General features: G+C 48.6%; 2 protein-coding genes across 7 annotated transcripts; one reads left to right on the top strand and one right to left on the bottom strand.

Moving 5' to 3' along the window:
* Positions 1-18953: 18953 nt before the first annotated feature.
* Positions 18954-97005, bottom strand: PACS2 (phosphofurin acidic cluster sorting protein 2). 6 transcript variants are annotated; one of them, XM_082287082.1, is made up of 24 exons: positions 96848-97005; positions 69494-69581; positions 66227-66316; positions 62239-62364; positions 60070-60232; positions 58956-59029; positions 58111-58191; positions 55785-55844; positions 54383-54540; positions 52547-52637; positions 51788-51865; positions 50931-51052; positions 50304-50439; positions 49535-49639; positions 47939-48045; positions 47086-47240; positions 43653-43763; positions 41639-41747; positions 35122-35164; positions 31658-31700; positions 30358-30493; positions 26768-26994; positions 24599-24712; positions 18954-23700 (listed from the first exon to the last, which is right to left on the bottom strand). In XM_082287082.1, exons 1-24 carry the CDS (start codon positions 96973-96975, stop codon positions 23582-23584), a joined length of 2664 nt encoding a protein of 887 aa, XP_082143208.1. In that variant the 5' UTR covers positions 96976-97005; the 3' UTR covers positions 18954-23581. The 6 variants fall into 6 exon arrangements, with proteins under 6 accessions (XP_082143208.1, XP_082143210.1, XP_082143209.1 ...); XM_082287084.1 differs by having other exon boundaries at positions 50304-50436; XM_082287083.1 differs by having other exon boundaries at positions 51788-51862.
* A 353-nt stretch (positions 97006-97358) lies between these two features.
* On the top strand, positions 97359-105335 carry SEC22B (SEC22 homolog B, vesicle trafficking protein). The gene is made up of 5 exons (XM_082287094.1): positions 97359-97513; positions 97770-97879; positions 102326-102486; positions 102811-102957; positions 103326-105335. The coding sequence occupies exons 1-5, from the start codon at positions 97439-97441 to the stop codon at positions 103478-103480; spliced, it is 648 nt and encodes a 215-aa protein (XP_082143220.1). The 5' UTR covers positions 97359-97438; the 3' UTR covers positions 103481-105335.
* The last annotated feature ends 7764 nt before the right edge of the window (positions 105336-113099 follow it).

Raw genomic sequence — 113099 nt, 5'->3', positions numbered from 1 at the left:
CCAAGCTTAAGCAGTCCTTAAGAAAACAGATGCTCAGGAGCTCGGAATGGACTGGTCTTTATCTCCCAATACTCCAATAGCCAAACCCTAACCCTGAACTGAGGCAAAGAGGGGGCTGAATCCACCTCCCCGCTGACAAGGTGCTGACCTTGCATACAGATCTGACAACAATTCCTTCCAGGCCTAACTAAGACGATTTCCCTCCAGATTTCCCAGCTCATTTGTGTTTGGAGCAAAACACCCGTAGCCCCCGGGCACGCCTCAGGTGATCTTTCCCAATGCCTACATTAGCGTGATGCTCCGGGATGAATGGTGTTCAGTGGTGCTTGCCCTCTGTAAACAGGGACAACTACTGAGGCTGTTACCCTCAACCTCCCTGAAATCCTTGTTAAAAGGGCCGTGGAAAGCACAGATACTGTTCCCTCCTTCCCAGCCCAGAGGAAGGAAGACATCCCCCAAAGGTCTCTGCTCCTGAAAAACTGCACCAGGAGAGTTAAGGAGTCCCCTTTTATCTCTAGGGTGACCAGAGAGACACCAGAGCATTTACCCATCACAGCCCTTCCGCATGCCCGTGTAACACGACTCGAGCTCCAGATGCAGTTTTTCAGACTGCTGCTTACAGCCCCTGTTATCCACAGGTCTCCCCAGATTTACAGACAGACCTACTTGCTGCATGGGACACAAGAGCACAGCAGTGATCACCGGGCAAAGGACCCCAAGGAAACTGCTGCTTGCACTACCTGCAAACAACCAAAGTGCCCTCTTGCCCCTTCAACACGGCTGGGCTGCCTTAGGAGAGATTCACTAACCAGGAATCCCAGGGGTTACAATCCCAAGAGCAGCAATTCTTAACAAATCTATTTTCCAAGCTTTTGTCTTTTCAAAAAGCGTGTTGTCAAGACACCTTGATAGCGAAGTCCCAACCTGGTCTTGGTTGAAGTGACAAGCAAAGAGTTTTAATGCCTATACTCGCACAAGTCTGGGGTATTCAAACAGAGTGTAACCAGGGCTAAGGAGCACTGAAATAGCACACCCAATTTTTGATATTTTTGTGCATTCTGCACTCCAGACATCTCAGACTGACCATCAGCCATCTCCACACACACTAACATGCATCTGAGTGACTCCAAAACTTTCTTCCTGACTGCAAGGGTCAGTTTCTCTTAAATACCACATCCCTGCAGGCTTTAAACTGGTGAGAGATCTCAAGTGAGGAATACAGTTTGGACATCTGGTTTGTAGAAAACTTTGTGGGTTGGTAACAGAAATGGTTAAAACACCCAAGTAAGTAAAGATCCTAATTTTCCATTCCCAAACACCAGCTCTGTGCAGCGCATCAAACAGGAAACAACAGGCTCAACATTACTATGACCAACTCTACCAGAAGTCACAAAACCAAACAGATATTTGGCAGCTTCAGCAATAACAACTGCTGACTGAAATAACAATGGTGGGCATTAAGCAATTTACTGATCAGCAGAGTAAAGAGAAATTATTTCTCCCACAGCAGAACCACCCATGCCCTACAACGGCACTGCAGTGGAGGATGCTGAAGCTTTGAGGTGCCTCCAAAGTCACTGGCCACTGCTCACTGGAAGGCTCCAACATGTGAAGAAAGAATGAGTTCTTTCCCTCCACCCCTCCAATAATCCAGCTACTCCTCACTTCAGGTGTTTTGACTGAGGTACATGCAAAAAATATTACTTTTGCAAACACTGTGTCTGAAAATTAAAAACTAAAACCAAAGGAAATGTCTATCTGTGTCTTGAAAATATAACCTTGTCTTTAATCCCATGGGTTTCAGGTGGCTGTTACAAACGTTCATAGTTCACATAATTTCTAATCAGCTTTTTTGTGTGCATGTACATGCATATATTCTCAGAGACACATTTTCTACCTCAAGTGAACATTAACTTGATTTTTCACATAACTACAGTTTATTGATTGTAAAATCCGGCATGGATTTGAAGAAAGCTTATCACAGATGAATGGTTTACCAAAGAATAGCTCACAGTGGTATCCAACAGTACAGAATAATAAAGCCCCCAACATTGTCTCGGTCAGCAGCAGGAGCATCCCCAGACCAGCACTGTGCGACCAACAACTGCAAACCAAGCTCACAGGAACCACCACATTCTGCACACTGCTGGCAGAAAGGCAGAACCAAGTATCAGGATGCTTCAAGAGCTGACATATGACAGTGCAGAGGTGCATTCTCAGGCCAGTGCTTGGTGACTTCAGCATGTCTAATCCCTGGCCCAGTACATCTCATCCATGTTTTGGACTAATTCCACAACTATGTTAAACATTTCACCAGTAGCTATGCAACTAATGGAGACATATGTCCCATTGCTCAAATCACCTGGAGAAGGGCTTCTTCCTCCCTGTTGCTTCCAAGGAGGCCTGGGGATGGGCAACCCGGTGTGCCACGACCTTCCCAGAAAGAGCGTCCTGCAAGGAACAACTCTTCCAGGAGCGGTGGCCGGCTTCCCGGGGCAACAAGCGATTTCAGCAAGTGTAGCGATTTCCCAGCTACAAGTGATTCCAGCTCTTTGTGAAATCACCCAAGCCGAACTCGGGGATAGAGAGACAGGAGCCTTGTACAGCAGTTCCCCAGAGGTAGCTTTCATTGTCCAGCAGCCCCTGTGAAGGGGTGGCCAGGGACAAGGCTCCCTACATCAGGGCTAGGGGGCAGAGGTTATATGGGGTAGGCAGGCGGTGGGGTAGAAACCAACTAGGCCAGCTGGGTACTGGGTATTACCATATAGAAACAAGGCGTGCTGGGGGTGGTTCACTTTCTCCCCATGACCCAGAGGAAGATTGCTTATATCTGGGGAAGATCATCTTGCCCCCAGGTCTCTCTTCTACAAGGGAGAGCAGAGGGCTCCTGTGCCAAGGGCTCCCAGCCCTCCACACCTATCTGCAAGTCATGCAGAGCACACTGCAAATCACATAACACAAAATAAAGCATATCAGCGGAAAGTGTTCACATTTTCCATAGAGATTTTAAATACTAGAATTAAAATTAAAATGCTGTCCTGCACAGAAAATTGTTTGAATTCCTGTTCCACATGTACAACATGGAAATTTTAAGTTCAACAAACTGCTCTCCAAACTGATGCTTGGGCTGGTGAAAACACTGCTCCACAAGCAACAAAGCCCAACAAGGTTGGTTTCCTGCACAGGAGGTTTAAAGAAGGCACACCACTGGTCCCTACACTCCAAAGCACTGCCTTTCTCCTTGAGTAGCTCTTCCACTTAATCTCCAGCTTCCTCCCATGCCATGGAAGTGCACCCTTTCTCATACTGCCTACCCAACTAATATTATTCCCAGTATGCTTTCAGGGCAGTACCTGCAATGGCAGATGCATGTGCACACACAATAACAGAAACCTTCCACATACTCCCAACAATCCAGCTGTCAATGGGAGACATCCTATATGCACACAACTGCCAGGGTGCCTGTACCCTGGGCTGAAAGAGGGGATGGGGAAGCAGACAAAATTAGCAGATCTCTAGACAACAGGGAGATATGCATCTCAACTCCCACTAAGAACAGGAAGGAAGAGTTCACTAGAACAAAAAATAAGGTCTAGGGAAAGAAAAGTAGAGCCTGATAGCAAACAAAACAAGTCACACCCTTCAAACATAACTATCTATCCTTGCTGATTTATTTGCCTTCCTACCCAAAAATAGAAGAAAAGGACTAGTCCAAAACTGCTCTGCATCCCACAAGCATGACATGCCCTCTCACCACCATAAAAAGCACATGAAGGCAATCCCTCACCACCCAGCCACCTGAAGAGAGTTTCAACCCCATACCTTCACAACAGCTGTCAGCTTCAGCTTACCATCCCCAAATTAAACAGCCATGCATCCATACCACGGTCATAACTAATGGCATCACTCATGCGTATTACAGTTCTCTGTGATTAGGCTACAACAGTGACTGAGGAGTGTGGGAATACCAAAAGACAGTAAGGACCATCACACAGATCATCACCTTCTGACAAACTCAAGATGTAGTTCTTCTTCTTGCCTGTGCTGTTATAGAGCAGAAGTACCCACATACATAAATCTATCCAAAAAAAGCCTTTATATCCCATAATACTTTTTCTGAATATGCACAACAACTTGCTAGAAAACAATGAACTGCTAGAACACACAGACACAAGTACATTTGCAACAGTACAGCAGTTAAAACTAGAATGACAGCCTACAGACTACAGAAGATGAAAATCTTCCATAAAGGCAGTAAAATAATTGTTCTCAATTGGCAATTAACAGAATTTCTTTTTGCTCTCATATGCTTTTAAGACATTATTGCAGAAGAGCTTTCCTCTCTGCCTTCTTCATGTTACCTGTTGCTTATGTCTACATCAGTCCATGGAAAAGAAAAAAGAAAAGGGCGTACAGCAAAATAAATAACACACACTGTCTGGAGGTCAGATATTTATCAGATTAGACATGTCTGAGCTACCTAATAACCTTATGGGCTTTTAGGTGATCAAGTTGCAAAAATGCCCAAAAGTATTTTTATCCTTCCCAACGCACACTTGCCTTTCCAGCTACAAGTGCTTCCTGAGGACTGACCTCGCTGAGTATTCCCTACCTTATGCCCCAGAAGTCTTACACAGCGAGTACTGCACCAACCTACAGAGGTACTCAGGATATGAGGGAGGCTGGAGCCTTCCTCTTCCCACACATGCTACCACTGCTGGGCACAATGTGCAATTCCAGACGTGATAAAGAAGTAACTTCACAGTTGTAAATATTTCCCCTCCCCAATGCACAAAGCTGCTGCCCTGAATTAAAGATGGCCATCAAGAGAGTGCATAAACTTACAATGACCTGCTTGTTTTATGACTTCTTTTACAGGAAATATGCGCCTCCTCACATTCTGGGCTCTCCAATTCAACTTTGGGCCAGTTTCCTTCAGTAAGTTCCAGTTTTCAAATTATTCACCAGCTTTGTCCCCAAACTATCAATCATTTTACATTTTGAATAATACAATCCCTCTTGGTGTGAAAGAGGAAGCTGGAGAGGCAACACTACTTTCAGCCTATAAATCCTGCAATCTCACCTGGCAGAACCCAGGTCCTACTGCCTTCTGGCTGTTCAAAAAACACTCACAGCAACACTCACAGCAGCAGTCACCCGATTAAATGTTTAGTTACAGAGCAGACAAGTTTCAACACAGAAAGCTTCACCAGCACAGTATTTTCATCACCAGAAAGGCAAAACTGAAACAGTTCTTTCTACTCCTAAATGAATTATGGGGTCTAATACATCTGGCAATATACACAAACCAGGTATTAACAAATTAACGTCTTTCGTGGATCAACAAAGGTATTAAGGATATACTGTCAGCACAGGCTCCATTTGTATTTACAGGACGGCAGTATTTGTGGCTACGACACTAACACCCAACTCCTTAAATAAAATGTGGAAATGCCAAGCACACAAGCCTCTGAAATACCTAGAGCCAAGGAGCGAGGGACATGGCAAAAGCAAACATCTCCTGCAGAAATCTCCCCTCCATACAGTTAACAACAAACCATCACTAAATTTAGCAGGGATAAGTTGAAGTACCCCAGTTAAATCAAGCCAGCTTTGCTCTTGTTTCTTGAGCAAGGATTATCTACACACTCACGTGGTAAACAAAATGTTCACATTATATTTTCTTCCAAATGTGCAGTACTAGAAAGGGACAGCCAGTGTTACTTGGCTGTTTTGAGATCTAACCTATGGATCCCTTTTCTGACAGGCCTCCAAAAATCCAGGTTCAATATTACCCAAACCATAACTCAAAGGAGAAGCAATTCACAGTAAGGTCCATGTAACAGGACTATGGATTATGCACGGACCTATAAAAAAGTTGAGACAGTTGTTTATCCACGCCAGCTCTTATAGCAAGAGTTATTGCAACAACAACAAAAACCCACCAAACTTTGAAGGACCTGTAACAGTTACAAACAAAAACTAAAGTACCTTCCATACAGAAACCTACTCAAGACATAATCTATCTTTTTGAAGTAAAAAGAAAAATAAATCGAAGTTAATGACAAGCAACTTGATTGGACAAACTGTCAATTGCTTGATCCAGTTTAAACTCTAAAACATTATGGTATCTGGAACTTCCCAGAGGTCTTCTGCTCTTTGTTTTCTATCATGTCAAGGGAATGGACAAGAAAAATTCTTGTCCAGCCATCTCCTATCATTTTTTGCCTGATTCTTAGTGAAACAAGGTTTATGCAACTCCATTATCCATGCATTAGTTCTTCCCTATTAACTCCTGAACCCTTTGTTCAGACATTTCACAGAGGGACAGAAGTCTCAAAGATAATTAGGTTCTGATCATTGTTCCCTATCTTAAAGACATAGATACAAAAACTACAAGAGAAAGTGAGAAAGACTGGAATATGAAATGGTTCCTGTTTCAGAAACAATTAATAGATTAAGTTTTAAAGCAAATCACTGGAGATTCCACAATGTTTGGAGGAATTATTAAAAGTCCTTGCTTTCTTATGCACCTCTCAACATCTCTATTGTCAGTGTTGCTCAAGGCAGGTCCTGGGCTCAATTAACTTCTAATCTGATTCACGATGGCCAGGTGTGCTCCCAAATATTTACCCTCTCTGCCAGAGAAGAAGGCAGGTATTCTGCCTCACAGCAATAGCCTAGGGACTGAAGACCTCAGCTCTGGACGAGGCACAAAGCTCATACAGATGGTACCTTTGCCAGTAAAAGTGTAACATTCCAAAGGAGGGGGAACAGAAGAAGGGAAAGAACCACCTCATGGAAGAAAAACCACAACTTTTAGATTGTCAATATCCTTATAGCACTGTTGGCTGTTTTCGCTTACAGACATCTATGGAAAAAAACCAAAGGACAGGAGTCTGCTGGTACTTTTGACAAAAGAGGTTATGGGTGTCAGCTGTTCTTCATCGGTCACTCTTAGGTAAGAGCTGAGCCACACTGAGGTAACTGCCATTAGGGATGCCACCTTAAAGTACACCAAAAGTCGGTACAAACAAGACTTGAAAAGAAACTGTGTGAGAATCCTGGAAATAAAATTAAGCTTCTAAAGCACTACCCTGAGGACAAAGAAGCAATTCTGATGTTAGAAATCAATTATATGGCAGTTCAAGGAAACTAATTTCAATTCATCCACTTCCAATATTCCAGCTACAGCTAAGGCACATTTGCATGTGGGACTGACACTTCAGGTTCACTGAGTCAACTCCCTTCAGCTTCCTGCAGGACAAGCACACACTAAACATTCATGGAGAACCACTTTTTTATTCTGCGCTTTACAGGAGGTATCTAAGCATGATTTAAAGGCCTCTGGACACAAAGCCTGTTCTGCATTGCCTCTTCTGCCACTTCACTTCCCAAGAACGTAGCCATATAAACATTTTCTGCAGTAGCAAAGCCATAAGCCTATGTAATTTCAGCTGCATCCAGTGCCATTCTTTGTGCGTCAATATCATGGAAATAGTTCAGGCTTAAAAAAAGAAAAACCTTTCCCCAAAGGTGTGTTGTAAGGGAAGACCAGGACGGTCTAATTTAGAGAAGAGTCACTTACCAGAGAAACACTCGAGCAGACAGAGAAACTAGTAAGGGTTTCTTACTTAAATCATGGGGGAATAGTTGGAGTGGGTAGGGGGAATGGAAGAGGAGTATCCTCAAGCTACACCCTAACAGCAATCACCATCTGTAGCAGCCAAGAAAACTGCCTGTTCCGTTGTAATTCTCATTGCTAAGGACAGATAAGAAAAACATTACTTTCCAAAAGATATTTAGGCAGCAAAGAAGATAACAAGAAATTAGCATTGTGTCCCCTGCAAGAATCTCAAGAGTTGCAAAATAAGAACCTCTGCAGTACTTAAGACACCAAGTTTGGCATCACCCTCAAGAAATAAACTAACTAAAAAAAGTTGTGTTTCTTCTTTGGGTTTGCTTGTTTGTTTAAGAGCAACGCTGAACTTCAGTTTGCCAATGTGAATTAACTGCTTAGGCCACACTATGACAATATATTAAGTCCAGAGGTAGGGGTTTCAGTGCCAGATCAGAAACATCACGGCTTCACAATGTAAAACACGGACAAAGTGTGAACTCCTGCCAGCGTTTTTGCAGATGTTTCTTCAAACAAGAGTGCCAGTGAAGCTGATTCATCCCCCGCCCTCTCATACCACCCCCTCAAGTTGTGACAGCCTCTCCTTGGATGGCAGGAGGCCTGCACATGGTAAACCCAGTTAGGCACTCACACAGGTCAAAAACTGTCTCCAACCAAACCAATTCCTGCCCTGCTCCACCGAACAGCCAGGCCAAGCTGTGTAAGCCCAGCAAAGGCAGCAAGGAGAAGACAGCAACAATCGTTTAAGTGGACACCCTACCAAAAGAAACATCTTAAATCAACACTATCAAAAGAAACATCCACAGAAACTGTCTCACTTGGCTGGTTCAAATTTGCTCAGATGTTGACAACTTAACTCTGTAAGGACAAGTCCTGTGCTAAATCAGGAATCATCTGTTCACGCCACACTAACTTTATGCTTGGTCAAGTGTCATCTGTCCTCCTACATCTTGCATGAAAGCATAAAGTCCCCAAATCAACCAGAGCACGTCGTGTGCAATTTAACAGAAACATTACCATGGGCCACATCTGACACAGATCATGATCTGGCAATGCACAGAACCAGAGCCATGAAAGCCCAGGCACCGTGAAGACTCAACAGCTTGCAAGTAACACACGTGCAGAAGACCGGAGAAGCCCAAATCTTTCCTCCACTTGCACACTCACTTTAAAGCCACCAGCTAACCTCTTTGCTTTGCTTCACTGATCAACGTCAAGTAAAAATTATCTCAGAAACGCTTCTCCTTCCTAAAGGTGGTCCAGTCAAAGAGCTGGAAAAGAAGAACATGCACATGGTTTCTTCTGGGCTGGGCTAAAGCCTAGAAGTTCGACCAGTACTTTGCAGGTCCTTCCAGACTTGGTTTTACAAGTTAAGAGGGGACAAGGAACCCTTCCAGACCTTCAAAGACACTCTGAAGCGGGGCCTCTTTGTATATTGGATTTACGGTGATGAGCTCCAAAGACCTAGGACCATAATAGCTTACAAGAGCACCTTTCCCAACTGTACCAGTTATCCAAACCTCACGGGAAACTGAGGCAAAGCAGCTGCAGGGCTTGATCTCTTACCTGCTTGGGGATTTAAAAAAAATAACATGCTTGGAAAGCAACAAGATAGAGTGTAAAAAAAACCTTACTTGGTGCAGAAGTAAGACTGACTTCACAGGTTACCTTTTACCAGCAGATGCCCAGAACTACCAGAAGCCAACCTCCTTTCCAGCAACCCCAAACTGCTCAGGAGTGGTTTATAAATAAAAGTAAAAACAGTAACAGCAACCACCTCATTCTCTTCTCATCCTACTGGGGAGACACTATGCACACTATTTATTTAAAGTCAGGATGCTCAGACATCAAAAGTTGCTTGGAAAACAACTAGATGCATGTGAAAGGAACATCTTTTACATTCACCAAAATCTTACTAGTTAAACAAGACAAGTTTTAGGAGTCCTTTTTCCACAATTTCTTATCAAGTGTTTTTTATTCACCATCACTGAAAGGCAAAACACACAAGACTGACAGACCCTGAGGCTGTTAAGGAGCAAACCAGCCACTCCTCAGACCTCCAGCAGTGTCCCCCATCCCAGCCCTCCCAGAAGGCTGCCCTGGCACAGTCTCCCACTCACCAGCCCAGGAACTGTCTAAACTCACTAACAGAGCAGAAGCCTGTCTCTGCTTCTCTGCTGACTTTTCAACGGGCCAGTGACACCAACCTGGCCAAAGAGGCAGCCAAGAAAAAAATGAGAAAAGGCAGGAGGTGAGCACCACCCTGCTGGGACCAGGAGGGGGAGGCCAGCTTACCCCCTTTGGCAGAAACAAGTTTAGTCCTTTCATTTCATTGTGCCAGCTGCAAATGGTTTGCAGCTATTACAAATGCAGAGTTGTCACAGCTCTTAGCCCCCAAACACACCTAAGCTGGCTGACAACACTCTCCTCCATGCAGCGTTTCCCAATAAAAAGCTAACGAATGCTGAAGCAGTCCGATATGGGGGAGAGGGGAAAGGGAAGGGAAGGAAAGGAAGACTGCAAAACATGCAAGATAAACTTGTGTAACTAGAAACAATGAAAGGAAAAGATGAAGAAACCCACTGCCTAGCTGTTGCTGAGAGGTGATAAGCTAGAAGCTGTCCTAAATTCATTAGGGCCAATGACTGCAGAAGCCTATTAGTAATTTTAAAGAATAAACTCTCATTTTTATCTTTACAGGTTAATACTTCTCTCCACTAAACCCACTCTCAGCTCAGGTTACCTGCAAAGTTAGAAAACAAAAACCCAGCAAACTCAACCAAAATAAGGATATTGCACAGTAAGCCCTTCTGCCACCCAAAACACATGCACGCTGACAACAAAGCAAGGGGACAGGAGAAGGTTTACAAGTGATCTTGCAGCTAAATTATCTGAATTTGCTCCAGATTCGGACTCAGCAACATGTTCTAAGCAAGCTTCCTTAAAAGCTCTCAGTTCTTTACCAGGAAAGCTCAAACAATTATTACTGACATTATTGTGATGTCAAGAAGACTGATGCACCATCCCTGTGCTCACAGCTCTGCAGCAGCAGTATGGAAGAGCTGCAGGCTGCCACGAGAGCCTGGATGCCAAGTGGGAGTATGGAACGGGATGGGGGCAGGTCAAACCACAGTCCCCAACCACACATTAATAGCACCCTATAGTAACAGGGAGATGATGCCATATTGCCATTCTTAAAAACTTTGGGGACTACGCTGAAATAAGATGTGTTAACTGCAGCAAAGGCAGACACACCACCAGCAGCTATAAAGTAATGAACAACATAAGTAAGTTCTGGAGCTTCAGCCTCCAGCACACTGGAATAAAGCTGCTGTGAACCTTAGGTGCCTACATCAGGCACTGAGGGTCATCACTTCCCTCACTTTAAAGGTGTTAGATGCAGCAAGTACTTCTGTGCCTGAGTGACTTGTGATCAGATCTCCCAATGCCATTTAAACATACCTTAAATGTACCACAGAGTCAAAAACAGTGATAATTTTGTAGCCAAGCATGCTCTCAAACAAGACGGTAACTCGTAAAAGTCAAAAGCATGTAAAAGATTCCATCTAAAAGCATAAATTGACATATATCTCAGCAGAAGTATTGTCTTCAGTAGTTTTTCCTCCATCCTTCCTATCCTTTCTTTCCCCATCCCCTTGTTCCCTGCCCTCCCACTGAGCCCATTCAGCTGTTCACACAGTCCCACAGTGAACCAGATTGGGTAGCTGATGCAAGATTAAAAATAATCCAGGAAAAAACAAAAAGTGAGGAGGAGGGAGGTGGAAAAAATTAAGTTCCTCAAATCAGTGCAAGATGGAAATGCAAAAAATCATTGTTTCACTGCATCAAGGGAATGCCATAGGGGCACAAACCTGCAGTGGGGCTCAGTCAATAGCCACCACTAAAGGAATACTTGTCGCACTAGAGTTAAGCTCTCGTGGAGAAGGCGGAGACAGAATAGTCTCTTGATACCAAGACGACCTGTTCTCTTCCAGGCAGCTGACACAGCACTCTCCTGAAAGCAGAGCCTGGCACTAGCTAGAACAATGAACATCTCTCTCCCACATGCATTTTTTCATTAGAGGCCCCAAATTCCAGCTCAGAGGTCCCAAGCTTCTCCGATCTGGTGTTTATCCAACATTCCCATACGGTCTGTGATTGTGCAGGCTGCCAGTCCGCGCTCCATGAAGAGGCAAACCAGCCCACCATGACTCCTTCCAAGTGAAAGCAGTCCACTTTCTTCATGCCGCCATTTGCTTCATGGCTGTACAGCAGCTGCTAAGAAAATCTTCACTTCTGCTACACTGAAGACAGGCGATTCCAGGATTTCCTTCTGGCCAACGACTAAGATCCCCCATTTCATTTTGGAACTTGATATGCTGGCATTCTTCCCCACACATTTCCAAAGTTTTACATCCCTCCTGAACTGTGCTAGCTTGTTACAGTCCCATTTGTATTGGAAACCAACTCCCTCCCCAACAGAAACCTAGCAGGAGAAACTTGACAGGATCCAGGAGAACCAGTTGCTCTCTCCAAACAACTGATGCCACCAGTCAGCTTATCCACAGAGCCTGACAACCATTCAAGGGGCAGCTCCTAAGCCCCCCAGCATGGTCACTCTGCTACTCAACACAATGGGAAGACTTCGGCCACCACAGTGCAGACTCCTCAGCTCCTCTACCCAGAAATACATGAAGAGAACAACACACTTCATGTCCTCTTGTTGTCAAGACAGCACTGGCTTCTGAAAACAAAAATTTGTGGTGTTTCATGACCAGGCCTAAAGCAGTGACCATGCTTTCTGAGTGAACATACACTTCCAGGAGCAGTATTGATCTGTAGTGAGCAAGCTGCTTTTGGCAGCTGTTAGGTCTGGAGTTCATGTGGCGCATCCGGTAGTCACAACTGTAATAAGAGATTATCTGCTGAGTGTTTGTCTTCCAGTGGGAAGCATATGAAATGACTGTGCACAAATCCCATTCCGGATTTAATCCTGCCCTGGAGTTCACACACAACTTCAGTACACAAAACCATTAGTGGGAGATAGCAACACCAGAGGTCAGAAACAATTCGATAACACACACTCCTGGGCTCAGGCTGAACAGAGCTCTCACACAGAAACAGCTGCATCCATCCATATGTTGATCTTGGTAATACATCAAATCAGGACTTCATCCATATGGACCATAACAGAACACTGTAACCTTGGCTATCAGCCAGCTGTCTTGCCCTCTGCCTAGAAAGGCCACAGAGCAAATCCTGGGCACCATTTCCAAGAGCAGGAAGGACAAAAAGGTAACTGAGACCAGCCAAAATGGATATTCCAAAGGCAAATCATGCCTGACCAACGTGACTCCCCCATCTGGGACAGAGACTGGCTCTGTGGCTGAGGGGAGAGCAGGGGGTGTCGGATACCTTGACTTTGTGTCAAAGGCCATGTTAAGTCTCCCACAGCATCCTTCAAACCAAAATATTCAGAAAACTGGGCAATAAAGGTAGGAGGAAAACTGTAACATCAGGTTCAAAGGATCACAATCAGCAGTTACAACCTTCACTGGGCTGCTAGTTACTAATGGCATCCCTCAAGGGTCAGCCAGCCCTGCTTAGAAGCAGGGATACGGTGAGAGGTAATAGGAAAAGGGACCCCAGCTGGAACAAGAGAAAATCCATCCAAGCACACAGAAACAAGTATTTTCTGTAAGCATGGTCAAATACTGGACAGGGCCCAAAGTAAGAGTGGCATCACCATTCTTAGAGCCTGGGATGAACACAGCCCCAAGCACTCTGATCTACCAGGACATTTTCTAGCAGTAGGTCAATCTAGAAACCTCCAGAGATGCTTTCCCACCTTCTCTGGGATGCACAGATATAGCCATACAAAATGCTAAGAGATGACACTCACCACAAGACTTGGCCATTCAGTGCTGAACAAAAATTTCCAGGAAACAACTCCCTTCACAAGTCACACCAGGGTGAATTTCCTGAACTCATCTTGCCTATCATCCTACTCTCAGCATCTCAAAACAAACACGTGCACTATCAGATTGGGGCAACCCAAGACAAAAAAGTGGGACAGTCAAGAGTTACCTCCTATACCTCTACGAAATCAGGTGCAACCAGAAAAAAAGTACAAATGTGACAAAAGAAGTGGTGTTTTTCCGGGTAAAAAGTCATGGTAGGCCAGAACAGCAGAAAGAACAGAAGGTAGTTGTTGATGGAGAGCAGCCAGACAGGATGGCTTGGCCACCTTCGCTATATTTTTTCTCTTGTTTACTTTACTTCGGTTTTGCATAACTCCACAAGAAACAGGACATTTTGAACAGGAGGGAACTCCACAAAAACATCTTCCTGTACAGCCTATAGTCCTGGGGAGAAGGAAGCTCCACAGAACAGCTTTTATGAAGGAAAATGGCCGAGCACAAATTCATGCCAGACCACCCTCAGTTTATATTCCATAAAACACAGTCCCAAACCCCGTTGCCTCTCCTTTCTCTTCACGTGAGCCAAAACAAAGGACAATCAGACAGGAGCGCAACCCTGAATAGAAGACTAATGGGAAAGCATACAACGAAACAGCAAGAGTGGAAGGGGAGGCCAAGATCTGTAGGACGTGCCTCACATCAGCCCCCTGGTCTACCAGCAGCCTCTGCCCATCTTTGTGCTCTTTATCTCAGCAACTCCTCCTGGGTCCCCACCCCGACAACCCCGCATGACCCCCCATCCGAGCAGCCTCTCTCTCCACGCCGGGCCCCATCCCGGGGCCTGGCCCCACGGCTGTTCTGTTCCAGCCCCGCTCACCCATCCCACCCTGCCCCGGATCTGCTCCAGCCCCCGAGCCCCCGCCACCCCGAACTTCACACGCCTCGTCTCCCTACACCCTCGTACCCCGTACGGCCCCACGCGGCTGTTCCCCCTCACCTCAGCCATCCCGCTGCGCCCACCGCCCCGGCTCACCCAGCCCTGGGCACAGCGCCCCGGCTCGCCCCGCGCCGGGCCCCGCAGCCCTTCACCCCGTGTAACCGCACGCCAGGCCTCCCCTCCCGCGGGCAGCCCCCCAGGCCCTTGCCCCACGCCCACGCCCGCGGCCCCCTCCCGGGCTGCCCCGGCCGCCGCCCGCCCCGCCCCGGGCCTGCCCCGCCGGGCCCCGAGCGCCGGCCGCACGCGGGAGGCAGCGCGGGGCGGGCGGGTGGCGGGGCCGGGGCCGCTCTTACCTCCGACCCGGTACATGTTGGCGGCCATGCCCGCGACCGGGCCGGGTGCGGGGCGCGGGCCGCTCCCGCCGCCTCCGCCTCCAGGTGCCGGATCCGCTGGAAAATGGAGGCTGGAGCAGGCGGCGGGGGAGGGGAGCGGGGGAATTAAAGGGGCCGCGCCGGCGGACGGGGAGGGAGCGAGGCGGAGGGCGGGGCGGCGGCCCGGCGCAGGGGGCCCGGCAGCGGCGGCGGCGGCGGGAGCGGGAGGGAAGGAGGGGAGCGAGCCAGAGCCGCCCGCCCGCGGCGTGTGAGGGCGGCGCTCCGGCCTGCGAGGGGAGGGACGGGATGGGAGCGAGCTGGGCTGGGGGTGGCACGGCCTCCTCACACACGCAGAGGGAGGGAGTGAGTGTACATACACAGAAACACACACACAGAGTCTGTACGCAAACACAGAGAGCACCTCTGCTCACACACACAGCCGCTCCTTGCACACACACGAAGCCTCCCATCACACGCAGGCCGCCTGCCCTCACACATAGGCGCACACGGACTGCCTGTACACACCACAGTGGCACACACACTGACCGCCTGTATACACACACAACACCCCTATCCTCACGCAACCCTCCTCACCCAGATCTCCGGTCCCCACACTGGCTCAGCTCCCCTCATGCACCGGCCCTGACCTGGCATGGGCAGCCCTACACACACGAACACCAGACTGTCCTCAGGTACAGCCTCACACACACACACACACACACACACAAACGTGGTGCTGTGCTCACACATATGTGCCTGTACACATAGCCCTTCTCCTGCACGTGCACCTGTATTCACACACAGCCTCCATCATGTACAGGTACCACCTGTGGTTTTGGACAGCCCTCACGCTGCCTTGCCCTCACACACACACACACACAGAGTCTTCCTCGCACACACCCGACTGCCACAGGCCATCCACACCCTGGGCAGGAACAGCAGGTCCCTGCACAGACACAGCCCTCCTTGTGCACACCCACAGCCTGCTCACACCTGCTCCCCATGTACATCCCTCCAGCCCTACACACTCCCCCCTCCTGCACTGTCTCACTTGGGTCCCCTCTGCACTCATGTCCCCCAGTGCCGTACTGGGGCTTTCCCCCCTCCTCGGGTGTCAGCCTTAGAGGTGAAATGATGGGTTTAGCTTTCCCTTGCTCACTGACCTGCTGGTGTCACTGGTCCTGAGGCATGCCAGGGCTGTGCCACACAGGTACATCCCTTCTTCAGCCCAGCACAGTTCCTGTCCAGGTGTCTCCTCAGCAGCCCTGCAGTGGATACACAACTGTTGAACAGTTGTCAGCTCCAGATCACTCTACAAAACTTGCACGTTACCACTGCCACTTCCTCTCCTACAGGAACCGACAGGCTGATGCCAAAAAACACACCAAGAAACCGCCATTCTGTGGTATGTAACACCTTTACAGCAGGTCCCCCAGCAAGCGCTGACAAAGTACAGCAGTGAAGGTGACAGGCCATCCCCCCAAGGACTTCTCCATGTGTGTGGCCAAGGCTGGATGGTGAACCTCAATGAAAAGCTACACCTCTGATGGTCAGCAGAAGCAGACCTGGAGCACTGCTGGCCTCTAAGGCAGGGCAGGATGACTACACTTGCTCCTTGGCTCCAGCACAGAGCTGGAGAGTCACCTGCTGTTGCCCAAGCCAGGTGACACCCCAGAACCTCTCCACACAGTCACACAGGTCAGGATAGCCAAAAAATACCTGTCATGAAACTCTTTGCTGGAGTAAGTGATTAACAGTGCAAACAGTCGTACCCTTTACCAGGGCTGCTGCCTGCAGCCTCAACAGTGCTTCTCATAAAGTCCTGAAACACCTACATAAGACCGCCCAAAACATTGACATCTGACAAAATACATATATTTTTCAGAAAGAACAGGGCTCTTGTTACAATTTGCTTTGTGTGTTAGGAAAAAAACCCTGTAACACCAAATCTCTAAGAGTCCTCAGATCCCAGGAGGGCACAGAGCTCCGCTTTTATGTTTCCAGTGTGTGTGAGGAACACAGCTGAGTGAGGAAAACACTTCTGGGGGTGAAAATCGGTCAGCCAAAAAAGGTCAGTGCGCCGGGGAGCACCACCATGATATTTCCTCCTTCCCGAGCCATCCAGGGAAGCGCGTGCCGGCACAGGCGCCGGGCACACCATGGGACACGAGGGCTGGCTCTCCCCAGGCTGCTGCTGCAACCGTTCTGCTGAGCTGAAAATAATCCAGTAGGACACAGAAAAATTATCCAGAACAAATATTTACAAATCCCATCCCAGCGCCCTTGGTAGTTGCACATGAAGAAGCAGACGGTCACACAGCGATGACTGCTTTTTCCAGACACTAAACCGTGTTTTAAATGATAGCAACAAAAACGTGTCGGAACTTCCCTGCTGTTCCTCTTCCAGGTTAAGCAACTGCTGTGGTCAGGGCCAGGGCGCTGTGCAGTGGGAGGGAGGTGAGCCGGAGCTGGCGGACACAGCCTGGGAAATAGCAAGCTCTTGCAACGCCCCATCTCCCACCACCAAACCCCATTCCCATGGGTGCCACCGACTCCCACCATGCAAACCCAGACCTCCCAGAAGGCTTTTGGTGCATCTTGGCAAGGCATCACTTGCGTTTGACACCTCTCCCATGGCAGTGAGGGTGCACATGATCTGAGAAAGGCCCAGACATGCAAAAGAAAGATGCCAGTGCTTTGAGAGCCTAGTCCTAGGTTGCCTGGCAGAAATTGGTCTGTCCCAGTGGATGAGGGAAGCTCTCTGGGCCCATTGCATGCAACCTGGTACACCCCAGCCGCAAGTCGTTCTTGCTCCACCCACCAGCCCTCATTTCTTTCTCCTCTCTTCCAGGCAACAGGACAGTGTGCCAAGGGCACTTGGCTTGGTGCACTCCCTGCTGATGTGGGGCTGGTCCTCTGCTTCCCCCACCAGCACATGAGCCTCCCCACCACCCCAGTCCCCTGCACTCACTCCCTCATTCATGTGCTGAGACAAGTTCCTCCACGGGCTCTAAAAGGCGATGCTCAGAATGTGCCTCTTTCATACAGACAGGCCATCAGTGCAAGTTTACAGCTGAACCTGTGCAGACAATACACAGCCAAAACACAGCCTTCACATGTTTGTCTCCCCCAGCTCTCCCATGGTACACCCCCATTTCACCACCGGCCAGATCCTCTCCATGGCTTTTGGTGCTGTTTCTGCACTCTGGGGTACTGAGTTTGCCCCCTCCTGAGCTACCCCCCTTCCTCCTGCCTGGAATGATCCAGTGCCTGCTCTGTGCCACCATGTGTGGGTCTTGTGTCCCCTCTTCCAGAAAGGGCTTGGGCCATAAATGCATCTGCACCTGGACAAACCATGCAGAGGATCTTTGCTCCACCAGCTGCCACCCCTCCACCCCTCACCCTCGGGTCAGGAGAGCACAAGGATGCAGGCTGATCCAGCACAGTATTCCCATTTCTGCCTCCAGCATCCTGTATCCTAGGGACCATGGCCATGGGCCCATTTCTCAACATTTCTTCTTCACCTTCCTGCTTCAAACCAACTGCTTAGCTCTCCTCTTTCCTTCATCTCTCCACCTTCTGACTCCCCAGCACCAAGCCCAGGTGCTTGGAATCTCACACATCCCTGTCACTGTACCATGGTCCTCCCAGGAGCACACACAGCTTCAGGCTACTACAGCCTCAATCTTCCCCCCGAGAGGCCCCCCTTGGTACCCCAACACTACCGTGTCCATCCAACGCAGCCCCCAGATCAGAAACAGGCACCAGCCTGGTCCCTTCTTGCTGTGCAGAGGTGAGGACTGAGTGCTGGAGACGGCTGTCAGATCCAGGAGTGCTGCAGGAGGTGAGCAGGTCCTTCCGGGAAAGGATGCAGCCGAAAGAACAGCAGGGCTGCAAAAACTACAGGAGGACTGGATGCTGGGAAGGACGTGCCAATCCACCAGCTCTGCCCTGGAAGTGGCAGCTGGATAAATAACACAAGAGAACCCCCAGAGCAGAAAGCCATGCTGCTGTTTCCTGCTGGAGACAAGTGCCCCAGTCATGCCAGAGCAGCGCCTGCTGAGAGACGACTCAGGGAACAGGTGTGTGCTTTCATGTCCAGTTTTATTAGTGTTGCATTAGTACCATAAAATAGTTGACGAGGTCGAGCACGTTGCAGTTTGTTCCAAAAAAAAGGCTATTTACATTTAATCTGTCTTCATAAAAAACAACCCTAGAACCCAAACAATACAACAATGAAACAGATGGACAACTCGGGAATCTACAAAGTGGTAACATCCCCTCACACGCTGCAGTCCGGACAAGCCTGGTGACACGCAGCCCCAGAATTCAGGCGCCTACCCACGGCTAGGGCACGTCCGCAGCCGGGCAGGCAATGCTCTGGCCACTGTCCAGCCAAGACTCCAACCAGCAGCTGACTGGATGTGACCCCAGAACAGTGCTCTTCCTTAAGGAAACCAGCGACCTGCTGCTTTGCAAGTTGGCACGTCCCCTTCTGCCCCAGTCTGTCCCAAAGCACCAGAGTGATCCTTCCTGCAGGAGCCGGCCCTGCCAGGAACATCTCCCATGAGAACACCACTGAAGAGGCTCCAGGAAACCTCCACGAGATGCTGCTGCTCATTTCTGGCCTTCTCCTGCCAGGTTAAGCCCAGAGGGAGTGTCACACTAAAATGCCACTACTCAAATATCTGCCGAGATCAAGACCCCCCCCTCAGATGAAGGGGACAGAGACACTGCATCCAACCTAACTTCAAGAAAGCTCCAGGTCCACAAGCCCTTTACAGCTGCATGGCAGGACTGTCCTAATCCCAGTTTCCCAATCCCTCAGCACACCAAGCAACAGGAAAAGACCACTGGTTCTGCTGCCTCTTGCCATGATTTTCCTCTCAGCCTTGGAGATTCCAGGTGCAACATCCTCTGCCCTGACTCTCCAGTGCTCCCACCAGCACACGCTGCTGGTAAGAAACACAACCGGGCCTTTGTTGCAACCACAGGTTAAGCACAGGGCAGTGTGGTCCCTGGCTGAGTTTGATGATGGAAAGCAAACAGGCACACCTCCTCAGCCCCAGAAACCTCCCAGCCACCTACCCCCGCCCTCTCTGCAGGATAAAGCCACAAGCTTTATCTAGTGTTCTAATTAAAGCAGCAAAACATAGCCAAAGAGACCATGGTTGTCCCCAAACTCATGTGTAATTAAGGAGGACTCTGCAGTTACCGCTGTGATGTAAACGGTGACAATTGAACTGGATGGGAACCGCAGCACTGAGCTAAAACAGCCACACGAGGTGTCCCCGACGTCAGCAGTGCCACAGGAGAGCTAGCCCTGACTGAGCTCCGGCAGGGCTGAAGCCCCGCCTTTGTCTCCAGGAAACTCAAGCCAGAGGACCAGGAAGCACTCAAGGTGCAACAAGATGCCACAAAACCCTTCCATCTTTCATCTGCTCTCCAGAGCTGCTAAACTAGGTCAGCATCGTGCGGCTCAGCGCGGAGCCAGCCCGCTCCGCAGAGCTCACCTCCGAGCCAGGCGGGGGCCCTGCCCAACAGCAGCTGGAAAAGAAACCAGCTGCTCTGAGAAGCCGCAGCCAGAGGGGCAGGAGACTGGCTGTGGGGAGCTAGGGTGAGCTCTGGGACACAGAGAAAGGGACACACCAGGGAACACCACCTTCAAAGCACCTCCTGGCCGGAGATCCACTCAGGTGCTGCCCACCCCAGCCCCTGCCTTTGCTGTGAGACCACGCAGCTCCAAAGCAAGCCCGACTTTTGGCTGAGTTTCGTCATTTGGGATGTACCTTCCCGGCACAAATTCTCCAGAGCTGAACACAGAGCAGTGCTGTCTCTGCTCTAAACCATCCTTCTGCACTCACTGACGTGGCCACAATCACCCCACCCCAGAGGCTGGCACAGCTCTGCAGGCATGGGCCCACTGCTGCTCCAGAAGCTTTTCCTGGTCCCACAGTGAGGATCCCTCAGGTCCGTAGAGCTCACTCCCAGCAAGGTCCCCCCCAGAAACCGGCGGGGAAGTTGGGAAGGTGGGAGGCCTGAGATCAGTCACTCACTCATGTCACCAGGTCTAAAGCCCCTTCCCAAAACAGTCTGAGCCACGTGCTTTGACACTCATTTTTTTAGAGACAGAAACCTGTTTCTACTCCAGACAGGGAAAGAAACAGCTGCACAAAGTGACTCCACAGGAGAAACAACAGAGGCACAACAACCTGATCAGAGCTGTGCCACCAAATTTGCATGCCAGCCCTTGCCTCCACGGCCAGGAAACACCACAGCCACCCCCTGGGCACACAGCTGCCCACAGGCAGGCCCAGCCTGCTACTGCTGGACTCCCTCTGGGATAACAAGGCTGAGAAGCCGGGATGTTTTCTTGCACAGAAGACACATTTCAGAGCAACAACAGCTTTCCACAGGGGAGAAATCAAGCCCTCAGGTGTACCGAGAGTTTCCTGATGAATTTGCTTGTATAAAGTTAGAACAAAACACAAACCAACATGAAATGCAACGAGCAGAAGTGTTTCTCTCACACATACACACACACACACACACACAGAGTACAGCAGGGCAACACACATTTGATAGGCAGGACTCTGGAAACCCTGTCCTAGCTACCAGGTTTATTCTTTACAGTAGGTTGAAATACAAAGAGGAGCACAGTGATGGTTCTCCCCTGACCCCCCAGTAAACAAAGTTATTGCAGTCCGTCAGTCCACCCCACCTCTGCAGCAGCACCACCAAGAGCTGCCCAGGCTGCACATGGCTCCCAGTGCTGGAACCCAGCCCAATCACCCTTGTCACACCAGCATGAGACTCAAGGAAGAAATCACACACTGACTAATCTCCTTTACAAAGCTTTTTTTTTTTTTGATGCAACTGCCTTGATAAAGATGTAATGTGCTTATACACCCTCTCCCACGCTGCTGCTGCTAGGCAACGCTATACAGTCCCAGAGCATCAGCTCAGGTCACCCAAAAACACCAACTGAGGGACACGACAACACCCCAACTACAGCCCAGCTTCTGCCACAGCCAGGAGCCAGCACAGGGCAGGCAGGAAGGAACAGAGTATTGCAGCTAGACAGTGTGTCCTGCGCAGCAGCATGCCACCAGGCCTGGGACAGTGTCCTCCTCCCCCGCATGGTTTGAAGGGAATACCCAGTCCCCGGCCAAGCAAGCTGCCCTTGTGCTAGGAAAGGGTTTCATGACATCAGTTGGTGAAGCAGCCCGAGCTGCAACAGGCACTAGATCCACCTCAAAACCTCTCTGCTAGCAGAGCACACCACCACTACCTGCCCAACAGAACCCGGGTGGTCCCTATGCAGAGCGGGACCTGCCATGCAGTGCAAAGCGGGTTCCCCAAGCCTTTAAAAACCCAAGGGTAAGGGATCAGGTAAAAAAAAAAGAAAATAAAGTTCAAAAGCATCACTGCCTTCAGAAAGTCCCTTCTGGAAATGCTCATAGAGCCTGGCCTGCCCATAAGGGGGGGACCCGAAAGGGCCCATCAGAAATTTCAGTCCCTTACTCTGAAATGCCAGAGATGTCTGTTCTTCCACATGGCAACAACACTCTGCTCCCCATGTCCCACCCACCACCTGACAGAGCAGCCCATGCCACCTCAGGTGTACAGCGTGACAGATGGGCAGGAAGGCAACTGGACATGCAGAGAGCCTGGCTGGCTCCCAGTCCAGCCCCTACAGTGATGCATCACTCCACAGACAACGGCTCATCTTCCTGGGTTTGTGTTTTCTTTTTGGCAAATTAATTTTTTTCCTGTTATTTTTTGTTTTTATTTTTATCTTTTTTTTTAGAAAGCATTAAAAAAATCTGCAGCTGTTAAAAAAAAATCCTTTCCCTTCCAAGGCTGGACGAGGTTTTATTGACAGGTAAATAATCAGTGTGAGTATGTAAATAGCAGCGACCCCACTGATGTGGTGCCCCTCAGCAGCACAGCCAGCTGGGGAACACAGAGACTGGCTCTGTTTGGTCATTGTCAAAGACCTGGGACATGGGAGTTTCCTTACACTTAGTGTTTCCCTAATTCCTGTTCCTGCCCAGCCCTCCTCAGGCATCCCTTCAGCATGAACACCTGCCTGTCCCTGTGGCAGGCTCCGTGCTCCGAGGGGGATCTCCTCTCCAGACCTTCCTAACTCTGCAAGTGGCTTGTTTTCCAAACCGGACAGTTGAACTCCCTCCAGACTCACTGATCTCTCATCCTTTGGCAGCAGGAAGAAAGACTGGCCATCCTTTTTTCCTAGAAATACAGAGGGAGGGGGCCAAACGCACTGTAACGCACACGATCTTCTGCAAAATCCGCTCGAGCTGATCCACGGCTCCCCCAGCCCACTCACACCAATGAGGTCTCAGGTTAATAAGCAGTGCAGTTACTCAGCTATCTGCTTGTAAGTGGTAGGTGTTCTTGGGCAGGTTGCCTGCTCCTGCCAACTCCCCCACGACTTCATGTTGTCAGCACATCTATATTTAAGACTGGTTTGTTTTTTGTTGGGTTTTTTTTGCCTTTGTTTAAAGGGGTTTCCTTCCTTTGTAGTAAACTTAAGAGTTAATAGAAAAAAGTAATTCAAAAGTAATCCAAGCACATCTGTAATTAATTCTGCAGGAGAGGGCAGAGCGACGCAAGTCAGAGTTGGCACGCAGTTCCTGGCTCCTGGTGTGCAGTCCCCGGGACGGGCAGAAGGTCCCTGCACCGAGCGCAGCTAGAAGTTAGATTTGGAGTGTCCAAATATGCAGATGGGAAAGTGCTTGACATGAGAGGACCACTGTGCTGCCAGCTGAAAGAACTTGACGTCGTTCCACTCCACCCCATCGATCAGGACTGCAGGGGAGGGTAAAAAGAGAGGAGAGTTAGAAAACACCGAGGGAGAGCAGCCAACCTGAGGCAGCTTTGCCAGAAGTCTCCCTGCAGAGGGAGGCCTGGCCACACTCAGCTGCTCTGCCCCACCCAGCTGCACACACCGGGGAAAAAGGCTTGGGAGCACACCAGCTTCATGGAGAACAGCTCAGATTGCTGTTCCAGCATCGCTCACTGACACCAGAGCTCCCCACACTGCTGATTTCAGCTTCACCTGATCCGACTTCTCAGGTTTCCTAAGCACACTTCATTTTTGGTTTTGGGCAAATGCACTCTTACAGAGATGGACATCAGTCTCTCCTCGCTGGCACTCTAACCAGGACATCCATGTCTCCTAAAGAGGTGACACATGTCCTGTGAGCACCCCTCATGCTTGCCAGTCTCACAGAGACCGGGCCAGGATTAAGGAGATGACCCAAGCAGATCCCTCTGCTGGGGATTATTAACTGAATAGGCTACAAGCTCCACTGACAGACGCTTCAGGTCTGTCTACAAGATGCATATATGGCTCCTGCTGTGGCATGAGCATGTGCCAGTGTCCTGCCCAGAGAACAGCCACAATGTCACCACCCACCACCAATCACCACTTGCCCCAGCTGTGCAAGAGAAACAGAAAATGACAGAGAGGGGAATGGAGCCCTGTCCAACCCCTGTCCTCATCCAGAGCACTGAGTCAGAGCTAGCTAAAGATTTTCCTATACCCCAGGCCTATTAAAGCATTCCCCCATGCTGGACACACCAAAGCCCATTCCCCAGGAATATCCCCATCATGCTGGCTCCAGGGCACAGGGCAGGACACCAGGTCAGACCTTTGCCTGGAGGACAATCACAGCACCCAAAGGGATGCAAGCACTGCACTTACCACGCAGCATGTTCTGCTGATGTTTTGCTGTGCAAATCAACCTGCTGATTCCTTCAATACACTGGCTCTTTGACTCAACTTCTTTGTCCTTTGTTTTCTTGGGCAAAAACATCACTGGAAGAAAATGAAACCAGCACACAGTGAATCTATGCCACTCACAGGAGCTGCACTGACACTTGTTTGAGTTTTTGCATTTAAACATTCATGCCAGAAAGCTCTTACTTCTAAGATCCCCCCTTTCTGGCAAGAGTCTGTCAGTGCTGAGCACCATCACTGATGCACATGAGCATCTTAGCCCTAAGTGTCTCTATGTGAAGCATTCCCAGCTCATAATCCTGACCCCAAAGGGCACCTTCAGTTAACTCCTGCTCTGTTGGGACACCATGCAGGAAAAACATCTGTATCTGCAGCGCCAGGTCTGCGGCACTGACTGTGGCCCAACACAGCCTGGGCTGCACAGACACCTGGAGAGCAGGAGGGACTACAAAATGGGGGCAGCCAGTGGATAGGGAAGGCATAAGGAGAATTTAAAAAGGGTCCAGTACCCCAAGAACTGTCCAAATGCATGAGCAAAGATGTACAAGCTGGTTCCACAAAAGCTGGTGGTGTTGAACACCTCCGCTGCAGGCTGGGCCACCCCCAGGGAAGAACATTTGGAGTGTCTCAGGACTGCTTCTCCCAATGACACAACACTTACAGAGGGTGTCACCAGGGGTGGCAGCTCCAGTACCAGCAGGGCCACAGCTGTGCTGGCCTGGGAGTGACTTGGCTGCAGGGTTATGCACCCGTGTCCTGCAGTCCAGGAGGCTCTGTCAGCCTTCTCTGAGAGTCCACCAGGAGTGACTCTCAGGCCGACAGGCAGAGGATGCTGTGAAGGACAACTACTGGCAGCTAATATGTAAGTGCAGAACTGCCTTGCTGCTTCCTTGAAAATACTTTGCTTCAGAGCTGTTCTCAATTTCTAAAATGTTTCACATTACCAAGGCCAGAAGCAAATATAAAATCACTGACAATGTTTAAAATGTCATTTTTTTTTAGTTTGTTTAGAGAAGATAAAGCCACGAGTTTAAGAGCAGGAGAGTATTTAACTTCTACTTGCTTTTGACCTGCGCAGCATTCTGTACAAAAGCATAAGAATTATAAAATCATGGAATTGCTGAGGTTGGAAAAGATCTCCAGGGTCATCGAATCGAACTGCTAATCTAACACTGCCAACTGCACCACTAAACCATGTCCCCAGCTGCCACATCTACCTCCAAGCATGTAGGGATGGTGGCTTCACTACCGCCCTGGCAGCCTGTTTTAGGGCTTCACAACACTTCTTGTGAAGAAATTTTTCCTAATAGCTGATCTAAATCTCCCCTGGCAAACCTTGAGGCTACTTCCTCATGTCCTGTCCCTCATTACCTGGGAGAAGAGACTGACTCCCACCTTGCTAAAACCTCCTTTCAGGCAGCGGTAGAGAGTGATAAGGTCACCCTGAGCCTCCTTTTCTCTGGGCTAAACACCCTCAGCTGCTCCTCCCAGGACTTTGCTCCAGGTTCTGCATCACCCCACTGGCTCTAGTGTGGGGATGGGTGCAGGAGGAGAGCAGGAGGTCCTAGACTCCAGTTAAGGGGGTACTCCTGTTTTCTCATCTCACAGGGATCTGTGATACTTGCTGGGCTATTTTTTTTTCCCCTTACATGCTTTTTATTATTCTCTGTGGCTCTTTTGAGCTAAAGGCGCATAGGATGGGGATATCATCCCAGAAAGTACAGCTATCCCCAGTTTCCAGCACACTGCTAGAAAGGAGGGGCCCATTTACCCTCACTGGTGGTTGGGACACAAGCTGCCTCTTATCTAATCCAACATCCCAAAACAGCACCAGCAGGCTCCCAAGGAGCACAGGGAAGCTGTCCAGAGCATGGCCTTCTGCATGTGCTTGCTCTGTCCCCACCTTTGTTCCTTTGTGCTATACCATCGTAGCTGTTCAGCCATCAGGATGAACACATCCCCTTTCTACCTCACAGAGAGGAACCACCCTTTCAAACCCTATCACTTTATGCAATCACTTCTCATCAACTGATTAGAATTTTGGGGATAAAAATAGGACCAAGGGGCTATAATCCAGCACTGACAAGTCAGGCAGCTCTGGAGCAGCAGGACAGGGACAGAAGGACACCTTACCTTTTTTGTTCTTTTCTTTTGTCACGACAGTCATGGACATGGTTGGTGTGGTGGCAATCTCACCACTGGCAGGCAGCCTGCTGACCTGGAGGGACCGGAAAGTGCATTTCAGTGTGTTTTTGGTAGTGGAAGGGTCCTTCTTCTCTGGGTCTCTCTTTCTGTCCACAGGTGGAGCTGCAATCCAGTAATCCACCTGCAGGCCCATCAACTCGGCACCAAGGCCCTGGCTGGAAAACAAGAGAAGGAGGTAATTTCTGCACACCTCTCAGCAGAGTTTTGTCAGAGTGGCTGCTATTCCTGGTCAGAGGATAAACAGCTGGCTCTTTGGGAAATCAGGAAGTGACATTTCATAGTGAGACTCAGCAATTACAGAAGCCCAAGAAGTCACCCCTTAGAGATGCAGCCTGAGTCCCCTTGCACAGTGGCATCAGCTTGGCAGCACAGAACCTCAGTGAGCCAAGACAAGCTGACCTGCAGCACAGTCATGAGGCAAGCAGTGGGAAAGGGAGCACACAAGCACTTCCCTTAGATGGTGCTGAGTTCCGTGACACAGCAGCAAAGGCAGCTCCTGAGGTGGTCCAGATTACTTCATCTTTGAGTGGGGAAAAGAGGCCATAAGCACCTTGCTGCTGCCTCAGCACTGATGAGTGACTCTGTCCAGGCACAGCCCTGCCAAAACCAACTCTCAACTGAGGTGAACAAAGACTTGGCAGGTCCTTGAACATCAGGCACTCAGTTCCCAGGCTCCCTGACTTGCTTCCATCTCCTGTGTTCATGAGCTCTTCCTGCCACCAGCTGCTTCCCTTTCAGCTCAGATGCTCCACCTGGTCAAAGAGGACCTCTGCTCACCCCAGCTCCCTGTAACAGAGTTGGCATAAGGCAATTGCCTCCCCCCAAGCCTTGCCACTTGCTGGGGAATTCCACTGTTGGAAGAATGTTCTGCCAGCCCTATGATGTTTGCTAAACAACAGCAGATTTCAGGATATGATCTGTTGTTGAAAACTCCTGTGCATCATGTGGTAGCAGCCATGCATCACCAAAACATGCTGCCAGCCTTTCTTGAGCCAGAAAAGGTAAGATGAGCAGCTTGGGAAATTCCAGCCCCTTCCTGCCCCTGCCTCTCACTGCTAACCCTGAGGGGAGCAGGGGTTCATCATTCAGCAGACCTACAAGTGACAGCCTATACTTCTTCCTACACAGTGACATCAGTGTTGAATAATACACAAGTACCAGACAAAAACCTAAATTTATCTACCAGTCTGTGTCCCCAATTTGAGAAACGGCAGTTGTTAAGGAAGATAAATCTGTGATCCTGAATGAAATATGCATCCCTCTGCACCACCTGTCTAGTAAGAAACTCAAGGTAAAGCAAGGACGTCCCATCATTACAGTCCTCTCAGCAAATCCTTTCATTTTCTTTGCCATTTATTCAGCTAAAAGTCAGACTGCAAAGCAGAGTTCATCTTTGATGAACAAAACCAGGTTTTTGGTTCTCAGGGCAATATTCAGAAGTGAGATTCTTTAAGGATGATGCTTTGGAGATGCTGCTTTGAGTTTTAAGGCTCCTTTGCATCACATTTCTCAACTCAGTCATAAAGACAATGCATCCTAATGTTCACTAGGGCCAGGCAAGATTTTATGTTCCATTCCAGTTAAACACGTGGCTTAATCATTCAGTTTGGGTCACCCTCCACCCCCTGTGCTGTCACTTACAGATCAGGGGAGATGGAACAATGTTGAACCTACACTTCCTCATTTCTTGATGATTTTACCACACAATATGAAACCAAAAAGTACCAGATTCCTAGAGCTGGGGTGTCAGCTTCAGATTTATCACATCGATGGCTCTCAACTCTTAATACCCTACACTCTTGGGGGCACCAGTTCCCAAACCACTTCCACCTTTGGAAAGCCCATACACAAAGCTCACACACAAGAACGTGTGTGACATCTGTGGCTGCACAGCCTCCAGCTCTCTGCACTGCCAGCCAGCTGCTGCTGCAACAGCCTGGGGCACACAGGGCTCTCCTGCCATCAAACCACAGGGACACAACAGGAGGGGCCTGGGGAGCCAGGCCCCTGGCACAGGTGAACACGAACATCTAGTCACTAACAAGTCACTAATATCTCCCAGTGCTGGGCACCTAAACTGGGACTTTCACATCTCCACTTCCTCTTGGTAAAAGGGAACTCTTAAGCCAGTTTAAGAAGTCAGAGGTTAAAGGTCCCTGCAGGGCACTGTGGAGTGGGCACAAAAGGTCCCCATTCTGTCTCCAACAGGAACAGTAGGGGATGCTACTTAAGGAGAGTACATAAGCCCAGCCTCAGAGCATGCCCTTGGACTTCCCAGCCTGACAATCACAGGATTAGGGATGCTAGAGGGGACATCCCTGAAGCATCCTTTAATATCCATTAATGGATCTGCTGTCCATGAATTTGTCTGACCCCTCTTTGATCTGCTGATGCTGCTGCCACAGAAGCAGCAGAGGAGGACATGGTCCCTCCCTTCCTTTCTCCCTTTTAACTGACCTCTTGCAGTGTCACTGTGTGTGCCCAGGTCTTGTGCCACAGACTTCAGAGAATCCCAGAATTGTTAGGATTGGAAGAGACCTCTGGAGATGATCCAGTCCAACCCCCCTGCCAAGGCAGGGTCACCCGGAGCAGGTGACACAGGAACGCATCCAGGTGGGTTTGGAATGTCTCCAGAGAGGGAGACTCCACACCCTCCCTGGGCACCTGTTCCAGTGCTCTGCCACCCTCAACAAACACAAAACCCCCTGACTTTGCAAAACTTGAGTGGCTTGTCTCTTTCCTCTCCACTCCTAAACACCAGAACCCAAATGCTTCAGGTCTCCCCTTCTCATCAGAGTGCTGCTACGTTCCCTTAAAAGTTACGGGGAGCTGACAAAATCAAGGGGAACTTCGCCAAATGCTTCTGAGTACCACAACTGCACACAAAGTGTTAGACAGCTACACCAACGTTTTGTGCAGCAACAAAATGAAGAGGCCTGGCCAGGGCAAGTCTTACTGGCAGCTTTCTAAGGGTTTCCTCCCTTCAACCCTAAAAATTTCAGCTAAACCAGGGCTTAATATTACCTCTAGGTGCAGTCTCCTTGCTGTTCAGATGTGCTTTCAGGCACACATGTGAATGGGAACTGCAGTTCCACCATGCCACCTTACAACTGCCAGCATTACCCTCACAGAGAAAGTCACCAGCTCCTTCAAAAGTCACTCTGACTCACTTGGCCATTAAAAACATAAGAATCATGAGGGATTAGTCTGGCACCCACGTGTATTAAATCAGTAATTTTTTTGAATACATATAGTCCCAAGAGAATCCTGCCCTTGAGACATGCAGCCTTCCTACTAAATGTAAAATCCAATCCCCCCTGCCCTCCCCAGCTCCTTGTCGGCCTTAGCAAGGACACAGTCACTCCAGAGGCAAAAGAGGTGAAGGGGGAAGGTGACAACTCCAAATGTTTGCTAGGGATGAAGAGAGAACTATGGGTTTTTCTCTGGAGGAGTTCTCTGCCATGTGTATGCCAGATAAGCCAGCCAAGGGAGCTGTAAGGAGACAAAACATGGTTTACCTTGGGGACGAGAAGCTGCCTGTAACAGACGGTGAGGAAGGGGGCGTGGGGGAGGCTTCTTTCACAGCAGGAGACACAGAAGGCGGGGTGGAAGAAAGGACAACGGAGCTTGAGGGAGCTGCGTCATCAGAGTCACCTTAAAGAAAGGAAGTCATACTGTTTGTCTGGGTTTGTCTCACGGCACAGAACACTGGGATGAAGCTCAATCTCCTTGTCCCTACTCCTGCTGCACAGGTTTTGCTCAGGTTCAATCCAGAGGTCAGCTGGCCCATCAGTTCTGACTGTCTCCATGCTTCTGAAGGGCTTTATGTGTCTGGGTAAGAGGCAGGCACAGACATTCACACTCCTCTGGGTTCCTCATTTGGCATCTGCTCTCCAGGGGTTTGCTCCCAGCTGATTTTGAGCCTCCTGCACAGCCACAGCCCAGCCCATTGATCTCCTACAGGGAATCTCCCTGTGCAACCACTGCAGGGCAGCATCACTCTTGGAATCCAGTACCTGTGGGCTGATCACAGGGATCTCCCCATTCAATCTGCCTCCACCCTCCACAATCAAGGTTTCATCCCCTTCACGTTGGCCCTTCAGGATGGTGGGAGCAGTGTGGCAGCAAGGAGTGACCCACAGAAGGGCTGCCTCCATGCACAAACCTATGTGTGACCCAGGCCACAAGAATCTGGGTATGACAGTGAAACAATACAAGAAACAGTCCCAACACAAGGAAAACAATATTCCTGTGCGTATGGAAGGAGGAAAAAATAAGTTCACATTGACAAAATAGCACTACCCCACGTCTGTATATGTAAGCAGACAGTATCCTGTATATCAGCCTTGCACTCCCCCACTAAAAAAAAATGGGTCTAAAACTTTGCCCACCCTAAAGTTCCCAGGCACTGAGATCAATTTTACTCAGCAATTGAGCCCAGTGTAGGGAGACAGGCATGAACTTCTGATGAACTGGCTGCTCAGCTTGAAGCAGGAACCTTCAACTACTGTAACAGTGAATCCACCCTACTGACAATACACATTAGAAAAATGGTGTTTGCACAAATGTGAGAGTAGAGCTTCCTTAGATGAAGGTGTGGGAATTTCACCTGGCCTGAAGCACCATGTAAAGTAATAAGAAAAAGGGCCTCTCCAAAGAGAGGGCTCTCTTTCTGCAGACAAGCCACTGGGAGCTAATAAAATCCAATTCCACCTCACAGAGCTCCAAGGCATCAGCAATGGACAAGTCTGTTCAGCCTGTGAAGTCAGGCTCCCACCGGCTGTATGACACAGAAAGCACACACAAGATGCTCCTTACCTGATGTTGCAGAAGATTGTTCCACTATTCCAACCTTCACCACCTAAAGGGAGCAAAACAGAAGAGCTCCGTCAAACAAGAGCCCCCTGAACTTCAGGAGCCCAAACCCCAGAATTAAGTTCATCTCTGAAGGCTCCATGACACTGTCCCTGCAGTCAGAGTAGTTAAGGAGTCTTCTAAGAGCCAGGCAGGTCCTGGCAATGTCCAGCCATGCAGTGCCAGCTCACAGCCGTTCCCTGACCTACACAAAGGGCAGCACTGACAGCACAAAGGACAGACCCTACAGTGCTGTTACAGACCTGCCCAGCTCTGAACAGCCCATCAGCTCCAAGCTATGGCAACTACAGGGCCTGTGGCACCTGTGGGAGGAAAAAGGGTCATAAATATCCCTGCAGCACTGCTTTGATACACCTGCTAATTACAGACACACTGCTTCCATTGCTCAAGAGCAGCCACTGCCAGGGTGTGGCATACTTGGGGTTTGTTAGGAAACCATAGAAGCAACAAAGCACAGTTTCTGATCAGAGTTTTCTATTCTCTAAACAAGGGAAGTGTCCAACAAAGAAGATAAAGCCCCTAGCAAAGCCTCTGGAGGCAGACAAACCACCACATGGACAGGTCAGAACGATCCAAATGACACTGTAATAAGGGTACAAATGTGTGTGGCCAACCACCAGCTAGCACATTAAGATTAATGGTAAATGTCACTGGCAATAATTTGCGGAACAGAACATGCTGCGAACAAACTCCTGAGAACACACTATGCCTCGAAAGATAAACTGGTCCTTGGTGATACAAAAGCAGAGACCTTCTGTAGTGATAATCTGGTATGATACACAGGGATCATTACTCTTAACACTGCAGAGAAGAGACCCTTTTGAAGGTCCTTAAGAAACCAGGGCTAATGTCTGCCCTATACAAATGCTGACAAATGGGAAAGAGCTGCAAAGGGAGCTCAGGTCAATAAAACCTGCCTTAGAATGAGAAATGATGTCACGCAGACTGTGTAGTTTGAAAATAGAAGGTCATTAAGTTCAGACACGACCATGTCTGGACCACATCTCTAGGGAGCACATTTCTGTAATATGAGATCCCAAAAAAAAAAAAAAATTATTAGAAGCAAAACGCTTTGCAGAGTTTGGAGAAGTATGCTCAGCAGTAGATCTTGGAGAGTTGTCAGGCTCTCTGGTGGATTCTCATGGTGGATGCAGGCTTGGAAAAGCCATCACAAATTTAGCAGTGTGTGCACAGGCTTCCTGAGGGGCTTGGGAGAAGGAGGCTGTAGCTCAGTTTGGCCAGTCTCCATCCAAAGGGCAACAAATCAGGCTCTGGAGTGCAGCAGCCATTTGTGCTGTATGTGTTAAATGCCAAGACGATGTTTCACAGACTGTCACTGGCTGTGAACAAGAGGAGCAGAGTTAAGGAAGGGACAAGCAACACAGAAAACTGCCTGCAGCCACCTTGTTCTGCAAGCCAGACAGGAAATCCCTTCTGGCCTTTTCCTCCTTGTTGGCTGACTGAAGATGCTGAAGTTCAGACACATGGGAAGAACACAAGTTTAAACACTTTCCCTTCCCTCCACTCAGGGAGGTGCATGAGAACACTGCAGTTCCAACATGCCTCCATCCAGGGAAGTTGCAGCAGCCAGCCCCCTTTCCCTCCAGAAAGAGGCACATCCTGTTAACTCTCCTGGCAACTGGCTGTCAGCCCAACGCAGCTTGACCCTGGCTTTTGCATCCGTCTGGCTCCCTGTGAGGCTCCACTCCCACCACTTTGAGCCCAGCTGAGCAGCACAGCACTGCTCTGCTCATTTCTGGGTCAAAGACTGCACAATCCAGCTGCAGGACATCAGGTTTTGCACCCCAAAAGCCAAGAGTGCAGCCAACATCAGGAGCTGCAAACCCAGAAGTTGCTGTCTCTCTCTCTTCCTTGTCCAACAGCTCTGAGCAGGCTGCACCTGAGGGAAACAGCCTCAGTGTTCAGGTCCAGCCTCAGAATTTGTGAGACACCTGCAACTGGCCCTTCAGTATCTTCAGATGTGTTTAATGGGGAATTACTGTGTCAGGAATGCTTCAGAATCAAGAGCAAGCAGCACTGACTTGATCCTCATCACCAGATGACTTAGGAAGTCAGTCTGTGCTTTCAAGGCAAGATTTTTTGGGGGGTTGGCAACATTATATACACAACAAAGCCATTCACTCTTCCACCACTTTCAGATAATCAAATCCAGATGGAAAAGCAGTACTAATGTGAGGACAACAATCATTTTAGAGCAACTGGATAAACATTCTGAGCCCCATTTGCTTGCACATAATAAGAGACTAAATCAGTCCTGAAGAAAATCTTGCAGAGCCCAACAACAGTCTGGGATGTTCCAAGTCCTCTGGGCTTTTCACATTACTGGGAAAGGTGAAATAGCTGTTTTCTAAGAATAGTTCATCACTAGAAATTGGAGTTCATACAAGCTCCCAGCAAAGCTCATCAGCAGGGAGCAAACTGGGTAGATGTGTCTGTCCACTTTTGCAGAAGGCATCTCTTCTTCAACAAACAAAAGTAGATTGTCATCTCAGGAATACTGCAGAGAGAGACTCTCACTGTGAGGAGACACCAGAGTGAAAGCAGGGTCAGCCTGAGGGCAAGAGAGACTAAGCTCTTTAAATGCCTTGGGATTTCAGATTAGCTCTGACACACCATCGGACACAAAGGGGACGCACACATGTCAGCTTCACACAGAGCAGGCACAGCAAGGCCAGCATGCCAAAGAGAAGCTACAAGACAGCAGCACAAACTGGGAAGAGGACATCCAAGAGCTGAAGAGCAGCCAAGGCATTTCTTGTGGCCAATGACTTTACACCCAAAACTTAACGAATTGAAGAGCATGATCAAATAAGGGGAGGGAAGCTAGAAAAGGCAAAGAGCACAGTGCACAAAATACACTGACAGAGGAACAAACACAGCCCTGACCAGATACTTGGCACTTGGCACCTCAGATAGGAACACTTAAGGACAGGAGGAAAAACTAGGGACTACTGTCCCAAATACATAACAGCGGTATAAATCATGTCCCTGCTGGGATGTACTCTCTACTTCCCAGGAATAGATGGGATACTAAGAGGATGGGAGACCATTAGTGACAAGCATGCTGAGGACTGACACTGGAATAGCAAATTTGGCCAAAACAATCAACCAGGGCAACGCTGGGCACAGCATCCCTGTGATCAGGTTTCCAAGGACACATCACATTCCTGTCTGAGGAGTAAAATACACCCTGTAGTTTGCTGAAGTGTCTTAGAGGTTTGCTTACATATCAGGCAGCTGCATCCAACCATCAGATTCTCACGCTGATAATCTGCCTTGGAGCACCCAATGGCTTCTGCTCTACTCCAGAAACCTGTTAAGTTTAGGTTAACACCTGTGAACATATTCTAGCTTGCTTGAGACAGCACAACCACGGGAACACTCACCCCGACAAAGGGAATGAACTTCTGTGAAGACTCTTCGTCAGGGCTAAAGGCAAAGAGAAGAGAGTTGTTAGCAGCTTGCCTGCACCCCAGGCACCATACTCACTCCATACGTTGCATTCCAGCATGCAGCAGGGACGGACAGGATGCAAGCGCCAGTCCCACGCTCCTCTCAAGGCCCCCTGCCAGCACTAAGAGCCTGCACGGGAGGGAGGAGCACGCAACCTATGGCACGTCTCTGGGGGAGAAGGGCTCTGCCTCCCTCCCTCACGCTCCACAGGGAAACATGCTTGAATGGCATGGCAGTCATCACAGACACACGGCCTCCTACTGCAAGGAAATGGATCTGTGCCACAACAACACGGAGAACTGGGTGTTACTTACTAGTACCTGAGGCGCTCTGCACGCACGGCCTCCAGGCGTCCCCCCCGTGGAGCCATGTGCCATAGCTTGCACATCCCGGCACCGCCAAAGCAGTGGCCCTGCCGCGGGTTACAAGCCGTGACACGTGGTTATTGGTAAAGCACCAGCAAGGACGTGCCCTCACGCTCACACGCACGCTCACACACGCTTCCTGCCGCCGGGAGCTCGCAGGCCCTTCCACAGGCACACTGGAGAGGTCGGGCACCAGGGCACACACCAACAGCTAAACCAAGCTGAACAAAAGGCACACCGTGTCCCAGAAACAGCTGGAGACAACACTACACACGTTTGGAAAGCCCCTCTTGATCTGGGCCCTGCCCAGGGTTCAGAAACCAGAGGGTGGAGAATGGCCAGCAACAAAGGCCACAGCCAAACCTAGCAGGAATTAAGGGGAGACTCGACAAAGATGAGGAGGAAGAGCTGAGTGAGGAGGAAGGCAGGCAAGAAGGGCCTGCAGAGCCACTGCTCCCTTCAATGGCAACAGAGATTAGAGATGGACCCACAGGGTGAGGAGAAGACCACAGGAGCACATCCACATGTTTTCAAGGAACGATGGTTCGGCAGAGGGAAGCGACTGCACAGGCAAGACACACATTTCTCAGTGACTGAGCACAGGAAACAGGTAGGAAGCAGACAAACACTGAGACTTCTCATGTTTCTCTTCCTGTGCATCCCCCAGTGGTCAGAAAAAAACCATCCAGCATTCCTTTCATCCAGAATTTAGCTGGGAGTAGCATAAATACTGTGGGTATTTCTGGGCTGTTTCCAGCACTGACCAGAAATGCACCAAATGCACAAAGGTTGTTCATCATTGTGTGATCAGCACAGGTTGGACACTTTCCTCTAAGCCCCAGGGAAAGAATGACATAAAACTGCAGTGACTCAGCCAGAGCTCCCTCGTGGTCCAAAGCAGAACATGATTTTGCAAACAGCCTCTCACTTTGGTTCGGCTCTGCTTATCCATCCTTAAGGCAAAGCCAGGGCCTTTGCTCCCTTCCTACCTCACACCCTCAGGCACTGCACCTTCATGGGTCTCCTGAAGCACAGGACCAAGTCCCTGGTTCCGTGTTGGAAGGCAGAAAGGTCATATCTTTGCAAACACAGCTGCAGGTCCCCAGCAAACACATCTCCTACGAACACGACATTTCCAGCTCCAGTTTTGCAAAGGGAAAAGAGAAAACCACAGAGCTGTTGGGAGAGGCACAGAACAGAGGCTCAGTTCTCTTCTCTTTCGTTTAGTTCCATGGGCTTGATGGCTGGCAGAAAGTGAGTTCCACTGACCAAGTGAGGGAAGCACAACAGCCACCCAGTCATCTCTCAGCTACTGGATGGGTTTGCTCCGAGCTCTGAAAAAACAAACCATGCCCAATTCCAGCATAAAACTCATTCTCATTCCCCCTGGGAGCATTGATTCCCACTGCGGAGAGCTCAGGGGCAATTCTGAAATACATCGTTTGCTTCAGTCACCATTTATCACCACTCACAATGATGCACAGGCTGTTCCTGAAGCAATCCAGCTGGATTTCAGCTCAGCTAGCCTAGTACTGTCACGTGTCCTCTTGGGAACTCTGGTCTTGCACATGTGTCTCTGAAAATGCAGCTTATCAAAACAGCTGCTCTTCACGTGGATGGAAGAAAAGATGAGATGACCATGCTTGTTCTTCATTTCCTCCTTCATGCTCTTCCCAATTTTTGTTCTTCAGGATCTCAAGATCCCAAAACATTAATTCAGAATCCTTTTACCTTGGTAACAGCTGCTTTGATTCATCCTCCTACCACAGCCCTGCAACTAAAATATCTCCCATCTCTGGAAAGGCAGCTTCCCCTCATTACCTCAGCTGCACAGATTCCCAGGCTGCAGAGGGTTAACCCCCACATGCCCAAGGCTTTTTTTTACCCACAGGGCTTCTGAAGGCCCTGGTACCTCAGCTGTAACTTAAAGCCAAACCTGGCCCCAGTTTGTGATTTGTAGCAGTTATTGATGTGTCATCTCTTTAACTAGGAGGGTCTCAGGCACTCCCTTTATTCCAGTCAGGTCCTGAAGGAGGCAACAGGAAAGAGAGGAGTTCTATCACTGAAGGACTAGCAGGACTCTAGAGGCCATTTCACCCCAGGCAATCCAAGGCTTATCCAAGCAATCCAAAACCTCTCCAAGGTTTACCTATGGTATGAAATCTGTCCTGCCCACTGGGCAACTCCAGCTGTCTGCTGGCTAACACTGTCCTGGTTCCACCAGGGTCAAACCAAAAGGGGACAAAGCAACTCCATGTCCTCACAACACATCAGAAGAGTCTCCTCTCAGCCTTCCCAAACACCTCCTGTCCAGCACTCTTCACATTGCTATGGCAGGTTGGACATAGTCAACAGGACACCCATAATTTCTTGAGCTTTGACTCTCCTCTGCTGCATTCCTGTTGCATTTCCAGCAGCTGCCCAAGGAGTTTCCTGCAGTAACCAGCCAGATAACGTGGGCTCTGCTGAGCCAGAGGCAGGACCGTGCCCCTCTTCACCAGCCGTGTTCATGTTCAGCAACTGCTGCAGGGTGTGTTTGAGGAGAAGCACCCAGAGCAATGACCTGGACTCTACTTAGCCACTGCCCTGCAGGGCCTCCGAGACACACAGCAGGCAGAAAGGAGTGTAATCCGTCCTTCCGACTGCCCAGGAGCCCTCCAATCCAAGGGAACTGGAAGCAAGAGCTGGGAAGTGGTCCCAAAAGCTTTTGGTAAACACATAACCAGGCAGGCAGTGATCCAGCCCTTGCCCTGACAAGTGAACAGTGCTGCCACTTCCAACAGCCAGGCTGCTCCCCAGATTCATGCAAGGGCTATCCAGAAGCCACATGGCATGAGCTGAACTGTGCTGGGCACTGAATTACAGTGGGTGACACCAGCCCAGCAGTCCAGCTGCACTGGGAATGAGTGCTGAATCTCAGACCTCAAATACCACAGGGTTTCTTTCAAGAAAACAATGCAGAGAGAGACATGCCCCTCCTAGTGAGAGGCCCAACCCTGTCCCCATGGTCTCAGGTCCCCAGGTGTTGCCTGGATTGCACTGTTCCTTCACAATTCAGTAACCAGGACTTCTCCCAGAGCTCACAGATAGAGTCAGTCACCCAGTGTAACTCAGAGGAACTGCAATGGCACTCCATTTCCTTCTTGAACCCCTTTCCTCATTGCCAGCCCCCTGCTTTCAGGTAAGGTCAGCAGATGCTCCAGAAGACCAGGACAAAGCTTTGGCACCATTGCAGTCCATCACAGGCAGTACATGCGCCAACCTTTGCCATGACAAACAGAACAAGGGCACGGGAAGAGAGCAGGGTCAGTCAGAATAGGGACAGCTGGCAAGAAAGTTATAAAGCAGCTCATCACATACAGCTACATCCTAGAGACTGGCTTGGCTTTCCTTGGACCACTAGGGCTTGTTTAACAGAGCAAATGCCAGGGTTCTGAGAGATTTCTCTTGCAATGAATTTGTAGGTAGTGCTGCTTGTTTCTACCTGGACCACTGCCTTGAAAACTGGCCTTGGAGAAGCCACTCACCTCTGGCCTCAAGGGAGAGGGAGTTGCAGTAACTTTGTGTGCTGAGCACAAAATAAACAATGTCCAATAAGCATATGATTCAAAGCAGGGGACCCTGCAGAGCATGGAGGTTTTGGGGGCAGCTCAGAGAGCACAGCCCCACAGCTAGCATACATCTGTCTTCTCTTTCTTAAGCTCAGAGAAGTCCCATATGTTTGTCATACCCTGCCAGTAAGAGATTAGTCCTCAAATTTTTGATTACAGGAAGGAGATTTGCTGGTCTGCACTTGGTCTGCGCAGCTGAACCCCACCCTGAGCCCCTGAGTGGCACCTACAGCACTCCAGTTCCAACAGATGGGAACTGAAAAGCCTTTTCTCAGTCCTGATCCTTCTGGAGCTACACTGTTATCTTCTGATGGCTAAGGGAAAAGGTAAGAAAAAACCTCACCTTCTCCATGTTGTACTGCTCTAAGCTACTCTCTCAACAACTCCTTCATTCCCACTCAGACTACATCCTGGGAACCCAAATGTGTGGTCCAAAGGCACAGCAGTCATTTTCAACTAAGCATTCTGCCAGCAGATGCCATAGTTTCAAAGCAGCGAGCAGAACTTAACCTAAAGCACAAACTGTGCATCCCAGACCCGCAGGAACTGTTAAACAAGGCACAAAAGACCCGTTCACTGGGAAAAGAGATAGGAGATGGGAGAGGGAACCTAAAAGGAACTGATACCTTATGGTAAAATCAAAATGAAAGCTCTTTTTCCTTTTCAGGAAGCAACCAAAGAAAAAGACAAACGTGTTATTATACTTACAACAAAGCGATGCATTCGTTTAGATAGTGCTAATGGAGACAGTTTCTGTGTTGTTTTTGACAATACCCTCCCTAAGCTGCTGCCAATGACAGAGACCCCCATTCCTAAAGGAAGGCACACAGGCGACAACTGCCCATGCTGCATTGGAGAGCCTGTTCCTCTGACTCACTCTCATGGGGTACTGACCTGAAAGCAGAAGTTATTTTAAGGCAGACACACAGAAATACTGAGAGATTGCAGGCTATGCCAGAGTCTGACTATGAGTTTCAGCAATCTCTCTTCCCAATAACCTCCTAACTTAAAACTATGAACAGCTTCAGGCATGGTACCAGTGTCCAAAGGGTGTAAAACCCAAATGGATCAGACCAGCTTGGTAAAGCTGTCCTGCACACTGCTGGGAGGGGTAAGAGCAGGGCTTGCTTAAATGCATTTCAGATTTTTCCAACAAGGTGCTGATTTGACCTTTCTGGACACATTAGAAACTCAAAATGTTTAAATGTGCGTTAATGACAAAAATGAAGCTGTAACAGAGTGGAGGAGGCAGTGGAAAGCAGTGCAGAACCCAGCACCTGAAGGGTGCAGAGAAAGAACCAGGCAGCTCAGAAGGGGCTCACACTGCACTGGGGTGTCTGATCTCCCTGCTGGTAACTAAGGTAAGCCTTCACACCAAAAACAAAATGGAAAACTGAAGGCAAGAGCTTCAAGTACTCTGTAGGTCTTTAAATTTCATCCTTATTATAATGTTAACTTTACAAAGTCCACAAATACATGAAGAGACTAGACTAGTCTCTTACTTGACTAGTCAGTCTGGAAATACAGGAAAAACACGTAGAATGGGTGAAATTTCACTGAATCATTTCTGCACAGTAATGTGAGAGCAGACACAGGAATGGAAAAGCAATATACAATGAGAATTTCCAAAAAGGAGGGAAAAAAGTGACTCTACCCACACTTTTAATTTCTCCCAATTCTTAGGCAAAGGAGACACCAATGAGGGATGTTAATGGAGCAAAAATGAAAAATCAAATTGAAGTAATTAACAATTAACAACATCCACGCCTCATAGGGATTTTCTGAGCTGAGTTCAAATCTATTGTTCTCCTCTGTCCCTTGGTAATAGTGCTTCTCTACCCTTCAGTAACAGTTACTCTTCTTCCTGGACCCATGGCCACAGGAGGCCCTACATACTCCTGAATCTTGTTTTCAGGCCCCAATCCTCTCTCCTACAGGCTAATTATCCCTTAAGAAACGTTGAAATAAAACCTGCTGAATGTCAGCCCTCCTCAGCAGGAGTCCTGATACCTTGCAACTGCCAATCAACAAGGATTTGTGCCTCCTGCAAGAAGCTCTGCTATTTACACTCCAAAAAGAAAGGGGCTTAGTTCCCTAAATACCAATGTAAAAAGGTCAGGTCTCATGGAAGACACTTTGTGGGGGAATGTCAAGGTCCAGTCTTACACAGGTAAGGTTGCTGTGGTTAGAGATCTCTGGAACCTAAGCACACAGAATCTGTCCATCACCCATCCTGCTTAGCCCCCACTTCCCCAAACCACTTACATCTTCAAAAAAAAAAGAATCACTGCACTTAAAGTAGCCCCACTGCTGTGGATTCACTGAGTGGGACACATCACTGGGTACAGGCTACCGTGAGGCTCCCAAGGGTTTTGCCGTTTGGAGTGCTTTTCAGAATGCTGGAATGACACGAGAAAAGCACTTTGCTTTCAACCTGGCTCATCCTGGGAGCCAGCAGGACGAGGGGGACATACCTTTTCTGTTTGTACGTCAGCATGGCTTCAGCAATGGGCAGCTGGTGTGCACAGTTTGCCCCTGCTATGTACTGCGTTATCCGGGACACGACATCAGGTGCTTCCGAAACTGAGGGAGAACAGAGGGAAAAGCATTGAAGTGACTTCTTAGACCACTGCCAGTACTGTCCTCCATTTGCTGATGGTGCCCAGCCAGCTGCATTTACACTGCCTCTTGCACAGGAAGCTCTGCCTGCCCAGGAGCACAGTAAAGCTGAATCTGTACACAGCATTTCTGACTGAAGTGTCTCTGGTCTTTTAGATTTGTTAAAAGCTTTTCTTTGTACCCGCCCAGAGCCAGCTTTAGACTTTTTCACACCTTGACTGCAGGTATCTGCTGAAGAAAGTGCCTGGCCATCTCTCCCAGGTGAGCTGCTCTGCTCACACCAGCACTGAGTTACCTGCGTTTCTAACAGACTCATGGCCTTGCTGAATTGACCATAAAGACTGAGGGACACACAAGGGTAGGACAAGCACAAAGATCACATGTATTTGTGAGATTGTAGTTGATTCAAGTTGATACAAAGACATTTCCCAAATGCCTTCCATATTTCTTTGGTTTCAAAGAGCCTTAACTGTGAGATCACAGGAACACAAGTGACTTTCACCAGACACTTCCGTACCTTATAATGGGCATTTTCACCCAGACTCTTTGTATTTGAACAGTGAACTGGTAAGAGCTGGGATTCTCTGCCAGATCATCTTGTGCCATCACAGAGGTTCTGTGCAGTTGCCACCACACAGACAAAAATGCAGAATGTACAATGTCTGTACTGTACAAAAATGAGGTGGAATTTTCCTTATAGCATACAGCATATAAGCAAGTAAGGAACAGATATGGCTCTTGGGCTGGATTTCTATAGGTAATGAAGTATTCCTAATTCAGACACAAAAATCAAGTCTGTATTGTAATTTTTCTGCATTTTCAAGTGCAGCAAGGAATTAAAGGAAACCAGTTCCATACGCCAGTTCTTGCATGAATTTAGGTTTAAGGGAAAGTGTAGGTTAGGTGGTACACTAGGAAATTTCTAGTCCAGCCTCCTGCTCCAAACTGGGCTGACCAGCTTCAGAACAGGCTGCTCCAGGCCTTGTCCAGCCATTCCCGCATCTGCTGGAAAAAGCTCTGAACAATTACAGTGAAGAGGTCTCTCTCTTCCTCTCATGGATAGAGGACTTCCAGGAGCATCCTGGGAGTCTCAGGAACTCTGCAATTCCACCAGGGAGAACTACACTGCAACCTCCTCACACTCACAGTGCTACACAAACTCCAAAGCTTTTTCCTTCTAATGAAATTTCCGTATGGGCAATGCTGCCCACGACAGCATCAAATCTCAAGCCTTCACGTAGCCCTCAGTGTTTCAAATCCTCCTTTCTCCTGTTTCTTTCTGTTCTTGAAGAAATGGAGGAAGAAACTGTAAGCATTAATATTTTAAACAAATTAGTACTTTAACATGAAGTAAGGCTTTAATCTGGCCTAGAACAAACTCAGATCAGAATAGGAACTTGTTGGTCTGACCTAGGGCAGCTCCCACTTGTTACCACACTGGTGAAGAACAAAATTCTTTAATGAGAATGTTTTCAAGTCTGCTGGCAGGATCTTTCTCACACACAACTAACAGAAGTTAATCTTCCCAGAGCTTCCAGTTTTCCAAGCATTTTAGGCTGCACAGTTCCTGAAGGAAAGCAATGTACTGAACTTGGTAGCGAGACCTCCACATCAAAGAACAAAGCAGTAGGTAGGTAAGAACAGCATGACTCAGAGGCAGCTAGTTAGTGCCTCTGGGAGCCAGTAACTGTTTGCAAACCACCATGTGCAGGACTTAGAAAGGTCAGCATCTGAAATGAGAATGTGGTGGAGTGAGGTGAAAAGAGGAACAAAACCACTTGTCTGCTTCCTCTTGTATTTACTTGACCTTTGCTAAAATTACTCATTCAAGCTTTTCATCCCACACAGGCCAGACAGACAGAGTCTTACCAGTGGTCTGTGCTTCAAGTTTGTTGAAAAGATCTCTCCAGGCTAGATCTTGGAAGAAGTTGTTGTATCTATAATCTACAGACCCCAGATACTTGGCCACTGGATGAGAGCCTAAGAAAGAAAGGAAAACATGACAGCTGTTCTTTCCAGCACTGAACACAAGTGTAAGGAATTAAACTCCAAAATCAAAACCACAGTATACACCCCAGAAATAAACTTCTTCAATTATAACCAGGTCATTTGGTCCAGCTTATCTCTACAAGAGCATGCAAATAGACTTCCCAGCACAGACTGCTTCAACACACTGATATCTTTCACTTGACACTTCCCCCCCCAACAAAATAAATTTTAAAAGGCCAAAGAAAACAGGACTGGGAAACTACCGAGGAAATAAATTATTTGGAAGGCACAAAGGCCCTACAGCTCTCCATGTCAGTCTCTCAGTTTTGCAAGCAGCTTTCCCAAACAGCCCTTCCTGCCCACAGGCTGCACCACAGCCAGGCCACTTCTGCCAAGAGGGGCCAGACCCGTTCCTCCAAACACCATTTGCACCCCACAGCTGTTTTGCAATGTTGAGAAGAGGCAATTGCCCCCAAGCAGGGAAAACAACACAGGGAGGCTTGTTTAATCTGTGGAGAAGGGCTATAAGCTCAATAAATATGCTGCAATTTGAGACAGAAAACAGAGCCCAAGGATTACAGTACCCAGTGAGTACTGGCATATGCATCAGGTCCCTGCTTACTCTAGCTGAGCCTTGTGGCTCCACTCCTCTGTGAGCATGGACAGACCTCCTTGCAGAAGCTTTGGGTGTCCAGCCTCCAGCCCTGCATGGAGATCTGACTTCACAATAACACTGAGAAGGACAGGGAAGATGCTCAAGTGACAAATTCTGCCCTGGGAGGTGGCAAAAACTTGCCACCTTCATTTTAGGCCATCTGTGTCCCCAAAACAGACAACCTCCCCCTAGCAACTATCTCTACAGTCTTTGAACACAGGAGAAAAGGTGTGCCAGGATCACCCTTCCCAGTCACCACCTGGCAGTCATGGTCAGCAAGAGTCCTGTACATTTACAGTCAGCCATGAAGTAGCCTCAGAGTTCCTCTTAATAATCACATTATTTTCATCCTTCCTGCAGACCAAATTCTCACATCAAGCCACACTTCCAGTGGCTGCAACAATTGAGTCATCAGCTGGTAACTGGAAAACTGACAAATTCTTTCAAGACGACCCCAGCTGCTTAACTGTACTCACCATGGTCCAGGAAAGTTCTGGTGGGAAAAAACACCCCCCCAAACAATAAACCCACTGTCTCAGCCCTCCCAACCTCCAAGCTAATTTCCAGACTTCAAAGAAAGGTTAAAGCATGAGGTCCCTCTGAGCTCCCCTCAATGTCATTAGAGACTGGAGCCTAAGTTTTTCCCCAGCCCCTCCTGATCATTGCTCCTTTCACACCCATCATTTCTTCTGCAGTGGAGCTTTAAACAGTGCACACAGCACAGCTCTGCACCATGTACTGGAGAAGCTTTCCCATAGGCTGGGAAAACACACTGCACATGGCAGATGCAGTTGGAAACAAGCAATAACCAGGAAGTCTCCCAAGAAGTTCTATCCACAGGAGCTATATAAAATGTTAAAATACTCCAAACAGCCAAAATAACCCCCAACATTTTATTTTCCCCTTTTCAGTTGGTCATACAGTGTTTAGACATCAAAAGAGTCTTTCAGCCATAGAATCAGTAGCATGAAGCAGGACTGAATCTCCCAGTACAAATGTTTACAGACACTAAGCATTTCTGATTGCTAATAAACCACTGAAGGTTGACCCTTCTGTTATTGGAGTGCGTAGTTGTGGATTTAGAAGGTAAAACCATCCAGAGAAAATGTCCACCAGCCCTAGTTCAAAGGTATTGCTAGCAGCAGAGAGGCTTTTCCTTTAAGACATTTATGGCATGTTCACCATTCTGTCTTTGGTGCTTTTTCAATTGTCAGAAATGAGAGGTTGCTCCTCAATCACTTTAATGAACTGCCAGAGAGCTGGCCAGAAATAAGCACTTGATCCGATCAGGAAATACTGCAGACTTCTATGGAAAAGGTCCTGTTAGAGAAGTTTCTATATTTAAAGTAGATTTAAAAAAGAATTCACAGTTCTAAAGCATTTCATTATCAAAGTGCCTTGTTAATTTTTTTCTTTTTTGATTACAAAATGAAGTCTTAAGATTAAAAACCAACCCAAACCCACACTAGCTGAATCTTGTGTTTCACTTTCAAAGAGAGAGCATTTTCAGATCATTAAAAACTGCAGGACAGAAAACTCTTCTTCTGAGGCCAGAAGACAGTCAGCAAGTGAGTACCAAAGTCTCAGACACAGACTCTCATTCAAAGCACATTTAACCTTGCAGAATTTTTTTTGTTGTTTTTACTCCCTAAAGAGCTCTCTCTTTTGTTCCTGCCAACCACTTTGGAAACTAAATGCCTTTTTTTACAGAAGGACCCAGCTCTTTTCCTCTGCCTTTTTTATTTGACTTTTGCAAATGCCACCACTGAATGGACAGCCTGACCCCAGTGTTTATAGTGCTGGGCAGCAGCTTCTGATTCCTACAGGAACTGCCATCAGCTGGTCCCAGACTTAGAAAACTAGAAAATACTGGCAAAAAGTGCTTTTCAGGTGTTCTGTTGCTTACATCACTTAAGTGCTCTGTCCACACAAGCCAAGCCCTGGACCACACCAGCACTGCCCAGATGTCCCTGCCCACAGCACCAGCGACTGCCCTACTTCCCAGGCCTTGCCACTACAACATTCCTCATGTTTCTGACTACAACAAGACCCCTGGTGTTGTCATCAGTCCACTCTACTTCCCTCACTACACGCAATCCAAGCTGGGTAATTTTCCAGCCAGGCAGGCTTGTTGAGCTGCTGAAAGGGCAGAGATAAAGTGTTGGAAAAGAGAGGGAAAAACCTGAGGAGACCACGTAAAGAAAAGGTCAAAAGATGCATGTAATTTGAATAATCTAAATTCTCAGCAGTTTCAGAGCCTTTAAAAAATTTCCAACCCCTCCTCTATGAACATTTTCTGAGTCAAGCCCAGGGAGGCCAGAACAGTTACTGCTTTGGGAAACACAGTTCCCACTGAATTTAACATTTCAGCCAGAGAAAGGGCGTCTAGAACAACATTCTGTGCATAAGAGTCTCCCTGTATGGGAAGGAAGTACTTAAACCCCTTGCTTCAAACAAAAGGCTTACAAGCAGACTTTGGCATCAGCAACTTACAGATGAAATTCAATCATGCAAGAGCAGCAACACCAGCACTACACAATAGTACAACATTTTGCCTCATTTAACCTACAGCCAAAGCTCCAGAAAGGCTTCTCCTGAAGGAACACAGCAGATTTCACCCATTCACCTTTCCATGAAGAAACACCATTCCTTATTTACCTAGAGGGATGATCAGAAATCTCATGTAGCCGAGCCAGTCGGGGGTTTTGTGAGACAGCTGCTCTACAAAGAGCCTCAACACAGCACTGAGGTAATTCTGGGCTCCTGCCACTGCAATTTTAATTGGGTTTGGAGGCTGCGAATTGCAGTTACAGCTAGACAGAAAAAGAGGAAACATATTTTTAATTGTGTTTTCAACCACATATTTCAGAACAAGCAGCAAAGAAAAACCCAACCTGGTTAATAATAATTACAGCAGAAGAGAGTTCGTTCAATACACAAGGCAATATTGCAATGATTCTCAGCAGCTTAAAACATTATTAATAAAATAGAACATTCTTCAGTAATTTCTTAATTGGTCTCCTTGCTCCTTCTTTTGCACATTTTGATATTCTAAAGGGCTGGGATCAACTATCTAGGTTAGGATGTACCTACTAACTGCTGTGTCAGAGAACACACTCAGGTACCCACAGCCCTCAGCAGGTAAGTAGGGAGAGCCTTCAGGAACCAAGGAATTAATCTGGGAATTACTTGGAAGGGAGAGCAAGAACTATTTAAAACCCACTTATTTGTTTTGCATGCTTTACTGCTGCATTCATCTGACCTACGAGGCAGCCTCCAAAGCACAGTCTTTTATATTCACTGGTGTTGGTGACTTGTGTCCCCCCACACGAGGCAGAACAGCAGCACCATGCAGGGGTGGGGAGTGCTGAAGAGCCACACAATTCTGACTTCAGGAGAGCAGACAGGAAAGGTTTCATGCAGTAGTTGAGAAATAAACTCCCTGAGTCCTGGGGCACAGGAACTGAGAGGCTTTTAGGGCTGAGACAACACAAGCAAGATGAGAACTTACTATCTCTGTATCCTGGAGACAATTGTGCTGAAAGCTGCCTGAATATCAGCAGAGGAACATGTGCAGACCACTGGCAAGGTGTGCTTTTGCAAGACATCTGAAAGGTACTGAGGAGAGAACAGAACATTTTATAGTCCTTTATTTGGTACAGTTTGTCACTAGAAGAAAATGTGCCTCCCCCAACCTCCTGGGTATTCTCATACCCATTCTTGGGCACTTTGCCTGTGTCTGATTTGCAGGTGATATGGCTATTTCACAAATGCCTCCTCCTTGCACAGCAGCCAAAGGGAAGTCCTCCTTCTAGAAAAATGGCAACATCTTTTTGATAGACATAACACCATAACCCAAACACGGCAATGACAACTCTGGAATAGCACAGTTTTTACAGCCACAGAGGGCAGGACAGCAGCAGCAGCCCATTCACCTCACAGACAGCACCGGGAAAGAGCAGACACTGTCTACCTGCCTGCTTCTGAAACTGCAGTTGCATCTCTCTGATTCCAAATGGACTTACACAAATGCAGTGTTCTGTCCACCCCTGAACACTGAAAAAAAGGAAGGGTGCTACCACACTCATGTTCCTCATGAGGGACTGTTTCCCCTCCATGCAGCTAATGGGGAACACACAAATCAGGTACACATAATTATGGCATTCAGTAATTATCTCATACTCTCAATTTCTGCACTACTAATCTATACACCCCGGTCCACATCCTTCATGCCCTCTGATACTGCAGGCACAAGCTCCTAGAACCACTGGAAGATGATCTACATCTTCTGTCCATCTCTAGAAGGCATTTCTCTGTCTTCCAAGTATAGAGAAAGTGGAACCAGTAGCTCAGTTGGTATTTTTGCTCTCTCACAAATTGAGACCCTAGCTCTTCCAGAAGCAGAAAGCCAAACCAGACAATGTAACTCCACAAGCCTGGCACAAGTTCTCCAGGCAACAGCCACCCAGCACATATTCATTGGTCCTCTTCCATACATATTTTATTGCTTTCTCAGAGTAAGGTTCCAGAAGGAGCAAAATTTGTTCCAAACCCGTAACAAACTGCTCCATGTTGCCAGCAAAAGAAAGTATTGCTCAGGGTTCTTCTTAAAACAACTATCACTCATGAAGGATGGGGTGATTCCTGCAGTCAGCAATCACAAGCACATGTACATGGCTACAGAGCTGACCCGGAATATTTCCTCCTGTTCACCACCTATGCTCAGAAATCTCAGCCTAAACCACCACAAGGTCAGACCTCCCTGCTTCCTTTGTCCCAGTCTACCACAGTTTAGGAGGCTTTTGAGTGCAAGGATTTAGCTATTCCCAGTGTGCTGCTAACCAGAAGGAATGGCATTGCTTGGAGGAGAAAACACCTCTGTGGAAAGACTCAGGTGGCGAAGCTCTATAAGATCCCAGCATCTCCTGGCCAGACGAAATCCAACTTGTGGGCACTGAACACTCAGTATGCTGCGAGCCCCCATGCACCACCACTGCTCTTCCAAGCAGCAGAACCTACTTGGTTGGTGCAGAGGTCAAGGCCTGTCCATTCCTGAGGAGGAACAGCACAGGAGAACTGTGCTCCAGGTAATGTCTCCTGCCTTTACCTGGCCTTGCCAGTCAGATGTGTTGACAAGAATGATGTTTTCTGGCAGCTGGTCGTCAGAAACCAGGATGTGATTTAGTTGATCATACACTGTTTTCCTGGGGATCTGGAAATAAAGACACAGAAAAGAGAACAGTAAGAGGTGTCAGCTCTAACCACCAAGCCACCAGCTCCTGCTCTTGCAATCGATGAGGTGGCTGTGCATGCTGGCCAATCATCCCATCAGCAAAGGCACACTGGGCTGCGGGGATTGACACTGCAGCTTCTTCAATATTAGCCACCCTGGATTTGTTGGCCATTACCCTTTCTGCCATGCACTTTTACTTTCATCACTTTATACCAACTAACAGTAGCCCAAGAATCTGAGATTCATAAAAGCCAGGAACAATCTCCTTTGAGGAGGGAAATAAATGAGTCCCACAGCTAACAAAAGCATGGCACATATGCTGTGCCCAAGTCAGTCCCTAGCAATCTGCCTTATTTCAAAGGAGTAATTCCTCAACACATCCCTATTCATTTCTCATTCTAACAATCTGTTCCAGTGTTTTCAGTTTATGGCTGGCTGACAAAGCTACAAGCCGGCAAACCCCAGCAGACTGGATGGAAGATACAATTTTAGCCAAGACATAAATTCCCTCCTTCCTGAAGCTGCGGGGCCCAGTTCCTTCCCAGCAGGGACAGAGCTCGAACCAGAAGGAAAAGGACCACAGGAGACAGTGGAGAAGAGGAAAAGCTCTGAGTGGCTGGAGAGACAGCAATGCTATTCACACCTGTAAGTGGTGCCGGGTGTCTGGAGAGCGCTCATTGTCCAGGCTGTTCGCTCTCTCATTCTGCGGCCTCACCGGCTGCCTCTCCTTCAGGGATGTGCTTCTTCCCCGGCGCCCCGTCTGCTTCCCTTCAGACCTGCTGGAGAGATGTGCTTACATTTCCAGAGCTGGCACAAATCTGAGTGAGATACAGCCCCCAAATCCCAATCACCCAGTCTGGCAAACTCAGTAATATCAGCAGAAGCACTGGGGAATTCTGCATGCAGATCTGAGCTAGCCTGAGACCTGCTGATGCTGCTTCTGACAGTGCACAGCGCACAGTTCAGCACATTCCCAGGAGTCCCAGGATGACTTCCACAGCCTATGCTAACACCCACACCACCTCTCTGCTACTGCTACACCAGCATAATAAGATCCAGCCAGGCAAACTGCAGTCACACACCCCAAAGCAGCACAGAGTACCTCTGAGTGTTCATTTATCAAGTGCTCGAGACCCATCACTTAAGTGCCCAAACATGAGGAGGGTGTCCTTGCAGTTTAGTGCCTTAAGGCCATCCTGACCAAATCCTAGCACGCTGTCCATGACTTCCTGAGCAGCTCTGCAGCAGGCACAGCGCTGTCCCCCTGTACCTGGTGGATGGGATGATGAGGGACTCTGTCTTTGTGATCTTCCCGCTGGGTGGGAGCTTCTCCACAAACACATCTGGAGTGGGGAGTTCAGCGTCCTGGACTTCAGCTTGCTGGTTAGACTCCTGCAAAAACACAGGGAACAGAGTCACCAGGAACAAACCCTCCCCTCTGTCTCACCTTGGGAGCTTAGCTCCATCTGGGGCACATTGAGCCTGCCTCTTCCAGACATGCTCCTCACTGCCAAAAGGGAGAAGCCAATAGTGGCTATCTGGGGCTCCCAGTTGCCAGCTCTGCCTCACAAGGGAGCTGCAGGTAGGAAAGGTGTTCAGATATGCTATTTGGAACAGGGACTCTCACAGCTCAAAGCCAGGGACATGCCTCCTCACGCAATGCAGATTAATTCAGCTTACCCAAACGAACCAGCTAAGAGAGAAAGACATGAGAGAAGTGTTACACACCCCATGTTCCCAGCAGAGCAACTTGAGCTTTGGGATTTTTCCCTCAGGACCAGCTTGATTTCTGCCAATTCAGCTTAAAGTAATACTTCTGTCTGATAAAATGAAACAGCCTGGAGCATCCTTTACATGCTCAGTAGCAAGCTTTGGGCCAGCCTTCCTCAGGCTGTTTGAACAGAAGGTCAAATAGAGCATTTCACCTGCAAAACGCTGAAAGACAAGAACCTCCAAACTAAGATGAGAAGGAAAACTCAGTGTTATCTTCACTGCAGCTGCAGTTACCCATGGAAGTTGTGTTGCATGTGCAGCTATATGGACAGACAGACGCATGCCACAGAATGCAGCCCACAGCTGACACACAAACTGACAGGAGGGAAGTCAACAAGTGCATTTTCAACTTACATAAGGGACAGTGTCAGAAACACTGTCGCCTGCATGTTTGGTTCCAAGACTCTTTGTCTTTTCAGGCACTTCTACCTGCTTGAGAGAAGAAAAATCCTCAGGAGGTTTAGCACCAGCACAGTTTCCAGCCACACTCTCTGGGTCAGGCTGTTCAGAAGAGATGCTTCTCCATTTAAACATCACACAGCTCTGCAGGATGGCCAGCAGTGCTTCCTGGTCACACCAGGACTGCACACATTAGTGTGGGATGTGGCCAAGCTGATGCACAACACACAGTAGAGGCAATGAAGTGCCCTGAGATGGGACTGACACTTTATGCCCCTCCATGAGGGAATGGAAAAGCAGTTGAGCTGCCCCTGACCATTCACTGTCAGCCACCAGGAAAAGTATCCCAACAACAGTAAAGAAAAGCTTCCTCCACAGACTGCTAAGAAGACCCTAAAACTCCCAGGCAACACCTCCCATCCTGGCAGTCATTTCAGGCACATGGGAATCTGAAGCTATTCATACCATCAGCAAGTATTCAATACATAACCCAAAGATGCACCCTTGAGTTAATACAATATTTGCCTTTAAAAAAAAACAAAACAAAAACCCCCAACCCCCCAAAAAAACAAACATGTTTTCTTAGCAGAAAATTTGTATCTCTGCATCCAAGTCTTTGGAGGGAGTCAGAGAGGGTGCTATAATTTACACATGCAAATAGAGACAGTGCAGGTCTATTACGTGCAGATAGATAACACCTGAAATGTGACTTACAGGACTCGGTGGCTCTCTCTGGCTCCTGATGCTGTGGATGCTACCAATTTCTGTCTGAGAGCTGGAGTGTGACAGTCCTTCAAAGTAAGGTCTGAATAAGAAAAGTAAAACCCATTTCTTACTATCAAAAACACTGACAGGGCAAGTCCACCACATTCATAGCAAAGCAACACGACAGTTTCCAGAGGATCTTACTGCTCCCCAATGGTTCCAGTAAAACAGGCTACTTTTGAAAGGAGAGGAAAGTGTCCAGGACAGTAAGAGAAGCCAAAAAGCCCAGGGATCCCTGGATCTTGCTCTTGACTGACATACAGCAAGGAGAATTACTGCTTCCCCCCACACCCCAACACTCTGCTCCTGGGTAAGTGATGCTTGGTGCTAATACACGTTTTATTTGCGGGTTGCATCTGGATTTGGCTGCCAGCCCTAGGCTCCAATTACACATTTGTTCAATAAAGTAAAGTAGCATACACAATCAGATTGTGCTTCTACTCAAAAGGCAGCTCATCACATCAGGCTACAAGACTCAATTATAATGTAAGGCACTGATTTTTTGTTGTTGCAGGAAGAACCTGCCTATGAGCCATCAGCATTTATCACATCCTCTTTAAGATATGCACACAAGAACTGCACACAGGAAACTACAGAGTGTCTCCCCAGGACCAGACACATTAAGTTCTTACTCCAGCATTACTCCAGCAATCACATATCCCAGAACAGTTAGCTCCTCAGCTCCAGGGAACAGGATATGAACTTTCAGTGTGCAAAGTAAAGCATTTTGGCTTGTTTCAAAGCAGCTGTTTACCACAAAACATCGATTTTCAAATCCCTTCAAGGTAGGGCCTACCAACTGGCTGATATCTTGGGTTAAGCACCAAACACCTTTACAAGCCACCAGCCCTATCATTTACCAACACTGCCCCAGTCTATCCTTGACATCTTCTTGCTCACTGATACAGAACAGGTCATTCCAGACTCAGAATCTGTTCTTAGCCCAATAAGGTAATGGGACATTAATGAGGATATTATGACACCTGGTAATTAGCAGATTTAGCAGATGCTGTACTGACCAACTGCAGTGGTCAGTGCCATAACTCTGTTTCAGAGCCATCAAGCACTGAAGGCCTGAGGATGCAACCACACACCAGTCAGAAGGATGAGTGCAGCTCAGTCTCATGTTTTCAGTCTTTATTGGGCAGAGATGTGACACAGCTCTGTTAGCTCAGGGCTCTGCAACTGCTCGAGACCCCGAGCCAGCAACCCCCAGCTCAGCTCCACAGTGCTGGGACTGACCCACACATCACTGCCCACACGAGTCCTTTAAAAACAGGCTTGAGCATATCAGCATGTGCTGTAGTCATTTGGGCCCTGAGGAATTCATTTGTTTCCTGCAGCTCTGCTTCCTTAATCCCTGCAAAGACTCTCTTTCCACACAGGGTATTATTACAAGAAAGGTCTTTCCAGAAAGACAATGTGCCTTGTTCGTCCCCTCCTCTACTTCTGCCTTCGCATACATTACCTTCCTGTTTTTACTACCTCTTCAAAACACTGTGTACAGCTCAATTCTCTGCCTGCCTGCCACCAACTCCTTCCCCTGTGCTCAGGTGGCAGGGCAGCAGAACATCTGCAAAGGGAACAAGGAAGAACTGAGACTGAAGGGAAGTTAGACTCCACACACACAGCCTCTAGATCACAAACTGTCATTTCCATTCTAACACCACCATGTCAGGGGAAAAAACAGAGGGGAAAAAACAGCATGGAAGGGTGGGAACGACACCAACATCTGGCACTGTACACAGTCTCTCTCTGGCCCAGCATAAGCTGCCTCACACTTACTTTAACTTTGGCTTTGGAGTGCTCAAGACACTGTCATCATCCTCCATTTCTGGCCCACTGTCACTGGGATTCTCTATATCCAGCGTGTCATATAGAAGGTCCAAATCCTCCTCCACCTCTGGAACATGCTCTGCTGGGTCCTGCTCTGAATCCAGAACCTACTCAGGACAAAAACAGGTATCACCAACCCTCCTAGGAGCCAGACTGAGGAGCCTCCTAGGATTGCAGTACACCAGTCCTGGGAGGAAGATTCTATTCCTGGAGCTAGGATACTGTGTCCAACAGGAGCATTAAGTATATGAGAAATGCTTGTCTTGGATCAAGCTTGTCAGTGCCTGGTTAAGCAGGAGTTACATATTGGAACAGGCATCCATGAGCATGTCATTTAACCATTGGTTATGTCCGTTATTCAACCCTATTCTATAAACAAAGCTTTAAAAAGGCTCCAAAGGAGTCCCAGTTTCCTTAGAACCAGTACAAAATTCCAGTATTCCCAACAATGTAACCTGTCTTGGGTTTTACTGAAACAGCTGCCCGGACACCTCGTGATTTGATACCCAAAAATGTCCACAGGAGGCGCCTGAAACCTGGACGAGGACCCGCCGCCACCGACAGGGCAAAGAGAACACACATACCTCACACTGAACTTGCACGGGTTGTTTCACATATACCCCGGAGCAAGCAGGGGCTGTGCCCAGGCCAGAGCTTGCTTTTTGGGTGGCAGCTCCAGAAAAGAAGCGGCTCGGCTGTCTGAGCCCTCAGCTGTGGGTGCTGACTCTGCCAAGCTAACTTGGGAAGAACAGCAAAACTAACAGGACTCTTTGGAAGAGATAGGAAGCACGAGGAGTTACTCACTCTTACTCACAAGCACAGAGCCACGCAGCCAAACGAGATGTTAACTGTTTTTGTATTATATACTTAATGTTACACAGGTTTCTTGGGTTTTGGATCTGTTTCATCCTTTTCAGCTCTGATCAAGCAGCTGACTCGTGGATCTGAGCTCCCTATCCAAGTTTTTCATGTCTTTCCTGCTTGTTCTAGTAAGGTGATCAAACAGGCTGGGATTTAACTTCGCAAGCAATATACACCATTTGGACTATTTGCCTTTGAACGGCTCAAAGATAATTTCAAAGCATTCTGCAAAACTAATGGGTATGCACATGGCTGCCAAAATCTGCTTTTGATAAAACTTCATCTAGAAAATGTTTGCTGACATTTAGAAATTGGCCCTCAAGCCTCCCTGCAAGGCCAGGGTATAAGGAAAGGTCACATCCACTGTGGACTTGAAAACAAAATGAAGGGAACAAAAGGAAACAGGAGAGTGCTCCTGAAGACTAAAGCAAGATGCACCAAGCAGAGGGCAGCACATAAGACAGGAAGGTTTGCAGAACGAATTACTCACCTCATCAGACACTTTAAACCTCTTCAGCAGTGCCACAACCTTCTGTTTGAAGTTTTGTTGCTGCAAGTTAAAGACACTTTTACATAAGTAAAGCATTAAGTGAGCTGTTTTCTCCCAGTCTTCAAGAAGCCCAGACACATCTGACACTGGTGGCTACACTGCTGTTACAAATCAAATAACACCTGGCACCACAGACCACCTCTCTGCTGTTCTTACACTGAAATCAGCTTTTCCACACCTATGATAATTTCATTCCTGCATTACCACAAACTGATAGGTCCCACTCCAACAAGCACTATACACCTGAAAGATGGCACACTGCTTTTGGTTGGATAACAAATTTTATCTGCCAGATCACACCTCCTGTACCTTTTTGATACGTTTCTGGAAAACACCTGACAATCACCTTTTCTGACTCTTAACAAGGATGAGCCAACAGAGACAACTATCCACTGACCCAGAGAACAAATACAATTTCTACCACCAAAGCATGGGGGTTTTTTTTGCAGGAGCTTGCATGGCAGGTTCATTTATTTCACTAGCAGCACTGGAGAAAGAAAAGTTGTGGCGCTTATCCTTAGCACTTTCCCCATCATGCAAATGTTTCCTGAGCCATACTCCCAGATCCTGGACACAGCGGGAACCAAGCCCAAAACAACACAAGGCAAACTGCTGCACTTCCTTTGTGTTTGCTTACCCCCAAGAGCTCCCCCTCTTGCAGGATCAAACAGCTGAGGTTTGCCAGGAGCTGCCCAGCCCTTCTCTGCTGGTCACTGACAAAACTGATATGCACACTCTCGACAAGACAAGAAGGGCCCAGGTCTTAGTGCTGGTACAGAGCATTTGAGGTGGCATCCTTGTGTCAGGAGGAAAGGGAGAAGGAAATGGCTGGTACCAGGCCACTCTTAGGTGAAGAAAGTTGCTCATTTGCTGACTCTCCTGTATCTCACGTGCTCTTGCAAGCCCAAATGCCTACTCCTAACTCTGGCCTCAGACACTTCACACAGATCCCAAACTGCACCCTTTATCTCTGAATTCATATTCTGCAGCTGCAGCCACCTTCTAGACAGCTGAAGTTTAGGTGAAATAAATCCACCACACTCTCCCAAGACAGTTCTGTTTCTGTCCCCAGTGCATCCCTGAGGCTGAGATGCTCTCACAATAGTGACAGTTCTCTGGCTCAGGGTGTCAAGCAAAACCATCCATCACAACACCTTGGACCAGCTCAGCAGCCCACGGAGAGGGGACACTCGGCATGCAGTAGCTAAGGTGACATGGCAAGAGCTGTTTGCTGGCCTGAGTGGTTTCACAGAGAGAAGATCGGGTTTGGAGCTGGGCTGATGTTAACTTAACTGGCATCACCAAACCCAGTTTTGCACCAGCTGGAGATTCAGCATCAGTTCAGAGGTCAGGGCTAGAAAGACATTCCTATTATGAGTTCCTTGCTTACTAACTAAGTGGTGGATTTTGTCCTGACTGGTCACTGACACTTCAAAACAATATGGACACCAAAGATATGAACCAGCACACTCCTGGTCTCATAGACAGGATCTTTATAGTGACAGATTCAGGACAAAATAGGGTTTATTTCAGACCTCATCAAAACATGGATTTCAGAAACAGCCTTAGAAGTGGTAAAAGGATGTCCAACTTTTTCCTGAAACCAAAACCAAACCTAGCCCATCCTTGGTGATTCTGAGTTATTGTCATCATGGACATGCATAAACACTTGTGACAGCAGAAAGCTGAATCATTGTGTGGTCAAGCACGAGTCCCTGCTCCACACAAGTGCAGCTTTGCAGGCACACTCATGCTTGTGAGAGGGTGGATAGCCACATGCATCTTTCTAAGTGTGTATATATATATATACATATATATATATATATATAAAAAATATCCAGGTACTTCTTTTGCCTCAGCACCACATGCACCACCTGAAATTTCTCTACCAATCTCCAACCCCTGACTAAGCCATTTCATTTTGAGAACTTCCTGCTGGCCTCTCCCACGCAGAGCACAAATAGGAGAGCTTTCCTTCACTTAGAGCTTCTTTCAGGACTTACATGAGCATGGATCCTGCACTGGCTTCTTCATGGGAGTGGAATTTCATACACTTGCATGATTTTTGGAGGTCCTTAACCTTGCACACACCTTGGATAGTCCTGGTCCCTGAACTGGCTGCTTTTTCTAGCTCTTCACATGCTGTGACCATGCCCTCAAGCTCCATGCTGGGCCAGCATGTCTGGTGCTGCTGCTCCCAGAAGCCACATGCACTGCACATCCTGGCCAAACCCCATCAGTGTTAGTAGAACTAATTTCCACCGACCCTGGTTATGGACGTCGTTCTTACTATCGATCTCCGCTGCTTCTTGGGCTTCCCCAGCTCGTACTCATCATCATCCAAATCCTGAACAGAAAGAGGATTCCTGTGTTACCTTCACCATTCTGTGACACATGAGCATTTAAGTGCTAAAAATGTTCCTTCTGTGAAGATGAACCTGCTGCTCTGTCTTCCAGACATCCAGCATTTGCCTTAATTGCAGTTATGATGTCAGAGGGAAAAGGAAGTGAAACAGGTCTGCAGGGACAGGAAAAAGAGCTTGGAGAAGTAAAACAGCCCTAGTTCTACATTCAAGGAACAAGGACAGTCACAGCCCCACATTTTGGTGGGTCCCTCTCTCAGTACCCTCTGACAGGTGAAAGGCACATGATGCCAGAGTCTGAAAGCAAATTAAGACCCAAACTCAAAAGCATCTCACATCTAGTCAGGGGATTCTCCATAAGGACCAGTTTTGCAAAAGGTATTACAGACTAAAGACTGCCTCAGACCCCACTGGGCCTTTAGTTACAGCTGGGGATCCAGTTGGGCTCTTTGAATCCAATGAGCACTACAGAAGCAACCAAATGATCCCCTGACCATTAAGCAGAGAAGCACAAGGATGCCAATGTTTTTTCAGGGAGCTCAAGTCCAAACATGTGAACAGATAAATCACAGCATGGTTGAAGAAATGGGTTACTGTGCAGGCCTTCTCCACTGCAGCTGAACACTTGGTAACAGTCTCGCACTAGTGTGGTTTAGATACAGAAATAGACTTTTAGTTTCAAGCACGAGCCGGGAGTGCACATGCTCCACTGAGCCCTCACAGGGAGAAGCCATGCCCTAAACAGTACCTGGCCCTGTACGGCATCATCACTGGCCTCCTGCTCAGAAGAGAAGCTCTCGTACTCTTCCTCGGAATAGTTGTCTGAAAGGGAAGGAAAGAGGGGAGAGATCCTGTGAAACTCCTTTAAGGTGAGGGCATGGTCTCATCTCAGGAGCAGAAAAGGCCAACTAAGTCACAAATCAAAAAAGGAGGCACACAAGGAGAAGATAAACTAGCAGGCATCTCTCTGTGCTAGAAACAGTGAAATGGGAACTGTCTCGAGGAAAGGAATACGGAGAAACACACCCAGTAAGAAGGAAGGATCAGGACACAGTAAAGGCTCCTCCTCCTTTTACCCTAGAAAGGACCACCTGGTAGACAGCAGCAAGCAAAGAGGTTTCTCCCCATGGGAAATTACTTCTCCCCCTAACATGGGCATAACTGACTTAAAGGGGCAAGTAAAACATGACAGAGTCTAAAACCTTTATGGAAATGACACTTCAGGTGAGCCGCCTGGCCCCAGGCAACAACACACAAACACCTACATGCACTCCTTCAGCAGGTCACTCTTGCAGCAGCAAGCAGAGGGCTGGTACCACATAAAAACATCATCACAACTATAAACCCAGTGACTTCCCTATACAGTGCACAACATCATGGATTTACACTCACTAAGCCAGGCCATCATCCACAGCAAAACATGTTGCAGGTTTGCAGGTCTTATCTAAAATTAATCAAACTTACTGTACAATAGTCAAAGGAAAAAGAAGATGGAAGAGTAGCTTAAATGTAAATCTCCTGAATACAAGACTGGTAGCCAGGTGAGAAGCTACAGGTTCTCACCACATCCACCAGTAATGCTGGGAGAGCACTGGTGAGAACACAGCCAACCCTTGCTGGATGGCTCAGGTGTGGTGTGGCATGCAGGAGAAGCTTTGACAATTCAATCCCCCACTCCTGTCACAGCTTACACAGCAACACATTTGCAAAGTTGAGTTTTCTTTGCATTGATCAGTTACAGACACAGCAACTTGTGCAAACCAGTGCTCATTTGTCCCAGGGAGCATCCAAGCCCAGGACGGGTTTAACTCCAGCTAGTTCAGGAAGACACTGGTCCTCAGAGAATGTGGTTGGACTCTTACCTGTAGACTTGATTTTCTGGCTGGCCTGCATAGTGCTGTCCTCATGGTCGATTGGCTGACTTGATAAAGAGAAGATCCAGATTTCTGCAACCTTCAATGGAGCCTCTTTGATGTTGCTGAAAAGGCTCAGAACCTGCCCACCTTCTGTAGGGTGCTGCATGACCTGGGACAGAAATTAAGCAGTACAAATCTGCATTTAAATGTCATTTGCATACTACAAGAGTTATTTATGTTAATAGAGTTACTCTAGATTTCCAAGACCTTATAACCACAGGAACCATCTGCAGGCAATACACAAGGCTAGTTGAGATTTTATCTGACTCCTTATGAAAGTGATGGAAGGAAAGAAAAGAGCATTCTGAGTTGATCAGCTCATCCTTGAAGCAGAGTACTTGACTACCTCGTTACTACGTATTTGCTTCCCCAGAACAGTACTGATTTGAATTATCAAGTTACCCACCTTCTGAACACCTAATTAAGGAACTTTGTTTGTCTTAAGGTTTTGAGCTGGTAAAAGCAAAAATTCTTGGTGAGATACAGATGTAAAGTGTTTCCTAAGGCAAAATATCCCTGCTCCAGAGAGCATGGAAAACACATGAATCTCAGAATGAACTGGCCACCACCCTGAGGTAATGAAGCAGCAGGTCATGAAAAACAAGTCAATGGTGGAGGCAGAGGGGCATCTTGGTGCAGGTTTCTCCTTCCTTTGCCACTCACAGCTCACAGGTTTCTCCCCAGAATGTAAGTCTTGTGTTCTTCTCCTGACCCACCAGAGTGAGCAAGCACATCCCCACACCTGCACATCAGCTTCCCAACACACACCAGGCTGCTTTGTCAGCTCCTCACACGGACCTAACCAGACCTGAGCTGATGAGGAACATATGTCCTCTGCTCTGAAACTGCTCACTCTCAACTCCAATTCACTGCTTTGTTTCAACAGCTAAGAGAACTTTTAAAGTTTTTTTAAAGAAATGAGTCAGTGCAGTTTAGGGGTCATCTTCCTATAAACTCCAAACGGGAAGGGGGGCTTGTAAAAATCTGTTTTCCTGAAGACTGCAATTTCATAAATATTCCAGATGAGCTGGAGAGCAACTATTTCCTAACATGGTGAACCTTTGAACATTTTTGACCTTCTAACCCCCAGTCAGCTGACATTACAAACAGACATAAGAAAAAACACATGTAGCAGCAGCAAATGCCCAACACTTAGAAGTTCACTGATGACTCTAATTAATGGGCCCACATGTTTTCTGCCTTACAGCAGTATTTACTTTTTAGTTCTCCAGCAAATCAAACAGTACAGGAAAAATGTTAGCTGCAACACCACACATTTGGCCAATTCAAATAAGGAATTCAGCTTTCACTGCAAGACTGAGAGAAGCTGAACTCACAAGAGAAGTAGTCTTTAGAATGATGTATTTAATGCAACTCACCACACCATAACACAAGCTTATTTTGGATGAAAGTCGGTTGTTGACAGAATGCAGTCTGATGAAAAATACTGGTGTTAAACTGAACTTGCTACTGCTAAGCCCATTTCTAAACACTCAGAAACTGAAACAGCAGAGGTTAAACAGGGCATGAAATAACAAAGCATGGAGCTATGCCATTCAGAAAGCCTTAGTGAATAATTTAACCATACTTGACTCCAGCATTAATTTTATCATTTACTTCTCATGAATAGAGCTCCACCTAAATTACCAACAGCCATGAAATAACAATGACAAAGTGTTTTTCAAGCAAAATGAGAGGAATTACTTAATCCTGAATTCTCATACTGTGGCACTGAGAAGCACAGCAAACCTTGCTTTAACATTACCATTTCTCAGTGTTGGAAGGCTTGCCCAAGTGACTCTGTCTTGTTCTGCACTTTTGATCTGGACCCCCTAAGTCTAATAAAGCCACAAAACAATAACAAAACCCTCAAAAGGTCATAAGCTATCCTTGTGAAAGCTTTAGCTATTAAGATATGAGGCAGAAAACGCTCAGTATTATTACTCAGTAATAAAATCTGGTTAAAATATTGCCCTGTGAACATTGATTACAGCTATTAAGACAGCTATTTGAAATCCTGCCAGGTACTTCTCAATGAGGAAAGTGGCAACAATGGGTTTGAAGAGAAGAGAGAATGTCCACGTGTGTAAACAGACCATGTGAAGAGCAGCTCACCTCAGCCATGTTGATACACCCCACAGCCAGGGTCTTGTAGCCTAAAATGGTTCTGTTCTTGTACCGCTTCCGCCGCTGCAGCATGATCTGAAGCTTGTTGCCTTCTCTCTTCAAGAAGTGAGGGTACTGAGGTGGGAAACACAATGGAAAAGTTTGTTTTGTTTCTTGACAGTATCTCCCAAGCTTCACGGATAACCTCCATTCCTAAGGAATAACCCCAGGACTTTTCTAAGCACCAACAGCTCACTCACACTCAGTGGGCAATCCTTCATTATCCCGAGCAAGACTTCAGCTCTGCCCAAACCACTCAGACAACCACTCCAAAAACACAATCCAGGCACACAGAGGAGCTGTTCAGTTTGGAAGGGCTGGTTCCAGGGAGATGAGCAGCCTCCAGGAGACACCTTCCCCAACAGCTGAACAGAGGTTGCTCAGAAGTGGAGCCTGAGGTGCTACCCAGCGGCATGGGCTGCCCTGCACAAACAGTGGGCAGTGGCAGGGACAGCCACAGACCCTCACGCTCTTGGGAGGACACTGCCTTCCCTCCAGCACAAGGACACTTCTCAAGTGGTTGTATTTTAAGTAACTGAGTCAAGAAAAAAACGTGTCCTACTGCCAGGTTATGTTGCAAAGACATAAATCCTCCCCAGACATGTTCCATACAAGAAAATACATTTGTTTATACACCTCCCCCAAAAAGTCCCCAGGAATAGAAAGCTGTCAAGTCCAGCAGAGACTATTAGGGAAAGAGCAGAGTTAACCATAACCATAACCATGAGGGAGAAGCTGTGCAAAGGAAGAAAAGTCTTCAAGAAAAGATAAAGCAGCAACCTGAGCAGTCTCATCCCCAGAAGAGAGGAGACTGGGACACATGCTCCAAATATACAACATACATAGTACTCAATAACCAGCAGACAGGAGAACCCAGTTGCTGGGATCTCAAAAAGGACATTGCCAAGTGAAGGATGCTTCTCTTGCAGGGAAGAACTACTTTGTTTTTTCCTTGGTACATTATGAAAATTAACTTCCTGCCCATCAAAACACTTGATAAATTCAAATACCAAACACCATCAGAAATCCCTGAGATATTAATTTGTAGTCCAGAGCAAGCCTCACTGCTCTGCAGGGAGCTGGGAGCAGCGGCCACACAAACAAGAAGAATACTAATTAGCTGGTTGCTCCGCAAGGGTAAGATCTACTGCTCATTGTCCAAGGAAGAGGCATTGCAGAGGAGAGGAACAATAGTCCATGTAACTAAGAGGCAACCTCAAAACACACAGAGCCTGTGACTCTACAGATGTGCAACATCTCAAAAGAAGGATGGAAGAAAGAGAGAAGGGGTAGGTGGGGCTCAAAAAGCCAGAGGCACCTTTCACATTCAAATTTACCATATCCTTGCTTCTGGGGCCCGTCTGCATGTTGGAAGGGCAGCAGAGAAGAGGGACTCCTTGCTCTCAGTTCAGAGCATTTGAGCCATACCAAGGCTGCTTAAGTACAAACCTAGAACTGAAGTCCCAAGTCACACGTGGTCCCAGGCCAGGTAAATTTGAATGTGTCCAGTTTGCTGGGATTAAACTGAATAGCTCAAGTCCCTATTTGTACAAGTTTCTGGTTTCTCAGGTGTACTGCCTGGCCACCTCTGATGAGCATTCACAGAGGTCGTAAAAGAAAGGTATAAAGAGACTCAGGCCACTCAGCTCCTCCATTAAAAGCAAGGCCCTCCAGAAGAAAAGACCAGCTATTTGCATAGCACAGTCCAGCTTTTTTAACACCAGCCATGACTTACCAACTCTACAGAATTGCTTCAACACAAACTTTTCAGTAACTGTCAATCCATGACAGAGATTGGAGAGGAAAACAGTTTGGCTCAAAACATTTGAAAACTTTTAGAGGGAGAACCAAACACCTCAAGGCACCTCTGAGGGGTGAGAAAACACATACACCAGAACAGTGAGAGTCAGGGCAAGACTTTTTCTGAAGCCCCAATGATGTAATCTCTCCCATCTGGAAAGGTTTGTTAGATTAAAGACAGGAATTAAGTGCAGAGCTCTTAATTAATGCCAGAGAGCTGTGATGTTGTGCTTGGAATATCTGGGGAATTGTGGGTCAGGAGAAGCAGACATTCCAGCAGTAAGGGTGATGGTAGCTCTCCTGCCAGAAAGGCTGCTGCCGGTCTAGCCCTAGCTAGAAGGTGAAGCAGGATTGGACACACACGACTAACTCCATTCTTACTCAGCTGTGTAACAGAGCAGCAGGAAACTCCTCCCTTCAGTTTGAGCAGCGGCCTGCCAGACACGAGGGGCTGCTCACTGTTACACCAGCCAGCACAACACCTCTGGCTCAGCTCTGACAAGGAAACACTCTGCACAAAGTACAAGAATGTCACCCAGGAGAAGGAGCTGAGCAGGCAATGACTGAAGGCACAAGGGGCTGGAAATCCAGGCAGGTAGCACAAAGCAAGGCATATGGTGTCAAGAGCTGACAGTGCAATATGGAGATACTGACTGCTGCAGGACAACAAAACCTCATTCTGCGACACCCACATGCTTTTACTTTGTGGCCCACCACCACTCTCAAATATATCCCAGGCACTAAATTCAGACTGTACCTACAGTTGTTAGCTAGAAGTAGCTTTCAGCCACTGTCCAATTAAGTAGCAGTAAAAGTTGCCATAAAACCCCAGCTGTGCCATTTCAAGAATGCTTCCCAGGCCTTACTGCATCCAAGACCGCCAAACCTTCCTGCAGTCAGAGACCAGCAGCACATCTCTGCTTTAAGCTCACTCACCTCTGCTGAAGGCTTATTGTCACAGACACTCCTCTCCCCTGTTCTGGCTCAATTCCCAGCCCCGTCAGGGAAAACAGAGCTAAAGGCAGTGCTCTGCATCCTGCTGCAGCCTTGCTCTGAGCCCCAGAAAAAAAAAACAACCCACCATATTCCCAATTAATTCTAAAAAGATCTGCAGACTTGCTCCTTGTTGACACAGGACTGGCAGAGGGCAACCTGGCTCATCTTACAGCTTTGCTCCCAGCCATGGGAAAGCTGCAGCCACAGGATCCAGGTGTACATATTCCTGGCATGCAGCTTGGTTATTCCTGTTCACAAAAGAGGGGATGCAATGCTGCAGTTAACTCAGTCTGTGCGCTGCATCAGGACTGAAGCAAAAGCATCAGCCGTCTGCTTGGGCAGCTGCAGGGTTACCATCTGTCTGCAATGAAATCTTACCTGCTTCAGCTCTGCACAGGTCTGAGTAACAACCAGTCTCACATCATCACTTGAACCTTTCTCCTTACCAGATCAAAGTCCTGAAGTCAAGATCTAACCAACAGCCACAAAACGAAGATAATCCAGGTAAGAATGCTTCTGAGTGTCTGTCTGGCTCTGCTCTATGCATGCAGGATCCTCTCTCTCACTTTCAGCAAGCCAGCCCTTATTTACCTTATTTCCCTGCTCAGGAAGTAGGACCAGGACAGCAGGCTTTGAAGAAAAGGGGAACCAAAAACTGCAGTTATTCCAATTCACAGCTATTCCCGTGACTCTAGAGCCAGGAGTAACTAAAAGCACACTGCTCCTGCTTCCCCAAATGGTGCCTCCCTCAGCAACTCCAAATCAGAGGCTCACCTAACTCATTCCTACTACTGCCTTCTGTCAGCCTGACACTCCACACCACCCCCATGGCTGCCATCCTCCACTGCCTATTCATAAAGAAGGCAACAAAAGGCAAAAAAGAGCCGACTTGCTCTGCTTCAGTTCTTGCCACAGCCATAACTTGAAGAGGACAGCCTGCAAAGTCTTCATGTTCCAAGATGCACTGTGGAAGGAACACTGTGAACCAGCACCCTGCTCCAGATCCTCAGTGCTGAGAGGCAATTCAGACAAGTTGTGTTGTTGCACACAGGACATGCAGAGGATCTTCACCTCAGAGCCACCACACATCCCTGCTTCCTGCAAAGCAGCCAGTCCAGCAAGCACCCCCATCCCAGCCTACCTGCAGCGAGAAGGTCAGCGCGAGCTCCGTCTCCACATGTCCACTCGGGGGCAATACAATCTCGTGAGACCGCAGGATGCGCTTGGAGCCCTGCACGGAAACGAAGTCCAGTGGGTGAATTCCCCCGAAGCCAGCCCTTACATCCCATCCCAGCCCTATTTACTGCAAACCAGGAAACGTTGTCATGGACTACCACAGAGAAGTGAACGGATGGGTCTGACCTTGTACTTCTGTGAAATATTAATGAGATGAAAGGGAGATATTTGACTAATAAAGATTTGGGCATATTTACTGTCCCTAACTGCAACAATGCAGCTTTTGTTCTGCCAAACCCCAGCATTGAAAAGCTGTGATTCAACCCCCACCCCTGGAGTTGAAGTCTCGTATTTTCACTTCAGCCAATAGGTACAAGGCTCTTCATCTCCGGGGCCTGGAGACTGCAGCATCGTGCTTAAATCTCCGGCATTAGCCATGACGACTGGGCTTTTCTTTTTGTGAACACACCCCTCCCTGGGGAAAATGGGGACTTTAACCTGTTTAAACAATTGCCAGTAGCTGGGAATATTAAAGAAAAAATTCACTAAGCATCTCAGTGAAGTCTGGAGATTTAATGTATCACAGGGCAACTCCAAATCAACCCTGTGTGTGGGCTGCCTTATGCTAAACAGAGTTACCAGGCTATTTACCGTGTGAGCATTTCATTTCAGGGAATGTTTGAAGGAAAACTAGCAGGAAAACATGACAGACTGCTGCCTAGCAAACCCTTCTGCATTGTTCCAACACAGTGGCAAGTTTCAGAGGTCTCTGGCTCAATGCTCTGCTGAGGCTGCAGATCTGGCTTTGTCCAGAAGGGCTGATCTCCCAGAAGCACAGAACTGTAGCTCTCGAAAAAGCAGCATCTGGGAAATCAGAGACAGACTGGGGGGGGGGTAAACACCTCCAAGCTACATCCAAAGGGAAATGTGGTCTGCCCCTATTAGCCTCAAAGAGCATCATGAGATGAGACAGCAGCAGAGCCTCGTTTACATCCCCTCCTCCCCAAACGTATGGCTTAGGCAGCCAGAGCAAACACTGTGATCTGCAGCGGTGCCTCAGCTCCCCTCTGGAAGCTCCAGCACATCAGACAACAGAGCAGAGCCAGGCACCCAAGGGCTGCCCCCAGGACAAGCAGCACACGTGCAAGTGAAGCACAGCCAGCCTGGCCGCTGGCAACAGCAGCAGCTGCTCCATTTGTGCAAAGCCCCTAATAGCAGCAATCTTGCTTTACTGGTTACGCAACCAAAATCTAATGAAAGACCAAATATAGTTGCTTTTAAAAGACCGCAGCAGATAAACAGAGCAATGGCTCAGGAAATACAGCTGACAACTCTTTGAACATCACTGCTCAGGAGGCTGCAAGGAGACATGGGAAATGCAGGTAAGATGCTCTCATTAGGTCTGAATTCAGTCATCCCCTCTGGAAGGGCTCTGGTGTCTGACAACTCTCATGCAATTCCCCATACAAAGGCAGTCATTTGACAGAGATCATGTATTTGATGATCCAGTACCACCAGCCTCAAACAATAGCCATGTCAGAAACCTGAGTGCTGGCAGATTAAGCATCCCTGAAAGAGCTTGTCAGCATCAGCATCATAACCTGCAAGCTCTAAAGGGACTTTTAATAGCAGGGCTTCGAACCTGGCTGTGTCGACAGCTGCAGTGCTACTGACCCACTGTTAAACAGCACATCCCAAAGAAATATGTGTGCAGAGCCAGCACAAGGGACACCCAAGGCGAGGCACTCTTTGGAACAACGGCCATTCCAGCCACTGTCACCTCTAGGTCAAGTGGACAGGGTAAAATAAGGGTAGCCTGGTGATGCAAGTTGCAGCCTGGGACATGCAGATGCATGTCCTGAACAAGGCACGCCTGTCTGCCTTCCAGTTCCTCAGGGATGGGCCCTGGTGTGGAGAGGACTGCTCAGGTTTCAGTGTCTGGATTACAACAGGAATGCAGATCACAACAAATACACAAAATGGGATGTGAAACTCCCACGTGTTAAAATTCCCTTTGGATTTGTGGGTCTGGGGCAAGCTTTCACCTATAGAAAGTGTAAGCAGTCAGCAGTAATCTGGAGAGGAAAAGAAGGTTTTGCTCTAATAAAAGCTACTGAATTCTTCAACCCAAGTCTGGCACTCTCTGGGTATAGATCATTCACTAACAAGCCTCAGGTCCTTACAGTGATGCATTCATCATCTAGGAGCACAAACATATGGAAAGCTTTCAGCCTTGACAAGCAGTATCTGACAGCCTGGAAACCCACAGCAGTGCTTCTTCTGAGGTTCCCACAAACCAGGTGTGTGAAGCAATTCCCTGCCTTTCTGCTCCCTGCTGTGGCTGCATGAACTCCCTCCAACATAGAGGGACAATTTTTACCCCACCTGGACAACTCAAAGATGAGAGATACCAATTAAATCCTCAGCTATATATTTTTCCACCACAGGCCCTTCCTGATTTCACCTTCCAAACTAGATTTTGTGTGCTTTGACACAACCAGCTCTCTGCAGGGGTTTGCCTAGTTCTTTATTTGAAAAGCAGCAGCTTTTCAGCACAGTTGACGTTCTACTTATAGGTCTGCCAGGCTTTTACTCGTTAAGCACTTTAGCATTTGCAGTGATGGGAGCACATGAGCTGAAGTGATGCCGTGACGCACTGTGGAACTGAGTCCCCTTCCTTCCCAGCCCGCCTCCAGGCAGTGTGACCTACATGGAGTTACCTAATTAAATGGCAAACATCTGCTGTAAAGTGGGTTATCTACCTAGGATGACAACTGTATTTTAGGAAAAGTAATTAGTCTGTACAGGCACCCTACAAATCCACTGACAAGCTTGGCCACAGGCTCAATAGCAGAGCTGCCCACCAGCAGAGGAAGGCCCAGACTCCTCCAAACCAAGACCCAGTTACCAAGATGTTCAGCCCCAGACTGTTAAAGAGAACCAGGCTTGGATTTAGTGCCAGCTCAGGAAGAAAAGGTGACATATGATTCATAAAGAGCATTTTTACATGCAGACAAGCTCATGCTGAGCCATCAGTGAACAATATTCTTCGCTTACAACAGTGAAATGAAGTAGGAAGATGGGAGAAGGAGAGTCTGCACAGATCCAGAATGCCCTGATGGACTTGGGACTGTGGATGCAATGGACCCTTATGTGGAGGTAAAGCTCAGTTTGGGCACCTGCCAGTATTTTTAGTCAAACAACACAATTCTTAGAACTGAGCAGCAATTACCTGCATTTTGACAGCAATGACCCCAGAAATAAGCTCCTTATCCAATTCCTTTAAGACTACCAGTTTCTTTAATGTCAAGCTGCACAACCTGCAAACAGGAACAGAAGAGAAACAGTTACAATCATGCCTGAAAAAGGAAAAGCTCTGAACAGCTTTTACACACAGCAGTATCCCAGTTTACGGGTGAACAGGCTCCAGACACAAGCCGCACACTGATACAAAGACAGCAGAAATATATGAGGCTTCCCTGGCTTCTCAGACTCAATTTCTCAACTTTCAATAAATACAAGGAGGTGGACAGGAGGTACATCTGTCTCTGATACAGACCCATGGCCACATGAGAGCCCCAAACAGCACTGGCCTTCACCGACCACAGCCTGGGAACCCTTGCTCTGAGTCAGACCAAAAGCTTCAGGGTCAGAGGAATTAAATTCCAGCAATATGAAAGCATAGGGTCAATCTAATTTTAAACTTGTCTACAAGGCTTTCCTAGATTGTTGGCTTTTTCATCTTCAGACTCCTGGCTCCCAAAGATCTTGCTCCCACCTCCTCTTGTCAACCCACACATTCTTCTCCTCACCCCCAAACAAAAGTAGTAGCAAGTGGCTCAGGCATCTCTAATGGAAAGGAGGGAGAAAAAAAGGAAAAAGAAAGAAGGAAAGGACTCAAGTGGTGCCCTCTGGCCCTGGTGTTCACATGCCACACATATGCAAGTAATTCACATTCTTCACCCAGGCAATGCTACATTGTTCTGGTTAAAGCTGTTTGCACTTCTGCCTTCCAGCACAGGGAACTTGGGAGCAGATGAAATTCAGCCTCTGCAGCAGAGTTAAGGCTCTGGGTAACAGAACCATGGCATTGGCACTGTCACAGTTTCACAGAAGTTACCACTATCTGGGGGAATTCAGAAGGCATACTCATAAACGAACTTCAGGGAAAGATAAACCTGAAGCCAAGACAGCTCAGTTTGAGGATAGCAGAGGCCAGAGAAAGTTGCTGGGCGGGCTGTAGTGACTACACATCATCTGTCACGCTGGCCAGGAGCCAGCACTGCCTTTGTGTCAGGTCCTTACTCCATGGCATGGGCATCTCTGGCCTCTGACATGGAATGTTAGCAGACATGAGCATTGCTCTTCTCAAACCCACTGTCGAGCTCTTTCTCCCAGATCAAGTGTAACATCAGGGCTGTTCATGAAGGGGTGAAGTCCAGCAGCAGATGAGAAGGAAAGAGGAGCTGATGCTGGATTTTGGTGCATGTCCAAGCAGCACTCACACAAGTGCCACTGACTGACGCCTGCACTTGAACTACGGTACTTCACACTGGTGCCAGGTGCCCAGTAGTTCAGCACTGCAAGGGTGACTTGCATCTCCACCATCTTTTCCACTGTGGTGGGAAGCTGAAACACTGCTTTGCTGCAATGCCTGAAGGTAGACAGGATCAGCCTGGGTGCAAAACAGCAGGAGAGATGCAGCTAAAGGCTCTTCCCAACAGGAGTGGGGGTAGATGTTGAAGCAAGTACTGCCTGTCTCATCCTGAAACATCCGTAGCTCTGTGTGAACTCTGGTCTCTCACACAGGGCCAGTAACAGGGAAGAGCCAGTCTGAGCTCTTATGGTTTGCACTCCAGCACCTCTCCAAACATGTCCTTGCCAGCCTCTTCTCCACCCAGCCCATTCCATCTGTTCTTCCTCCTCCTTTGCAAAGCACTGGTTCCTGCTAAAACCCCCAAAAACCAAGAGAAAGAGAGAACTACAAACTCTCTCCTTTGCAGAGCTTTGCATCACAAGACAGCACAGCCAGATATGCTGCAGAAATAACAAGAAAGGTGGAAAAATGGGCCTGCCTGGGCCTCTGTCCACTTCTGTCCCCCCACCAGCAGCTGTGTGCACTTCGAGTCAGGTGAAGCTGCATCCCTCAACCTGGAGCACAGGAGAGGGTGTTGGCTTTTCTTCTGCATCGTGAATAAAACAGCAAGCACAGACACACGTGGCTGCTGCCGTGAAGCAGCCGGGCCAGGATCTGGAGGAAGGAGGCTGTGAAGCCGTTTGTTTTCTTTGTAACGCGGTAGCTGGAGGACAATTGTGCTCAGCTTGCCAAAACCCACAGAGCTCGGGCCAGTCAGGTGCTGAGAGCAGAGGTAGGACAACACACTGGCATTGTCTCAGCAGACAGGCAAGGAACAAAGATCTTTTCTCTCCAGCCCCGAGCTCGAGGATGGAAAAGGTACAGGAAGAAACAATGGTGTTCTCAGCACACAGAGCAGAGCACAAGGAGGGCGTTCTGTTCTCCGCTGGGCATTCCTTCAATTCATCATTTATGAGCTTTGATCAAACCCTGTGGAGCACTTGCTGCTTGGGAAAAAAAATTCTAAAAATTGAAAGCCTCCTTTACAGTGATCAGAAAAACAAAAGCAGTTTAAAAAAGACATGGGACACATCTGCTTTCTTTATACCCCATTGCTGGGCTGCTGGTACTAAAAGGCACTTCACACAAAAAACAATGAAATGTTTATCCTCTCCATCGGTGGGGGGCAGGGCGTGTGGGGGATGGATAAAAAGCAGTTTAAGTCCCATCAAATCACTCTTACCCTCAACACACTATTTCAGTCTAAGTTGGCAGCTTACAAATCAAAGCAATCTTCAGAATATGTGGCAGAAAGGGGCCACACCTTATTCAAATCGCGATGAAAAGGCAGATGCCAAGTGCGTCCCTGCCACCAGCACAAGGATCCTGAACTACTCGTGCACACAGGTACAGCAAGGATTTGTGTGCAATAACTGCTTCTGATAACAGCAGCACCTCCTACCACGCACTTATCTTTTGCCAAGGTTTTACTGTACTTCCATCAAGTCTCAGGAGTCAGAACAGGGACCAGTCTCACAAGCCACTTCTACCAATGAGCCCGTTAGGTTAAACACCAGTAAGTAAAACAGAACAGACACAGGCGGACCTGGAAAGACGTGGAAAAAGAATAAGGCTGCATTTGGAAGCTTCTAATACATACAGATATGATCTCTGTGAACACAGAGAAAATAACCTAGCGCACACAAGGGGAACTGAGGAAGCCTCAAGCCTGGAGCTGAAGAAGCCTGAAGTATTTTGAAAACCTGGGACAGCAATACAGAAGGTGCAGAGAAATCCTGTCTTCATGTGTTTCAGCCGTGACCTACAGTTGCACAAGGGGCATTAAGTTAGCAAAAGCACTAAGTTAGCTGAAGCAGACTTAAATAAGGACAACAGAAATCTGAGAGCCTATATTTCCACCCTTTATTGAAGGTTCATAGTTGATATCCCTGTTAGGAGCTCAGCTGGGTCCCTAACAGCAGCAGCAGCCTCTGTCCCCTCTGGTCACTCACGTGGCCCCCAGCAAGTATGTACAAGGTACTTGCCTGATCCTGGTCTCAGGTTAACAAATCATGAGACAGCTTAATGCTACAATAAAACTCCATCTTTTTACATCACTGCTGCAAGACCAGAGTTTTAAAGAGGAAACCTGGACCTGACCCAATGGTTTCAACTTGCCTTGCTAATGCAGGTTGTGCTGAGTAGCTTCATCACAAGCCCTTTGCTTAAGGAGGCAGCTCTCTGCAAAGAACATAACATTTTGGTAACTGAGATGCAGCAAACGTGTCCAGAACAACCAAATAAAGTGTCGCATTCTTTACTCACTGGATGTTTTGCTTTTGCATCCCCCTGAGTAGGAATATCAGGAAAATAAACCCCCTCCAAGAAAGAGTCTGCCTTGCTGAATTAAATGTCTGTTTCTCCACAGGGAGCACAGTAATTGCACTGAGACCTTGTTCACGCAGAGACAGTCGAATCAACAGGAAGGAAAAATTAAAAATTAAAGACCTGCATTTTAATTAAACCCCATAGAAATAGAGAATAATAACAGGAGGCATCCACACTTATAGGGGACTCCGAGTACAAGATGGGAGCTGGGGCAGGAAGACCGTAGTACACAGATACCCTTTGTCCAGGTTAAGAGCTGTGAGGAACTATTCCTAGAGAAAGTGTTTCATGCCAGGAGCACTCTCCTCTGAGGTCTGAAAACCTCAATCAGCCAATGGCTATAAGGAAGGAATCAGTTTCCATTTGGTCACTGGACAGTTTCATCTCACCCAAGTTATTTCAGGACAGCAAGCAGCCTCTTACCCTGGTGCTTTCAATGTCCACGTTGAGCGTTGTGCTCCAAGCTGACACTTTACACCCACATCAATCCCAAAATAAACCACAAGCCACTCAAAGGAGAAGTGGAGAGAGACACCCACCTACACATGGTTGCCCAGACAAACAGAGCCATTCTGCACATAGCTATGGGGGTGTCTGTGCAGGAGAGGCCGGAGCCAAGAGCCCTGCACAGCATTTTTGGGAGACAGCTGCTTCTGGAAGGTATGAATGTCTGCAGTGCACCAAGAGCCGACTGCACCAGCAGCTTCTTACACCTGCTCAGGAAGAAAAGAACAACACATGGATAAACCTGTTGCTGCAGTTACGTGCCAAAGGCAGGGCTCTGTACTGGCCTAGGAGCTAACTTGGGGAGAAAAAAGGGCAGAAGTGCTGTCCTCTGATGCCACTGATACATCAGATTTGGGCCTCTGTCAAGGGCAGCAGTAGGAGCCTCAGGAAGATCCTTCCTCACTTTCCAAAGCTTAATGAGACAACTCCCTCAAAGTGATCTAATCTTGGTCGCATTATCAGGGAAGCTCCAAGGCAAGGTGAAATTAAACGAGGAGACAGAGGTCAAGCACCCCATTTTCTGCCATGCCAGAAACATAACCTGAGTAACCCGCAAAGAAACCTAATAGTCCTTCATTCACATTTCCCACTAAGATGACCTTTAATCAGCTGTTCTGGCTATAGATCCATTTGAGTAAGGTTTAAGCAGCCAGGAAACAATTGCAGAGCCAGTATTTTCATTGTTCTTGTTCTCAAGGATCTTGAAATCCTCTTCCCAGCATTAATACAGAGAACTAAGCTCTTAAGATTCTGGAGACTAAGATCCATAGAAATGCTGGACCAAGCAGGTCTTGTTCAGCCAGGTAGGAGGATGGCAGCTTATTTAATGCAACAGGCTCTACCCAGGACCTCACGAGGACACACATATACAGCCAGACACTATCCTTTTATAGTTGAAATACTGTCCTGCTCACTTCAAATATGTTACAGATATGCCTACTCCAAACTGAGCAAGCAAAAGGGGATGGGCATGTTAAAATTTTGCAGATCTGCATAATTTTTACAAGATCCTAGAACTCCACATGAGCACACTCGCTACTTGAAGTTAATATAACCAAGTAGCAAAGCACATCTGAGCTTAGATGCTCTAATCCAATGTATCAATTGGGAAATGCTGAGAGGTGTCTTCCTTCAGTAGGTCAAGACATTGCTGGCTGGCTATTGGGGACTCACCAAGGTCACAAAGGGATCAGGATCCCTGCAAGCCAAATAACCCTGATTCACAAAGCAGAGTTTACATATTCCATTAGCACTTCTCATTTCTTAGTGCTTCAGTAATCTGGGAAGGAAAGGGCACTACTGAGACACAGCAATGCTGGTGAAACACACGGGTGAAGCTAAACCTCCACAGTCCCACACACTCTTCAGGTAGCCAAGCAAAATCTCTTCTGGCAGTTGCTGGCAGTTGTGTCACACACCATGTTCTGACTACCCAGCCAAGATGTGAGGCATTCCAAGTCACACCTGCAGGAAATCAGCCTGCCTGACACCATCCGCTCACCTCCAGGTACATGCTCTGAACTGTGCTACTGAGTAACAGTAGCTTTCTCTCCCTTTAGGAAATCATCTCAGCAAGAGCAGGGGTAGCTCTTCGCACAACTGTTGGCCTCAGTCGGATCTTAGCTCCTGCACACATTGTTACACATTGGTTTCTTACTCTTCAATTTGATGACTTCAAATCCCTTTACAGGGTGACTCAAAGGAGGAAAAAAACCCAACCACTGACAAAGCAGGGATTAAGTCTGTTTCTCAGACAGGCTATGGAGTATAAAGGAGTCAGGCAAACTCACCTATGTATTCACACCATGCTGCCTGCAAAGCCAGGCACAGGCACAAATGTAGTTAAATACACCTCTCCTGGTTTGCCTCTTCCAAATCCAGCATCCAGAACAACAGGACTGCACAGCATCCTGATACCAAAGTGAGCATCAGTGAAAGTGCCTGTGGTACTGGTGAATTAGATTTGCTCAGTTTTCAGAGTTTTGAGGCAGTAGGAAGGTGCTTTATTAGCTTTAAAGAATAAAGTCAGCTGATTCATGGTTAAGGCTCCTCTGACAGGCATCAGGATCACATTTTCTGTATTACAGATGACACAAACACATTTGATATTTGTTGTATTAATTCACTAGTAGCTGGAACAGCCAGAGGCACCACCAAGGAACAAAATGGAGGCAGAGTAGGCATAGCCACATCCATCTGACCAAAGGCTTGTGGTAGCTATGGGTCTAACAAGCTTGCAGGAGACACCCACGGAGTGCAGTAGAGCCCAGAAAGCCTCACAGCAGCGCTGAAATGCCAATCTCCCATCTGAACACCTAATGAGCGCAGTCAAAATACCACTCTCAAGGAGGGGGAGCCTTTAGGATGTGGGCTGGTCAAGCTATTTCTGTAGCTAGGGCTTCATTTCTCAGCTAGTCAGCAACAAAGCAAAGGCACAACCCACTAAGTTTACATGAGCCAGCCAGGGTGGAGGGCAGCTCCCACCACACGCCTCACACACTGGCAAAGAAACAGATACACAAATGAACAAACGAATCACGCCCTAAACCACAAGGAGACTCCGGGAGGAAGAATGCAAAAAAACAAATCAGTGGGTGGGGGATGAAGAGGAGAGACCTTCGCAGCTGGAACAAATCCAGCAGCCCTCCACTCCCTGGCTCATCCTTGCATGCCTTCCTTATGCAACCTGCCTTCTGGCTGCCCCCCTGCCCCAGACAGCAGCGCCTGTCACACAGCAGGCTGATCACCGGGATTGGCTGTTCCAGGCACGATACAGGAACACTCCCTGCCTGCCCGGAGCCGTTCCCATCTGCCCCTGAGCCCTCCAGGACTAGCGGGAGCTGCATGAAGTCGCCAGCAGATGAGAAGGACCATCAGAGCTAAAGGCTTCCTGCTACGTCCAATTTGCCTCAAGGCATGGAGCAGCACATCCGCCCTGTTTGTAGCAGTATCCCCTTCCCAAGCTGTCAGTGCTGCAGCCGGCTGCAGGAACAAAGCCGACAGCCAGCCGTCCAACACACACCCAAGGGAATCCTCCCTGTGGCAGCCACCTCTGTTACAGGCACGGTCCGCGAGATGAAAGGGTTAAAGAAAGTGCCTCAGGGCACAGGTTTTCCCCAGCACATGCCTTGCCCGGATAACCCTCAGTCTCTTCCCCGTCCTCTCCTCCCCCGAATCCATGCCCAACCCTGAGCACAGCATTCCCAAACACAGCAGCAGCGGGTTGGGAGGTGTAAGATCTCCGCAGCAACTGGGGCTGTCACAGCCCACACGTCACCAACTTCTCCGCATCCATGCAACAAATGAGACCGGCTCCTCCGACAGACTGCTTGTTCCTGCTCACTCCCTCCGGAGCACTCTGATGGCAAATCCTCCTTCACTACTGCGTCAGGAACACTGTTCTCCAAACAACCACTGCCCCAGCAGCTCCCCTCCCCAACCCAGCGAGGGGATGGAGTGCAGGTAGATTCAGAGGGAAGTCCTGCACCAGTCAGTCTGGTTTAGTATTTAGTATTTTCCTTTCGATAGCATGAAGAACTCTCCAAGTACTCTTGCACTCAACTACTTTCAAAATGCCTGGTGCTATTCTGCTTTTTGTTCCCATTGCTGAACAGCCCCACAGCAAGAGCCCACTGTGCTCTGCACACTCCTGCTCCCCACGTGGTACCCTGGGGAGACAGCACAGTCCCAATCACAGCACACTGCCTCCAAGGCCTGCAAATCTTTAGAGAAAAGGACTGTCTCAAATATTCTGAGCTTCCCCATTGTCTGTAAATCAACCATCAAGAGGAAAAAAACTATGCCAAGAGGAGCCTGGACTTTGGGCACATGTTAGAAGAGCTTGTAAGGAAGGCTCAGTTCTGCTTGGGTTACCAGTCACTGTGATTTCTTCAGCGTAAGAAATCAGGACTAGGAAGCCTCCAGCTAGGAAAGCAGTCAAAGAAAAACAGACGGCTTCTTGGTGTACCCGAAGCTGAATTTGTTCTCAGGGCATGAACAGCATGCCATCTCTCTGCTTTATTTCTCTCCACTTCAAATAGCTCCCACGCCATCACCTGACACAGAGGCAAGCTAAACAGCCTGTCACCCCAGAGACCAGACTGGCTCACACCATGGGTCACATCAAATTACTTCTCACTCAGCCATCCAAGAACAATTCCTAGCTCACTAGCAAGTCAGGCACATGGCCCTCCCACCCAAAGCCAAGATCCTGATGCTATGTAATTCTTAAGACTTGGTGCTTCTTTGGAAGACAACCACATTACACCATTCCAAATAAACAAACTGTCTGAAAACTGCTGTAGGAGGGGTCTTTTTAATTAATTTTGGGGGTGGGTTTTATGGTTGGTTTTGAAATTGCTTTTCCCTTGCTGACCCATCTGGACCCAAAGCAGCTAAGCCAGGGCAGGTGACCCATTCCTAACCACTTTCTGTAACCTCAATTTAAACTAGCTGCATCAAGTACCAGTTAAGAGGCTTTTGTTTGTGAAGTTTGCCATGTGGCCCAACATGTACAAGCTGGAAGAACCACAGAGACATAATTTAGACCCAAAAATGCTGTTTGCTTTTTTTCTGAGAATTTAGTGTTATGCAAGAGTAAAGGCAGAGCAGCTAGCAGCAGTGGAAAACATAGTGAACTTTGATGGTACGTTTGGTATTAGCCAGCACAGCAATCAAATATGAAAAGCATGCTGCTGGCGGGCTTGCTTTCAGGCTAGGAGAACACTTCACAGATCCCAATACCATTCCCATTGCAGCAAGGCTGTCCAAGCCTGCCATTCTGACCTTCTTCCAGACAGGCATGTGCAGCCAGCCACCCCAACACCTCTCAGAGCCAACAGCCTGCGCTATTCCTTCAATTGCCCCATGTTTAATGCTGGCTCCCTTCCTCCCCGACTCCAGAGATAAATGGTATGACAATCAATGAAATATCAAAATTGGTTACTTAAGTTTGAAACTGAATTGTTTTCCACAATTCTCGTTGCACCTCAAATACAGGAGAACTATTCAGCACCCCAACATATGATTTCTCTCCAGAGTGCAAAAATACAGAACTGACAACTGGAACGACAGGAAAGGAGGCAAGAAAACTGAAACTATAAACCCCAATGTATTCAACAGCAGGTCAGAAGGAAGGTTAGGAGAAACACCAGCTCCACAAAGAGCAATTTCTACAGCTGTACCAAACACCCTGTGTAATGCTCACAGCACCTCAGCTGTGCACTCTGACCTCTGAGCCCCACAGCTCTGGCTCACGTGTGCACAGGTGCTTTCGCCATGGGCCTGCAATGTCGGCAACCCATTTGCTCTCTGGCCACAGCTCAAAGGATGTTCCCAAATCAAACACATTAAAACAGTTATAAAAGAAAGGTGGTTCTTTCCCAGAAACGTTTATTTGAACAATGCTGGTTTTTACAAGGCAACGATATACAGCTGACAAAGCAGCCTCCATCAGCACTAAATAGAAATTACAAAGAACTCTGAATCCTGCCACTAAAGCTGGGGAACCCTATTCAGCATTAAACTTGCTGGAAACCTTGATGAACATCCCTCAAACTGGAACGAAACATTGAGGGTAAAGCAGCTGAAAGGTACTGTCCCTTGCAAATTTGTCTCCCCAGAAAGGAAGGGGCAAACTGAGAGGAGCTTTCCAATATTAACAGTGGTCAAAAAAGGTCTGAAAATGCCAAGTGCCATTCAGCACTCCTTGCAAGAAAATGCCTCTTATTGCTCCATTGTGCTCCAGCACATATCCATTGCATTTCTTCCATCAAATATTCTGGGTAGCACTTGCTCATTTGCACACTGTCTGCTCAGAAGAGCACAGATAAGCTGGGAAGGAAATCACCAGAGAACAGAAATAAGGAATCTAGTGAGATTCTAAAAGACAAATAGCTGAACATTACCCCAGCTAGTGCAAGAATGAGAGGGCTGAAGCAAAACTACCAGCACTGCTGCCAGGGATGGAACTATAGCAGTATCCAGAAGCAGTATTTTAACTTCCAGCTGAACTGGACTGAAAAAGCTTACAGAGAGTGCAGTGCCCAGTCTGCTGCCAAGCACAACATCAGCTCTCCAAACACAGCCCTGAGAACTGCAGAACCCACCAAAAGTGCACTAATGAACAGAAACTGGGATGTCTTGTAGTCTTTAAAGCTGACCCATGGAGGTGACCTTACACTGAAGCAGCAGCAGCAGATTTTGCACTGGCAAAGACTGCATGTAACACCCTCCCCTAGCCCTGAGGAGATACCTGAGTGGGGAGGCACCTGCATCACCAGGCCAACCTTACGACGTGGGGGACAGCCAGGACATGCACTTCCAGACCCTGCAGAGGGGTCTGCAAACAGCTTGGGTTTTCAGAGCACTTCTGATCCCCTCTCAATAAAAGCAGCTTCATTTAGGGAAAATCCCAGCCTCCAGGTGATCTCAAAATGTCTCTCAACAAAACCTGAAAAATGCCTTCCCCCACAGTGTGTCTCTTTACATCTAAATATACCCTGTGTGCTCTAGTTTAAAGAATCACTACTGAAAAAGAAAGCACTTGTTTGGAAATAACTCAGCACAAGGTTTTCTGTTTATTTTCTTCTCTGTAAAAACCCCTCATGACTGAGATTTCTCTGTATTTCTCATGAAAAAGGGAGAAACCTGGCAACTCAGACTTTGTTCACCCTCTTTTCTGAATGCTAATATCACCTTTAAGTTTGTCAGGGAAAAAAGCAACCACAATTTTTACTAAAGAAGTACAGAAGAATCCCAGTGCCAAACATTTGCAGTGGCAGGCAGAATACAACGGTTTGCTCCAGAAAAACATTTGCATTTCCTTAATACTCTAAACCTCTTCAGCAGCTGTGGGAAGTTGAACTGGCAAGCAGAGATTCAATATTATTTAGAGATTACAGTTCTTCAGCATCATTGCTGGTGATATTTCATTCCTGAAAGCAATAAGGGCAAAGCAAGTGCCTAAACCAAGCAAAGCAAACCAAGTGCCTAAACTTGCTAGTTCAATTTGTCAAGAATATTTCTTAAAATATCAGTGTGACCTGTGTAAGCCAGCAAAACAGTGAGCTTTGACAGACACAGGGTGCTCCAAAATGTTCATCTTTGCTGCTCAGAACTTGTTCCAGACTCCTGTAGGACTTTTAAAATGTTGAATACAAGCAATAAAACAAAAAGTAATTTATAACAATCATAATCCATTCAGTACCCAGAACCTTTCATCAGGCCTGTGAGTTCCCACTGAAACTGGATTTATCAAGATAAGCTGTAGATGCACTACAAAATAGCAAACCGAGGTAAATGAGACATGAACAAGCTGAGTTTGAATGAGAGGCTGCTCTTCCCTAGCAGGATATTAAGGTTCACTGCAGGAAGGGATTACTAAGGAGCCTATCCAGGAATAAGATAGTTACTCCACTTATGAACAAGATCACACCATCAGATCATTCATGGAGACCAAACCCCACAGCCAGACCAGTCTCAGCGCCCTGAAAACATTCTCCTCTAATGTCTTTGCTGATGCAATCAGCTAACTCTAACATGACAGTGATGCTAAGAGCAAGGAATAGATATCAGGATCATTTTGTGGTCAGTGCTCCTGCTCATGGATGGGGCATGGCACATCTGAAACTAGGTACACACACTCAGGCTGTCAAAGAGCATTTCTGTCACACAAACAGCTGAGGATCATCAGTGGGGATGAGACAAGGCCAAGTACCACAACATTAGGATGGGATTTATCCTTAATTTTATGCTGTCCTCACTCAGAGGACCACACTCAACCTCTGATTTTCACCACATGACTACAGCTAATACCAAGCACATCAACTTTTCCATCAGAGCCTATGGCTAATCATACAAAAGAAATGTATTTACGTGCGTGATATGTTTCCAGCACAGTCCTGGTGAGCCCAAGCTCTCTAGAGCACCAGTGTAGATTTTCTACCACTTCCAGAGTGTTTGTTTTGAGCCTTCATTTCCATCACCGTGAAGCAAAGGTCTACTCATAGCAAGCACCTTGAAACTCGCTGAAGGGAAACAACTGCTTCACCTAGAGATTTTGTGTTATGTATAGTGTATGTTATGTAATCACACATAAATGCTCATGTAACTACAAATTACTAAGACATTCTCTGCTTTCACACCTGAATCAGCAAGAATACTGCAGACACAGATGACCCCCCCATGACTGATCCTGTCTGCAGATGTGCCACCTCAAACAGAGTAGCTTCCACTCATAAGAGGTCCTCTTGGAGAACTGATAGAGAGTGAATTCACTCACAGGAGAAAAGTCCAAAGTTACTCATGCAATAGCTTGGAAAATGTGGTGATAATTTTGGAACTGAGATAGGCCCAGGAGACTCAGCAGGAGCAGCAGCAGTCTGCTGGCAGAGGACAGAGAGCGGAGAAACAAAACCTAAAGGAGTCTCAGTTCACTGTTCAAGAGTCAGGAACTGTGGGAGACAAGATGAAATGTTGAATTTCGAGAGATTAGAGCATTGTTTCCATTAAACTACACCAAATTCTGCCACTAAACTGATTCAAGTCTTCTGAGCTGTCCTAGATGTTGATAAATCTATTTCAACTTATCAATAAACAGACATTGGATCTTGGTATGGCTGAGATTCAAGCAGCCCCATATCAAATCCTTGCAACACTGGGCCAACAGTAACAGGATACTGCATGCCTGCAGCTTCCACTTGCTGGGCTTTGTCACACACCAGGAAAAGCAAGGAATCACAAAAACATCTGGTGGATCCAAAGAGGGAGAGAGAGTTGCAAAAATTCTCCATTCAGTGGGAAGGCAGAGGAGAGCTGCAGCATGCAAGACTGGGTATGACGCTTCAAAAGTCAAGAAAACTTTTTTTAACTTTTGTCTTTTATTGTACTCCAGCTGTCATATGATTTCCACAATACAATGCGGGAAGAGCAAAGGATAACTGAACTACATCCCCTTTTTTCAGGGACACATCTAACATATTTCTCCAGTGTAGATCTCGCCTGCTCCAGATACTTCCTATCTGCACTCAAAAGTATCAAGTGGTCAACACATTCTCAGAGCTTGATAAAAATCAAAGGCAAGTGTTTTCAACAAAATCCTCTTTGTTACTGCACTCTGATGGCTACTGAAACTGCCAACCTGTTCAGAGAGATGCTTTAACGATGAAGCATCATTTAAAAATGCATTTGCAGCTGTGCATATTTCACTTCACTCAATTGTGAATTATACCTCAGCAAGCCCTTGGAAAAAAGAGGTGGGCTGTCAGAGGGATGTGAAGGGGGAGAGAAAAGAAAGGAATTTCTACCAAACAAAAGAGCTCCAAGAAACTGATATAACTTCGCTGGAAGCTATTCCCAGCCCACTCAACATTTTTTACTGTATACAGACATACCAGAATCCCAACAAGGGGCATTTTTCCCTGCTAAAATACAAACCATCAGCAAATCTGATCACCATCAGAGAGAAATACGACAACCTAGCAGATGCAAAGCAAAGCAGAGTGAAATAATCTTAGAGTTGTGTAAAATGGAGAGCTACCTTTGAGAGCTCACCGTGGTGGCAGCCTCACACAAGCACTGCCCAGGGCCCAGTACACTGCTTGGCAAAGCAAGCGTCCTGTTTGCTCTACTGACAAGAGTTGTTTACATAAGATAAAAGTACACAACATACAAAGCACTTTTCCAGGCCTCCCCTGAAGGCTTGTGAAGAATTGTAAAACTTTGCCAATGTTCACCAGGCAATTTTACTGTCCATTCTGCATTGCTTTTGGGACTCAGAGCCACAGCAGTGGCTGGTGGCAATGTTGAGAGAGGCCAGGGCAGAAGTAAATACCACAAACACTGGAGGCAGCACATGGTTGGAATGTTGGTGGGGTCAGCCTAAACCTATCCACAACCCAGCTCTGGACCAGATCCTGTACTCAGGTACCTGGGTGCAACTGGTTTTTTGATCCAGAGATCTTCTTGATCACAAGTGCTGTGCAAAGGTGGAAACACCAGTAATCAGGCTACTGGAACCTGCAGAGAGCAGTGGTGCCAAGCAAACCGAAGCATGCAAACCCAGACAAGGCAGATGGGTCCAAATGCAGCACCATCAGGACGTGTTAGGAGAGCTGAGCACTTTGCACTCCACACTCCACATAGGCACAGCAGGGGGCCAGCAGTAGAAAGCTGGCCTTGAATGCAGGTGCAGCAGGAACACAAACAGCCGCTCGGACATTTAGGTTATGGTCCTGGAACAAGGAAACAATTGAATGAACAATAAAAGCTTATTATAAATGTTTTTTTAAAGACACCCAGCAGGACCTGCCATTTAGGTATCAGAAAAACAAGAGCGTGCTGACCAAAGGCTGAACTGAGAAAATCAACCTCTGAAATCCCTTTTCCCTGGAAAAAGCTCCATGTGCTTGCTTGAACTAAACACTATCCAGGCTTCTGATCCTCAGGCACGTCCCCCTGGACCAAGGGTAAAAAGCCACCAAAGTTTTGTCTCAGTGAGCAGCTTTACGCTTGAGCTGCTGAATGCTACATGTTGGGAGGAAAAAATCCTCTGATCTGCTCTGGTATCTGCAAGTGGCTGTCTCAGATCCTCACTGGGACTGAACTTGAACAGGCAAAGCTTATCCAAGTACCTGGAGACACTTAAAGTCTATTTGTGAAGCAAGGACAAAGCCTACACTAACGGTCTTCAACTCTATTAAGCAAAATAAAGCAGAATTGTGGAAGAAAGAAGATACAGATCCCTCCAGCCTGAAGGAAATCGGAGCACCTTAAACTCTGGCATACTCTCAGGGAAGAGGTAGAAGAGCAAATAAAAGGGAGTTCAGCCCCTAGCAAGCCACTAGCAACATGAAATATATATGATCCAGTTCTTGCAGTTCTCAGCTTTCCTTGCAAATCCTTCATTTTGAGGCAATGGGTGCAACTTGATCGGGAAGGCAGCATATCGTCTTTCTACCACTTAGAAAGCATGCAGGTATATTTTCATTAAAGAGGGCATTTTGGAAGGATCCTTTTGATGCTGAAAACTGCTCATCTGAGAGGAAGAGATCACAGAGGAAAGGCCGCAGGACAGCCCCAAGTAACTCAGAGCAGACCCTGCAAAGTGTAAACCAGCAGGCGGATGGAAGAGCAGAAACAGGAGGAGGGCAGGATTAGAAGAGCTATAGATTTATGATAAGTGATGCTCTAACAATAGCTTTATTTTAAGAAGGAAGCTCTTCCTGCTGTAGTTAATCTAGTTAGTCTGCCCATACATTTATGCACTGGGGAAGGACTGCATACAGGACAGGCAACTCCTCAGTCAAGTAAAACCACCCATTTTAAAGCTCATACAATACCTACCCAGTAACATGGACCACGGCAGAGGGGAAAGAAGGAGTTGCTCCCCTCAGCAGCTGTCAGGGGCTGTTCAGGGGACCTGTTCCAGCCTTTACATAGCCTAGATGTCCCAGGAAGGTCTTTTTCAGCCATGTTTTCCATTTTCATAATTTCTCCCCACCCTGAAAGGTCATGCAGATGAAAACATCAATTTAACTAATGCCAGATGGAACACAAGTTAAACCATATGAATCTTTGCTGATTATATAATTACCTTCATTTCTTGTAGAAACATGGAAATGCTTACAGTCACTGGCAGATTATTAATATATAAACAAACATTTCTAAGCTGTTTGTACTTTAAAGAAATTAAGTCCACATGGTTTTGACCAACTGCTCCATCACCACGTGGCACATGCATGAAAAAAACAACCCTGAATTTGAAACTACACCAGGAGGTTGCAGACACCCATCTTCCACAAGAACCCAAAAAGAATACTTTTTAAATGGGCTCATCAACTCACAGTTACAGATTTACTGGATTGAAACCTAAGATGATTTGTACTCAGTGTTAAACACACCAAATTATTTTCTGCAGACCTCAAGGTCATTTAATTTACCTCTTATGAGACCCAACACATCAGCAAGGAAAAGAGCACTGAAACGTTCAGGCTCATTTGCTCCTGAGCCAAAGCAGTATGGCAATGGGCAGTGTCAACAACAAACACACCAAACAACGTGCCAGAACCTCCACAGGTGACTTAGGCAAAATCTACAGGGAAACTTCATGTGTACTGGTAAGGACAACACTGAGAAACTGACAGATGCAGCTCTGCAAGTCTCACTGACTATAAAGCCACAAGCAACTAAAGATCCAATGCAGGATGCTGATTACTGAATGGAGCCGGTTGTATTTGTAGGTGTCCCATTAGAAGCCAGGAGCACATGTTTAAATTTGCATAAGAATCGGTGTGAAAGATTCAGTTACATCCCCAGCAATCTCCAGCAGCTTTGGTTACACTGTCAATTACTCAAGTTAGAAAGTGTCTGTTTGACAATTTCATTGCAAAGAGCCCAGCTCCCAAAACCTTCTTCCTACCAGAGACCTCCCCACAGAGCAAAAAAAAAGGAAAGACCACCTCCACTCCAACCATCTCTTCACCCTGACCAGCTCCGTGGCTCTGACAACAGCAGCCCCGAGCTGGAGAACACACACAAACCTTTGGACCACCCAGGGTTTATAGCACAGAGCTAAAACACCAGCCTCTAAACAAGGGGCTGGACTTCTCCTCCCACAGCCATTCAAAGTCATTTCCTTGGCCCGAAGAGAAACTCCACTAAATTAGAAACGTGGTGCAGTGCTACATTAAGCGGGTTACTTGCTCCATCCTCGTCTGCAGACTCTACCTGCTCAACCATTTGGATCACCACGCAAAGCACAGCGGAGAACTGATCCAACTGAACACAGACCACTTCCTCACCTCTGCCCCCCAATAAACCTCCACCCTGATGATCCACTTTACCTTGTGAACTCTTGTGCACTGGCACAAGGCAGAAGGTGCTGGCAAGCAGCAGCCAAAGTGGGTAGTTTACAAAAAGCCACCAGACACACCAGCTTCAGAGGAGCAGGTAAAAGCCACCTCTAACCTCACGTGGAGGGTGTCAGAACAGTACAACAGCTCTGCACACATCAGAGAGAGCTCTTCAGTGAGCGAGCTGCTGGAGCCTTGCTGTAACAGGCAGAAGAGGTAAATGCTTGTGTCTTACACCCCCAAACACCCACTGCACAGATGGAACAGTAAGAAGACAGCCCTGATGCTGGCTGCCCACAGCTGGGAGACCGGCACTACAATTGCTCTGCTGAGAACAGCAAGGGCCCTGTCTCCATTACAAACCACCGCGATCACACAGCTGAGGCAGCACTGAAATCAGTACACACAGGACAAGGTGAAGACTGCACACATAAGATCCGGGAAGTTTGCAGGACTGTCTTGAGATTAGACCCCATAATACAGACACCCATTTTCAGCACAGCCCCTCCAGAGGCAATCAAATTGAGCTCCAGCCCAGCCTCCAGCTGAAGTGTGCAATCCCTGAAGAAACTCAAGACTGAGTGACCTCAAACGATCCTGCTATATTTGTAAAATCATGTGTGAGGAGATGTCCTCCAACAATCCTATAACTTTCACAGACATTACACCACCAGACCAGCTTCCTAAAAGAGAAAGGAATCCATGTCTCCAGCACAGAAAATGGGGTTGCTTTCTGAAGGCCTAGGGCCACAGTCTCAAAGCCAAATGTATCCAAAGAGAAAGCCATGCCTCCAGCTGGTCCAACAGAACCTTACAAGCTGTTCACGACTGACATTTCAAGCTGGTACAAAGCTCCCCAGACTCTCACTTCTGTGATTTCAGGATGTACTGCAGAACTGCTAAGTGGGCAGCAAACTTTCTGCAGTAGAAAGAAGGCTGTGCTCCTCCATGGCTGGCACTGAGCAGCTGCCAGGACAGCTACGAAATATGGTGGCGCACCAGCTGGAGAAAGTAATGTACTAAATGGAAAGGAAGGCTGGGAATGGCCTCAGACATTCTAATGGTGAAACTGCACCCACATATAAATTACTAGGAGACCACACTTGTGTGAAAGGGCACCTTGTCCACCTTACTGTGCGTTCCCACTCCTGATCTAAGACACCTGCTCACAGTTTGTTTATTTGTTTTGAGTTTTTCTGCAGGTGGGCTGAGCACTGCAAATTGTTTCTCATTCCCAAAGCAGCAGAATGTCTGGTAAGCAGCTGCAAGAAAGGGAACTGCACTGGCATGAAAATCCTAAAATAAATTATTTCATGACAAGTCACCGCCAAGCTACGATCTCATCGCTTTAATGAGAGCACCCACCAGACCAACATGCTCCAAAGGCACAGGCACCATCAGCTCTGCACGAATGATGTACCCCAGCCCCCGCAGCTGTTCCCTCTGTGCTTCGTGCTCCCACAGAGGACAAGCCTAGCTGGCCACAGGAGCGTGTCACCAGCCTGCCACAACAGCACGGTCATGGCACGGAGTAGCACAGCTGGGGCCCTCAGCAGAGAATTCCCCACTGCCACCCAGAGCAGCAGGAGCCAGGACATGCACGGGATCGCTCAAAGGACGCGGCAGACGTGATACTTATGGATCTTTGCCTGGTTCTCGGAAGCTGGGCGTATCTGTATTAACCACATTCCCTGGGCAGACTGTGCTCTCAGCAGAAAGGGGATACAGACTTATATGGACTATATATAGATAAGGCTTCCTAAGAATCTCCCAGTGGGGGTTATTCTCTGCTCTATATCTAGATCTGGCCTAGTGCCTGTTGGGAAACACGTACCAGACAAATGCATGTGCAAACTGCAGCTCGCTTCAGCCATAAATGAGAGCCCTGCACTAGAAACTCCTGAAACACAGGCCAGAACCACATTATAAGCTCCATGGTTTTCCCATGTCTCCATTTACAGCCTTCCATGTGTCTCCTTGCAGAGATAAAGATCCCTTTAGAGATCTCTCTCCGGCACATGATATTTACTTGCCAGCAGTGAGGAGCACCTCCAAGCCCTTGCACAGCAATGGCTTTGTAGAAAAATAAAAAGAGCAGGAAAAAATTTTGAACAATTGAGCTCAACAGAGCAAAGGGCTCTGATGAAAGCAGACAGTGTCTTTCTTCAGAAGATTTTAAACAGCAAAATAAAGTGCTTTGTTGAGCAGTGAACATGTTTCACTTCACTCTGCACACACAGGCATACCCTTCATGTCCTGCTCCTTCACAGCCTCACGCCTTCAAACCTCCACCTCTCCCCACCAACACACATTAAAAAAAAAGTCATCCTGGATCATCAGGTTTGATCCTTTTTTTTTTTTTTTTCCTCCTTCTTTTTAGAACAAAACCAACTACTTCCCTGGGGTCCAGAAGGACCTGCAAGCTATGTAGGATTTGGATAAACACCAACATTCCCCCTTAGCTAGTCCCTTTCACTTTCCTCCTACAGGCTCCAGAGCACCTGACTGCCAAAAAGGCAAACAAGCAGGAGAGGGGAGTGGGTTTATCATCAGACCAAACTAGAGCTTGGGGAGGGAGGTCCCACATGTTAGAGCACTGGGGGAAAAGTGGCTGAACTGCCATTTCCCAGCAACAGCAAAGCCATCACACTTATTTGTTTGGATGAGCCACAGCAAGAAACAGGACAAGGTAATGAAAACCTCACAGTGCCCAGGTGCTGTTCCCTGCCCAAATAACACACACCATCCTTGGGATATTTCCCAGCCCATTCAAACACTGATGAGACAAACAGTTAACTCTCCAAACCAGTACAAAGGCTATGGATGAGGAGCACACTTCGAAGGACATCAAAGCTGATATTTTATGCTAATCCATCTGCTTACAGGAGAACAAATGCCATTTTCCTTGACAACTCTTCTGAAACCAGATCTGAGCAACCAAGCACATTTCAAACCCTTTTGAAACATCAGTAAACCAAATGCTCTTACTTTCAGTGCAAAAATTCCCAGGAACAGCAGCTCATTCAGTGACTTCCACAAAGCATACAACCCCCAGGAACTGCACCCAAAACACAGGCACTGCCACACACACCCCGAGCCAGGTGAGCACCTGAACACTGCCTGGCTTGAAGACCCTAGCTCTGGTTTATACACACGAGAGCCTCCACCAAGTAAACTTCACAGCATGCAAAAGCTGCTCTCAGTTTTACTTTTGCTGCGTGCTTTAAAAATTAGACTGCTTTCCGGCTGGAGCAGGGGAAGCATTTAAGCTCCTGATCAAAAATAGTTATTGCCCTGCAAGTAACTGTGCTGGGAGGCAGCCTGGCCTGCAGACTTGCAGCTGCTAGATGAGAAGGAACAAGCAGGCCACCTCAAAAGAAAGGCACAGCTTGTGACAAGCGACACAGCCACATAAAGCTCTGCAGGAAAGGCTGAAGTGGTTCTAGAGGAGGAAACGTGTTCTAGACTCCAGCACACAACAAGAGAGCCCACGCATCTGTTTTTCCAAACAAAAGGAGCTCGTCTCCTCCTCACCTGGAGACCCTCCACTAGAGCTGCACCAACCCAAGGACAGGGTCTTCATGTGTGGTAGCCCCTCATTTTTGAGGGATCCCTTCTCCAAGGATACTGGCTGCAGCAAGCACAGCACGCTCATCAGAGCTCTCTAGGCAATTCATTATTTTAAACAAATGAGTGATTAGCAAGGATCCACTCTCTCCTTGTGAAGCTGGCTGCATGCCCTGCAAGCCTCCACATCACTGTACAGTATCATAATCCAATTAAACCTCACCATGAGAGAAGCTTCACACTATCACATTCAATTAGCCAGTTAAGCCTCTTATCATCTGCACGTTAGGATCCATTCGGACTGAAACTCCCCCAGCACTGATTGGGCATCCTTCAGCCAAACAAGGACACACAGATGTCACATCTGGAGCTGCAGGAGGACCATACAGCTTAGGAAATTCATACTGCTGGCTTATAGGGAGGGAGAAACACAGGAAAAATAAAACACAGTGACCAGTTCCTGTCCACTCACAGTTACATGCTGAGGTGACTCGCTCCCCCTCATTCTCCTGCTCCCCAACTTCCCAGGGAAATGGGTCAATTCTGAAGGAACTCAAGGGGCCCAGAGGAATTTCAATGGAAAGGCAAAGTCTAATAGAGGACCTGGCAACAGAGAGTCGTCTGGCAGCCAGCCACCAATTCCATAGGAAATACCCTCCCTAGAAGGTCACCATAACGGTGGCAAAATTTGGCCCAAAAGAATTGGAAAAAGCTGCCAAGATGTGACGCAAATGAAGCCAGCGAGCAGGCCAGCTTCCTGCGTGAGGCCAAAACACGGAGTGCTCTTGGAAGAAAGAAAGATTAAGGGTTGCAAGGAACATAATGGCCTCTTGTAACAGCTGAGTTGTTGCTTTGCTTTTCTTGGCAGAAAAGAGGGATGTTTTGTTGCTGGTTGATTAATCTATTATGCAAATCATTTCATAGCTAATTTGATACAGCCACAAGCTTGCCACAGAAATTGTCCGCCTGCTCAGAGCTGATGAAAGGTGGAGCATCAACAGCTCCATTTGACAAGCACTTTTATTTCCTGGACAAGCAGCTGCAGGGTCACCTCCTGCCAAGCAGGGCTGCAGGAGCACAAGCCAGACCTGCCAGGGACATGAGGGGAAGGTCCTTTGGGCACCCTCACTTCGTGGAAGGCAAGGAAAGAGGCCTTTCAAAAGAGCAGCCCACTCCTTCCACTACCAACATCCTTCTGTACTGGGCATGCATAAAGCATCCAGGTGAAAACCATGTAAAATCCCATCCAGAGACTTTGGCTAGCAGCTTTGAGATTTTAAAATCTATTTCAGAGCCGTTCTTGACATGCACAAGCTTCACCTTAAAAGATGACTCAAAATAGGTCTAACTGGAACTCTGACTCCAACAAACCACTCAGCCTCTAGACAGAACACTTCCACTGAATAATACAAGCATCCAAATTACATTCAGCAGTATCATACAAAGATAGGATTTACATGGGGAGTACTTAGGGATCACTTGGGTTTGATCTCTTCCCCAAAGACTGAGGAGGAGAAATAGGATGTTCTAGCTCCAAGAAGGGTTGGTTCTGGCCACTGAGCTTTACTCCAAGAAATTTATGTCCATTGCTCAGCTGTGGATGATTTTCCTCATGCATCTCACACATTCAGCATCACCTAAGTGATATTTTTAAAGCCTGTCCTGTGCCCTCATTTGTATTCAATTTCCTTACAAGGTAAAATGTTAGGCATTTCATGCTATTCAAACAAAGTCAAAACAAAGCCTCCAAATAAGCACTGCTGAAACGTACCTAGTCATCTGAGTAATTAGACATTTTCCTAGTTCCAAATGTACTGAAAAACTATTGTCAGCTCACAATGAACGTGCCAGAAGTTATCCTAACCAACAACAGTTCTCTCCTAAATGTTAGCATACCCACAGAATAGAAAGTTAAGATACATTTAAATTAACATCTCTCCCTACCTGAATTAATCAGTGTTTTTAATTATGTAGCATCATCTGATCATAATTATTACTCCAGCAAGTTGTTCACCTTTCTCTGATGATATGATGCACAGTTGCCATTGCTCAAGCCAGGTCAGAACATGCTCTCACTGGCCAAGAGAAGTTCCCATTCCCAGTGTAGGCATGCATCCCTCATACCAAGGGGCAGTGTTTCACCTCCAAGTGAATTTGTGGCAAATCCTCATGGGGAAGAGTCAGCTGTGGATTTCACACAGGTGACAAGGCCCTGAACACTGCTAGTAAAAGGAATTACAACGTATGGGTGTAAACCTGCAGATTGCTGGAGTGGCTCCATGCCCCAGCAGTCCTCACTGTGCCCCTCCTGGTCACACATCTGTGGTGCTGTCACCTTTACATGCTCACAGAGCCCTCTGCAACTCATTAGCCTCCAGGAAGCAGACAGCCAGATAGGTCAGTGGAAGAAGATGGGAGCTGGCAGAGAGAGAGGAGCACATAGCCTGGGGCATGAGCAGGATCCACTCAGCTGCCGTGAATCCGAAATCTCACCCCCATCAGTTTCCACTGCCCCTGGGGATGTCTGTACCAGGGCTGGTGTGAATGTCCGAGTGTTGCACGGCCATTCCACAGCACTGAGCAGTCACATCCCTGCACCCCCAACCTCCTGTGAGTCCAGGGGATGTGTGTGGATTCCTTTCACGTTTCCTGACCCAGCAGGCAAGCTCCAGAGGTGAGCAAACATATGAAATGTTCAGGCAGTGCCCAGTCAACAACCTCAGATCTCCAGCACCATCTTTTCACAGGTCTGTTCCACAGGCTTCTTCCTTCATGTCCCCAAGGGACACTGGGTCATACCTGCTCCACATCCAGTTTGGTCTCAATCCGCTGAACTTCATTTTACAGTTCAAAGCTTAGCAGCAATTTTTACAAGTTTGTGACAATTAAGGCAGTAGCCTGAAACAAAACCTACTCCAAATGGGAATACTGGTTATTACTGCCTTCTCTTGCTTCAGCAGACCCTTCCAACAGAACCTTCCCCCCAAGACCACTCTTCCTCTGGACAACCTCCACATGGTGCCATCTCCTCATGAGGCTCCTTCAAGATGGGACAGTACTGCATCCTGCCATTCACACCTACAGATTCATCAAAATATTGGAAAGTAAAAAAACCAACACCAAAATCTACAGAAAAATTCTTACTTCCACTTTCTCAGTGTGAGGAAAATGAGAGGAAAAGGTGTTGATTCTCTCACTGCCATGCAGCAAGAAGATCACTCTCAGTGTTTACAGGTGGTAGGGAGAACTTTATGTAGTGTAACCTTCCTCAAAGGAAAGTCTTTCAGTGCACAGAAGAAAGAAACAGCAGGAGAAGGTAGGCATCTCTCCCTTCTGGTATGCAGTGGATACGCCCAGATAGTGAGACATTTTGAGTCACATTTCTGGGATGACTAAAAGAAAGTAGTTGCATTTCAGAAGCACTATGGTCAAACCTCCCAGGAGCTACATGTGCTGAAGAATAAATCAGAAAATCATTTCTGCAGATGGCAGAAGAGTAAGAGAGGCCAGAACAAATGCAAAACACTACCTCACCTCATGTTTCACTCTAAGCACACAACTGCAGAACAACACCACGACTCTTCACTATTATTCTTCCTTAAGTTTAGACACAGCCTTTTGACACAAGGAAACTCCATGGATGCACCAAGGCAGCCTTCCAGATTTTGCTGACACCCCACCCAAGCTGAATGGACTTTCAGAAAATGACCTACCAGAGTGTGTTGAAGAGCAGTGCCTTCAAGGTCTCCCTCCCACAGTCCAGCTCCCAGCCATCATCTGGGAAGCATACACACATCCAGACGAGGCCCTCCACCTCAACACCCACCCACACAATTTAGAGCAGTGCAGGCACAGACCACTTCAGGCACTGCTTCCACCCAGTGCCCCCTGCTCCAGCTTACGCTAGGAGAAACAGCATAGAAATGGGGTAACGTTTACTGAACCAAAAATAAAAGGAAGCAACATTCCTTCCCCAAACACATGCTCCTCTTCATGAATCTTCTGACTTTGTGCCAAGTTCAAACCTCTTCTCTGCTTGGAAAGCCCATCCTGCCAACAGAAACCCAGAAGGGAACTCATAACTCGTGGAAATCTCAGAAGAGACCAAGGCAGTTCCACAGCGTTTGACCGCACACCAAGGCCCAGTCTCCTCCACATCCGCCTCTCACGTCCCAACAGACGTTTGCTGGGACAACAAGCTCATTTGGGATATGGTTTCCCACACAGAAGTTTTCACTCTAGTAACTCTCACTTTAAGATAAGGACTCCTAAATGCTGCTGTGCCATAGTAAAAATGCTTACAATATGAACTTAAAAGGCAGAGGCAGTGGTGTAACTTAAAGGCTTTCAGACTCCTGCTTTCTCTGAGAGAAAGATTTGTTGCAAAGCCTGCAATGAAATGCAAAGCATGACGATAAATGATTAGAAACAGCAGCACTGACTGGAGACTGCTGCAAAATTCGGTGTTTGTCCAGCACACACCTCACCATGCTATAGGACCAACATCCCTGCAGAACCTGCAACCTCAGCTGCTCCTGCCCTCACTTTGGGTTAACAAAAGCCACTTGGCACCCACGGCTACAACTGCAGACCTGTCACACGCTGCAGCCTGTATGCAGCCTTTGCACACGTGCCCAGCCCATGGGGGGCACTGCATGTGCAGCAGAAAACTCCTCATCTGTGGAAAGACAGGCTCATTTGGTTGGCAGCAGCAGATGCAGCAGCTGGATGTCAGCTTATCTCCCTGGCTCTAGGGAAAAACGGCACGCAGGAACAGCAGGCAAAGGTGATGGCAACAACGGGGCTGAGAGCAGAGGGACCCCCTGCTACATACAAACTCCCTCAACCGAAAGCTTTGTTCCTAGAAGGTCCCAAATGGCCCAGGTCTTCCACCAATGCCTCAGGGCAGGCAATGTGAGCACTTTCATCATCCCCTGCTTCACAGCTTGCTTCAGCAACTCCAGACTATCCCCCTCAAACCCCAGTTCTGTCCCACCTGCCCAGATATCCACATGTGCTTTACATTCCCCAGATTCCTTCGGGCACCTCAACCAGCTGCCTCCAATCTGCTGCCCACCACAATTCCAGCACGCAGGACCCACCCTAATTGCCATTCTGTGCACCCCACCCCCTACCACATCAAAGCAGGGTCAGTGTCCTTACACTGCATTTTCTGGTCATCTACAGACTCGCAAACAAGCAAGCTATGTTGTGAGCTTGTTTGCAGATCTGCAAGTATCAGCATAAATGATAATGCAGAATGAAAAATCCTTGACAGTGTCGGACATGTGGGCTTTTATTTGTTTAACAGCCACTATTACAAGGTTGGATGAGATGGAAACCCAACTGCCTCCCTGTAATAAAGGGTGCAATGGAGAGAATTGTTTTCAGAGCAGTGCTATGAGATGCCTCCATGTCCTCTGCACAGCAGGGACAATGCCAGTTGTGCTGGAACCACAGAATCACAGAATGCTTTGGGCTGGGAGGGACCTTAAAGATCATTTAAGTCCAACCCCATGCCAGGAGCAGGGACACTTTCTTGTCTAGTGCAAAAATGAAAAAGCACCAACTGCTCCTCCAGCTATTCTCATCCAGGCAACAACTTCCATAGCAAAGGGACTCCTTGAAGAGGGGCACATTCCCCTGGGTGCCAATCCCTTCCCAAGATCTACCGTTGCAGAAAAGAAAGGCAGAACGAGACACAGGCTGAGAAGGTTGCTGCTCAAGGCACTGCTAGCACAGATAAGGTATTATAAACCAAGATTACCTGCAATTGAAGGACTCAGGTTTGCTTCTACCCCTCTATCTTCCTGCCCACGATGTCAAACCACTACGACCGTGGGCAGTGTTTATGCCGAGACAGTTACTCGTCCCTGCAATACAGGGGCATGGCCACCAAGCCCACCCTGCTATCTGGATGGCGCAGAAGACAGAGGGATTTGGGGGGTTTGTAAAGCTTGCAAAGCTTTACGTTCCTGCCAGGTCAGCCTGATGACTCTGTTCCTTTTCTGCTCGCTCACTATGTCCTCGTTTAAAACAAAGCAAGAATAAAAGAGAATGAGAAGCGCTTCAAAGATTTTTGTCAGGCAAAGATCTGTCTCAGGCATTCTGTTCTGAGCTAGGCTTGAAGAGCGCAAAATTTATAAAAACTAAGAGGAATGCCTCCCATGCGGGCTAAAAACAGCGCAGGCAGGGACCACGGCCGCGTGTTTACACACACCAGAGGCGGGGAAACAGACGAGACGGGGACAGGGTGAAAAACCAGCACTGGAGAAAGCGATGCCCAACCCGAGCCCATCCCTGTGGGGCATTCCCAGGGAAAGGCGCCGTTAACAGGACACTCCCTGGGGATGGCGGGGCTCGGGGGAAGCCCCAAACCCTGCCACCAGCACACATCCCACGCTAGGGGTTTGAGGGGGGACACTCACTGTGAACGTGACCCCCTCACACACCTGACACAGACGGCAGCAACCCCGCCACCCTTTTTAGGGTCGGGGGTTCCTACACCTCCACCCATCCCAAAATCCATTGAAGGGACAGAAGGAGCCGTGCCCGTTACTGCGGCAGAGGCGAGGGGTGGGAAGGGACCCTGAAATTACGGGAAGGACAGCACAGGTGCCTCGAAAGGGAGCTGAGGAAGCAGCCGCGAACCTCGGGGAGGAAGGGGGTGGGGTCCGCGCCCTCGCCCTCCCGTTACCTGGGGACACAACTGGGGCTGGAACCGTCGATCTCCCAGGTGGCGAAGAGGTTCATAGGCACGGGCCGCCCCAGGGCCCCGGTGCCGCCGGGGAAGCTGAGGCGGCTCCGCTCCGCCGCCGCCGCCATGGCTGTGCCCGCCGGCCTGGCGCGCGCCCACCGGGCCGCCGCCACCGCCCCGCCCCGCCCGCGGGGGGCGCGTCACAGGGGGCGGGGCTAAGGGTGCAGGGGCGGGGCTGGGCGGTGGGCGGGGCTACTTGGCAGGGCGTGGCTTGAGTGTGGGCGGTGCTTCCTGAGGAGGGCGTGTCCCTGCTGAGGGGCGGGGCCGTGTAGGGGGCGTGGGCGGGTCTAGCGGGCGGGTCAGAGCGGGGGCGTGTCCTTGCGGAGGGGCCGCGTCGGCTCTAAGCGGGCGCGTCTGTCCGTGAGGGCGTGGCCATCGCGGAGGGGCGTGGCCTGTCTTGCGCATGCGCATCCGGTGCCGCCGCACCTCCCACAGCCGGGCGGAAGTGCCGGTGGCGCGGCGGCCGCGGACCGGAAGCGGCGGTGGCAGTTTCCGGGCGGCTCCGTGGCAGGGCGGGCGGCGGGCGCGACTATGGTGCTGCTCACGATGATCGCCCGCGTGGCGGACGGGCTCCCCCTCGCCGCCTCCATGCAAGAGGACGAGCAGGTGGGGCTGGCGGGGCGCGGGCGGGGAGGGGCCGGTGTGTCGGTGAGGAGCGGGCGGAGGGTGACCCACCGGGACCCGCGCAGTCCCTTCGCACATCAAGGCGGCTCTGGCACAAGCGTTTCCCTCCCGGTGGTGGCGGGAGGGAGGCGGAGAGCCGGCCGGTGCTGTTAGGCTGGTCCCGGCAGTCCCGGAGCCCCCCCGGTGTTTCTCCGGTACCGCCCCAACAGCCCGTTCTCCTCCCTCCCTGCCCTCTCAGTCAGGCCGCGACCTGCAGCAGTACCAGAGCCAGGCGAAGCAGCTCTTCCGCAAGCTGAACGAGCAGTCCCCGACGAGATGCACCCTGGAGGCAGGAGCCATGGCTTTCCAGTGAGTATCGGGAGGGATGTGGGGGATACTGGCTCCTCTGCCGTGGAAACAGGCGAGAGCTCTTCTGAGTCAGGGTGAGGGTTTGGTAGAAGCGGGGCTGCCTGGAAGAGGTGGCCTGTCAGCCCCGCTGGAGTGCAGTAGTTGTGGGAAGGGGAGAGTGTCTGAGTTGTCGCTGCTTGGCACAGGTATCTGGCACTTGATTTTCATCCAGGGTCATAGTTCTGCCTTTGCAGAAGACAATACAGGTCCTGTTACCTTTCAGGTTTTTCTGCTTGTTTGCACTCTCTGTTGTAACTTCACTGTGTCTTCTGGACCTCCTGTATCTTGTCTTTAAAGAGATATGTCCTTGGTAAAGCCAGCCTAGCAGTACCACTGTGAGCTCTTCTGGCGCAGGATTGTCCTCTCTGTGCCATGTGAGAGCCCAGCTTTTCATGCATTAGAAGCACACGGAGCAGCTCTGAATATTTTTATTATTATTGTCTAATGTCTGGCAAACTTCTTCCTCTCACCTTGTAGATTCAGTCTTATTGTTGCTGGATTTGTTGGGTGTATTTAATTAATTTCCTAGACTGTTTGTGTGCTCTCGACTTAAAGCACTTTTGGCATTCTCCAGTAGTACACCTGCAAGGGAGCTTGGATGTGGAATAAGGAAAGCTTACAGAGAGTACAGGTCAGACATCCATATTCCTTAATCAGTAGCAGAGGAGGTGGAGAGGCAGGTGAACAGAGGGGGAATGGACAGTCACTGAAAGGCAGGAAAGCTCGTGTGTGAGAAAGGAAATGCTTCTTTCTGTGACATGTCATTACCTGGCAGAATAATGCCTGAGAACTTAGTCAAGGTCCTGTCAGGAATCAGAATTGTGCCATGACAGGAATACTTGTTACAAGTCTCTGAGATCAGATGCCAGGTGAGGTCTCCAAGCAGAGTTGTGCAGTTGTGGCAGGAATGATTCCCACATTTGGCACCACTTCTGCCATGCCACTAGCAGCAGGATCCCTCTCAGTTTCCATGTGATTCCGGGTGACTGGGTGTGTGTTTATGGCTGGGTGAGGGGGTGGCGGCCTTTGAATGCAGGGCAAGGTTGGCTTTAGGCCTCTGCTCCAATAACAGGAGCCCTTTAGCAAATCTCCCACCCTGTCCCTTTGTTCAGAGATTCGGCGACATGGAAAGATGGGAACAGGAGTTTTATGGATGGGCAATCTTTGGCAAAAGCCATGAAGTTCTGAGGGATACTTTTCTTGTGGTTGTCTTACATATGGTAACTGCAACAAGATTTTAAAAAATCTTTTCTCTGGGCTTCTGGTTGCCTTTGATAGGGAGTTACAGTTGCCAAAGGATGGCCCCGATTGGCCTGGCCGTCCCTATCTCCTGTTGGATTTGGATGTTGTTGCCAGAGTTAACTGCTAAGTGCTGCTCTTCATCTTGTTTTTTCTACCAGTTAGAGCTTCATAGAATTTAAAAACTCCCTCCTCTTTAAGTGTTTCCTTGGCACAGCATGGGTGTAGCTCTGACTGGCAATGAAGCCTTGGGAAAGAGCCTGTGTAAATCCCAGTAAACTCCTTCTTGAGTTACTTCCATGATGCAAGCCAAGCGATGTCTGGGAAGGTGGCAACACTTGCTCAGGAAATCAAAGCCTCTCAGTGATGGCTGTAATGTCACCAGTTCTGATGAGGAGGGAGGGCTTGGGCAGGCCTGTTTTGACAGCTGTCTCAAAGGAACAGCCAGCTTACCTGGCTGGCAGACAGGCAGGGACAGCAGTGTTCCTCCTTCTGGGTTGAGTTAGTCCCTAGATAGGTTTTGCTGGCCATTGGCAGCTGCTGCTGCAGAGCACTCGCAGCTGCCTCCTTTGAGGTGGGACATTACAGCAGGACCTGTGTGAAAAGAATACTTTCAGGTCAGAAAACTTCCTCTGCAGGAAGAGGAGGTAATGGGGCAATTTGAGATTTAGTCTAAAATAATGCTGACCGATGACCACACTGCTTGTTAACTCAACACACCAATTTTTTCCTGCCAAATCAGAGCTCTGACTGCTGAGGGCAGCGCAAAGCAGAACAGAGCATTTTGTGGTGGGAGTTAGTGTGGCCAAGGGTATTGCTGAACTTGCTGGGGTGGTGTTGAACATCTTTAGCTTCATCAATTCAAAGCAGAGCCAAGCCTTGCTGAAACATGAAGTTTAAATTGTGACCACTTAAGTGATTTCTGTCAAATGAAATGCCCAGGCTTCAGCTGCAAAAGCTGTGTCACCCTTTCAGCTGCAGCACTGGGGGCTGTCCAGGTACAGGAACACTGATGGCATCTGCTGTGCTGTCAGTAAGCAGGTGACCTTTGGCTGCTGGATGGCTGAAGTGATTCTTACCTGTTGTTTAAAAGCAACCCTTGGCCTTTGCTACTGTTACCAGGATAAAGCTTTTCTCTCTCAAAATGTCCAACATGATTATGAGAAGCCTAATGGCTGCACTCAGTGTGCAGTTAACAGTGGCAAATGGCCACATCTGCCCCTTGTGTGAGGACATGCAGGCAGCTGCTGTGCTGAAGCTTGGAGGTGGACACAAAGTGTAAAACTGAGAAGCCCAGCTGTGCAGGAGCTCTGGTCTGAACTTGACAAAATTGTCTGAATCTGGGGCAGAGTTAGGTGAGCTCGCTCTCTGTGGTGCTGACAGACACCAGCTTTAAATCCAACATACTGAATATCACATCAGGAAGAAGCAAGTGGGAAGGGCAGCTGAAGAGCTCCAGGCAGGACCAGCACAGATAAACAGAGCTGTGGTGATGGGACATGTTCCTGAGAGTGCTCTCAACTGGAGAGTGCTGCTCCAGCAATGCTGTCAGAATTCTCTTCTGGCACTGGTTCTCCTTATTTCAGAAGATTTGCTCAAGTCTTGCTCATCATGGCAGTGGCTAAATCAAGCTCCAGGTGATGATATATGGCAACCCCAATGTGTCAAGCAGGTGTCCAGGGGTAAGGGAAGAACAGAGGCTTGATGATGTAGTGTAGGGTTAGTCTAGGCACTGACGTGGTCCGAGCTGAGGAACATAAAAAGGAACAAAGGCCATGGGCACATGGGGGCATGCTGTGGAATGGATTATGGCAACTGGAGTTTCTTGCTTCTGATTGGGGTAGATCAGTTGTTGATTGAAGGCTGGCAGGGTTCACACACAGGCCATATAGAGGCAGGAGAAATGGATACTCCTGAGCCCAGGAACAAGTTGAGGATGGCTAATTCAGAGGACATGGCGCTGTTGGGGTATCTGGAGAAACAGTGGGGGGAAGTTGTAAGCCTGATGTGTCTATTAATAAAATTTTTAAGCTGCTTATTTTACTATGGTGCCCTGAGGACTGGATCATTTCTTTAATACACTGCTAATCTTTATGCTGACCAGACTAATGCTTAATGGCATTATGCAGAAAGTCAAAGGAAGGTAACCTAAAAGTAGCATTCACACTCCACTCTGAAGAATATAGATAAGCATTCAAATGTGTTTACAGGGCTGTTTACTGTCTCCACCCCCTTGGTTTTGGTGGGAGTATTGTAGCCTTTATTTTTATATTGACTGAGTGAGGAGGAAAATTCAGTCGGGAATGTGGAGCAGCAGAGTGATATAGTGAAGCCTAAATAATCTCAAGGTTGGTGGTGGGATGAGAAGAGGACCCATGTGCCCTCAGCTGCAGGGCAAACCAAGCAGCATTACACAGCAGCAGGTGTCAGTGTGTGCTTTGGGGCTCCTCACCTTGCAGCTAAAGAGCTGGTAGCACGGTCACACCTACCCATGGCAAGCCTGTAAGGTCACCAGAACCCATCTAGCACCAATACTCTTCCCCAGGTGCCCTTGAGGTGATGCATGTGCATAGCAGCACCCCTCCAAGAGGATGGTGGTGGTGGAGGAAGGGGATATCCAGCCCTCCAAAATGGAAAGGGACAGCTGGTAGTCAGTGGGTGGCTTCCTAGCACACTGAGACCAAATTCCTGTGTGTCTCCTCATCTCAGTGCCTCAACTTCGCGTTTGTGGGCCTCAGGTACTTGGCTATGCTGCCAGTTAGAGATGTGTTGGCCACCTTCCCCTCTACTCTGCTGGCAAATTTTCTTGTGCTCCCCTCCTCCTGACTGCAGGGTGTTCTCTCTTTTATAGTCCAAAATTATAACTCTTTTGTTGCTGGTATTTTCGTTAAGCTCATGGTATTCACAGGCCAGCTTCTGTTCAACTGAAGTCAAAGCCCAGGACTGTTGGCAGGCGTGTAGGGTCTGAGGCTACAAGAAAATTTACTTTGGCCAAAGAAAAGATAAGCTATTGCTTTGCAGAAAGGTTTACACTTTATCCAGTCATAGAAAACCTGAAGTTCTTGTACCCAGTTCTCATTGCCTCATAGGAAAAAAGGTATGCAGGGTGGTGCTTGATAGGATAGGTTAAAAACTGATTGATTAATACTCTGTCTGCTGTTCTTTTAGCTACATCATCGAGAAAGGAGTGTGTTACCTGGTCCTGTGTGAAGCTGGATTCCCCAAGAAACTGGCCTTTGCTTATCTGGAAGACTTGCACTCAGAGTTTGATGAGCAGCATGGCAAGAAGGTTCCAACAGTGTCCAGGCCCTATTCCTTCATTGAATTTGGTGAGGTCCCTCTCCCTATGGCTAGGGAAACTTGCTGGGAGGGAGCAGCAGCCACAATATTTTCTGCAGCTTGTCCTATAGAATTGACAGTTCAAATTCTTCTTGGCACTAGAGACACGGGTGTTCTGAGCAGGAGAATAGAGAAGTGGTAGGGAAATGGTACATGTCCTCAGATTCTGATGACCTGCTTTTAGTCTCTTGGCCTCACTCCAGGGAATATTTGCATGTAGTCTTCTGGCTGTCTCAGCAATGCTCCCACTCCTCCAGCAGCCAGGCTGCTCTGTGTTGGGTGAGACTCCCCCTGATAGCCATATCTCCTTCCAGACACCTACATCCAGAAAACCAAGAAGCTCTACATTGATAGCCGGGCGAGGAGGAACCTGGGCTCCATCAACACAGAGCTGCAAGATGTGCAGAGGATTATGGTGGCCAACATCGAGGAGGTCTTACAGCGAGGAGAGGCACTGTCAGGTACTGGGAATGGCCAATGTTTGGCACACAGTTCTATGTCTCCTCGGTCAGCTGTGTGGGCAGTGTCCTGAAGAGAAAGGCTTGACCCTCCTGAGAAAAGCAGTGACCACAGTGGATGTTTCAGTTGGATCAGTTGTATTCTGAAACACCTGGCAGGTGCTTCTTTGGGGAGAGACCAGCACCTCACCAGCTTGGGTGGCTCTCACCCAGCAGGACAAGCACTGAAGCACTGCAGGGAGGCACAGGCCATGCCGCCGTGTGAAACCGCTGCGTTTCCAGCAGCTCCTGAGAAACTTGTACACTTAATGTAACTTTTGGGGAACATTCAGGCAGTCCTGACTAACTTCTCTCCCCTTTCCCTTTAACAGCTCTTGATTCCAAGGCGAACAACTTGTCCAGTTTGTCCAAGAAGTACCGCCAGGACGCAAAGTACCTGAACATGCGTTCCACGTACGCCAAGCTGGCGGCTGTAGCTGTGTTTTTCATCATGCTGATTGTCTATGTGAGGTTCTGGTGGCTGTGATCTGGCTCAGTCATGGAAGAGGGAAAGCCGGTAGCCTGGCAGGTGGATGTGTGCAGGACACTGTTCATGGGGGATGTGCATTAGAATCCACACAGGACCATCACTTTTACAGGAGTGTCCTGAAGTTGTTGGGTGACACCTGGCTACTGCATCTCTTAGTGGAGCCTAACAATAGGTGTAAAGGCTTGTTGACTGCAGGCTTTTCCTCTCAGGCAGTTTGCACTAGGATACTGCAGAGTTTGGCCTCCCAAGGTTCTTCCCCCTCCCGGGGCACTCTGGGAACAGTCAATCAGTGCTGTTTAGCATAATCACATTGTACGTCCTCCTGTTGAGTAACTCTAGTGGGAACTGGACTCTAATGAACATTCCTTGTGTTAGTAATGTTTGCTTTTTTAGAATCTGGGTCTGCAGTTATTTTTCTTTCTTTCTTTCTCAAGACTCCCCTGTTTGAAGGCAAGTATTTCACTGTACATAAACCAGCTTTCACCTCTGTCAGAATACCTGTCGAGTGTTCTGTGTCTGACATCCCAGCTTGTTACGCTTTAAATTGCTTTAGGAAGAAATGGATGTTAAACTATGCCTTAAAATACATTCTGTCCAGTACTAGGAGGGACAGTGGAAGGCTTCTGTATTAACTGGTTCCTGCAAAATTAAACTCCGGATTTCTAAGTGTCCACTTTCCCTCTCCTGACAGCTGTGTGTGACAGTATGTTTCCACATGAACAGGGTGTGTAATTCAATGCTGTTGGAATGGGCACAGTGCAAACTATGTCAGCACTCTCTATTTTTCCCTTCTAGATGCAGATTCACTACATAATTTCCTTCCTTTTTATAACTGTGCTTTCCTTCCGAAATGTGTCAAAACTGCCAGCATTTCATCTCTGGGATCCTTGTTTTCTTTCTCCCTCTTTCCCTCACCCAAAACAACCAAAAAACCAAAACTGAATGTTGTTGTGAAGAAAAGGCAGTGTTTCTTTAAAGAACACTTTACATGAAGGATTAGGATAACTTTAAAACCGTGGAATCCTTTAGAAACACCACCTCTTTTTCCTGTGCTCTCCTTCTCCCTACCTCACTTGGGAAGTTGAAACTGTAGGTGAAGAAAAACTCATTATGGGGCAATAGTATAGAGCTTCTTCTTTCTTATGGGCCAATCTGTATATCACCACTGTAATGTGATTTTTTAAATTTTTTTTTTGGTCCACCTGTGCTAAGAATAACATTTTAGCAGTCAGATTTTGGTTTTATTAAAAAAAAAAAAGAGGAAAAAGCAACCCCAGAGGTCCGGCACTGTGCTGCACTCAAGTGCCTGCCACTTGGTAGAGGAAGAAAGTAGTGTCACAGAAGGAAGTTTCAGGACTTCCCAGCACCTTTGACAAGCACATAACCTTGTGTAGTTCTGGATGTATAAATTGTGAGCCTGGACGTGTTTCCTGCAATGGGTGGGAAACAGCTGTTGGCCTGTCTGGGAATGCTCCCCAACTTGGCACCATGTTGGACTGGCAGAGGAGCAGTCAGCACTCGTCCACTGATAAACCCAGTAAATCTGAGCTGCCATGTAGTCTAAAGTAATCCAGTTTCTGCATGATGCCTCCAAGTGTTACTTTGTAGATTGCTTTATTATAATTATTATCATTATTTTAAGTCCTTTTAAGTGGTGTCCCTACCAGGTGAATGTCCCAGTGACGTAGGTCTGTGTAATGTAGGTGCTGGAAGGTCTCACCGTTCAGACACCGACCGTCCGTGGATTGTTGTGATTGAGGGGGGTGATGTTTCTGCAGCGCAGGGCAGCTCAGGGAGCAGCTGCCTCCTGCAGCCCCAGTGTCAGCAGTGAAATAAATACTTCTGAAAAATCCCCTCTGCAGCATGGAGTGTCCTGTGTCTCTTTCCTGTGACCTTGGAGGATGCTTTCCTTCCTTCCAGGGACACAAGAGGGTAAAGACCTCATAGATGGAGCCACCTGGGATAAGGGCTCCTTTCAGGAGGCAGAACTAGTGGAAAGACATGAGCTTGATCGTTTTCTGGTGGAGACGCTGTGCTTTGGTTATAGCAGGGGTCTCTCCCTGCTGGCACATCTCTGCCTGTTGGCAGGCAGCCTTCTCAGCCTGGGTGGAATTTTATGGGGACAGTTTTGTGGCGATGCTGTTCATAGGGGGCACACGAAAAGCAGCATAAACTGGGAGTGAGTGGGGTGTGTATCCCCCATGGGCTGCGCCAGTGTGAAGAGGGCGTGGAGCTGCAAGTGCCGCTTGCCTAGAGGGAATACGAGGGGCCTTCCTCTCCGCAGGCCAGCGTGGGCCTCCAAGGGACACCTTACAAGCAATTCCTTCGCTGCGTTCAAAACACGGAGCCCCCTTTCGTCCCCTGAAGAGCGGAGAGGTGCTGCTGCTGCTCCGTGCGAGGGAGGTGTGAGCAGGGTTTGGAGTCTCTGCGCCTCCTGAGCAGCCAGGTGTGAGCTCAGCTCCTGTGCGGCTGCTTGGGCAGAGGGGAGGAGAAGCCATTGCCCTTTTCTCCATGTGTGTCGTGACGGCTGCTCGTGGCTGGGCGAGTCCCGTGGCCCAGGGCTCCCTGCCCGGGTGTGCGGCGGCAGCCGCGTCCCTGCCAGCTCGGGGGTCGCGGTGCTGGCGGCGGCCGGAGCCGGCGCCGGGGCTCTGCCTGCAGGTGGCAGTGCCTGCGCAGGGCTGCGGCGCGGTGCGGGGCTGGGGACATAAAGGGGGCTCCTCCTCAGGGCACCCCCAGCTCCTCGCCGTGCCCTGGCCTCCCCAAAGAGCCGCAGCCTCCCCGTGAAGGCGGGGATGTGCCTGCCAAGGGCTCCCGGACTGTGCCGTGCCAGGCAGCGCTGCCTGGCCTCATCCCATCGTGCAGCCGGGGTGCTGCGGCTGAGACGGATGGAGACACTTCCCGCAGGACTTTTGCCTGTCACCTCCTACCCAGCACCCTTTCCATTTTCACTTCTTTTTTTGAGCTGCCCCTCTACTTCCAGAGGCTCTGGAACAGTCTTTGCCTGCTGGATTCTTTGCTGGGCTTCTCCCCAGTTCCTGCACCTGCCCCCCTCAGCCTGGCAGAGGCATTTGTCCCCAGGCACATGTGGAGCAGAGGGGAAGTGGGACCTGGCAGCAGTGCAAACTCCTGGCACCTCTGTAGCACCTCAGCCCCTGCTCTTGGCGGGTCTAGAGAGCAGAGCAGAGCTGAGCTCTCCCTTCTCCCACAGTGTGCCCATTACCACCGGGAAACTTTTGGCACGGGATACAGGGAGAGCGCAAAAGAAAGATGATGGTGCAGAGTGTCCTGGGAGCTGCTGGGCTCATCGTGTGAGCACAGAGTTAGAAAGCTGTCAGTTTTGGCTGTGCTTGCTGCTGGCACCGCTCAGCTCAGGTCTGGGCACCTCTGGGTGTCTTTGTGTCACGGGGCCAGGGGTGCTGCTGGGGACAGTGCCTGCTGGAGGGAGCAGGGCCTGTGTACCGGGGACATGGCTGTGTACCCCGCTGCCCACTGGGTGGTTTACACTGCTGGGCACGCCGGCATCGGGTGACGAGGGTTTTCTCCCAGAGTGAAGCAGCAAGAGCAGACAGGCAGAGCTGGTTCCCAGATGCTGCCAAACCTGCCATGGGCGTGGCACGGCACTCTGGAGAGTAAGAGTGCAGCAGGATGGCAAAAGCTGGCTGGGTGCTCCAGCCACCGTGTCAAATATAAACCAGGTCTCACCTGGCACAGGCTGTGGCCACTCTCTGCACTGTCACCACTCTGGGAGCAGCAGGGTTTTGGTTTCTGTGTTGACTCGGGCACCATCTGCTTCCTTTGCTTTGAAGCAGCTCTTCACACTTGCAAACCCCTCTTTTGAGTAGGTTTTGAGAAAAATCCAGTTTCAGCACCTTTTCCTATGGGACCCCAGGGCAGTTTGGCCACAGATGGTTTCTGGAAGCTGTTTTGCCATGGGTGAATGTCCCAGTGGTGTGGAGGATTGTGCCTGCAGCACCTGCCTAGGGCACCCAACACCAGAGAAGTGCTTGGACAGCACTGGCCAGGGCAGCAGGGCTTGAAGTTCAGCCTTTGAATGCTCTAATCCTTGTTCTCCTTCCCTGGGTGGCCAGTGTGAAGCCACAGCAGCTCTGAAGGGCTCTGAATCCCACCAGGCTAGGCAGGGATGTACCACAGAGCCACACTGAGGAGCTCAGGAGGTGCCCTCTGCCCCTCACACTTTGCTCTGCTGTGTTACCTCAGTGTGACCTTTTGGAAAAGAAGATGTCGATTTTCTGCCACCTGAAAATGAAGGCTTTTCTGAGGGCAGGGTGCTGGCTTGGCAGCTGGCCAGGAACAGCTGCCTGTGGGACCAACTCTCCTGCACTGGCCTGAGTCAGCGCCACATCCTGCCCCAGAGCACCTCGAAATGCGCCGCCTCCCGTGTTCCCGGTGATGCAGCTGTGCTGGTCCTGAGCACTTGGCAAGCCCCAGGGCAGGCCTTGGGTCACCTGCTTAGCCCCTGACCCCCTCCCCACTCTGTCCCAGTTGGTCACCCCAGACCTGTGCTCTTTTGGGGTCGCTGAGGATCCTGCACTGAGGAGAGGTGGGGTTTGACTTCTCCGCTGCAGATACCCTGCCTGCACTTCCTGGACAGTCTCTGACCCGTCTGCCCAGATCTATTCCTGGCTCTGCTTTCCTTGGAGCACTCATGCCACCTGCCCCAGCCTGTCCCCCTTCTCCCCCGTCTTGTGCAGCATTTGGGTCCCCTGCAGGGCTGCCCCGGGGTTTGCCCACAGCACCGAGCCTCGCAGAGCGTCACATGGCTGCTCCCAGCTGGCTGCATTTATGTCTGAGCTCACAAACCCGGGGCAGAGGATAAAGCAGAAGCTGGGGAGTCCCTGCTCCCCGTGCACACCCCAGCGGGGCTGTTGGACCCTGCCACGAGCTCACGGCTGCATGGAGCAGTCCAGTGTGATTTTGAATCATGGCTCAGAAAACCCCTTGTGGCTGAGCCCCAGCGCTCTGCAGAGAGATGATAAACCTGTTTCCTCTGTCATTGCGTTTTTTTGGTCTTTTCCTTCCCTCTGCACCCCCCAGCCCTGCGGGTGCTCTCTAGCCACCCCAGCACACTCTGCTTCCCTGGCACGCTGCCCATGCTCACTGCAAACGGGATTCCCCAGTCCCACTGTGGCACAGCACCCGGAACAAAAGTGCACCCTCCCTTTTGGCCACAACTGGGGCCCCCCCAAACTGGCAGCAGAGACAGGATTTGCACAGAAAAGCAGAAAAAAACATGCTCACTGGAGCCACAGTGACCCCAAATCCTACTCACTGGGACCTGCATGGGTTCCTGTGGTGCCCAAGCCTGGAGACGCTGAGCTGTGTGTGGCTCCTCAGGACCTTTTCTGGAGTTTCATGTTCCTCGCTTCATAGCCATGAGCCCCTTGCAGCTGTGATGCCCCTAGCATCCACCTTGGGAGAGGAGGGAACTCTTGAGGCCAGAAGGGACTGGGGGGCCTCTGGCACAGCTTGGCTGCAGAGCACCACAAGGCTCCTGCCTGGTGACAGGAGGGACACAACAGCCTGTCTGTGGACTGAGGCCGAGCTCTGGGTCCCATAGGAATAGAAAGAAGCCCCTATCCTGCTTTCCTGTGCCCCTACATGCATGGGGACCACACCTGATGGGGGCTGTGCCACATCATGCCACCAGAAGGGTGGCTTGCATGGGCTGTGCATGCACTGGGAGAGGAGCAGGATATGCCTGCTGCAAATCACTGCTGTAGCTACCTAGAGGCTGATGATTAAGAGGGAGAGTTACAGATTCCCTTTAATTCAGCCAGTCCTGGATACAGACCCAAAGAATGGAACCCAGTGATTGTGGTGAGCAGCTGCCCGTTCCTTGAGCCACGCCATCATTACAGTGCTGGCTGTGACCTGGAGGGTGACCATAAATCAGTGGATCCTTGTTGCATTGCATGCCCAGAGCCGGGGGCATTTCAGGAGCTTAATGGCCACTCTGTCCATCAGACCAACTTTGGTAAAAGCTACGCAACTCCATCTGCAATTTAAATACTCCAGGGGCTACTGAGAGCAGGCAGCTGCGGGTAAGGCAGAGGGTACGAATTCCCCTGGCGATTAAGCAGCAGAGGCGGAGAAGGGAGCCCAGTGCATTCCTGCAGGGCTTGATGCAGGAATGCCTTTGCACTTCTCTGTTTCTTTTTAAGATGAGGCTGGCTGTCAGGTAAGGTAATCACGGCATAAGCCAAGTCATGTGGATGTTAAGAGTTTGCAGATGAGCCACAGGACAAGCTATTTGCAGCACAGGCACAAGGCTGCCAGCCCTGAGGATTTTGTTGGAAGCTTCTCTCCCTCCTGCTTTTCTTAAACCTCTTGGCTGCTGACATCCTGTAACTGAAATACCCTCAGCTTCCATTTTAATGGGGTTCCAGCTTTTCTATTCACAAAAGAGAAAGCTGGGACATATGACTCAAGCATGTTTGTCCTAAGGACCCCAGATCAGGGACAGGTTAAGAGGCAACACTTATCTGGGATAACATGTAAAACACTGGGATATAAGACAGGCATTGGGGTGTGGACCTAACTGAGGTCTGAATGCCTGAACCACTGTCAATGTCACTGAAATGTTACTGCAAGAAAACACAATTTATTCTGAGCAAGCCAATACAAAGCTGTTGAAATCAGCAGTTCCTCCAAGGCTAAGGACAGTACTGCCATGATCCACACTGACCAGCTACAGACACACAAAAAGCACCTCAGAATGCATTTTCACTGTTCAAATGCATTTTGCTTTCTGCGAGGAGAGCAGGGGAGCGCACTGCAGAGCCCTCAGCATGTCTGCCTGGCAGAATTCCCTGGCTGCAGAGAGGTGGGGCATTTGGGATGTGAGGAGATGCTGCCCCTGTGGGTTCTCCCTCTGAGAAAAGTGCACGGATGCTCTGTGGAGCAGGAACCAGATTCACGGCAGGGCGAGACTCCGAGTGAAGCCGCAGAGAGGGCCTGATCTCCCCCAGTCTTTGTCAAACGAAGTGCCAGGATTTCCCTAGTTGCTGGGGCCATTTAACTAACTCTGCCATGGATATGGAGCCTGTTCAGCTCTCCTAATCCCTCCGCTGGCATCGCTTCCAGTGCCAGAGCTCACCCAGCCCTGTGCCAGGCACCCTGCCCGCCTCCCCTTGCCACCCTGGGCAGCCGGGGCTTGGTCCCCGCACATGGGTGAGACACTCCATTGGCAAAGAGGGGCAAGGCATGGTCAGAAACCAGATGGCAACTGCAGGAAACCTTGCCAGAGCTCTCCAGTTCCTGTGTCAGCTGCTGGTCTTCTCTGGGTGGGAAACTGGGGGTGAGGTAGTGTGTAGTAGGGCTGCATGAAGATGAAGAAATACTGAAACACATTTTCAACTCTTCTGTATAGGATTTATTGCTTAATGACAGGATCATGGGGATGATGCGGAGCTCATTGAAGAACTTTGACACGGGAACACAGTGGGGCCCATGTCCCTGTCCCTTTCTGCTCTGCTTTGTGCATTCCCTCCTGGCACAGGCAACTCAGCTTGCCAGGGCAGCCAAGAGCAGCTCGGCCCTCACCTTCCCAGCAGCAAAATCCACTCTGTCCATCTGGATGCAGTCACTCCCAGCCTCTATCATGTAGAGGACCCACTGATGGCTACTCTCATCCCTTTTATCTCCCCAACAGAGCTGCCATGGGATGCTCTCTCCCATGAGCAGCTGAATCCATGTGCACCCATGAGGGCAAAGGTCAGAGTGGAGAGAGAAAAGCAAACAGCAGGTTCCCCAGACCCGCAGGAGGGAAGCAACATCTTCCCTCTTCCTGGCTGGATTCTCCCAGTGAGCCTCAGCTTCCAGCTGGAGCTGCTTGCTTCCAAGAGCTGTGCCAGGGAGGCCGTGGATCCTGGCCATGTGCTGGGGCTCAGAGCCTTGTGCTCAGGCGAAGTGAAGCAAAGTGGAGGATGAGCCACCTCAAGGTCAGGGTGATAAGTAATGCTCAGCACTGAGGGGAGCTGGAAAAGGCAGCTCTTGGTGAAACACCAGAATTCTTCCTGGATTTGCACTCAGGAGAGGATCCCCAAGCCCTTTTTGTTGTTGGATTCCCTGCCTGTCCCTCCTCAAACTCCCAGCTTGGCTTTGTCATAATTTTAACTTAAGTGCTGGTCAGTGCCACCTGTCATTTTATATGTGGGAAGTTTTGGGGCATACTGGGGGTCTGGCCTCCACCTCAGCAGGTGAGGAGCTGCAGAAAGGGCAGTGTGCCAGGAGCAATACTGTGGAATGGCCGTCATGGCTGTGAGGCACAACTGTCTGCCCACAAGCAGCTGTTGGAGCGGCGATGGGAAGCTCTGGCAGCTGTGCAGAATGGTGGGGGAGTTGTCAATGCGCTGCACTGGAATACCTGGAAAAATCATAATGGGGTTAGGGCACTGACTGTCCAGCCCCATGCTTGGGAGGAACTCCGGGATCTGGAGAATTACGGGGGAAAACAGTGAGGTTTATTCATTGCCCCCTCTCTCCCCCAGACGCGGTACAATCCTGCCTTCACGGCCAGGCTGCCATGTCAGCACTGCACACAAAGGGCTCTCAGTCCTCGGGAGTCTGAGCCAGGGCAGAAGGATTTTTAACGCTTTAAATGATAGCTAAGGACTGGGAGGGATCTTGAGGCTGAATCCATCTGCTGTCCTCCTGAGACCTCTTCTGTGGGAACTCAGGTCCTCCTCCTGGGCATTTGCAGCAGGAGCAGCTGTGGGGGTGAGCCATGGGGCAATGAGCTTGTCCGTCTGCTCCAGAAGATTCCCTGCTCACTGGGGTGAGCCTTGGTGGCTGAGGCTGGTTTTGGATTTCCCATCCCGATCCGGGGAACACTCCAGATCCCCGCCCAGCAGCTGCCTGCACCCCACATCTGAGCGAAGGGCAGCGCAGCATGTCAGGTGGACAGCCTCACTGTCCTCCCTTATGGGTACCGGCCACTGTTGCCACCACCCCGCAGAGGCACGGCATGTCCGGCTGCCCTCACCCTCCATTCCCTCACCCTTGCTGCCATCCGCTCCTATCCCCACTGCCCCCCATCATCCCTCCTCCCCACGGTCCAGCCCCCTGTGCCCCCATTCCGACTGTTTCCTGTCGTGCCGCACGCATCCCTGCACTTCATCCCCGCTGCTCTGCACCATTCCCCATGCCCCACGCCCAGCCCCCCGGGGCCCCATCCCCACTGCCTCCGCTCCACTCCCCATCCCCGGTGTCCCCCATCGCCCCCATCCCCACGCCCATCCCCGGTGTCCCCCATGGCCCCCATCCCCACGCCCAGCCCCGCTCTTCCACCGCCCCCATCCCCACGCCCAGCCCCGCTCTCCCACCGCCCCCATCCCCACGCCCAGCCCCGCTCTCCCATCGCCCCCATCCCCACGCCCAGCCCCGCTCTCCCACCGCCCCCATCCCCACGCCCAGCCCCGCTCTCCCATCGCCCCCATCCCCACGCCCAGCCCCGCTCTCCCACCGCCCCCATCCCCACGCCCAGCCCCGCTCTCCCATCGCCCCCATCCCCACGCCCAGCCCCGCTCTCCCACCGCCCCCATCCCCACGCCCAGCCCCGCTCTCCCACCGCCCCCATCCCCACGCCCAGCCCCGC

This window comes from Coloeus monedula, assembly GCF_965178545.1.
Source record: "Coloeus monedula genome assembly, chromosome: 9".
NCBI classification, from domain to species: domain Eukaryota; kingdom Metazoa; phylum Chordata; class Aves; order Passeriformes; family Corvidae; genus Coloeus; species Coloeus monedula.
This window is presented reverse-complemented; position numbering and strand designations above follow the sequence as displayed.

What these genes read in the sequence shown, in the direction of transcription:
- PACS2 (XM_082287082.1), bottom strand. Translation starts at nt 96,975, where the DNA reads ATGGCGGCGGCGGCGGAGCGGAGCCGCCTCAGCTTCCCCGGCGGCACC. An exon ending in TTTCTGACACTGTCCCTTAT is followed by an intron (nt 51,053 to 51,787) that starts GTAAGTTGAAAA and finishes GTGTTTTTGCAG; the next exon opens with GAGTCTAACCAGCAAGCTGA. An exon ending in CTGACGTACAAACAGAAAAG is followed by an intron (nt 35,165 to 41,638) that starts GTATGTCCCCCT and finishes CTTTGCCTTTAG; the next exon opens with CCCTGACGAAGAGTCTTCAC.
- SEC22B (XM_082287094.1), top strand. Translation starts at nt 97,439, where the DNA reads ATGGTGCTGCTCACGATGATCGCCCGCGTGGCGGACGGGCTCCCCCTC. An exon ending in GCAGGAGCCATGGCTTTCCA is followed by an intron (nt 97,880 to 102,325) that starts GTGAGTATCGGG and finishes CTGTTCTTTTAG; the next exon opens with CTACATCATCGAGAAAGGAG. An exon ending in GCGAGGAGAGGCACTGTCAG is followed by an intron (nt 102,958 to 103,325) that starts GTACTGGGAATG and finishes TCCCTTTAACAG; the next exon opens with CTCTTGATTCCAAGGCGAAC.